Genomic DNA, 105985 nt, shown 5'->3' with positions numbered 1-105985 from the left:
TGTTTTATTTTAATGTGTTTCCTAAAAGCAACAGGTTATGGGATTTTTTTTCCTTATCTATTCTGCTTTTTCATTTTATTGAGCTGTTTAATCTATTTACATTCAAAGTTTAGGAGAGTTAGATTTATATTTTTCTTCTATTTGTGTCATGTCATTTATTTTCACATTTGGATATTCCCTTCCCCCTTTGTAAATACAATATTATCTTTTGAATTAGTTTAGTGTGTGTTAGGGTGCCCCTACTCTGACTGCTGTTTTTTTTTTCCCTAGAGCTATCCCTCCTACCCCCAAACCCATTTGCTATCCCTTTTCTTGGTTTTAGAGTTTTTACTTATTAGTTCTTTTTCCTGCTTTTATCTGGTTATTTAATTTTTCTTCCCTTTCTTACTCAGTTAAGTAATCAAATAATTTCCCCCTTCACTTTCTTTTTTTACATGCCCTCATCTCTTCTTCATTTATCTTCCCTATTTTAGACTTTATTCTACTCATGGGCCTAATGTCTTTTTTCATTACATTACTCTTGGAATTATAACTTTGAGGTTCCTTTCTGGAAATGTTATTACTTTGTAGATCTTGCCCCCTTACTTCTATTCTGCTATGCTTCACTTTTTTTTGGAGGGGATGGGGGCAGGTTGGCAGTTAGGGTTAATTGACTTGCCCAGGGTCACACAACTAGAAAGTTATAAGTTTCAGAGGTTGTATTTGAACTTGGGTCCTCAATAGCTCGGTATTGTCTCAAATCATATATATGAGGGTGGGTGGGCAGAACGGGACAGAACTCTAATTCCATCAAAGAGTTCTGCTCCATTTGAGATCTCTTGATGATTTATAATAAACTTTTACTTCTAATTTTACTTTTAATTTAGTAAATTCTTTTACTTCACCCCCACCTTGTCTCATCAAAAGCCTGCACATCCCCAACATTGCCATTTTGGCACCAATGCCTATAGACGTAAAGTCAAAATGGAAAAAATGAACCCAAAATAACTCTGCATCTTAGGATTCCGAGTGATAATTTTCTTAATAAGATAAGACATGCCTTCATAAATTGTGACTTTAATTAAAAAAAACCCCTCATGGTCTAGCAACTGGGTTATTATACAGTTACAGAGATTATTCTTATCAACTTCTCTAGTTTTAATGTCCCTTCAAATTCTACAATTTTGACAAAAGTAAAAAAGGACTAGAGAATCATTTTTGCAGCACCAACCCGGTCATTAAAAAGCTACAAATGCTTCTTCACTAGTTGAATGGCTAGACCTAAAGTGGACATTAGTGGTTTAATGTCCATATGGAGTGGAGTACCTCAGAAATTTGTACTTGGCTTGAACTATTGAACTTTTTTTTTAAAAAGCAGGCTTGAATTATAAGTATTAAGTGGTATTTGTATCAAATTCACAAGACACAAATGTAGGACAGTGCTCATCTTTGAATGACTGTCAGGATCCAAAAAAAAAATTAGACTAGAAACTTGGGCCAACTTAATACCAGTTAACCTAATATAAAACAACAGTTTAACATGAGTTTAAAAAACTAATGTGATTTCAGGCTTCAGGTAGAGATGCAGTTTCCAAAACAAAAGAATACTTCAATTGTATTCTATCCTATTCAAACTATATAGACTGACACTGCCCTTTTCTTGATTATTCTGACCCCTCCTTTGTTGGAACATTATCTGGGTCCTTCTTCCTAATCACTGGTGCTCTCAACTACTGACTGACTGTGTCATGGGTTCTTTTTTTCTCTCCTCCACCTTCTTTCTTGGTGATTTGTACAAGTTCAGTTAGTTTTCTCAGATATGACCTTACTGAGCAACTTTTTTTTTTCTTCTTTATTTTCTTGATTTCTCTAAATATCTAAGAAAAGCATGACTTATGGAATTGAAATTGCCCAGGACATTTAATATAAAAACAGATGCTTTGGAAGCCACATTCAGGGGACAATTAAAAGGCTCCTTATGCTTTCTAGAGATGAGGGCAGTTACTTGGAGAGCAAACAAAGAATGGTCAGTTTAGATGGGAGGAGTTAAGATTTCCAACCTCACTAAGAGTTAACAGTTTGCTTAGGAGTTTTAAGAGCAGACATTTAATTTTCACTGTTAAGAGTATGGGGGAATTGATCCATACAGGGATAATCCTTCTCTGGACTTCTAATCCTATTTTCACGTGTGTATGTTGTATCCTCTTACAGTATATAAAATCTTTAAGAGCTCAAACTACTTTGCCTGGAACACTGTAGGCACTTAATAAATGCTTGCTGTACCAACTTTAATATGGTGGATATATATATATAGTTCTCGTTTTATGTAAATTCACATTACACAAAATCTGACTCTCCAGGGAGGGAGCAGCAGGACCCCATGCCAACCCTAATTAGGGATTCAGCACATGACATATAGTGGTAGCATTGGCAGGAATATTAGCACAGCTCTGCACCAGGACCCTCTGTGCTCCAGGCACTAAAGCTACTCTGGCTGTAGGGACCAGGCCCTGTGGACCCCACAAGGTAGGAGGAGGTCTGCTAAAGAGTCCCATTCATGTTAAGTGAGACCTGGCTGTACTGCCTTTCTCTCAACTGTTCTGATGATGTAATATGATTTAAAATTATAATGAAATTATGACTTAAAAAGCATATTAAAGTTTTTGCATCAATTTGTTTTAAAGGACAACAGAAAAAAAAAATTTAACCAATGCGGGAAATTAGATCTTGTCTAAGGAATATGGTTCAGATAACAAGAACATAAAGTACCTTAACTGAAATCTTGAAAGATATTAGACTGTGTTCTGCCCATAGCCATATGCAGATCTTCTCTAAGTCTCCTTCCATATCCAGAAACTCATATGATACCAAACATAGTTTAGCTATACGAAAATTCCATGTAAATGCTATTGAATATAGAACATTGCATAAGTCTATATGAAAAATACTATTTTGCTTTCTGAAATAATTCCCAACCAATGTTTAATAATATAGACAAAATAATGGCTTCAAATTCCTCCATGGCCTACCCCTCAAAAAAAAAAAAAAGAAAAAAAAAATCTGTTTTTTATTACAAATAATTCTGAATGAAAAAAAAAATACATCTGAAACAAAACTCTTTTAAGAGACTGACAGGATGAACAGAATAATTAAATGACATCAAGTTTGACTTTGATGTTCATAGCTGCCAATTCAGCTACAAAATAGCGGAAAACATAAGGAACAGAAACTGTATCAATGGTGTCACTACGGTTACACACAGTGCAGTTGTATTTCCTGTTGCGCATGGCTGACCAGGAAGGTGGCGGCTTCTCTAAAAGAGGTGAAAGCAAGCTACCACACTTCACACACACGTGAGCGACAGAGCGGTCAGAGCAGTTGAAGAGGCGGTCATGAAGCAGAAAGGAGGTGCCGTGTGCCAAAAGGGCATCTCGCTCCATTTCTCCAAAACGGATTCCACCCTGGACGTTCCTGCCCCCAATGGGCTGGTTGGTGACTTTATCTCGGGCTCCGGTTGTCCTCACCTGAAACTTGTCTGAGACCATATGACGTAAGCGCTGATAGTAGACCACCCCTATGAAAATATCTGCTTCTAATTCTACCCCACTGATGCCACTGTACAATCTCTCTGTGCCATAGAAGTTGTAACCGGCAGCCTTCAACATCTCACCAAAGTACTCTAGGGCAGAATTCTCCTCTGAAAAAGTGAAGGGCGTAGCATCATGGCAGAGGCCATGCAGAGCAGCAGATTTCCCTGCCATGCTCTCAATCAACATGCCGATGGTCATTCGAGATGGAAAACCATGAGGATTGAACAGAATGTCAGGCATCATACCGCTTTCAGTAAAAGGCATATCCTCTGCAGGCCACAGTCTACTCAAAATGCCCTTCTGTCCATGGCGACTAGCAAATTTGTCACCAATAGTTGGGTTCCGTGGGATTCTCATTGTGATGCAGATGCTTTTGAATTTTCCATTCCCAGAGTCATTACTACATACTTTAATGTTATCCACAATGCAGTTTTCCTTATTTCTAAAAAAAAAAAAAAAAGTTTATATTTTTTTATTAGCTTTTCAATGGTCTTAGTTTCTTCAAAATAATGTATTTAGGGTAGATATTTCCTCCACAAAACATTAGATCAGAAATTTTCTCTCTCTTTGTCTGTTGATATGTATTCCAAGTAGCCCACGGAAATATATATATATATATATATACATATATATATATATACATATATATATATATATATATATGTATATATATATATATAATGTACACACACACACACATATACACATATATTGTAAAATGTGTGTGTGTGAGATTTGAAAACTTCCAATAAAAATTTTAAAAAGCCTCAGTGAAATGCCAAAATGGACCCAAGAGAAAACCCTTCTGAATATTATTTTGCTTATAATTGAAAATGAATTGGGGTTTTCAAATTAAGTTGTTTGAAAAACTATGCTCTATTTTCTGAATTTATTACACAATGCAATTAAACTTAAAATTTAAAAACCACATTGCACTAAATTCAGATCAAGAAAACAAAACTTTAAGTTTATTTTACATTTTCCAAGCTTACATTTAGAAAAGTTACTAAAATGGGCTGTTTGTCAATGAGTCAATAAACATGTTAAGTACCTACTCTATGGCCTCCCCCATTTTCACCAATTTTAGCTTTTATTGCTTCCAATTTAGCTCTGCAAAGAGTTCTAAAGAGAATCAATACAAAAAAGCCTAAAAGTAATCTTTACTTAAAGTAACAAGTTTGTTACTTACAATTAAGACACTAAGTGCTGGACCTTAATGTTTTCCTTTCCCTGGGAAAGAATCTGGCTAATAAAGTCAGCACTGATAAGCTGACCACATCTCAAACTAATCAACATAGGTTCATAACAGCAATAAACCTAACAATCACTTTTATTATAAGCTTTTGGTGAAAGAGGAGAAAACATTTCTCAGGAAACTCTGTAAAATGAATTTTTAAAAAAGAAGGTTCCAAACTTACTTATAGTATGTCACAAAGCTTTCCCCTGTGTTGATATTTAGGTAACTGTAAAAAGGGTCCCCATATTTCAGAAGAGATCCAATATATGGCAAACCATCATCATCTAATTTCTGTAGAGTTCGCTGATCACCAGGTTTGACTCCAAACACCAGACTATCATCTCCTTGTTTGATTTTTTCAGAAAGATCTATGAGCTCTGTCTTGTAGACACTTCCATGAGCAAAGCCTCTTTCCCAAGAAACTTTATTCAAAATCTAAGAAAACAAAAACAAAAACAAAAAAAATCATTAAGCTGAAACCTGCTTAGAACACTAAGCAGGATTTTTAAAGGTAATTCTATTTTTTCATTAAGATTAAACATTCCCCCTTGAGGCAATTGGGATTAAGTGATTTGCCCAGGGTCACATTATTAGGAAGTGTTAAGTGTCTGAGGTCAAATTTGAACTCAAGTCCTCCTGACTTCAAGGCTGGTACTCTACCCACTGTGTCACCTAGCTACCCTATCATTATCATTTTCAATGTGAATTTGACTTTCCAAACTGTAGAAACCTGCTTACTAGATGAATTCTGGGCAGCCACAAATCACAAAGAAGCAATAATTTCACTGAAATGCAAAAATACATGCAAACACTTTTTTTCCCTATCATAGCCCATTCTAATTCTACATCCAATTCTTTCATATCATACTGTGGAACCTTATTTGTGGCATGTTTTCCCAGCTTAAGGATTTAAGAGTAATGGGCCTGATGATGGACTGCATTTTTATTATTTAAGTACCAGCCCAGATGAATTTGGAGAGGTTTAGGTTGGTTGGAGGAGGATGAATTTTTTGGCTGTGATAATCCTTAGATTATATTAAAAGTTGTGGATAGCTATACTATATACTGAAAGAAAAAGTGCTCGCATTGACAAAATCCCAGATCCTTGAAGTACATCTGCTCTCCTTTCACTTCTTACCAAGATAGTGAAGAGGAGTTCACTCAATTAAAATAATCAAATCATATATTAAACAAATATAGCAGAAAGATATGAAGTCTTGAAATTATTAAGAAATAAACAAAGTATTTTAGAGTATATATCTATCTATGGTTTGTGTTCAAGGCACTGTGCTTGGAGAGGCTTTGAAGAAGCCTGTTCATGTAGATGATACCATGACACACTATATTAAAGATTCTTACTTGGAAAACACAAACTGAAAAGTGTCCTAAACCAAAGAAAAGAACGAGAAAGCCCCTGATTTTGCTTTCTTGTAGAGGTAGAAGTCTATGAATACATAGAGCTACATATCATGTCATACTTTTCCAATATGTTTGTTTTACCAATTGCTGGAGTTTTTTTCCTTCTATTTAAAAAATATATATATTTTTCCAAAGGCAAGGGGTGGGGATGGGGGAAATACATTAGGAAATGGAATATAAAAACAAAATTACCAAGAAAAATTAGTTTTTGAAAAAAAAAAAAAAAAAAAAAGAGCCCTACATACCATAGCATCTTCCATATCATATCCTGTGTATGAAATGACAGCAACAATAGCATTTGTCCCAATGGGATAGTTATCCATGGCATAGTAATCATACATATATGGTCTGACTAATGGGCTTTGTGGAGTCTGAAGACGATACAGTTTATTATCTGATCGGTGTTGGTAGGTAAGAAGGGGAAATCCCATAGTTTGTTTACCTAAAGAAAAAAAACACCTGTATTGTGAATTCTCAAAATATTTTTAAAGGTTTATTATTTCACTACTCAATGCATTTTTTTCCCCATACAATGGAAAAATACCATGTGCAAAAGTCAATGATAAGCAATAAAAAACGATGAGAAAGATAAAAAAAATTAATAAGAGATTCAAACTGATAATCTGTCTAACTCTAGAATATAGGACTGAGGTGTGCTTATTCAAGGGTCTTATGTTATTGAATTTTTATATAACTATCTATAAATATGTCCAGGTTAGAAACAGCCGGTTAAAACACTATATTGCTTCTCATTGCTGAGAACATTCTCCAAAAAAATTGCCAATTATTTAATATCAGTCTGGGAGATTTCAAAGAGTTCTTAGAGGCACCTCAAGAGCTAGAGTCGTTTTACTAATAACAAGTGGCAGAAGACAGCTTTTATAATTTTGCTGATACCAAATAAAGGGATTTAAAATCAGTGTGATCAAACAATTTAAATTCTGTTTCCAAATTTTTAAAAGATGAATATTTCTAATTGGAACAAGATGAAATTAATGAGTTTAACTTCAAAAGTACAAAAAGAGGAAGAATATTACAATTATAATTTTAAAATAAGCAACTACATACTTTTTCAAAAAAAATTTCTCTATGTAGTTTTCAAATGAAATACATATTTGATACAATAATTTACTTTTAATATTGTGCTTTTCTCAGCAGAAAGATTTATTTTATGTTGTAAAGAGCTATGTGAAAATGTTCACTAATACGCTGACAGTCTTTTTTGTCATACACTAAATTCCCTGAGCCTTTTATGACAAGTCTTAAAGCCAGTTCTAGACAGTTTCTATATTCCCACTAGGCTTATCTCCTGACTACATTATTTACAAAACTGAGTTACTCTATCTCAACAAGGCTAGTTAGAGAAGCAGCCACAAAGGTCCTACTACTGATTGGCATAGAAGTTTTAACCTGATGTTTCCAACCTGGTCACCCCTTATTAAGGAAGGAATCTGGAGGGTCCCCACTCACAGGAGTTCACCATATTGCCATCAACTACAAATTTGTGGAAATGTACACCTGGTTTTATACTATGGTTTAAAGGACTCACATTTCTCATGAACAACTTATTTCCATTTTAAAAAATATGTAATATATAATTATCCTAGTTAACAAGATAGTTACCCATTTGACACTGATACATGTTTCGAGGACTCTGATTATGATCAGAAAAAGGAATGAAATTGGCTACCACACTCAGCATGCTATGAGGAAAGAGCTCCTGGTGTGTGGTTACTCCAGAAACAATCTCATTCTCAAAGATAGCAATATTCATAAAGATCTGAAACAAAAAAGAAAGAACAAAATATACATTTTAAGGAAATAAATGGCAGTCAATAGTAGGTGTTATAATATTTTAAAACAGAGGAGAAAATTTTAGCTAATTTAATTGAAATCACATGAAAATGTGTATTTTATAGACTATAGGAAATTAAGTTAAGCTTAATAGTACTCCTTGTCTCCTGTGAAAATCTAAAGAAATACCTAGTAATTTACAAAGTTAGTTTAAAAAAAATTAATACAATGAGCTCTTTACTTAAATAATGATATGTAAAAGGTTAAGCAACAATCTGCAACTTTCTAAATTACAAGATTCAAATTGAATGACTTTTTATCATATATTTTTGACAGATTGAATAAAGGGACAATTAAAAGGATGCATGAGCCCACACAAACCATAATCTCTTATACAGGTACAAAGAATGGATATCCCCCTACCTGTTCCAGAGTTCCAATCAGTTCTTCTTTACCTAATTCCAAATTCTGCACAGGTCGTATCATTCTACAAGGAGTTGTGAAAAGAAATAGTCCAGGATACAAACTTGGCTTTCCAGTCATTGGGATGAGAACTATTTCCATCCAAGGAGGGATTTGTTTTTTCCCCAATACCTATTTCCAAAAGAAACAGAATCAGAAAATGTTTTCTTCCTCTTTAATTTCATGAATGAAGGTTCTATATTTTATCAAAAAGAAAACTACCATGCAGCTGATGGCAAGTGTCAAATCATCCCTGACAAACTGCACTTGGATAAAGGAAAAAAAACCAGAAGATCAGAATGGATGGAACTTAAGTTCTTGTACCATTCCTCCTTATCCAATTCTTCCCATGATAAGAGATGTTGGGCAGTGAGGCAAACTAGTGAAGAGGCTAAGCCACTAACCACCTCTCTCTGTTCTCTACAGAATTCTATGCCTAAAAATTCAGTCTTTTATACAAAAACCAATTAATGAGTAACTACTTCTAAAATGCATAGTTAAGCATATGTGATGACTTACAGCTCACAGGGAAACTTTATAGAAAGCTAAAAATATTTTCTCTAGTCTTAAGCTACATGTATAGCATGTAAAGAATATAAAATTTTAGGGGTTGCTCCTATGTTAATGAATTCTCTAAACAGAGAACTTTTTAATCAAGGGGATAACGTTCTGAGAATTAAATGACAGAGTAATATAACAATATGAAGACATTCCCCAAATATCTATTTCATTTTTCTTTTCAAATTCCTGAGGACAATGAGCATTACTTGTTTATGACCTAATAGCTATGTATATGACCAAAGAACTGGCCTTCACTCAATTTTTAGATCGCAAATATAGTCATTAATATTTATTTTGTTAAGCTTTGTAGCCAGATTTTAAGTTTGCCAATCAATCCTTCAGATTAAAGATCTAAGAGAACAGCATACACGTTGATCAGACATTATTCCTGAATTCAAACCAATTAAACTACTGTGGTAGTTAGTCCATTACTTATCTGAAAATATTTTTTACCCTAGTATCAGATGAACTCTTTCTATTTACTGGCCATTCCTATACCATCTCAAATTTCTTTAGATTGTTTTGTGGTCCACTTTCTCAGAACAAATAAAAAAAAAAATTAGTAAAGAAAAGCTCAAAATAAAATTAAAAAAAAAAAAAAAGAAAAGAAAAATTCACTATTATATCACCTTAAAATTCCGGAGAGAATCTGCAATGGCAGGAGCAAGATCTTTTTCTACCCAGCCAACCATGACACCATTCAACATAACAGGATAGCATTCACTATAGGGTTGACTTGGACTCCCATCAATTGGGGTAACCCCTGGGGAAAGAGGAAAATAATATGGTATAGCTAATTGTACCAAAACACTTTCTAGTCATTGAAACTAGCTGCACATGGATTTCTAACAGTCTCTTCCATTATTTTTAGCCTAATTTGAAGCTATAAACTTTCTTATTAAGTGTTTCTTTACTAAGAGTACTACTATTTTGCAGATGGCAAACAGTCACAAAATTGAATACTTAGCTTTTTATTCATTTTTTCCTTTTTGAAAATAGGCCTCAGAAGTTAAATACAATTAAAAAAATAAAGCTCAATGGATATAACAAAGCAGAATGATTATATATGCATACTATCATTACACAGAATGTTTCAATAAAATAATCAATATGATAAAATAGAAAAAAGGATCAGAATCACGTTGCTCAGTGGATAGCTTAAAGAATCTCTATGACCTAATTTAGCTTTTGCTTGAAGGACCAATGAGAGTAAACCACCTAGCTTCTAACAAGGCAGCCTTGTTCACTCTCTTAGGGTCTCTGAATGGTTAACTGTTGCTGCTCACTGTTCAGGGACATATTTATTTTCTTCAACTCTTGGACTTACTCCTGGATTCCTGACATTGCTTAAGGTCTCTTTTCTCTTTGGAAATGAAGTATCACTAAGTAAACATTATAGATGACGTTTTGAAATATTAGGAGATATATGCAGTCTAGATTGAATGGACTCTGGACTCCACTCTGAGATCACAGAACTAGATGGATTTGGGACAGAAGAGAAATCAAACTGCTTTTAAGTAAGAAGGAATATAAGTGACAAGTCCAACAGGAATAGAAGACCACAGCATGAAAGACAAAGAGTAGACTATAGTGAAAGAGGAAAGATGCATGAATGTCAGGGAATCCCATGGGCAGAGGAGTTTTAGTGAAATTCCATGTAGAAAAAGAGCTAAGTCTGGAAAAGATCCTGTGATAGAATCTCCTTAGTCCATGCCATTAAAAACTTCATAAGTCAATATTAAATAGGTACCCCCTAGATATAGAAAGCATGTTTTTCAGGCATTAAGGATAGGTGCTTCTAATGAAATGTTCAATTTCAAAAGGAGGCTTTGAATATGTGTTACTTTTAAGTTTAGCAGAATTTTGTTTAAAAAAAAAAAAAAAAGGAGAGGGCTACCTCTAACAATGCTAATTCCTGCTTTCCTTTTTAATTTTCAGTGTTTTCAACAGTTTATGCTGCAAATGAATTCCTCCAGGGAAACTATATCTTTGCTGATTTCTCAAAAGCTCCACAATTGTCTACCATAATTGCTAGAGGAAGAAAACTTTCACTTAATTGCAAGAAACATACCTAAGGAACAAAGCAAAGGTGGGATAGAAGATATATAGGTAGTCTGTGTTACTATCTCACAGATAGCAGTCATGTGGTTCATCAGGCCACAGGGTTCCCCATCTGGTGTGTGTACAGGACAAAGGAAACCCCAGGATTCTGGAAGGAGCTTGCGTACTGTGGTTGTTCTCATTTTGGCAAAGGCAGCACCTCGGTGTACACAGCGAAAATGGGAAAGGTAGCGTATGAAATTCAGTTTGTCAGCCACTACACAGAGACCAGAATCTTGCAGCATGCCAAGACCTGAACAAAGTAAAAATCAAAGTTGTTTAAAAGCTCTAAATTAACATAATAAAACAAAATCTACAGTCACTAAGATTAAATAAGTTTATACATGTTATACTACTCCTAACATATTTTTGCCAATCATTTCAACCTCAAATTTTTAACTACTGTTTCTATCAACTAGCCAAGCTTTGAAGGAATCTCATTCTACTCAAGGATTTTTAAAATTTTTTTGGTGTAATCTCTTCTCATCTCCCACCCCAGCAGGGAAGCCTGGGGATCCTAGAATAAACATTTTAATAATGACCCAGAATACTATTTTTAAATGTGTAAAAATAAAATGCAAAGGATGAAAAGAAGCTAATTATATTGAAATATATTTATCAAAACATCAAAGAACAAAATGCACTGGACCTCAAATTAAAAAATGCTTGCTCTAGATAAACAATTTTCTGACTTACTAAGACCTCTGGTAGAAGTGCTGATATAATGAACAAAAGAAAAGAACAATTAAGATTCTTGAATATCAGAAAATTATATAATTCGTCCCTAAATAAGGAAGAATTCACTACAGCTATCCTTTGGATTTTCACATTTCCACTTGTTATGCCATAAGAAATGACAAATATAAAGAAAACATCAAAAAGAGAAGCCTTCTGAAGTGATGTGAAGTGGAGGATGTAGATGTAGAGGAAAAAAGTAGAATCAGAATAGTATATATATCAAATAAAAAACAAATAAGAAAAAAGACTTTAGAAAGAGTTGCAGAAGCAAACAGGAGCTTTAAAAATCTATCTTGTTAAAGTTGATAAGCACTTAAAACTAAAATGAATGGAACTCAGTTTCATGTATAGTTAGTTTTTATTTTCACTCAGCTACTTCAATATTATTAACCATCTATAATAAAAGTCTAGGATAGTATTTTGACAATTTAGGGGGAAAAAACATAGTAATTTCACCTGATTTTGAACGTAGGTTGCCAGTAGCAAGAAGATACTCAAATGGTCTTGTAAGGTCTAATCCCATACTAAATACTTTCATAAGATTTTCAGTATTAATAGAAACATTGGCCTTTTGAGCTCTCTTATCTAAAGCTATTTTAACAGATGCCAACCAAACTTCCATCTTTTCCTGAAAAGAAACAAACAAAAAAAGGACAGTGGAGCAATTATTTTTTAACATTCATAAGTGCTTTGTAATGATAAAGTGACTTACCCAGATCTCTGAGAAAATGAGTGGTAAATCTTAGGACTAGAACCTAGGTCTCCTAGTTCCCAGATCAGTGATCTTCATTGAATAATGCATGAGGAACCATATAAAAACCCTTTCAAATGCCACCTCCTCCATAAAGCCTTCCCTGATCATTTACCAGGAATAATCTTCTTCCCTAGGCTACACTGAGCAATTTGTTCAGTAACTTTCTAATGCATTTAACACACAGTATTACTTGTGACAATACCTAACTCCTATAAATAAAATGTCAGTTTCCTTCAATTTTTTAAAAATTAATTTTATAATTATAATTTTTTTTGACAATACATATGCATGGGTAATGTTTTTACAACATTGTCCCTTGTACTCACTTCTATTCCAAATTTTCCCCTCCTTCCCTCTACCCCTCCCCTAGATGACAGGCAATCCCATACATGTTAAATGTGTTATAGTATATGCTAGATACAATATATGTGTGCAAAACTGAATTTCTTGTTGCACAGTAAGAATTGGATTCACAAGGTAAAAGTAACCTGGGAAGAAAAACAATAGTGCAAACAGTTTACACTCAATCCCCAGTGTTCTTTTTCTGGGTGTAGCTGATTCTGTCTATCATTGATCAACTGGAACTGAATTAGATCTTCTCTATACAACATAGTGTTTTGTACATAATCAATGCTTAGTAAATGTCTGAATAAATTAGTATTTTTGTTGTTTTCAAATATAGTAATATATAGATTAGTAGGTCTTAAAGTGAAGAAAAATATAATCAGTCCTAGATTATTCACATTAATGGAGGCAGGGAAAAGGTGAGAGAAGAATTATGTAGACAAAAAATGTACACTTAAATATGATAAGATGATAAAACTTTGACTCTTGAGAGACTAGACCTCTCAGCTTTCAGACCTGTTTCAACTCTGGAGGAATTTAAACACATACTAAATGATAATCAAAGAAAACAGCCAAGAAAAGCAGATGATTACTCTCAAGAACTTAGAAGGCTGTGAGTGGTCTAGAAAGAATCAGCCCTTTAATATGAGATCACTACAACTCAATTTAGTGGGTGGGACAATAGGAAAAAGACCATATATCACAAAAGCCCAACTGACAAGGTAGAGTCCTAGGATTACAGAATGAGGTGTTCTTTCTTCTCATGAAAGTCAACCCCTCCTGATTTAATTTCCTCCCATTTGATGCCAGATTTGATGATCTATTCTTAATTCTTCTTTTCTTCCCATCTGCATTTTATATTATTGACCATCTCCTCAAGTTTTTAAAAAGACACTTTCTTGATTAATTTCTTTTGAGTCTCTTCTGCATCCTCCTTGTCCTACCCTTTATATAGATGTATCCTAAGTATCTCCTGGGGCCTCTTCTCCTGTTGCTTTCCCATGGTAATATCATTAATTCTTAGGGTGTCATATGTGCAAAAATGTTTGTGGCAGCCCTTTTTGTAGTGGCAAAAACTGGAAATTGAATAGATGCTCATCAATTGGAGAATGGCTGAACAAATTGTGGTACATAAATGTTATGGAATATTATTGTTCTGTAAAAAATGACCAGCAGGATAATTTCAGAAAGGCCTACAGAGACTTACATGAACTGATGCTGAGTGAAATGAACAGAACCAGGAGATCATCATATTCTTCAACAACAATACTATATGATGGTCAATTCTGATGGATGTGGCCATCTTCAACAATGAGATGAACCAAATCAGTTCCAAGTGTTCAGTAATGAAGAGAACCACCTACACCCAGCAAAAGAACTATGGGAAATGAGTGTGGACCACAACATAGCGTTTCCACTCCTTCTGTTTATTGTCCGCTTGCATTTTTGTTTTCCTTCTCAGGTTAGTTTTACCTATTTTTAAATCCGATTTTTCTTATGCAGCAAGATAACTGTATAAATATGTATACATATATTGCATTTAAAATATACTTTAACATATTTAAAGTATACCTGCCATCTAGGGGAGGGGGTGGGGGAAAGAAGGGGATAAGTTGGAACAGAAGGTTTTTTATGGGTCAATGCTGAAAAATTACCCATGCATATGTCTTGCAAATTAATCTTAATTAACTGATATATCCAGCCCCAATTACTCCCCTGAAGTCCAGTGTTAGATCACCAATTGCTTATTGAATACCTCCATCTGGATATATGATTGACACCTTAAACTTTCATCTTTTCCCTCAACTTCTTACTTTTCCCCTAATTTTCCTATTTATGTCATCCTTCCAGTAATCTAGGTTTGCAATTTCAAAGTCATTGCTGATTCTTCTCTCCCTCACATTGCAGATTCAAATAAGTTGCCAAATGTTGTCAAATGTATCTAACGTCTCTCACATATATTCTTTTCTCTCCAATTAGACTAGAACTATGCTACTACAAGCTCTCTTATTTAGCTCAGATTATTTTGTAGCCTTCTACTTGATTTCTCAGTCTTGAGTTTCCCCCTTCTTAAATCCATCTTTCACCATCACTAAACTGACATTCTTAAACATGGGTATGATCATGTCACTATCCTGGTCAAGAAACTCTAGTGGCTCCCTTTTAATCCTAGGATGAAATACAACTCCTCTGCTTTTAAAATTCTTTGCCTATTTTTCAAGGCTTATTGCTAATTTTTCTCCTTCAAATACTCTACAAGCTAGTTGAATTGGACTACTGAGTTGTTCAGTACATATGACATGTTATCTTTCTTTTTTCTTTTCCTTTTTTTGCAAGGCAATTGAGGTTAAGTGACTCATCTAGGGTAACCCAGCTAATAAGTGTTAAGTGTCTTAGGCCACATTTGAACTCAGGTCCTCCTGACTCCAGGGCTGGCGCTCTATCCACTGTGCTATTTATTCTCTACATGTTCTCTTGCTTCTGCATAGTTTGTATCCCACTGAAAAGTCATTTCTGCTATTGTATCAACTTTATAGGAGATTTTGGTTATTTTGCATGATAAATTATGTCCATCTTTTTGGGCTTAGATTGTCATTTGTTACAAGTTAAACATTAAGGAAAACTTAGAAAAAATTGTAGGCTGTATATTTTGCATTTGGAATATAAGAGATGAGTGCTCAAAGTGTAGAAAAATATCAATTTACCTTTAAAAACATAAGAATGAGTCGCCCTGGTGTGAGAACTTCCTGATTCATTAAACTATCAGGATTCTCTTCCATACATTCTTCTTTGGCAAAAGTAAACAGCTTTCGAGTCATAAGACAAAGTACATAAAACTTTTCTTCATTGGATTTCAGATGGATACACACACACTGACTGTTAAATAAAAAGAAAAAATTCAAAAGAATTCAACCATTGATTAATAGTTCTTATTAATTAAACCCTAATTAATTAAACTCATAAGCATTTACTAAAATTATATCAACATATAAATATTAATCCATCAATCCATACTGAAAGCAAAGTAGCCTCAAGAGCAAAATGGAAAATTGTCATTCTCCAATACTAGCTTTTTTCCTCCAACTTGATAATTAAGGTGAAGGCCAATGAAAAAGAAAAAGCTATCACTATTCTAAGCATCTACTTCTATTTATAGATTCTGTAGACCAGAAGGGTTGGACCAGAACAGTTGCTGATTCATATTCTAACCCAGTTTCAAATAAACATAAATACACACATACACACACACACACACACACACACACACACACACACACACACGCAAGTGCGCACATATGCACAAAAATGCATGCACAAGTGTATAGAGTTCAAAACCTATAAGGTCTCTGGTACAGGCAACTCCTAGTGAGAAAACACCTCTCTACCAATGGAGGTCAGCATAGAATTGCTCGGGGCTCTGAAAAGTGCAATGAGCAGTCCAGGGTAACATAACCAGTAGGTATCAGAAGGAAGATCCAAATCCAGAATTTCCTGCCATTGAGGTTGGGGGGCTAATTACTATACAACCAATTGTGTTTCAAATGCATAATCATAATTCCTACCTTGAACCCCAAACTTAAAACAAAGTAAAAATATTTTGCAAGAAAATACATACTTTAACAGAAATTCTGCAGCTTGTTCATTTGAGTACCAATCAGGAAGGGTAAGCTTTACTCTGAAACGTTCTCCCAGATAGTTAAGGACTTGCTTTTGTGTGAGACAACCCTCTTCCATTACAATTCTTAGCATCTGAGAAACACAGTTCCTAAAAAATGAGTTCTCTTCTCTTCCTTTGATCAGTTCTTGAAAAATCTGATAATCAGAAAAACCAACTAATGCCTAGAACAACAATAAAAAAATATCATTAGTGAATTATTTAATCCAATCTCTAATTCACTTTGCAGAATCTGAATGAAGCTTTGGAATCTTAAGATGAATCTCATGAGAAAAACACTCATACCTTGAGTACAAATCCCAGAGGAAGAAAAAATAATTCTTTATGATAAATAAAATTCACCATCACAGAGCCATTTTCCAGGTAGTGAAGGTTCATATTAATAGCCGTGTGTTCATCCCTAACACAGTGCATTGAAATTCCTGTCAAAATAAACATTACCAAGTCAGAAATTTGGTGCCCCCAGTAACTATGCTTGATTATAACTCAAAAGAGGTAAATCTCTACTCAGAGGGATAAGCAGTTTAAGCTCAAGTAACTGACTTCATAAAGGTAACAATCAATTTGATTGATGATACAGTCCTCACTTTATGTAAATTCACATTTCACAAGTTCAACTTTACCCAAAGAATTCTAAAAGAAACTTGCATTCTTCAAAACCACTTATGTTAAAAACTGCATAGTACTATGCTCTCTCTCTGTTCCTGTTCCCGCACTCCTGCTTCCCTGCCTCTTCCCACTCTCCACCCCCCAAACTAAATAAACTAAAATCAAAGCTTTTAAAAAACTCTCTAAGTGAAAGAAGAATGAAGGCAGAGATCTGCCAATGCCCCTTCTTTACACTCTTATTGGGAACTTGGCTTGAGAGTGTTAAGAGACCTTTGTCTCAATTCACCCACTTACCCAAGTGTCTGTCTTCCACCATGATATCCTAGTGTTGCCTATACTCTACTTTCTGTGTCCATTTCTGGCTCCCAAGTGTAAGCCCCCTGCACGACTGGTCCTGGTCCCCATGTGTGCCTGCTTCTGCTCTCACATCTTTATCCTCAGCTCCATGTCCTTAAACCATGTACTGGTCCCATGGTACCCTTCCTCCTCGCTTTCCCCTCAAATTAATATCACATAAAAATCACTTTACATATAGGTCTGAGGAATGGCCAACTCATATGAAACAAGAATAGTTTACATGTGCTTATGTAGGGTTAGTATATACTTATGAGGAATATGACAATTAAAAAAAAAAAAAGTAGCCAAAATAGCTTCTTCTTCAAAATTTAGTTGAAATACACCAGCAAAGAAATATAGAACACAGAAAATAAAAGAATCATAGAGCTGGAAAAAACCTTGGAGATCATTTGCCAAAGCCCCACAGTTTACTGTATGGCAACTTGGGTTCTCTCCTTAGAGATGATAGTGAAAAGTTATTATGATACAGTTTAAATGAGCACTGGCTGAAGACTCTGAAGACCTGGAGTCAAATTCTCTCTCTGATGTTTACTACATATGGCATCTTGGACAAGTCTCAAACTTCCAACCTTTAGTTTCCTTCCATGTAAAATGAAGGGTTTGGCAAGATGATGTCTGATATTTTCTAGCTCTAACTAGCTCTATGACCCAGTGATTCCATGAGCCATACCAAAGAATTTTTATTTTAGAAGAGAGAACCACATTTAAGACAAAGTGATTATGTTCTTTTATACAAAGAGTTGACTTTGTATTTTAATACACACAACCAAGAGAACACAAATGAATTCTATTCCAGTAAGGGAGGCTGAAAATAGAACATAATTCATTTTACAGTAAACCAATATGGCATAAAATTCACAATAAAAAACAAATTAGAGAATTAATATACTTTCTATGAGGAGTTTTACAGATGAAATGACTACATCAGATACTAAGCAGTGTGGCACAGTAAAAGGACCTCTGGGCTAAAGAGAGAAAAGACTAACCTCATACAACATCAGCCCCTAGTGGGATAAGAGTTGAGCTAATCTCAAAGTCTCTTTTCCATCTGCCTGTCTCTCTCTCCCCATAAGTATGTATATATAAGTATGTATGTATGTATATATAGATATACACACACACAGAGCTCTCTCTCTATATGTAAATATATAAGTTCCTATAAATTTACAACTACAACCAGAGGAAATTTTGGGAAGCCAGAAAATTCTTTCTGAGCCAAAATCAAAAAACTAGTATTATACAACAATGCACTGTGATGTCTCTGTTTATGAAGTATTCAAGCAAAGGCTTTTTGACCTTTTAAGGATAACATATTATAAACAGGACTGGGTTAAAAGTTGGAATCAATGAATGTAAGGGCCCTTTAAATGGGCGGACACAGTGCATCGGGATTGAGGCCCAGAAGTAATTTCTGTGGATATTAGGACTGCCCTTGGGCGGGATCCTGGCCATATTGAGATAGTTTTGTAATGGGTGACTCTCTCGCTGATTGGCTGTGTGTGTGACCTCACAGGCCCTATATAAGCCCACTGCAGGCAGCAACCGCCCTCTTTGACCTCCTGCTGTTCACCCTGGCTCCTAGCCTGGGTGGCCAAGCCAAGATGGGTAGCCGAAAGAGGTAAGGATTTTGGTAGTGAACACATGGGTCTTCTGACCAGGTGTTCACCAGGGAACCAACAAGTCAGGGCATCAGTTAGGGCATTATGTGAGTAGGTATAATAAAGGCTTTTAAGATTACATGTGGTTGTTCTTGAGTGCGCTACCGGTTATTAAGCTATAGATTCAAGAGATTGTGGCCAGAGACCTTAGAAGGCCTCAGAGGAGGCGAGCCGGGTAGAGCTCACACTGCAAAGGACAGTGGTCAAAGGTACTCTGGTGGGTCTAGGACAGACTAGTAATTGTAACTGCCAGGAGAGCACGTTACAAATGGCGCCCCACGTGGGGCGCCAAATGCTGGAACTCTATCTTTCCAGAAATCAGCAAGAGTCAGGATCACTAAACGTCTTTATTCTAGATCTTTACCGTCGCCTCCAACGCCAGGTCACGAGTGCAAGTGAGCGTGAGTTCCACCACCCAAGTTTCTCCTGCTCCTCCCACACACGTCACTACATTTTAAACATTTTTGATTTTACATCTTCAAAGTATTTTGATTTTACATTTTAAAGTTATTTTGGTTTTATATTTTTAATCTATTTTGGTTTTACATTTTTAAATTCTTTGCATTTTACCTTAGCAATGCACTTCAGGCATACACAGAAAGTGCAGCTAAGTGACAGACTGACTTTTGTCTGACTTGTTAATCTTTTTGACAACAATTTTGTTTCCACTGTGATGTGGAAAGGCCTGGATGGCATTTGGAAAGGCCCAAGTTGGGCCCCGGGGACATTCCTTCCTAGGTGCAGATCCAGCAGCAGAGTTCATCCCCACCAGAGACATTTGTAACCTGGGGATCCAAGAGAAGGACCAGACAACAGCCCAGAGGGACCAGCCAGATGTCAGCAGCCCTTCAGACGCTGATGGCAGCAATGTCCCTCCTGACCATGACACCAGAGACAGCAGACACAGTTCCAGTGTTGCAGCTGAAATGGACTGTTTTGGGTGATACGCAATATAAAGACTGTAAATGGACAATGGGCCTGCTTGCTTCTCCCGTGGCCACTTGCCATATGGTGGCCTGGGAAGAGGCTTTGCCCTATGCTTTCTATTGAAGGACTATGCTTTTAAATTAGTGGGTGAAAAACCAACACACCCACCTGCCATTGTTATTGAGACAATGTTACTGGACATGACTTTGCTTATGTGCACCTGTGAATCTAGAATTGTTCTAGAATTGTGAAAAGTGCAATAGAGAATTGTGATAAGCTAGAATTGTTCTAGAATTGTGAAAAGTGCAATAGAGAATTGTGATAAACTAGAATTGTTCTAGGATTGTGAAAAGTGCAATAGAGAATTGTGATAAGCTAGAATTGTTCTAGAATTGTGAAAAGTGCAATTGAGAATTTTGATAAACTAGAATTGTTCTAGGATTGTGACAAGTGCAATTGAGAATTGTGATAAGCTAGAATTGTTCTAGAATTGTGAAAAGTGCAATTGAGAACTGTGATAAGCTAGAATTGTTCTAGAATTGTGAAAAGTGCAATTGAGAATTGTGATAAGCTAGAATTGTTCTAGGAGTGTGAAAAGTGCAACAGAAAATTGTAAGAAACTAGAATTGGTCTAGAACTGTGATAAATGTAACTAGAATTGTGACAACCTACCTCACTGATATTTGTTAACTAGAACTGTGATGTTTTACCTTGTTGACTTCCCACCTCAGTGTTGACATCCTACCTCATTGGCATCCAACCTCTTTGGCTTATTATCTCGAGTATGACTTTGATGAATGGGTTGAACACTTGGGCCACTGTTGAGCCTGGTTCTCATTGTCATACTTCTGTTTACTGATCTGCTGCTTTGTACCTCCTTGGGCATAACACTGTCATCTCATGGATCAAGTGAACTATAGCTGGTGCTAAAAGTTTAGCTTGATGAGATGTGCGGTTCCCGCAAAACAAGAGAAAGGGAATTGTAAGGGCCCTTTAAATGGGCGGACACAGTGCATCGGGATTGAGGCCCAGAAGTAATTTCTGTGGATATTAGGACTGCCCTTGGGCGGGATCCTGGCCATATTGAGATAGTTTTGTAATGGGTGACTCTCTCGCTGATTGGCTGTGTGTGTGACCTCACAGGCCCTATATAAGCCCACTGCAGGCAGCAACCGCCCTCTTTGACCTCCTGCTGTTCACCCTGGCTCCTAGCCTGGGTGGCCAAGCCAAGATGGGTAGCCGAAAGAGGTAAGGATTTTGGTAGTGAACACATGGGTCTTCTGACCAGGTGTTCACCAGGGAACCAACAAGTCAGGGCATCAGTTAGGGCATTATGTGAGTAGGTATAATAAAGGCTTTTAAGATTACATGTGGTTGTTCTTGAGTGCGCTACCGGTTATTAAGCTATAGATTCAAGAGATTGTGGCCAGAGACCTTAGAAGGCCTCAGAGGAGGCGAGCCGGGTAGAGCTCACACTGCAAAGGACAGTGGTCAAAGGTACTCTGGTGGGTCTAGGACAGACTAGTAATTGTAACTGCCAGGAGAGCACGTTACAAATGAATACCAAGGTCCCGTCCAATTTTTAACAATGAAATACTTATTAAAATGGAGTCACACAAAAGAAAAAACAAACAACAATTTAAATAAACCCTCTATTTAATTTAATCACATTAACATTTAACTTAAATTTATCTTGTTCTAAGCTAACATTCCAGTATTCATTGTTATAATTCACTACTCACCATAATGAGTATAACCAGGGCCTCTGGTTTTCCATTTTGGTCTTATCATTGCAATTGGAAAATTTCTCCGAGGCATAATTAGCATCCTGATAATTTTTTCAATACCATTTATTATAAAATAGCCTCCCATCTCCTGTCAAAGAAATTAGAAGAACAATATGATGATGTTATTATACATTCATATCTATATACAAATGCATATATATAAAATCAAATATGCTCCAAATCACTAGTAAGAGAAATATACATTAAAACAACTCTGAGGTGAAAACAGAAGGGTAACTGAAAAGACAGGCCCACTAGTGCATAGTTGATGGAGCTGTAAAACAACACAACCATTTTGGAAAACATTCAGAATTATGCAAATAAAGTGACCCTTTAATCCGGATTCTATTACTCGGCTTGTACCTGAGGGAAGTCACTGATAATAAAGTCCTCAAATATAACAAAAATATAGATAGCAGTATTTTTGTGATATTAAAGAATCAGAAACTAAAGAGATGATCATCAACTAAGGAATGGCTAATCAAATTTTGGTACATGAATGTAATAGCATTTGTTATGAAAATGATGAATATGCTGAATAGAGTGTGGAAAGATCTACATGGACTGATGCAGAGTAAACAGAACCAAGAAAATGTATACAGTGACTAGGACTATGTAATAGTCAGGAAGAAGGCAACATAAATATTTACATCAAAAGTGAATGTGACAAAAATCATAAAGAAGTATGATTTGAAATTAAGACAACTCTGAGATATCACTACACACCTGTCAGATTGGCTAGAATGACAGGGAAAGATAATGCGCAATATTGGAGGGGATGTGGGAAAACAGGGACACTGATAAATTGTTGGTGGAATTGTGAATACATCCAGCCATTCTGGAGAGCAATTTGGGACTACACTCAAAAAGTTATCAGACTGTGCATACCCTTTGATCCAGCAGTGTTACTACTGACTGGGCTTATATCCCAAAGAGATTTTAAAGAAGGGAAAGAGACCTGTATGTGCAAGAATGTGGCAGCCCTCTTTGTGGTGGCCAGAAACTGGAAACTACTTGGATGCCCATCAATTGGATATTGGCTGAATCAACTGTCGTATATGAATAGTATGGAATATTATTGTTCTGTAAGAAATGATCAATAGGATGATTTCAGAAAGGCCTGGAGAGACTTACATGAACTGATGCTGAATGAAATGAGCAGGACCAGGAGATCATTATATACTTCAACAACAATACTATATGAGGATCAGTTGTGATGGATGTGGCCCTTTTCAACAATGAGATGAACCAAATCAGTTCCAATAGAGCAGTAATGAATTGAACCAGCTACACGCAGCAAAAGAACTCTGGGAGATGACTATGAACCACTACATAGCATTCCTGATCCCTCCATTTTTGATTTCCTTTACAGACTAATTGTACACTATTTCAAAGTCTGATTCTCTTTGTACAGCAAAATAACTGTTTGGACATATATACATATATTGTATTTAATTTATACTTTAACATATTTAACATGTATTGATCAACCTGCCATCTGGCGGAGGGGAAAAATTGGAACAAAAGGTTTGGCAATTGTTAATGCTGTAAAATTAACCATGCATATATCTGGTAAATAAAAAGCTATAATAAAAAAAGAAAGAAGAAGAAGAAGAAAGAAGAAAGAAGAAAGAAGAAAGAAGAAGAAGAAAGAAGAAGAAGAAGAAGAAGAAGAAGAAGAAGAAGAAGAAGAAGAAGAAGAAGAAGAAGAAGAAGAAGAAGAAGAAGAAGAAGAAGAAGAAGAAGAAGAAGTATGACTTGAAAAAAGAAATGTAAGAGGATATTCTCAACTCACTTCTTTACAAGGGTGGCAAGGTCCACAAAATTTGTACACATTTTCTGACTTTTTTTGATGTACTGATCAGTTATGCTGATTTTTCTCCCCTCTTCTTTTGTCTTTAAAACATTCTGTTATATGGTATGGCTCTTTGAGAGGGAAGGGATATTGGGAGAAACTATGATAATATGAAAAAGATAATAACAGCACCAAAAACTTACTTTTAAAAGACAAGAGTAACAAATTAGAAGGAAAATTGGATGAAAACAAACTTTTAAACAAGATTTTGAATGGATTAAATATTTCTCTATTAAATCCCACTTATTGATTTCATTTTACCTCTGCTTCTTCATGGTGCTCAATGAGAGCTTTTGGAGGAAGATTATGTAAGTTGCACAGCTTAGACTTCACCATAATAGGAATATAGCCAAGTGATTGTTTAATAATTCCCTTTGGGATCCCATTCACAGACCAGCTGATATCAGCCTAATGGAAAGAAAAAAAAAATCATTAAAAATCATTTTTTAAAAAACGGTGTCTAGATAATTGAAATTACAAAAGCAACCAAAAATTAATTTTAAACAGTTAGCACATAACATCTAATGGTAGAAGTAGGGAAGTAATTCTAATTTCTAGATGATAGTTCTTTAGATTTAAACTCCTAAATAATGTTAATTAACCTAATTAAGTGCAAACTTTATTAGATACACTAGATTTAATCACTCATTCAACCGCTGTTGATTTAATCACTGTTATTTACTTACTGTCAGCTTTCCCCGATATGTACTTCTCCGACCACGACATTCTGCTGGGTAGACTTTCAACTCTTTGCAGATGCTCCCTTTAGGGACCACGGGAGGACTAACAACAGCATCCACAATAGCAAAAGTGATCCGTTCATCTTTGAAAGCAAATTCCAAGGGTGGAATGGCCTGAAACACAATATTCTTTTCTTTATTTTCCATTTTCTGAGACCTTTCACTCAAAGGACTTTCTAATTACATCTGTCCTAAGCTGATAAATTCCTATTGATTTTTATAAAGTACTTAATATAATAAATTAGATTTAATATAATAAAGAACTTCATAATTATTAAAAAGATTCAAAGAAAAATGAGGCACTACAGGTGGTGTGACCCCTCAATAGGAATATAATAGATGTAAAACCTCATTTGCATGCCTGACCCCTTAGAAATAAAAGTGGTAACAGAGGATATCTCCATATGTAAAAAGGAGAATGAAGCCAGAATTCCCTCTTAAGTGACTTCATGGGACAGTATAACAGAAAATCTTCCCTGATATCTTAACTCCCTCAGGTCTACTCTTTCATATATTAAAACATTTGTATTTTCATCCAGCTTCTCTCTTTTTTCTTCTTTCAAAGGAAGAACTGAAGTCACCCTTCTTCAGAAAGGACCCATTCACTTGCATACTTGATCAAATTCTCTACCAAGCCTTTGAAGATCTTGAATTTACTCTTCTTTTAGCTCCTTGCTTTGCCTAAAAGATGCATTCTCTTGATCCTACTAACTCTATATTAAACTCTTATTTACTGTCCCATATTCAATGCTAAATTTTTTGGAAGGATGTTACTTCCATGTACTATTATTCACACATTTTTCAAACTCCAGCAATGTGGCTTCTGCTCAATCCCTCCACCAGAACTTCTCTGAGATCACTGCTTTGTCTAGTACTGTGTGGGGTAAAATGGACCTAGTATAGGAGACTTGAGATCAGATTCTGTTTCTGATGCTTCACAGCTATGAGACCTATCACTCAGTTGCTCTGGGCTTAAGTTTAAGAAATAAGCATAAATCAGAATGATTAAACCTCTGAAATACCTACTTTACCATTTCACCTTGTACATCAAATGAGAAGCTGGGATATGATATACTTTGAAAAACTTAAATATCAGTTTCTATTATGTATTTTTGTGCAATACCTTTACTAGATTGTAAAGGTTTTGGGGGCAGGACTATGTCTTCTTAAGCTTTGTATATTTTTTAGAATCCAGCTTCTTCAATTATGGGTCATGACATACTAACAGGTCTCTTAATTGAATGTGAGAGTTGCAAAATTATAATTTATTATCAATAAGTGTTTGATTTGTACACTTATTTTATAGTTATATATTTAGGTCATGCAAAAATTTTTCTGGCAAAAAGAGGTCCATGGTGGAAAAAATTTAAGAAGCCTTGCTCAAAAATATAGCAAGATGAATCAAACAAACATTTACTAAGTGCTGATACAAAGCCGAAAATCAAAATAATTCCAGTACCAAGGAATTTATATTCTCTTGGATTGAAAGAGGAAAACAAGACACATAATAAATACTGCTAAATGAATGGTTGGGGAGGGACTGATCTCAAGAGGCAACTATTTTCTTGCTCAAAATGTCCCTTAATGTACTGTCAAAGGTCACAAGGATGACTGTAAACAAACATTTCAGTGGCTCCCTATAATCTCTATGCCAGTGGTCCTCACACTTTTTAAATAGGGGCCAGTTTACAGTCCCTCAGACTGTTGGAGGGCCGGATTATAGTAAAAACAAAAGCTCACACTGTCTCCACCCCCTCAGCCCATTAGCCAAAACCCGGCGGGCCACATGAACGTCCTCAGCGGCTGCATCTGACCCACGGGCGGTAGTTGGAGAATCCCTGCCTATGCTAAAGCAAGTCTAAGTATATATTCGGAATCTACTTATGAACCTATGCTAAGTTTTGCAGATATAAAGAAAGGCAAAAATGTTATCCCAGAACACATACTTTAATGGGGGAAAGACAATGTAGAAACACTAAACAGTGCTGGACAAAGCTAAAAAGACAAGAGGCATACAATTATGTTAAAACAAAATATAGGATCAACAGGGGAATCGTCTGGGAGGGAAAGCACTAAAATTAAGGAGGACTGGAAAAGGCTTCTCCCAGAAGGTGAACTTTAGCTTAGAGCTGCAGGAGGTAGAGATGAAGGAGAAGGAATATGCAACCTGACATACTGGGGTCGGGGCACAGCCAGTGCAAACGCTGCAGGAGGGAGAGGCAGTTTCTAGGGTGAAGAACAGCAATTAAGAGTACAAAGCGAAAATGGAAAGTTAAAGTACAAACGCTTAAGCCTGACACTTCGCGTCCTAGCGATTTGGCTCCCAGATCCCTTTACAGCAGTGCCTCACAGTTTCCACCTTTCCTTTCAGCCAACGTGCACAACAAACTGTTGGATGGCAGGAGGGGATATCCTTCCCAATCCCGCAGCGGCTGAGCTCCTTCAGTGCTGTCACATGTCCCTTCCTCTAGGATCCGCTCCAGAGCCTCTGCCCCGCCCCCAGGGCCAGAACCAGCCGCGCGGAACCGAGCGGGGCAAACGCGAGCCGGGGGGGAGGGGGGGACTGGCGGCCAGAGCACAGACCAGAGAGTGATAAACAGGAGGGGGCAGGAATAGAGCAGGGGTCAGCGGAGAGGAGGGCTCCGCAAGAAAAGGGGAAGGGGAAGCATGACCTTGGGGAAGTTGGAGGGGGGGCGAGTCGCGTCGGGAGACGAGGGAGATCCGGGCGCGAGACCAGGAAAGCAGAAATGACAGGACGAGAGCCCCAGGTTAAGGGCGGTTCGCCCGCTCACCTGCACCGCGTGGCTGAGACCCTCTCGCATAGCATAGTTGAAGGACTCGATGTGCGCTCGCGTGAGCTCCTGCAATGCCGGCAGCTGCTGTTCTTTGGGTACTCTGTAACTCGGCTCGGTCAAATGTTTCAGGCTGGGCCCGCTGGGTAGGTTCCGCCACTTACAACCGGGATCCATGCCGGTACCAGCGTGGAGAAACCAGCCACAGCTGCTCGAGATCCCATAAGACAGTTCGTCGTGAATCCCGGTCTCCTCCTCTCCTATGGCATCCTGGGAAATGTAGTCCTAATAGGAGGAAGCGAAGCGTCACAACTGCTCTCAGAAAAAAAAAAAAAAAAAAAAAAAAAAAGCACAAAACCCAAAACCCAGTAAACTACAAGTCCGAAGAGCCCACGTGGGTAGTACTTTGTTTTGTGTTTTTTCTGTCTGTCTGTCTATGAGTGTGTCTCTGTGTGTGTTTTGTCAATTCTGAAGGCGGGTTATGCAGTTGTCAAACACGGGGCACTCCGGTGCCTACAAAATTCCCAAGATCAGTCCGAACCTCACAGAAATGTCATTGGGAAATATTTAACAAAATAAGTAGTTCATGTACCAAAAAAAGTAAAACTGTGGTTTTCCAAATCAATATCCAGCCCTCAGGGTCCTAAGGGAGGGAACCGTAGCCACCCCTTATTCATGTGAATGTGACTATACAATCACCTCACGGTTGGGGATGGCCCCAGTGTCGAGACCCCGCCCCCAGCGTCGAGACCCAGTCCTCAGTGTGGAAACCCAGCCCTCAGTGTCGCGACAGTTCCCACGTTCACTCAAGCTTTGCCTGGAGTGAGACTAGAAATCTCGTCCAGGCGGCTTCGAATTCTCCACAATGTCTCAAGGGAGCTTTGTGCCAGGAGGAAAGAATGCACATCTAGGTTTTTCGGGGACGGTGGTCGATGATAGTATCCCCTTAAAATATCCTTTGGGAACTCTTTCAAGTTGTAGTATAGGAGTCAATATGATTTATGTCTTGTGGGTTTTTGCAAGAGGATTGGCATATAGATCAAATGATAAGTTTTAGTTTTTAGCGACAATTCTCTCTAGCTTTTGAAGTTAATTTCTAACATAAATGTATTACTGGTTGCTAATTGATACAATCAGATGCAGAAGAAAGTTTGTGGTCACACATAGAAAGAACTGAGTGAGGCAGCATGAAGTTCATTGTCCTCTATGTGGAGGGAAGACTTAACCTTTGAAGGTGAAGACAAAATCAAGTTTCTTCAACCTTTCTTTCTCTCTAACTTTAGACACAAATGCTTCAACGGTTGTTTTACCAAGGCATTAAGCTGATTTTGGGATTGGACTCATCATGAGTGGCTGCCATTTTTTGAAGTCAAATTCAACCTGGTCACTTTGTCTCTGATTCTCTCATACCCACTATCTGTGTGACCCTGGGGATAGCCATTAAGCTATACATGTCCAATGACTTATCTAGTTAATCTTATACTAGTTGCTGAAAGTTTCTGTTGCTGGGAAAATATCTATGTACTCTCTCCTCTCACAAGTTTCAATATTTAATATTACTATCCAATTCACAATTTAGACTCACATTTTGTTTAATGCATATGGCCCATGTATTGAAATATTTTGATGGAAAAATGATTTCACATCTAGTACTGGGGAAGGTTTTCAAAGTGACAACTCATTTAGTTACAGGGGCAATATAACATGCTAGCTATTGTGTTTGGAAGCATTACTAAATTGTTGCTTATTGTGGCTAAGTTTCTTAGCAACGTCAGGGAAGCTGGAGGAGATTCAGAGCCAGGATTCAGGAAGAAGAGGATTTGAGATTCTACCTTTGCTCTGGCTGGAGGCTCCAGAAGCCTCCCAAGAAACCTGCTCACAGAGAAAAGGTTTACAGAAAAGAAACCTCCTCCCAGAGAAGGATTATAATTGAGAGACAACAGGACATTACACTGCCCTAAAACTATTTTACTTTCAGAATTTTTTGTTTGGTAATTGTTTCCCCCCTCCCCCAGAATTTTTTATTTGAACTTTTTAGATACAAAATTGTAACACTAAACTTAAATTGTCCTCTTTACTACTTGTCCTCTAGATGCTCTTCATCTTATCATTGTCCTTCCAAAACTCTGATATCTGGGAGTGAATGAAATATTCCCAATGTCTTTTGTCTAGGGAAGAGAAGAGCAGGAATATCAGCCACCTCTTTATTCCTAGAAATTATACATCTTAATGCAACTCAAGACTTCATTAGCTTCGTTAGTTTTCAAACTCTTCCTAATGTGTGGCAGCTAGACCTGAAAACAGATAGATGCTCTGACTAGGACAGAATAACAGTGTTGTCCTAGTCCTACACCTTCTTAATTCTAGAAACCTCTCAGACAATGAAGGCATTAATTTTCTTATTTTTATTGTATCATATACTGTTCACTCATATTGAGAGATTATAGTCCATTAAAATCCCCAAATCTTGAGATGATCTGCTATTCACTGTGACGCAAATGAACTTGTTAACACCCAAATTAAATCATGTAACTAAGAGCAGAAAATATCAAATATCAGTGCATTTCTCCTTTCCCCCATTATTAACTTGTATCTTCAATCTCCCTATCTTTTGTTTCCTTTTTTGTTGCCTTGGTCTCCTCCATTCTTTAAAAAAACCCTGAAAATCAACCCTCATCAGGTCTCACAATCCCTTTTCTCATCTTTTCTTGTTTTTAGTTAAATTTCTCAAAAAGCAATCTATAATCAGAACTGCTGGATTTCCTCTTATTTTTTCTAAATCATGTTTCATGACCTAAGTGAAACTGAACTATTCAGTTACCAATGACCTTTTAATGACCAAATCTTTTTTTTTTTTTTAGTTGTTATTCATCTATTTCAGACCAAAGATAGACCCAGATAACTACTTAAAAGCTAAGATTGCACACATATATAACTGATATCAAACCCCTTACCATTTTAGGGAAGTGAGGATAGAAAGGAAGGGAGGTAGAAAACCTAAGATTCAGAATCTTAAAAAATGAATGCTAAAATTCCTCTTTATAAAAGTCAATGCATAGGAAATGAATTTTATGGAAACCGTGTCTAATTAGTGGAAGTCTGGATGACATATTTGCTTTTCTTAGGGTGAAAAGATATACAAGTTTACTGGTAGCTTATCTTCTGGGGAGATTTCCAGAGAGAATCCCTAAGATGTTCCAGAGGACAGTGATTATCCTCTCTGGGCTTTGGAAAAGGGAAATACCCCAAGTCTGCATCTGATAGGTAAACTTCCCATCCAGCAGAGTATTGGAGTTGGAGTCAGAAAGAGTTGAGTTCCAATCTTGCCTCAGAGACTCAACTGTGCAGTCTTGGGCAAAAACACCCAACTTCCCTGTATCTCTATCTCCTCACCCATAAAATGAGAAGATTTGACTTGATAATCTCGAAAGATTAATAATCAACTCTAAACACTTTTTCTCAATCCTCCTTCTCTTTAACCTTTTGGTAGCAGATTATGGGCCAGAGATAGTAAAGTTACAACGCAATTAAAATGTGATCAGAAAATGTTTACCAAAATTGATACAATACAACATAATGTTAATTTGTGGTTTTCTAAGTCAATATGAAACTCATAAGGATAAGTTTCTATTTGTTTGATGCCACTGTAGCAAGTCACCCTGTCTTCTTAGATACTGTTTTCCCTTTTAGTCTTCTTTGGGTGGGGCTGTAACTTTTTCTTTTGTCTTTGTATATCTAATACTTAGCATTATGCCTGACACAAAATAGCATTTGATAAGTTTTTTTTTTTTTGATTGACTGCTGGTTCCTCAATGCTGGAGTCTTTATTCCTTAAAGTTGGAATATAAGATCTAAAAATAGCCACTGTGTGTGCTTGGACAAGTCACTTAACTCTGGAAAATTTTCTTCATCTGCAAATAAAAGGAGATTAATCTCTAAGGATCTCTTCTATCTCCAAATCTATGATCTAACAGTCTCCTGCTGTACTAAACTCTCTTCTCTTTAAATGTACATATGTAGATAAGAAAGCTATTCTCAATTTATCAATTTAAATTATTTCCAATTCCAATGTTTAAAAATGATCAATGCATCAAATTAAACCTCAGATCTAGAAGGAGACATATATATTAGATGTGATCTATGAGAGATTTAGTTTTGCATGACTAATTTTTTTTCAAAGGAAATTATTTTGTTTTCAATTTCCCCCCTCCAATAGGGTGAGCTGTGAGAAAGAGAAAATAACCAGTTAAAATTCACTTTGATCACTATTTGCAATCATTCTCTTCTAATTATTCTTTGTCTAGCTGTGATACAAAGAAATCAGAATCTTTATTATTTTAAATCTAGTAGTGTTGGAGTCTCTCCATCACAGTGACTGAGTATTTTCCTGATTAACATTTGGAATAGTCAATGAAAAAAATCTTTTACCACTCCATTGCTAGTAATTGGCAAAGTTAGCCACTATACTCAAGTGCTACCATATGTTATAAATGTGAACATAATTCTTTATTACTAGGAAATAGTAATTATCAATACAATATTATTGAGGGGACAGACATACTGGAAAAGAGGAAATTATAATCATGAAAGAACTATTCAAAGTTAATATCATCTTTGAGTTATATATGCTACAACTAAAATTTGAAAATATCAAATTTGCATCTTTATTCTCATTATCATGACTAAAAATCATTTTGCCTTAAAGCCATTAATTGCCATGAGTAAATGAAAATAATTTTAATTTCCACAAATGTATGGATTTTTCAGCAGAAATCTAAGCTCAAACATTTTCCCATGCTGAGTCTGGTATTTAGGGCATAGGGCCACAGTTAAAACAAATAACTATCCTTTATAATAAAGGCTTAAATTAGTTCTAGAAAACAGAATTGTCCCCTTGTTCCTCTCTGTTGTTAATATATTTATCTGCCTTCTTTAGGAGTAATCGAAGGTAATGACCTAATTCACAAGTAGAGAGATTGATGAAAGCAATATCACCTAGACAAGCATACTGGAGCCCAAGTCTCAACCCCCACTTCAGTACTTTTCCCACTACATTATGCAGTCTCCTACATTTATAGCCGAGTTGTTTAGAACAAATTTTTACCAAGATAGGTAGCTGTGTCTTTGTACCTCAATTAAGCTCTGGTATACTTGTATTATCTGAGATATAGCTATCTTTTATAAACTTAAAATCACCTATTGAATAATATACGATTTAACAAAACTAAAACATAGAACCCAATTCATTTTTAAAATATTCATACTTTTTAATCAAAATCTTTTGGAATCATCTAAGATACATGAATATTCTCAGTTCATCTGCATTTTGAGTAAGGTCTGCATGTCTTAACAGGGCTAAACAATTCTTAGGGGTCTGTTAAGCCTGGGGGTCCTGGCGTGCTTCTGGTGGGGGAGGAGTATCTGCCCTCTACTTACCCTCCTCTCTGGGGTCTTCGGGGTACCACCGGCTTCTGCATCAGAAGAATCACACTGAGTCGAACTGCCAAGGAGTTAAGCGGTGCTTTTATTCAGGAATCGATTACATGGCGTAGAAAAGATGTTTCCCCTTTTTCCTCCTTTAATCAGGCAGTATACTAACTTATATACTCTTTTAACAATGGAGAACTCCAATCAAAAGTTAAGTACAGAGTTTTTCCTTTTTTGGCTGTATATATATTTTAAAGGTTATGTGTCTTAATATAGGAAGTGTATGCATGTCACATGCCTGTTCCAATGGCCTCATACTCTCCTAACTCAGCAGTAAATGTAGGTCCAAGTTGATCTGTACTCCAACAATTCCCCCTTTTTGTTTAAACACGGAAAAATGGTCAAGTATTGCTAAGGAATTTTCAAGCCATTGAGTGCTGGCTTAGGTCGTAGAGTCAACCCTAGTATCCAAGGTGCACCTGCCATGCCAGGTCCCGCCATTGGTAGGGTTACTTCCAGCGTTGCCCGTCATGGCACTGCAATGGTCTTACAGACATGGCTTAGCATATTCTTTTGTACCAAGGCACGTGAAAATCCTCATCCGTGAAACAAAGAGGTTCTAATGAGTTTGGAGTATTAGATAAGGCAAAAAGATTATCCACTGAGTCAGAGGGATGAAGCCTTTGGTAGAGGACTTGGACATTCTTCTGTACCACCGAGTCAACTTGACTCTTTATAAAGTCAGTCAATTTCCTGAACAGCCAAGGGCCGAATGATATAAGGAGAAGAAAACCTATTAAAGGACCTAATATGGTGGGGAGCAACGTGGTCAACCAGGGGGAAGTGGAAAACCACTTCGTGTACCAAGATTCTTGTTGTTCTCTCTCCCTTTTTCTCTTTTCTAAATTATCTTTGACCTTCTGGATACTATTTTCTACAAGCCCAAGTTTGTTTACAAAGAAACAGCATTCTTCCTTTAGTGCTGCACAAAGTCCACCCTGCTGTAAAAATAGCAAGTCTAGACCTCTTCTGTTCTGTAAAACTACTTCAGCTAATGATGCTACAGAATCTTTTAGGTTTTCAAGGCCAGTTTGAAGTTCCATGAGGTCCTTATCTATGATAGCACTCAATTGGGCATATTGGTGGTTAGTTGTTATTAATGAGGAAATACCCGTCCCTGCTCCTGTCATGCCGAGCCCAATGGCTACGGCCAGAGTGATAGCAGTTATGGGTTCCCTTCGAGCTCGGGAGTGAGAAAGAGTATAATCTGTGGGTGGAAGAATCTCATCAGATTGATGTATAGTAAGTCGGGGGAGGAGGGATATGGATACACAAAAGTCTCGGGATTTCAAAAACGACGAAGTAAATATGAAAGTAGTTAAACCAGAAGAGCAAGCTAAATAAGAGTCATTAGGGGCAGCGACATACATATAAGAGGAATTAATCAACAAGGTTTGATTGCACACTGATCCTAGAGGAGGGGGAAGGCGCATAGAAGGTCCTATAATGCAAGTCCCAGTCCCTATAATATTACTAATAGTTAGGCCTTTCTGGTCTGAATGATTCCATCGCAATATTTTGGTATCGTTTGTGAAAATGGGTTCAATAAAGTGTGCCAAACCTTCATAAAACGGAGGTGTAGCTGAGTAGCAAATCCAACATTCTCCTGTCTCAGTATAGTTATTTCTATATAGTGCCTGCGCAGAGGCGTTAATTATGTTTAAGAGCAATGTGGCAGAGGGAGGGGGTCCTACAGGCAGTGTTGGTTGGAACAAAGTGGTGATATGGGATACAGCAATAATGGAAGGGTTTAGGGTAGGGTAAGGTGGGGCGGCGCGTTCTTGGTCCGGCATGGGTCGAGGTTTGAGTCCTGGATGAAGTTCTGGATTAGGACCCATAGCTATAGGGAGCAGCGACACAGGAGAGGTCTTTAGAAGTTTGATGGTGAACAACAGTCCATTGTCATGTCGTTCTTTATATAGTCTTATCCCCCAGGATGCGCCCCTCTGCCAAGAGTTGTATTTCTTTCCAGATTCTGTGAATGTGATTTTTAGGGGGTGGCACCATCCTGTGCACTCAGGTAGGTATGTCCAACCTTTATTCCCAGGGGAAGGATGTGTATAATTGGCAGTGACCTGAATAAAGTCCCAAGAAGAAGAAGGGTTCCAATAGGTATCACCGGTGGTCTCACAGCCCCAGCTTCGGCAATAATAATCAGTTGTTCCTCCGCATTTGGTGTTTAAAGAAGGGCTTCTGTGGTAGCCGGGGCAAATATAAAAGGGGATCGTTTTTTTGCATGCTTCTTCTACTTTCAGCTCCACACCCTCCCCAGGGGTCTAATCCTCTCTTATTTGGCCATGTATTTGAATCTGCTAATAGTTCCTCTCTCGTGGGCGCCTTTTGCTGATTGTGATAACCTTCTAAGTCCCATGACCCCAACGCTAATTTGCATAGATCTGGATATAAGGTAGGCCAGGGAGTTGTGACACCTAATTGGGACTGACTCCAGATAGTATCCCCCCACGTGTTTGTCACTATCCAAGTGTAGTTGTAAAGTTGATACAGCTCTCCCTTATGGGTTGAGGTTAGGGAGATTAGGGGCAGCAAAATGATAAGTATAACAGGTATTTTCCACATCATTCTCACGTGTATGAAACACGCAATTACTAGTAACAATATTGTTCAAATAGGGCAGGGAACTGGCAGTTTGCGTTGACAGCACAGGATACTAATGATGATTGCAGAAGCTATTAAGGAGATGATAATTCCAAGAAGCACAGGATCCATTTATCTGCAAAGAGAACACATACGTATTTTCTCAGGGTGATTCCCTGGGTAAGTTATTATATTTTTGTTCATTTGGGGTGTTAATGTCTAATTCTCGTACTTTATGAAGAGGGAGCCATATTTTTTCTTTCGTAACATTATCATCAGGATAGATTGACAAATATCCCTGTTTTCTGTCAACTACTGTAACAGGCCCTTTCCATTCTCCTAGTTCATTTTTCCACAAGATTTTTGTACCTGGTAAGCAGGTTTTTGGTGGTTGTAATTGATCTGGCATAGTCTGGGGTAGTTCAATACATACCTTTTTACTTGTCTCAAAGTATCTTTGTGCTGCTGATGTCCTGTCTTGACGAATTTGTAAAAAGTTCATCGTAAAAATCACCTGAGCAAGTTCTCTCTTATTGATTGTTCTATGAATAACTCCCCCTTTTTGTTTAAAAAATGTTTCTTTCAGTGTTCTATTGGCTCTTTCTACTATGGCTTGTCCCGTGGGGTTATATGGAATACCCGTGATGTGTTGAATGGAGAATTCTTTACAAAACTGTGAAAAGGCTTTGGAAGTATAGGCTGGACCATTGTCGGTTTTAACGGCCAGTGGGACCCCTAAGAGAGACATTTGTTCATACATATGAGTGATAACTGCAGTGGCAGACTCCTTGGGTTGTATGGATGCGTACACCATGCCTGAAAATGTATCTACAGACACGTGAATGATCTTTACTCCTATATGGGTTACATCCATTTGCCATAGTTCATTGGGGTATTGACCTCTAGGATTATAACTGGGATCAGTGGGTCGAGGTCTAAAGGGCGCACAAGAGGCACATGATTTAACTATAGATCTAGCTAAAGATTTTGGAACATTATAGAGATGTGTAAGGGAGCGGGCGGAAAGATGATATTTTTCATGAGCTTCCACTGCGGGGTGCTGTTCTAATGTAACTATGTTAAGAAGCTGATCAGCTATAGCGTTGCCTTGATATATTGGTCCAGATGTAGACAAATGTGAGCGAACGTGTAGAAGGTATATAGGGTGTACTCTAGTTCGAAGTATCTGTTGTAAATTGGTAAGGAGGGAATATATTGGAGAGTCAGAAGGGATAAAAGACTCAGGAATGCGGGGTACTAGCAGATAGCAATAGTGACTGTCCGTTATCAGATTAATAGGAGTATGAGGAAATTTTTGTAATGCTGTGACTATTGCATATAGTTCATTTTTCTGGGTAGATGTATATGGGGTATGTAGTACCCATTTTTCTCTTGTAGAGGCATTGTATATAGCTGCTTTATGATTTTTAGTAGCATCCGTGAATATATTTGGCCCTTCTACGGGAGTGGATGAAATTATTTTTGTGGGGATAGTTAGAGTAATCTCTGTAAAAGCTCTTAAGAGAGGTGGCGTGGCTACTGGCTGAGAAGTTATAGGGATAGAAGTAAGTACCATTGCCCATTCTATACTGTTTTGTGCCAGGGTATGGAGAGTTTGTGGGGAAATAGTTATGGAGAGGATAAAGGATTTCCCAAACACCGCTTCACAGTGTTCTTTAGCTGCTAGAAGAAAATCGGCAAGCTGTTGTAGCTTATTGACTGTTTTTTGGGAAATTTTCCGAGAATAAATCCATTCAAGGATTCCTTGTGACTGATAAAGACATCCCCAGTAAGGGGCATTAGTATCTTCCTGGAGAATCTTAAATTGTATGGGCTTCTCTGGGTCTATGTATACTAAACTGTCTATGGCGAGGTGTTGTAGATGCTCAATAGTCTTTAAAGCTTCTGGTGTCCATCTCCTAGGAGAGGTAAGAGAGGAATCTCCTCGAAGGATATCATATAGGGGTTGCATCTGTCTGGGTGATATGGGAAGGGATGGTCTTAACCACTGTAAAGCTCCTACCAATTTTTGAAAATCATTAAGTGTTTTGTATTTATCTGTATCAATGGTAGGAATAGTTCGCATTACTTTTGAAGCGTGGAGGCTGTGTCCTAGATATTTAAAGGGATGTGTGAGTTGTATTTTGTCAGGAGCAACTAGAAGGCCATACCTCTGCAGTTCATAGGTGATTTGATTCAATATAATTTTAAGTTCCTTTTCACAGGGATGGGCTATTAGGATGTCATCCATATAATGGATGATCATGGCCTGTGAAGCCTGCTTTCTGACGGGTAGAATTATTTGGGCCACATAATATTGACAGAGGGTTGGACTATTTGCCATTCCTTGCGGAAGGACTTTGAATTGGTATCTTTCATATGGACTTTGATAATTCGTGGAAGGTATTGAAAATGCAAATTTTTCTTTATCAGAGGGATGCAGAGGGATGCTATAAAAGCAATCTTTAATATCTATCACCACTATATGCCATGATCGTGGGATTGCTGTAGGTGAAGGTAATCCAGGTTGGAGAGCCCCCATAGGCATCATGGCAGCATTGATAGCTCTAAGATCTATTAACATTCTCCATTTTCCTGTCTTTTTTGGTATTACAAAGACTGGAGAATTATATGGGCTAAAGGATGGCTCTATTTTTTGTTCATCAAGTAACTGTTTAACAATTTCCTTTAAAGCTTTGAGTTTTACTTCATTCAAGGGCCATTGATCGATCCATATTGGTTGTGAGTGGAGCCATGTTATTTGTTGTATTCGAGACTGATCAATGGCCCCTAGTAGTTTACCTGTAGTTCATCTGGAGTGGCTAAGGATAATTGAAGTTGGGTTAGCAGATCTCTTCCCCATAACGCATATGATAGTCCTGTTATGCACAGGGGACTAAATAAGCCAGCTTGGTCTCCTAATTCCCACTTCAGAGGTTTATTTGATCGATGGGTGGTTTGCTTTCCCCCCACTCCCACTACTGTTAGAGTGTGGGGCAGTTTCCCCCAGTCTGGGGACCACTGAGCTTGATCAATTACTGAGCAATCTGCTCCTGTATCTATCAGTCCTGTAACTTCCTTTCCATCTACTCTTAATTTGAGAATGGGTCTGCCGGGTGTTATTTTTTGCACCCAATTGATTTGTGGTTCAACTACCACTTTACCTGACCCACAGCCTTGAAGGTTATGTAACTTGATGGCTTTTCCAATTTCATCATCTTTGGTAATAGTGATGGGGTAATGGTGAGGGTTAGTAATGGTGAGGGCTGCTCCCTCCTTTTCTGTAATCACCTGGGTATGGGTGATAAAGGGTGTAAAATGACTGGGTCCTGTAATAAGTACAGGCGTCTGGGGTAGCGTGGTGGGTACTGAAATTGATTCCCAGGGAGCCAAATAAAATGAGTTTACAGAAGAGGCTGGATAAAGTTTTACTGATTGGGGTGTGCCGCGGGGTTGTTCCGGAAGGGTGCTGCGGCCCCCCCCTTCCGGCTCCCATTTCCCGCCTTACGACAGTATTTGGCAATATGTCCTCTTTTTCCACAAGTAAAACATATGGGCGTGTTTTTCTGGGGAAGGAATCTACATTGGTTTTTAAAATGGCCCGATTTACCGCAGTTGTAACATTTTGGTTTTTGACCATTCGCCCCACCTAGGTGTAATCTTTGGAGCGCTGCTATAATGTTCTCATTTCCTTGATGGCAAGCAGCAATGAGCTCTTTGTTGCCATGTGTAATGGCAGCCGCAAGGGGGAGCTCAGAGTCAGGGGGAAGATCCATAAGTTTGTCTACGATTTCTTCCAGAGTTGCTTCAGGAGGGAGGGAGCTGATCGCTGTTTGTGCTCTAGGGCGTAACCCCTCTCTTATAAGTTGTTTTGTAACAGCCTCGTTTCCTGGTGTATTCCCCATAGTTCGTTGTATTGTTTGTTTTACTTGGTCTATGAATTGAAGGGGAGTTTGTCCTGCTTTCTGTTTTAATCCCGATATCTTATTACTCCCTAGACCCTGTGCTCCTATCTTAGCCCATGCTTCCAGGTGCGCCTCCCTGACAGTTCTCAAAACTAAAGGATCGAAACGAGACTGTACCCCCGTTTCTTCATAAGGGCCGGTACCACATATCATGTGTACAGAGTCTTCTATGGGAACATAATTTCTCTCTGTGGCAATACGCCGTGCTTCTCTCCTTACTTGGGCCTTAAAGGCTAGGTGTTCAGCAGGGGACAGGCAAGAGGAGGAGACATCATCAAAATCATTAGGAATCCATAGAGACATGGTGGTAAGGTTATCTAATAGGCGACGTACATAGGGGGAAGAAGGTCCATATTTTTGAATGGATTCTTTTAGTTCTCTTAACAATTTATAGGGTACAGGTACGTAGCCAGCATTACCCGTTACGGGGTCAGTGAGGACAGGATAAATAGCTCCTTCTCCCCATAATTCTTCTACAATTTCCCCTTCATTAGCCGCTTGTCTCAGACTACGCGCTACGAGTCCTTCCGGTCCCTTTCTACCCGGATCCCGGAGTGTTCTCCCAAATGATATATCTCGGCCTCCTTCTTCGTACTGAGGGGGAGCCTGGGGCGATAAGGGTCCTTGTATAGGGAAGGTTAAAGCAGATGAATCTCTTTGTTCTATTTTCACTGCTGCGCTAGGGTTTAGTTTCGCTTTTGAGCGAGAGCGCTGAATGGGAGGACGATCCTCCTCTTCACTTGATGATAAATCTTTATGAGAGGTTTCTATATTTCTAAGATCTTTCCAGGGGTACAGGGTCTTAGGCTTTTTTCTATCTTTCTCTTCCCCTATTTTAATTCTCTCTTCATCGGACTCAGATGCGGCTAGCGAAGAGCCCACTTGCGTCATCTCGTCCCTAGGCATGAATATTGGTTTGGGATTCAAGGCTGCATCAATAATTTTAAAGATCGAAAAATCCTCGGGTTGGAGTACCCCAGGATGGGTATGGTCATAGGCAGCCATTTGTTGTCCAACAATATGCCATTTTTCTGCTTTCACCCCCGAGTGCTGTATCCAGGGGCAAACGTCCCAGATTTTTCCTATAAACTCCCTGCATGTTTTTATGGGGATTTTACATTCCTTTTGAGCGCATAGTTTATATAAGCGCTTACTAAGCACCGCCGCCCTCTCCTCTGGCAACAGAAGCGGGATACTTCCTCCGCTTCCCATCCTTTCTTTTATTTTCCCTCCCTATTCTCAATAGGGGCAACTCAGCGAAGGCAGAGCCCGCTCTGCCGAGGCAGCCTCTCTACTCCCCTAAAAGCTCCCGGGCTTATTTACGTCCGGTCCCTGGTTCCGGGTTAAATTACCCCGGTCCCTGTTCGGGCGCCAGTTGTTAAGCCTGGGGGTCCTGGCGTGCTTCTGGTGGGGGAGGAGTATCTGCCCTCTACTTACCCTCCTCTCTGGGGTCTTCGGGGTACCACCGGCTTCTGCATCAGAAGAATCACACTGAGTCGAACTGCCAAGGAGTTAAGCGGTGCTTTTATTCAGGAATCGATTACATGGCGTAGAAAAGATGTTTCCCCTTTTTCCTCCTTTAATCAGGCAGTATACTAACTTATATACTCTTTTAACAATGGAGAACTCCAATCAAAAGTTAAGTACAGAGTTTTTCCTTTTTTGGCTGTATATATATTTTAAAGGTTATGTGTCTTAATATAGGAAGTGTATGCATGTCACATGCCTGTTCCAATGGCCTCATACTCTCCTAACTCAGCAGTAAATGTAGGTCCAAGTTGATCTGTACTCCAACAGGGGTCCTGGAGGCTTGTGTTCAAAGGAGTTTTTCAAATCATCAATAACAGAATTTTGATAGCATTTTCAAAAATATGCAATGATCACCCACGATTCCAGAGGACCAGGGATGTGTTGGAGCCATCTCTAAGAGGCTTGAAAAGGCCTCTGTTAAATTTTCAACTTTTCTATCTAAGAAATCAAAAATCCTACAAATCAGGGCTTGAGTTATTGTTGTGTAGATTGTTTAGACTTAAGTGTTAAAGATGCAGGTTAAACTAAAACTGTGTTTGCATATTTTTTTAAAAATTGGAAAGCCCGGTTGTTAAACATTTATCAGCACATCCCTGTATTGTTTTATAATTATTGCTTGAAGCTTAGGAAGAGTAAAGTAGAAAGCTCAGGAAATATAAATCATAACCTGACTGGAGGCTAATTAATCAGAATAATAGTGGGTGTGGTAGTAGTAGTAATAACTGGCTTTTATATAGGTTTAAGATTTGCAAAGTAATTTATATTCTTTAAGTTTCACAATATTTTGGCAGAAGATCAATAATGACTCATGTTATCTACCACCTGAAGATGGAAGCAATGGATCCAGGGTACCGAATGAGATATAATTTTTGGATGTGAACTGTGAGAAAATTATTTTTGCCTAAGATATTTTAAAGAAGTAATCTATTCTGTTTTGGGCTTTCCCCTTCAATGGAGTAAGATGTGGGGGAGAAAAATAATTTGTTAATTAAAAAAAAAAAAAAAACAAAATTTAGAGAAATATATCAGTAATTCTTCTGGTTACCCCTCTTGTTATGCTATACAAGACAGGTTTCACCACTACCACCACTTCAAAGAAATAAGAGTTAAAAGTGAAGAACCAGTTTAAGATTTTACATGGATATCTTAGAGGTTGGCCATATTCCCTTCTCCCCCCAAATACCTGTTACCTCAGGTTCAAACATTTAATCAAACAGCTGCTTTATAGCCTCTGAGATATACTTTTATTAGTTCTGATTTTGTTTCTTCTCCGAATACAAGTACTTCATTGTCTTTAAAACCAGTGGGTTTCTGAATCCCAAATCCCCGTGAGAATTGACCCAATCAAGCCATATTCCAAGCAATTCAGTAAACATGCCATTGCTGAATGTTGGACATTGCCTTCTATCAAATATCTCTTGTTCCTTTTGAATGTAACATTTCCTTGTCATGTATTCAAATTCTGCTACTTTAAAAAAAAAAAAAACAAAAAACCTTCATTGTAGAGTTTGTTTTATTGTGCCAAGAATGAAAGAGAGATACAGCGTGCCTCAGACCTAACACTGCACAATGGCTATGGAAAAAAATTTTCAATGTTACTGTAAGAGGAGGATCATTTTCTTATCAGACCATTTGCAGAAAACTGACTGTCATTTCCTAAATGCCATCAAAAAAAGTCTGTTAGTCTTTATCCTTATCTGACATTCTAAATGCATGAATGATGACACATTAAAGACAAATATGATTTCAAAACTTCCAACCTGCTACTCATTTGGTCTCCTGATGTGTCCTCCAAAGAGAGGAAACAAAAAAAAAAGGGACAGAGTCAGCTCTATAAATCCAAAAATACATCTAACTTAAATAGGGAAAAAATGGGGTGAGGCGGAGAGACTGGCAGGGGAAAATCCTTTATGTGCCATGTGGACTTTCGAAAAAAAACCTTCCCTACTATTTTTTTCTAAAGGAGATTGCTCTAGTTGGAAGAATTTCTAACAACCACCAGCGGTTCCCACAGTGCTTTGCAGCACAAGCAGATAGCTAGGATTGACTGAACTATGCATAGAGCCCAAGAAGGAAGAGATAATTGAAAGGCCATAGATTGGGAAGCTACGAACCTGGAAATTCAGGGACATGTGGGAAGAGTAGGAGCAAACTCATTGGGAAGAAGGATGTCTACTTTTCAAAGTGCAGAAAACAGAAAGGGGAGGTTTTTTTTTTTTTTTTTTTTTTTCTTGGTATTTCAAAAGAAAATCATTCAATTGGGATCTTGTCAATGTACTTCATTAATTCAGTTAAAAATAAAGATCTTAAGTGGTTTAATAAAACAAATCAGATTTTAACACATTCAACCTGGTTTTAAAAATGCTCATTACTGGCATTGGTCAGGTGGGGAAGAGGGAGAAGGGTAGATAATTTAGGGAAAAAAATTAACAATAAGAGTTAAAATAATTTTACTTAAACCCATAGGTCAGACTGAAATGATCTCAACACATTTTTTATCTCCCCATGATGGAAATTCTAATAGACAACCGATCCCAATCTTATTAGGAAATCTCTTCAACCCTAGCTTAGAGCCTCTTTCTAAGCTCAGGGCTATTGGTGTTTGCTCCTTTTCAGGTTTTCAACAGGTGCCAGAAGAATAGGTCACAAGGAAGGGGGATAAAGGAGGTATAGGAGAGTCAGTAACCAAAAAGTAATGCTCTGAAGAGTTCCTAGTTCCCAGAGCAAGAGAGATTTTCTTAAGGGAAAAGAGTAAAAGAGTTACCTACTGGGAACTGAGCTAAGGCACTAAGACTGCAGCAGGTGGAAAGAACTGACACATTAACAAAAGGACCAAGCTTCACTGGGTCCCTGAGGAAGAGAGATGCTGTTCACAAAGTTGCCTTATTAGAAAAAATAAGATTTTTTAAAAAAAGGATGAGAACATAAAATTATTGAATCCTCATTTTTTAAAGTAATATTTTGCTGTTCTCCCAGAGAGATTTGCTTCAGTTTTCAAAAGTTGTATGACTTGTGTTTAGAGCAGTCTGGTGAAACATTCTGAGCAACTCTGGCTCATTCTGAATTCTCTTTGAAAGTGTTTGTTTTTATTTTCTTCTTCCTTTGCAGATAAAAAAAAATCCACTTCTCTCCCATTTTTGGCATGATTTCAAACAATCCAATAATCTCTGTACCCCCCAATTACCCTCCCTCTTGCCCCCCAAAAGCCCAATGTGCGGCAGTTCTGATATGTGTTGCTTTAATCATCTCTTCATCATAGCTTGATAAATGTAGCCTGTTGGTTCTGCTTTTGCATTGTGTCAGCGAGAGGAAAGACACTGGATATGGCTATATCCACTATACCTTGGCAAAGCTCTGCATAAAGTTTCCTAAAATGAAAAACAAGAGGTAGAGGTAGAGAAAGACAGACAGATAGAAAGAGGAATAATCATTAAATGTGTTCACAAGAAAACCAAATATAACATCCTTTTTCTTATCATTGTCCCTAATCTGCCTACCAAAAATTACTTCTTATCCCAGCTTTGGCAAAAGCAGAGAAGTAATGATGCATGTGAATTAGGGCATGGGTAAATTGGCATCCTTCAAATATATTCTGTTTTGATTTTGGGTATCAGCTTCTAGTGCAAACTCAATCATCTTCATAAAGTACTTGGGAGACTGACCTTTACTCTGATCTATTAAGTGAAAGAAAATTTGGTACCCTAAGTGCAAGATTCTAATTCACCACTTCCCAATATGATCAGGGGATCTCAGTTTTTGAAAAGAAACTGTATAATAAGAGATGAATTAATATCATTACTCTGTCTTCTCTTCAGTAAAGAACCTGTTCAGGAATAATAGATTAAGAAAACATGGTAGAGAGTAATAGGCAAGAAGCCAAACTTTTAAGAATCAGGGAACTAGAGCTGGGACTGGAGAGTTTGTCACATACTTTATTTCCCCTATGCTCATGGCCACATTAATCATTAGTGCATTACTTTTAACATATTTAATGTTTTAAATTTTTTTAGGGGGGAAATAGATCTGTGATTTGAACATTATAGGAAACTACTTAGTGAAGAAATTTCCTCTATCAGTGTGGATCAGTGTTCTGAAACATAATAACCTAGTTGTCTAGGAAACCAAGAGGTCAAGTAATTTGTTGAATGTTGTATGACCTGTATGCATGAGAAGCAGGTCTAGAATTCAGGGAAGGCAAGTCAGAACATGAGTGTGAATCTATCAACAGGCGATTTAAAGGGGACAAATCAAGAGACTTAGAATTGGGTTCAAAAAATCAATTTCACAAATATAAGGATGAGATATGGTTAGATGGAGGTGAAATAGATCTATGAGATCTATAGTGCATTGTTCATGTGAATTGAGGGCGATAAAGCAACCAAAAACTGAATAATTGGAGATTGCATTGAGAGGCATGGTATTCAGGAAGAGATGATGGTCTTCTACTCCTCTGTCTTGGTCAAACCATATCTGGATCATTGTATTCAGTTTGAGAATCACATTTTAGGAAGACCATACATAATATAGATAAAGTCCGGAAAAAGGAAACCTAGGCTATTAAAAGATTTCAGATTCATGTTAAACTGAAGAAACTGGACAGTCTGGTGAAAAGAAGACAGTGTTAAGGTATTTAAAGGACAGGATTAGTTAATAGGATTAGATTGTCTAATCTAGAGGCAAACTTGGGTTTGATGTAAGGAAAAATTTACCAATAATTAGAACTAATCAAAATCAGAATGTACTGCTCTGGGATGTTAGGATAGTGCCCCAGTGAGATTCCTCCTCATCGAAATTCCCCAGTTAAAAGCTGAATAACTCCCATATATTGGGGATGAAGCAGAAGGAATTTAGGTTTGGGTTGAACTATAGAGGCTCTGAGGGCCTCTTCTAACTTTGTAAGACTGTGATTTAGTTATAAAGTCCTTAAGGTAAAGTGACTTTTTCAAGTTATCCTAACAAACGAGGGTCTGACCTATTAGATTTATGGATAGGAGAAGAATTTGTGAATAAACATGAGATAGAGAGCATTGTGAGATATAAAATAGATAATTCTGATTACTTTAAATAAAAAGTTTTTGTGCAAATAAAATCAATATAGCCAAGATTAGAAAGAAAGCAGAAAATTGAGGGGAAATTTATAGGCAGTTTCTCAGATAAAGGCCTTGTATCTCAAATATATAGCAAAGTTTATCCCATTTGTAAAAATATGAATAATTCTCTAAATGTTAAATATTCCAAAGATATGAATAGGAAGCTTTTGGAAAAAGAAATCAAAGCTATATATAACTCTAAATCATTACTGATTAAAGAAATTCAAATAACTTTGATATGCCATCTCATACCTTTTAAATTGGTGAAAATGATATAAGGGGAAAATGATAAATGTTGGAGGGAATATGGAAAAAATGGACATTAATGGCACTGTTGGTGTAAACTGATCCAATTAAGTCTGTTTCTCAAGTTGGTCAGAGAAAAAGGAAAATAATGTATCTGTTTTAAACATTTCCTTATAGAAGCTCCCTTTGTGGTGGCAAAGAACTGGAAAATGAGATCTATCTATTAATTGGGGAATGCCTGTATAAGTTGTAGTATATGACTTTGATTAAATATTCCTATGCTTTGAGAAATGATAGGTTGATTTTAGAAAAACAGATAAAAGACTTGTATGAAATAATGAAGTGTGAAATAAGCAGAATTAAGAGAATGTTGTAATAGCAGTTTGAAGAGTAATTGTGAATTACTAAATTCTGAGTGATATGAATATTCTGATCAAATACAAAGGAACTATGAAGAAAGATTTTATCTACCTCCAGAAGAAAAAACTGATGTATGGAAATATGTATTATATAGTTTCACTTATACACATGCATACATACAAACACACACACATACAGGCATAAACCATACATGAATACAGTCACACACGTACATGTACACATATATAAACATACACACGTGTGTGTGTGTGTGTGTTTGTCTTTCTATCTCTGCCAAATGTTGGCCTTAGATAATTTGGGGTTGGGAGGGAAGGAGATACCTTGGAACTCAAAATGTAACAACAAAACAAAACAAATGAGGAGCAGAGTTCTGGCTCTTCATAAAATTGTTTACCCACTACTGTCCTTTTAAAGCACAGTATTACCTTATAACCTTCAGATTACTTCTTAAAGTTGGGAAAGAACCCTCCTTTTGATCTGTCTGACATTACCATTCTCTTGTTCAAAAGCCATTAGTGGTTTTCCATTGCTTACTTTGGCATTGAAGACCTTTCTACATCTTCTAATTCTAGTTTTAATTTCTACTATTCCCGTACAATATCATACAGCAAAATAAGTGTGCTTAAAGTTCTGAGAACAGGCCCAATTCATTTTCAATTCTATACATTTGGTCATGTTATGCTCTTCTCCTAGAGTTCCCTCTGTGATTCTCTTCACTTTTCTGAAACAGAACTTATGTTTCTAACTCCAGGTCCAGAGGTATCACTTCTTCCTCTGAATCCTATGGTATTTACTATTTGTACCAATTAGTGATGATGTTCATCCCATTATTGCCAATCAACTGAATGAGGGGGAAAATCATATGATAAGAAACTATCCTAAAGAATGTAAAATGTAGTATCTGGGGTTGGCTTACTGGGCACATGCGGGAGCCCCATTGACTTCAATGAGCCAGACCTTCAGCTCCTCATCCACCATGAAATCGAAGCCGAAGAGCTGGAAACTCTGGTAGTGAAGGTGTTTAGTGCTGATTGCAGGCTCTATACACATAAGGCAGCTTCTATAAAATTGAAAAAGAAAAGAATTTAATAAGGAAGGAAACAAGCATTTATGTACTTTACAAATATTCAATCTTTACAATACTCTTGGGAGGGAGGTACTATTATTAGCCCCATTTTATAGTTAAGGAAATTAAGGGTGATCATGGTAAAATGACTTTCTCAGGGCCACACAATTAATAAGTGTTTAAGGTCACATTTGATTTCATATCTTCCTGAGTTCAGTTCTTCATCTATTACCATCAAGCTGCTTTTTGGAAAGCTTAAAATTTCTGTTGTTTTGCTGTTTACATATTTCAGTTGTCTTTGACTTGCTGTGACCGCATTTGGGGTTTTCTTGGCAAAAGATATTGGAGTGGTTTGCCATTCCTTTCTCTGGCTCATTTTATAGATGGAAACTCAGGCAAACAGGGTTAAATGACTAGACCAGAGTCACACAGCTAGTAAGTTCAGAAGCCAGATTTCAGCTTAAGAGGAGGAGTCTTCTTGACTCCAAGCCTGGCTCTCTATTCACTGTATCATCTAATAACTGTCTCATTAAAATTTGGTAGGTAGACATATATTATTTGAGGAAGATTTTACATTAAGAGCTCTAGTTTAACAAGAATAGAAATTATCATTAGACGTATTCTATATATTTAGTAATAATTTATATAATGCTTCAAGATTTGCCAGTGCTTCAGCTGACTGTACCCTTACAACCATGCTGTGAGGTAGGTACTATAAGTATCATCATCACCCTCTTTTGCCATTAAGTGACTTGAATACAGGCTTATGGGCAAGAACTAGAGGCCAGATCAAACTAAAATTTTCCTGACTCCAAGTCCAATACTCTGTCCACTATGCCACCCTTCATCTATTAAGCAATAACTTTTTTTTTCAAAATCCTGAAATTACTAATGTATTCAGCCACAATATATTTCTTTGTCAGTTATTACAAAATAAACAAAATGCCAACTTAAGTGGAACTTGGAAGAATAAAATTCTTTCAAATGCCTATAGCTGTATATTACTTTATCTAGGAGATCATTTCTGTATATTTTCAGCATGAAAAAAGGGAATTTGAACAAAATTCTTTCTGTAAAGCAAAACAAAAACACTGCTTTTTCCTAGAGAAGAAATGACATGAAAAAGGAGACTTTTCTTTTTCTCTTCTCTTTCTTCTTTTTTTTTCTCCTTCCTTTTTTCTTCCTCTTTCTCTCTTTTAAATCTGAAATTGTGATTTCATTAGTTTAGAAAATTCCTGATGAGGAAAATCCATTAGCATAGCTGTATAACAGCTGTTTAATTTATGATCCTAAGTTATAATTTAATTATGATTATATTTGAAGTGCCTGAAACAATGACAAAAATATGAGACTTCAACCTAGGTCTTATTTAGTCTGAGGCCAGCTCTTTCCACTTTGCCATGTTGCTTCCAAATTGAATCATGATGATTCAGAGCTTAAGGCTCTAGAGGTCATCAAATTCCAAACACTCTCATTTTTCAAAATCAAGAAGGAGAGATGATTTTACTAAAGAGAGTGATTTACTAAAGGTTAAACTGGTAGGAGAGTAGCAGAGCCTGGATTTAAACTCAGATCCTCTAATGCCAAAGCCAGCTCTCCTACTACTATTTATCATTTTGTGTGTGTGTGTGTGTGTGTTAGAGAGAGAGAGAGAGAGAGAGAGAGAGAGAGAGAGAGAGAGAGAGAGAGAGAGAGAGAGAGAGAGAGAGAGAGAGAAAGCAACTGCCCAGGGTCACATAGCTAGTGTTTGAGTCTACATTTGAGTTCAGATCTTCCTAACATCAGGGTCAATGCTTTATCCATTGCACTACCTAGCAGAGCTTAAATCATGCTTCTTGACAAAGGGACATGTTTCTGTTTAATCTACATTGGCTTACTTGCTAAAGAAAGGGGAAAGGTATGGAAAGAGGGAGAAAAATTTGGAACTCAAATATTTTTCAAGGGTGAATGTTGAAACCATTTTTGTATATAGTTTGAAAAATAAAAAGCTATTATTATTTTTTAAAAGACACATGCTTCAAATTTCCCGAGAGTCAGGAATTATAGTGCTATGCCAATATGGATCAAAGAATGTAATTTAAAAAAAAAATCTAAGTGTTATTACTTAATCTCAATTGGAAAGTTGAATGAGTAGACTATACATTGGCATGTAATGTAAATTGAAAATGAAAAAAAGAATAATACAGACAGAATCAACATTTCAAACTGAATGATCAAAAAAACTTATTGGTAACTTAAAACATTCATTTCTATGACTATGATTTTGTAGATTACAACTAATTCCTCCTATTAGCCCTCTGCCAAAAAAAAAAAATTTCAAATTTCTGATGACAAAATAAAAGGAAATTTTAAAAGTCAACAAATGAGCTTTTAAGTATTAGTTCTTCTAAATTAGATACCAGCAATCGGAGAAACACTTCTTTAATTTTTTTTCCTAAAGTCTGAACTCACTAGCATTATGATTTGTCTTCTTAACACTTAACCATTTGCTAAGTCTTGTCAGTTCTACTATCATAATACTTTGCCTATCAGTCCCCTTCTCTCCATGTACATACATGACCACCACCCTAATTCAGCCTGTCCTCATTTTTTATCGGTACTGCTATAAAAGAGCCCTCAATGATCCCTGCTTCTTTTCTCTCCAACCCATCCTCCACATAACTTCCAAAAGATTATTCCTAAATTATAGGTCTGCCAAAAAAAACCAAGCAACAAACTACAGTGGCTTCCAATTTTTGATTGTAAAGTATTAAACCTGTCAGCCTGGCATCAAAAGCTTCAATCTGGCTTCAATACACATTTCTAAATTGTATATTATTCTTTGTTATATACCCTGTAGTTCAGCTAAACTGTACCACTAACTGTTCCGAGAATTCAACATTCCATGCCTAACTTTCTGCCTGGAATTATCTGCTTCATTTCTACTTTCTTATTTAGTTCCCTTCAAAGGTCAGCTTATGTGGCACTACATACATGAAGTCTTTCTTAATCCCTTTCTTAATCTTGCTTCCTCATCCAATTTGCTTTTTTAAAATTTAAATTATCAAACTTTTAAAAAATCTTTTCCAAACTACTTTTAAAAAAATTCATGTTATTTTTTCAAATATCAAACATTTGTTTTTTCTTCCTTTGACTTTGCTCTTTCCATTGGGAAGAAAATGCAGAACCTCTATACGACACAGACATATCTGTCTATATGGAACCCTCAGTGAAATGTAAGTTCCCTGAGGGAAGAGACCATTTCATTTTTATTTTTATATCTTCAGTGTATTGTTTAGGATTGTGATAATGAACACATCTTATGTTGTTTGGGATTATGATAGTAACATTTTCATAATTTAGATCATATAAATAGAAAGCTTATCAGATTTGAAGATGACACAATGTCAGTACCTAACACAAAGAGTAAAGTCAGAAACCAAAAAGATCTCAACAGACTAAACACTGGATCAAATCAAAAAAGATTCCAATTTAATGGAAATAAATGAAAAAGTTTATCTTTTATTTCTCCTTCTCCGACTCCCTAACTTCTTTCAAGGCTTTGCTTAGGAGTGACTTCCTAGAGGAAGCCTTTCCTGATACACCCAGTTACTAGTGCTTCCTACTCAAATTGCCTTTGATTTACTTATCTGTATACATGCTCCCTTCATCCCTCCTGCTTACATCCGTCCTTCATATAAATTCATTAAAGGTAAGAACTATTTTGGTTTTATCTCCCAAACCTAGTATAGCTCTCAGCACATATTCAAATGCATCTCTGAGCTCATCCATTCATGAATTCCTACTAATGAATGACACAGAGAGCAACCTCTCCAGCTCTGTGTGAATTTTGTCCATGTCCTTCCACACATGCTAGAGGCCTATCTTCACATACCTAGAAGATATGCTTTTGTATTAAAATATGCAGTTCTTCAGAGTTCCTTTCTGTTTATATGTTGCTGCCTGTAAATATTCACTACAAATTTTTCTCCAATGCCCTCTATGTGGTAATCAGTTTTAATTCTTTAGAAACATCTGTATTCCATGTCTGGGTGCCACATAGCAATGTAGTAGAATGTTGGAATTAAAAATATGGGCATTTGCTTACCTGAGAAGCTGGGGGTAAAGAAGCTTTGCCATTTCCCAAAGGCAAACCAGCCTGCCCTCCCCAAGGCAAACCAGTTCTTGTCTTCCTGTTCAACTCTGGACCCAATTCCTTGACCATCTGTATTGCCTGTCCCAAACATATATTCAACAAATATTTAGTAAGCATTTAATATATAATGGACAAGGAAAAGATAGTAAGTGCTTAATAAATGTTTGTTGAATTTAATCAAATAAAGGAAAGCTGACTTTAGCAGCTTACTCTAAACATCCCTGGCTCTTTTATGTTTGTAAGAAGTAGGTGGAGGAGGATGGGCAACCTTCTCTAATTTGATATCACATTTTAAAGACTTGGTACCATTTATAAATTTGCTTGCACCTTTCTTGTGTCTTTACTATGTAATGTGTGTTATTACCCATTATCTGTGTTATCTGTAAGCTCTTTAAAGGCAAGAACTGCATTTTGTCTTGATATATTTTTCCTAGGGTATAAGCACCATGTTCTTTCTGCATATACTAGCTACGAATTGATGTGATTATGCTGCTACTTAAGAACTATTTCAAAGAACCCAAAATGTCAAAATTTATTTCTAGGAATATAAATTCTTCAGTTGTTGGAGAAGGAGGATTGACAATTCATTTTAGATCTTTTGCAAAGCCTCTGGGTAGAAGACTTCTTATTGATTGCAATGCCATATACTTCTATAAAGAACCTGCCAGATTACATCAAGATAGCAGAGTTACCGGGGCAATTTGTTCATAAGCAAGGAACAACAGGTGAGGAGGGAAGTTAACATGTTGTATCTAGAAAAGATCCAGTGATCCAGAACAATAATTTACATGAACAAAATTAAGCAGGATTTTAATTTTTGCCTAGGATCTTTAAATGTCAGCATCTCATTTCATGGTGTTGAATCAAATGGTCAGTAGTGTTTTCATACACAGAGAATTAAAAACAAATTCAATTAAGAAAAACATATGTATCAAGTAATGGGTATTCATAGTTTCATTTCTATTAAAATATACATTTTAAATGTTTTCCATCTGAAGAAGAAGGATTCTAATATCGGCTACCAATTGAAAATGAATAATTAATAAATGAATAATGTCTTGTTAAAACCTCCTATAGCCAAAATATATTAGCTTATCCTCTTCTCCAATTCACATAGTTGATAAGCTGCTCTGAAGCTTCATTAAAAGTTATGTCAACATAAACTCAAATGACACCCCCAACCTATATTCAGAACCTTTGTAAACCAAGAGATGGCCAGAGCCTGTAAACCAAGCTGTATCTAGTACATTGCTAGAGAGAGATGGGTTCACACACTGAATGACAATCATGACCTAAAAACAAACAAACAAACAAACAAAAAAAACTTAATAGGCCAAACATTTGGGGGATCAGTTAGTAGGATGAAATTTGGTAGGGATTTAAGTAAAGGCCTATACTTGGGTTCAAAGAATCAACTTTACAAATAGGAGATGGAGAGACATAGAGTGCTTTGTCTGAAAAAAGATCCGGAAACTTTAATGGACAGAAAGATCAACAAGAGTCAATGCTATGTTAGGATGGCTACAAAACCTAATATGATCTTCAGCAGGAAGAAAGGTAGAGTGTCTGGAAATAAGGAAGTGATGATCCTGTTGTACTTCTGACATTGTCAGACTCTCCCTTAGCTTAAATAATTACCCCTAGTTTATTTTCTCTGGTGCTTATGGCCAGTTGGTTTTTTTTTTAAAAAAAGAAAGCCCTTCTCTTCAACAATGAGATGAACCAAATCAGTTCCATTTGTTCAACAATGAAGAGAACCAGCTACACCCAGTGAAAGAACTCTGGGAAATGAATATGAACCACAACATAGCATTTCCACTCCCTCTGTTTTTGTCCACCTGCATTTTTTATTTCTTTCTCAGGTTATTTTTACCTTATGTTTAAGTCCGATTTTTCTTGTGCAGTAAAATAACTGTATGGATATGTATACATATAGTGTATTTAACATATACTTTAACATATTTAACATGTATGGGTCTGCCTACCATTTAGGGGAGGAGGTGGGGGGAAGGAAGGGAAAAAGTTGAAAAAGAGGGTTCTGCAAGGGTCAATGCTGAAAAATTATCCATGCATATATTTTATAAATAAAAAGCTATATATAAAAGCCTTTTTTCTTTTAGAAAGGAAGCACAATATAAGAAAAAATTGGGATCAGTCAAGATGGCTTGGGTTCAAATCCTGTCCTAGCCAGTTTTCAGCTATACCTCCATGGACAAATTCTTAATGCTTCTTTAGGCCTATTTACCTACTCAAGCTAGGAAGCATTATACAATGGAAATGCTGAGCTTGGTGGCAAGACTTAGGTCTGAATTCCAGCTCTATAAGCAACAGTGTCATCTTAGAGAAATCACTTGCTCTGAGCCTTAGTTTCCTCATTTGTAAGATGACGGGTTGGGATGGATGACTTCTAAGGTCTTTTGCAAACTGTACAATCCATGATATCATTATTAATATTACTTTGCATCATGATCCAATTTGACTTTTTTGCTTATAATGGTACATTATGAATTTAAATTCATTTGATAGTTTATATTGTTCATATGATTTCCGTAAGAGTTAATTCTTCAGGCATGAAACACAATTCATCACAGTCTCATAATAAGTTTTAAGAGTCAGCATAACTACTTCTGGGGGTCAGAAGTTATGTTAAGGACAGATGAAATAAATAATAACAGTAAGAAGGTCACCACACTATTCAAGCCTGTGCCCAGTGACACCACTGTAATTTATTTGTAATGTTGGTCAAGAAAACTTATTTGGAAACCCTTTCCTTAAATGAGAATGAAAAGATATTCTGCTAATCTAAACTGATCCAGTAAATTTCACAAAATAGTTCATCCTCTAGCTAGCATAAACTAACATATTCTGTTTGGCCCCAAAATGCAAAACTAGGAGCCACATGGGGAAGTTGTAAAGAGGAAAATTTAGGTTTGAGGATAAGGAAAAAGTTTCTAGCAATTAGGGCTATCCCAAATGGCTGCTTCAGAAAATAGTGGTTTCCCCCTCACTGAAGGTATTCAAGCAAAAGTGGAGGTAAGAATTGAATTAAGTGGTCTTTGAAGTCCTTTTCAACTTTGAAATTCTATGAAAATCTGAATTTTCTTAAATGCAAAGAAAATCTTAAAACACTGCATTATATTTGACTGGCTAACTGACTGAAAGTTAAGGAATTCTGGTAGCAGAAGAACTCAGATGAAGTATATATCACCTTACAGAGAAGTTTGGATTTCATGTTCTAGCCAATAAATGATAATTTTAGTCAATGCACAAAGCCTAGCTTTAGATTTAACATGAAGCCTAATGAGGGTCATCCTCTTTCATCTAAAAATAGGTGATGCTCTAGAGAAATGGTTTTGAAGTCCAGGAACCAGACATAGGGAAGGGGAATGAAGCTTGGTCTGAGCACCTCCACAAAATGGAGATTCTTAGATGAATGCATTAGAGAGAAAAACAGGAGATTGGAAAAGACTATAATGGCTAGTCCTTTAGCCTGTATCTTCCTCACTTTCCAAATAAACCAGATGAAATTAAAAATTTGAAAAAAAATTTATCTCCAAAGAACTTGGCACAAAACTCTATTTTTACTGAATCTAACTGGATAGGCAATAAAATGTATGTACGACACAAAGATAACAATATGTCTGATCATTTATGTTCAGAATGAAGCTCAGTAAAGACATCAAACAAATTTGCAATTCTAAATGGCACAGGGAAATAGGCTAACTTGGCTTTTCCTGAGTATGGGAAATATTTTGGCTTAAAGACAATCTTTTCAATTCTAAGAACTATCATCCAACATGGTTGAACACAACTATTTCAGATATGTGTATTTTAAAAAATGAGACTAGGTATAACTTTGACCTTTTTAAGGTTTTGTGAGCTATGAGGGAAAGAAAGGCCTATTGAGGGCCTCAAAATATCTGGGGAAACAAAAATTTTAAAGTGCTTTTAACAAATTCATTAAACTAATATAGCCACTTTTTCTATTTAGAATAGAAAATGTAAAAAGCTCCAAATACTTTGCAATTTTCCATATAAGTGCAATTCCTTAAAAAGTGAATTTCTTGGTATTACTCAAAACTGAGGTGAGAAAAGGTCACACAATAACCTAGATGGCCTTTCTACCATAGGTGAATTTTAGATAAAATCAAATTTCAATCTTACCAAGTCACTGGAAAATGAAATTCACTTTTTATTCAGAGTTGAATAATAGAACAAAAATGGACTAATCTTAGACTACTGAATATATTGTATTGATGGTCCTGTTCTAAAATAACTGCCATATTTAAACAGAGAGTACGTAAAAGCTTTAGTACTTAGTTAAGAACTAGAAACAAAGAAAAGCAAAAAATATTGACTCTTCCCTTCAGGAGCTACAGAAGCAAGAAAAGGTTATTAGAATTTGATCATTAAGAGATCACTGGTAATTTTGGAGAGGGTCAAAGCCAGATTAAGGAAAGTTTTGAAAGGAGTAAGAGGAAAAATTGATATACCCAATAGAGAATGCTTGAATTAAATGAGAAAAGGAAGGAGATATTGACAATAAGTATCAAGGATGATCAAGTGAGGTTTCTTTTGAAATATATAAAGAATTCTTCTCTATAAGTTTGACTTCTTGAGAATGGAAAATCTATAATTTAATTTTTCCCTTAGAATTTTTGAATTTCTGACAGAAGAGGAGAGACTGGAATTTTAAATTCTTATTTAAAGAAATAACAAAGTATTTCTCATTTTAAGGCATAAAGTGATAATTTTTTGCTCATTAGAAGAAATGGGGGTGGGGGAGACATTTATGCTATATCCATTCACCCAACATGTTATATTCTTTAATACGTCTGTTTTCTTACATTCTGACATTCAATGGGATATCCTCTAATTCTGGGAGAGAAGAAATATAAAAGCCCCAATATGTATGTTAACAGCTTGAAAGACAAAGCTTGATTTGGGGGTGTTTTATTTCTATCAAGTCAACCACCTTATTATTTACTATTGACAAATGAATCCTCTCTAAGTTAGTTATCCAGCTTTGGATTAAACGTCTTCAGTGACAGGATTCTCAATGTCTCACCCAAGTTCATTCTACTTTCCAATATTAGCAAACCTATGGGGAACCTTTAAGGGACCTGAAGTCTGTTCCCCTATAATTTCTATCCATTAGTCCTGTTTCTCCCCAATGGAGCCAGAGAGGATAAATAGCATTCCTTTCCCAAATGACAATCTTCAAATATCTAAATGTGCCCATTACATCCTTCACTTCATTAGTGAGTCTTCCAGGTTTTCTCCTCTAGGGTTAACATTACATCCTGTCCTTAGGTATCCTACACATGTCATAGTTTTGAGTTCCTTTATACTGGCTGATTTCCAGACACATCACTCTAATTTGACAATGTCCCTCTTAAAACATAGTAGTCAGAATTGAACACAATACATTCAATGTGTTTAGACCAATACGAAGGTTTTGACCAGTATAGTAGTTTTTACCTAGAAAATACTTTATATAGTCAGCTAGATGGCACAGTGGATAGTGCACCTTTTCCTAGACTTAGGAAAACTCATCTTCCTGAGTTTAAATCTTGGTTCAGACACATATTGCCTATATGACCCTGGGCAAGCCACTTAACACTATTTGCCTCAGTTTCCTCATCTGTAAAATGAGCTGGAAAAAGTAAAGGCAAACCACTCAATAAAAGCCCAAATAGGATCACAAAATGTTGAACATGACAGATGACTAAATGGCAATATGAAATATTCATTAAATTGAAAGGACTGTTACTTCCCTTGTTCTGGATATTACACTTGTTTAAATGAAGCCCAAGATCACATTAGCTTTGTGTTAAGTCCACTAAACTGAGAATTTTTATTTCTTTCTCTTGATTCCTGTATTCAAAGGATTTCAGACTAGGAAGAAGGATCTACAGAGAAAAAAGGAAGTTGGGAAGCATAACCTCAGCTGATGTGGTGGGGATGTAAGATTTGTTTTTCTTTCTATAGGAAAGAACTTTTTCTTAACTATATGGAGACAGTGTTTCTAAATTCAAGAGGTTTGATACAGTTAGAAATCTTGTTCTACTATGGCCATGTTTTCAATTTTACCATCAGTATTAATGTTTTATTTCCTATAAATTCAATTCATTTTCAGTCCTTATTTTGCTGGTCTGTGCTAATATGAGTCATGAGCAAAATGCTGTTATTCTCAAAATGGCAAATGTGATTAAAAACTACATTAAATAGTAAACACTGAAAAAGTTGAATAGCAGACATATTAATTCAATTTTTTTGGAGCTATGAATTTATCTGAATATTCTGAAAGACAATTTGAAAATTATAAAACAAAAGTCATCAAACATCATATCATTTGACTCATAAATCCTTTACATGCTGGGCATATATCCCCACGGAGGCCAAGGAAAAAAAAAGAAAAGATCCACATATACCAAAATATTAATAGCTATACTTTTGAAGGTAGAAAAAAACTGGATATTAAATGGAGAATGGCTGGACAAATTGTGACAGATGAATACTATTAGACTGTAGAAAATGACAAATGTGATAAATTTGGAGGAACATATGAGAATACTTGCATGAATTAATACTGAGCAAAATAAGCAGAAGCAGAATAATGTAGATAGTGAATAGGATAATAATAAAATGAAGTTAGCACTGGGTCCCAGAGAATAGATAATAAAACATACATCACTACTTTCAGGAGAGAGGTAGAGATTATTAGTACAGAATGGGGTATATTCTATCAGGTTGTTTTTCTTTTTTATAAGAGGGTTCAATTGGGAAGGACTATGTATTGTGAAATAGCTATGGCAGGATGCCAAAAGACATCAATAAAACTTTTAAAAACACAGAAAATTTGAAACTCAAAATAAAAAAATGTTAAAAATCATTTTTACGCACAATTGGAAAAAATAAAATACTACTAAAAATAAAAATACATATAGAAAAATTGCCAAAAATTTAATTCTGGAGCTATAGGTTTAAAATTGCACTAAGACTTTTGGGACATCCTATATATTGATCATACAGGATGATTCTCATTTCTCTCAACTGCTTGTACTTTACTAGAAATATTTCATGCTCACAGTAACTACAGGACCATAAGTGAAGAACTCTAGGGGAGTTTTATGAATTCAGTAAACCGATTTTTTCATAGTCAACTAACCTGTAAGGGAGGAGAATCAAATCAATGGCAGACCCTGTCAAAAACAGAATCCATAACAAATCCAGGCATTAAATTAATTTCTTTTTTGTAATTAGTCCTAAATATAAAATAATCAATTGGTTAAAACCTCAGACAGTGGATTAGGAGGAATATCTTCCATTAAGCCCACTTTGTTGTGAATGATAAGAAACGTAAATGGACATAAGACAATAATTTGATCCAGGAATAAGGCAAAACTACAACGGAGTAGTGAGCAACTGATACACATAGGATTTCTATTGTTCTCACATCCTGCCACCACTTGGAAAGGTACTTTTTTTCTCCCTTTCCTTTGTCATCAAGTAGTACTGAGTGAAATCTCTCTTACAAAGTAACTTAAATTTGAGTCACCTCCTCCAAAGCATCTTTTTCTTACTTCTCTTAAGTAAAACATATCTCTCAGCAAGACATACATTCCTTCAGGATAAAGACAAGTAGGAAATCCCTTTGCCCAACTAGTGACCAGTAAAAATGGAATGAGCATCAATGGCTTGTACTTCCATTTGTTTGCTTGCTACCTGGAGACACAAAAGATGCTAACATAGAGAGAATGTGGTAAATACACATACACACACACACATACACACAACAAAAGGATGCTTATTTGACTAGATGATAGATACCATAAACTAGTATTAAAAGAGGGCCATCTCCACTTTTCCTGATCTATATCTGGCCACTAGAACCCAGATGACTCCAGAGGAGAAATTGAAGCTGGTGATTTTGCACAGCCCTCTCTCACTCAAATCCAATTGCATGTCATGATATCACCTTCCAGATGAATGAAGAACAAACAACAACAATGACTGACTAGGGATCAGGAGAACTAAATTCTAGTGCTAACTGTACCATTAGTCTGGTGGAAGTCATTTAGCCTTTTTGTGGATGTTTTCACATCAATAAAATAATGAAACCACTGTCTGTCCTTATTATTAGCTCATATGTTTAGAAGAATCAAATAAGTCTATACATGAAAAAGCATATTTTAAACAAGTTTAAGGGGATGCTATTTCCTTTTCACAATATTTATTCATCCATCATTCCAAGATAAATACATCATGGCTCTTAGTTCACAATCATCTTTCCTAAAACACAACATAAAAAAAAAAAAGGCCAAGACCATTTCATGGGCTCTCCCTTAAAAGGAGTGCTGCATTTAGGGTCAACAGAAACTTGGATTAAAATCCCAGGTTTATTATACAAGCTGAGATGGACAGCTCTGATAACCTCTCAAGCCATTGATACCTATAGTACCCACCTCATAGAACTATTAAGAGGATTAAATGAAATAATGTAGGTCAGAAGTGTCAAATGTGTGGCCTGCAGGACACATAAAGCCCCACGACATTGAGAATCTAGCTTGAGCCAAATTAAAATGTAATTGGGGAATATAAAATTAAATCAAAACAAAATAAAATATTGATAATGTAATACAAGGCTTTCTATATCAATATGTATCCCATAGATATCCATATTTATGGTTAATGACTCCCATTTAGATTTGAATTTGACACCACTGAGAGTATAGTTGAAACTTTATGCAAAATTCAATTTTCCATATACATCTATCAGTTATTATTATTGAAACCATAACAATTGCCCTCTCAGTTTGATCCATGAAGCAGCCTCCATTCTTTGGGAATGGTAAGTAACAGGTACTCCTTTCCATGTAAGGGAACAAAACCAAACCTCCCCTTGAAATTGTTAGAGATAACAAAAAGGTACAAACAAATTACCTTATTATTTGTTTGATTTGTAATAAGATACTATTTTCCAGTGTAATGTTCAAAGCACTTGTTAGATACTGATTGAATTCCTCAAAGAACATTTCATTCCCTTCTTCATATTTCCCATAGTTTTTTGAATACTCCTTTTGAATGCAGTGATTGGTCAAATGGCAAGTTTTGTCTTGGAAATTGGTGATATTGTATGGTTCTGAAGAGGTCCGGAGCACGCCCTCTCTATAGAGGTAGATATTATATTGATGATCCACTAGGACCCAGCTCCTGCCAAAAAAAGAGAACAGTTACTTTTCTATCCAAGCACCTAGTATCATAAGACCATGTCCAGGTGATTATTTTCACAATTTGCTATAAAGTTTAGAAGGATTTAAACTCAAAAAAATTAAATAAATTCTTACAAAATATTTGTGTTGGCAACTTTAAGAATTTAACTATAATGAACAAATGGGTAACACATTTAGAATACCTTATAGAAAACCATTCTGGAGGTGGTTTAACCTGGTGATGAGATTCAAGAAAAGAAAGAATAAAGCTAAAAGCTAAACCCAGGGGTGGGAAAAATGAGCAGCTACCTAGGTAACATCTTTTTTACTCATGATTTTTATACATTTGTATATTCTAATCCCAGAAAATATCCTTCTCCTTGTCATGTAGCTATTTGTGATGAGTTATACTACATGTTACAGTGAATCTTATAGCCAACAATGGAAAAGGGCACACAATTTTTGAACCTTTCCTGGGGCAAAGAAGCCCCATATTCTAGCTGCATTGGAAGTTACTAAAGAGATGATATGATCATCTAAGGAGAAAAATTTTTCTATTAGGATGATAATGCATTCTAAATAGTCTAAATAACCAAATAGTTAAATTTGGCTCTTTATCTTATGACGGCGACTCTCTCAGTATAATTTTTTATTAATCCAAAGTGAAGTATACTGTACAGGGACGTAAAACATAAAACAGTAGGCTTTCAAGAAATTCCCAGTAAAGTGATTTGTTACACCCAGATAAGAAAGCACTTTGGATTTCTTCTTTAAGCAAAACAGTAAATAATTACTAACTCAAGACAGTAGCAGTTCAACTTAGCCATTAAATAAATTTTGTGCTCCATAATCAACAAGACTTGTATAATTGAAATCCTGGTCGGTGAGTAATAATCTGTTTAGAGCACACATCCTCCAGAGAAAGACTGAAATACCTGCTGTGAGCTAGTATTAAAGATATCCCAGAATATACACTGTTGTGTGATGTTGTCCTTGAATGACTTTATGGCTGCTTTGGTCAGAAAAGAACATCACACCCTCCTCTTCTCTCAGTCCTTTTGCCTGGCTACCTTAAAGCTAGGATAAATGAGGTTCTAGTCAATAAACCAAATTCTAAAAATAATTTCACCCCCATGAAATTCATAAAGAGTTAGAGGGAAATAAGACACTGTTGTTATTTGTGGTAGGGAATAGCCTCTTTCCACATTTATTTATTTTGTATAAATCTTGCTACTATCTCAACTTCTTTTCAAAATTACAAGAAAATAAATCCCCTAATTTTAGTAGACAAGATCCTCAATAATAAAACAAAGAATTCTGATTCTTTTGGAAAAACTAAAACTTTTTTTAAGATAGAATTTTGTTTGTGTGCTATGGGAAATTATTGTTGAGAAAACTTCCACTGAAGGATATTAGGAACTTCTCTGTCCCTTTTATATAATCTTAGAGAGCTGCTTAAATCTTTTCAAGAATTGTTTTTTGCCTCTCTTCAAATCCTTAGCACTTGGCAAAGTGCCTGGCACACACTATTGTTGGTTCAGTCATTTTTTTAGTCATGTCTGATTCTTTGTGACCTCATTTCATGTTTTTTTTTTTTTTTTTTTTGCTTTTTTGTCAAAGATACTAGAATGGTTTGACATTTCTTTCTTTAGCTCACTTTATGGATGAGTAAACTGAGGCAAATAGGGGACTTGTCCAGGGTCACATAGCTAGTAATTGTGTGAGATTGAATTTGAACTCATGGAAATGTATCTTATTGATTTCCAATATAAGTGCCCTATTCTCTGTGCCACCATCCTGCCCCTAAGACAGATTAAGTACCTCATAAATGCTTATAGGTTGACTGACTATGATCATTCAGTCAGTATATGTCAGAGGTAGAACTTGAACATAGGCCTCCTTTACCAGCATTCTATCCACTACATTATGCAACATTTCCTTATATGCATATAATCTAGTTCTTTGAATTGTAATGTGAAAGGATTCAACAAACATGTCTTGGAGCATCCTTATCATTTTCATAATTTTTTTTCTTAAGTATGAAAATAACCCCAGAAGCATCATTTAAAATATTACCTAATATCAAATTTGCGATGACCTGGCTCTAAAAGCATAGGCTTTTCAAGGTATTTCTGAATCACATGCACTTGTCCTTGGTTATCTATAAAATCCAGCAGTTCTGTAGCCTCTGAAGAAATAAGAATGCCTTCACCTAACAGGGGAAAAGAAAGCAAGTCATTTCAGTTCATAGAATGGATGGAGAAACCCACACAAAACCAAAATGGGACTTAATGCCTTCTGAGAACACCAAACCAATACCCTACATATGATTTTCTTCCTCTTTCCATTTGAGAGACTCTGACCATGAACAGATTTGTTAGAGCCTTAAAAGATCATTAAAGTTCTGTTGTCCAGTAAATGCTCTCCTCAGCATAAATCTAATATGGAGTTCTTTCTTTTGGAGATGAGAGTTCACTACTGTTTCAGCATGAATAAGTTATTAAATCAATACCTTGCATTAAGGAAAACAGCAGATTAAAACTATAACGGTATGTTTACTTTGAAATTTATATTTTTAACTTTATATAAAAATCTAGTTTAAAAATGTTTTTTTCAGATGAAATTTCAATAATTAACAGAGGACAATAAGATGGCTGCCATCCTATAAATTCCTTAATTCTAAGTATCTACTGAGGTCCTATTCTCCTATAGATATTAACTAACATCTCCAGGAAGATAGAAAAATTGCACAAATATATGCACCTCTTGCTCTCATATCTCGAATGAATTCAGTCTCAGAGCAAGTTGTTTCACTTCTTTGAAGAAAGGGGTTTATAAACCTTAAAGCACTAGTTAAAAATGTTATCATTTTATATATCTTCAAAATTTAGTGCTTTCCTTTTTCTTTACAAAGACAGATTATTAGAGTATTTTCATGCTCTTCAACTAAATGGCACAGTGGATAGAATGCCAGGCCTAGAGTTAGACCTGAGTTCGAATCCATCCTGTGTGACTCCAGGAAGTCATTTAATCTCTATTTGCCTCAGTTATTAAAGTGCTATGTACATGTTAGATATTATCATCATCATCATCATCATTATTATTAGCCATAAAGATTATTTTTTTTAGTTCACAAATGTACAATGGTTTTATTTAGAAGAGCACAAAATTTCCTCAATTCTCTCATCTGGTTTTGGATTCTTTATCTTATTAGTAATATTTTACATTTATTCAGTGCTTTAAATAATTCACATTCTCATCACCTCTCTTAAGAATCCAATGAAGTAACAAGATAAAAGAATGAGTTTCATTTATACATGAAGAAACTGGGTAACTTGGATGAAATCATATGAGGTATGCCTATCAGGTTTATAAATGACACAAACCTGGGATAGTATAATGGTGGATACCAAAGTCAGTAATGAAAGAGATCTATAAAGGCTGAAGTCATAGGTTGAATCTAGTAAAACTCCATTTAGTCTCATCTTTTCAAGGCTTCTCTATGAGATAATGGGATTTAAGCCTCGGTCTCCTGATTTTAAATTCAGGGCTTTTCCCACTATGTGAATACTGGCTCATAGAATTTTAGAATGTAACATCTTGAAGGAACCTGAGAGATCACTTCATCCAAGTCCCTCATTTGGGAGTTGATAAAATAGATATAAAACCCCCAGACTCAAACCTTTTCCCCCATTATATGAATCAGTTCAATTCAAAATCATTTGGGGTTTTTTATGGACAATAAATTCAATTTGAATCAACAATATGACATAGCAGCTATAAAACCTAATGTGATTTAGGCCGAATCAAGAAGCGTATAGTGTTCAGAATGAGAATTGTGCCTGTTCTACTATACTTAGCTCTGATCAAAGCCATCTGGAATGATGTGATCAGTGTTCAATTTGGGAAACATTCTAAAGATCCCAGCAGCTCCAGGGCAGTTAGGATAAGGGAGGGAGAGGGAGACTAGAGGAGGATAAGCTGAAGGAACTGGAGATGTTTTACCTGCAGAAAAAAAAATACAGAGTGGACAGAAGAACAAGCTTCATGTATCTGAAGGATTTTTAATGTGGAATAGAGAATTGGGTTTATTATATTTGGATCTGAAGCAGTAATGGAGCCATATAATCTTACTGAGTTTCAAATTTCTTCATCTGTAAAATGAAGTAGGAAGGCCCAAGGTTAAGTGTAAGCCTGATATAAAGTGAAACTTTTTTTTTCTAAAACAATTTAGAGTGATCCATGATTGGAATGTATTGCCTCAGGAGGGAGAGAGGGTCAGGTACAGTTGAAACTAAATGCCTCCAGAGGTCCCTTATAATCTTTTTTGCTAATTTGATATACTGCTAATTAGATTTGTCCAAAAACAGAATAGGGCCCTTTAGAAGGTAGTGAGTTCCTCTTAACCAAAGGTTTTCAGGTAAATACTAGATGACAACTTTTAGAGAATGTCATAGAGAAGACTACTGTTCAGGCATGAGTTTGACAACATAACCTGAGATCCCTTCCAAATCTCAGATTCTATAATTTGGTGACTTTCCCGGGGTTATATGTCAATGGGACTAATTGGAGGAAGTATTTCTCAGTACTGTCACATGATCCCTGTTTTCAGAACTGGGACTTTGAGAGGTCATTTGTTTTTTGGAAGAATGGACTTTGAACTTGGAGATGCAGAGAGTGACATGATCTGTGGGAGGCAGCCAGCATTAATGATCATTGATCAAGGATGGTTACATCCTGTTAGTCTATCCAATGAGAAGGCTCGAGTCTTTTGCTTTTAAACCCTAGACAAGGTTAGGTTCCAGGAGGGCAGAGTTGGGATGGCTCCTGGGTGTGTGTCTGGGCCTCTCCCTGCAGGGATTGAATAAATGCTTTCTTTTTGTACCTGATGATGTCTCTGATTAATTAATTGGATTGGGAAAGGCGTCTTGCATCCCACCCATCTCACACAGATGGTAGAGTGGAAAGTGCACTGGATTTGGAGGTCAATGGTCACACAGAAAATAAATTACAGAGCTAAGATTCAAAACTGGGTGTTCTGAATCCCAACCCTGAATCATAGAAATATTAGGGCTCAAAGAAAGTTTCACCGGATTGATTTCTGTCACCTCATTTAACAGATGAGGAAACTTAGACCTCTAGTTTGGCCATATGGACAATCTAGAGGGATATAGACTAGAGGAAAGTACAGTTAGCTGGGTTCAGAATTGGTTGGCTGATAGCTAGTGAAATGTCATAGGGTTTTGTCATTGATAGAATGTTGTATCTTGATTAGGAAGCAGATAGCCTAACTTTTAAATTTTCAAATAATGTGAAATGGGGAAATTTAGCCAGCTAATATCCTAGATGACAGAATTAGGATCCAAAGTCATCTTGACTCCAGAATATAAGGTGCTATTTAGGAATGAGGAAAATAAAGGGGGAAAAGTTAGTAATCACGGTGCAGAGGCCTTATCAATCACTATGGGAGGCATAATTTAGGTAGGGACTACCTTGGATGATCTCTGAAGTCCCTTTGAAATAAGCAGTGCCACAAAATAACCTACCACAAATCATATAATTTGTCAGTGTTGGAGCCAGATCTAAAAGAACCTAAGTTTTCTAATTTTTAGGATCATACATTCACATGCTACATGATGGACACATGGCTGAGATTAGACACATAAAACCTTTTTTCAGAATAAGTTCATGGATCACTTTTCCCACAGTCCTTAAACTATGCTGATATTAATAAGTTCAAGCTTAAGAAGTAGTTTCTTTAAAACCCACAAATATTTATTTAATGTCTCCTTTTTTGTTATTTAAGTGGAAGAAATAAAAATTACAGATAGGAACTGTGCTGATTCCAAATAGCTCAAAAGGTAGATTATGTTCAGTTTCTCTCCTTTAAACATTACTGGTGTAGCAGGGCCTTGGGGATTTGGCAGATATATAATATAGGGATGCTTATAAATAGCTACTTTTTTGTACCAGTTTCCAAAGAAAAGTTGGAATTGTTAAGATTGCCATAATGTTCAGCGTGACATCATTTATTTGCAGACACTGGACTCAGCAATTCCACTTTGATCTCATGGACAGAAAACTTTTTTGCTATCAGAAATGATGTAAGTTCTACTACTGGTTCATTCAAAACTCTCATTATTTCATAATAGGTCTTGGAGACAGATGGAATCAGGCTAAGATGATCCAGTGCATCATATTTTTAGAAAAGCAAAAAGCTATCATTGAAACAACGAAGTATCACCTTCAGACTCATCAAAATCATTATCACCAGTGGTAAAACAGAGGAGGAAAAACATTCTTTTGAGTATAACCATGGCCATGGGACTAACCTTTGGCACCTGCGGAGGATTTGGCTATCCATACATTGCCCTCCCCACCCTCTTTTCTCCTGTTATAGGAAGCAAGGAAGACTTCCCTTTCATCTGTCCTTGAATTGTTTATCAAATGGCGAATTCCATTCTGCGAGGGTGATGCTGGGGCCACAGGAGTCTTGAGATTAGTCGGATAAATCACATAGGATTCCGGGAACCATGTGCACGATTCTGTCAATTCAGGACTTGTCTTGATTAACCTAATGGATAACAACAGATGGATCAATTGCCTTTTTTTTTTTTTTTTTTTTTTTTTTTTTTTTTTTTAATTCCAAGGAATATTTTCTGGGAGATGAGTGGGAGGTAGGAGAAAGTTCCAGAAAGTGTAATCTAATATTCTGATCACTCTTTAATAAAGCCAGATGACAGGAAGTCACAAGAGGAATGGAGTAGCCAAAGATTGGACTCTTTTCTGGACTAGCTCTTGTCCTTGGGCCTTTACATGAGGGAAATATGATATACCTGGAGGCCTGAGTCCATTTGCCAAATGGAATGTTAAAAGCATGCTCCAGCCCATTCTGGCATGGCACTTGGTCCAAAATAACTTTATACAAAGAACTAGAAATATGTCCTACTATCTTCAATGTACAACTTTTCAAGTCAATATTTTTTTAAGGGGGGATAATTTATGGGGGAGGGGAGAAGCAGCAGCAGTAGTGGTAGAAGAGACTGAATTATTCATTTTTCAATTTTCCTATTCTCTCTGTTAGTGTAGAGCTATTCTCAGTTTCTAAAGAAAAAGAAAACATCTCTAATTGGAGAAAGGACCCCAGTCATTATGGTAAAAAACTTGGTTACTGCAACAGCCTTCTAATTAGCCTCCTTGTTTCAAGCCTTTACACTCTTTAATATATCCTCCACATAGCTGCTAAAATATATTCTTAAAGTATAGGTTTGATTGTGTCACTCCCAGCTGCTAAAATCATATTCTTAAAGCATAGGTCTGATTGTGCCACTCCCTTTAAAGAAAAAAAGCTCTAGTGCTTTCCTATTGCCTTTGAGACAAAATGAAAACTTCTCTATTTGGTTTTTAATGTCCATCATTATCTGGTTCCAATACCTCTCCAAGCTGATGACACATTGCTTCCCTTCACACACTTCCTACATTCAATTCAAATTGGACTCACAAACAGAAACACCATCAATCACTTCACCATCCTTGATCAACATATCCCCCCCCTTTGTCTGCAAGGTTTACCTTTTCTTCTTAGTGTTCCTTAGCTTCCCTCAAACTCAGCACAAGCAACCACCTTTGAGGCTTTTTCTCATTCCCTTGGCTGTACATGTCTCCCCCACCCTTCCAAATAATCTATACTTATTTTTTATATTTTCCCATTTACTTATGAATGTAGATAAAAACAACTAATTAGAACAATGGTTAGAGTGTTAAACTTGGAGTTGAACTTGGAGTTCAAATTCTGGCTCAGATATGAGCTGGGTGACCTTGGGAGCTGTTAAGTGTTCCATTTTGGAGTGTTGTTATGAGGATTAAATGTTGAAAGATGTAAAGCATGCTGTAAATCTTTTTTTTTTTTTTTTTTTTTGAGGCTGGAGTTAAGTGACTTGCCCAGGATCCCACAGCTACGAAGTATTAAGTGTCTGACACCAGATTTGAACTCGGGTCCTCCTGAATTCAAGGCTGGTGCTCTATCCACTGCGCCACCTAGCTGCCCCATGCTGTAAATCTTAAAGTACTATATAAATTTATTTTATTATTCAGTCATATCAGGTTCTTCATGACCCCATTTTGGGGTTTTCTTGGCAAAGATACTGGACTGCTTTATCATTTCCTTCCAAATAAGGAAACTGAGGCAAGCAATGTTAAGTGACTTGCCAAGGGTCACACAGCAAGTTAGTGTCTGAAGCCAGATTTGAACTCATGAAGATGAGTCTTCCTGACTCCAAGTTCAGTGCTCTATCCATCATATCATCTAGCTGCCATTTTCATCAATGGATCATAAACTCCACATAAGCAGAAATTACTTCATTTTTTTGTCTTTGTATCCCTAGCATCATGGACACTACCTGGAACATTGTGGATGATGAAGAATTGCTTGTTGGTTGATTCATGATGTATTCTGACATCAAATCAACAAATATTTATTGGCTCCTTACTATATTTGATTTACTGAGCCAGGTTAGTATAAATGAAGGAGCTCAGTAACACTGCAAAGCAGATTGAAGACTCAGAGCTAATCTTCTTAGAGATCAAAGGAAAAAACACTGTATACCTATTAATTCTCAGTCACATGTAAATTCCATGCTACAATCCATTCTTCTTAGCCTCACACTGGGGAGAGGGGTAAAGGAACCAGACTTTTTTTTTTTTTTTAAATAGTTAGAGGAGGACAGGGGGCAGTTGTTGATCAGAGGACACCTGAGCAATTGACATAACTTCAGACAGCTGATGAAATTACAGAATATAAGAGGCAGTTAACACTGATCTCAAATTATTAAATGAAGGCTAAAGGGCTTGCACATGCTGCCCCTTTAGAAGGTGGGAAGAATGGTTTCAGTCAAGCTTGGTGGAATTTGAGGGAAGCCAAACCACTGGCTGGGTGAGACCTCAGCTACCCCTCAGGTGGCTCTTCAGAAAATCAGACAATTCTCAAGAAAGAGAAGAGAGGCAGAAGACAGTTCTGAAGACTATGAGCATTGGCAGTCAATAAGAGAGCCAGTTATGGAGGAAGAACCCAGCTTCACAGAGGGAATTTCTTTGCCTCTTGGCAGAGAAAAGGGATTTCTCAACTCATACCCTACATCCCTCCCACCCTACTCCCATCCATTGGCCACGGCATCTACTAGAGGGAGGGAAAATTTTGTAGCTAATTTTCTTGAGATATCATCTCAGGAAATACTTTTACTTTGAGCTAATTGTGTTCTCTAGGTGATTGTTTAATTTTTTTAAGTCTTGTCTAACTCTTTGTGATCCCATTTGGGGTTTTCTTTGCAAAGATACTGGAATGATTTGTCATTTCGTTTTCTAGATCATTTTACAAAAAAGGATACTGAGGCAAACAGAGTTAAGTTATTTGCCCAGGGTTACACAGCTAGTAGATATCTGAGGCCAGATTTGTATTCAGGTCATCTTATGATCCAGTGCTTTTTCCATTGTGCCACCTGGCTGCCTTGTAAATTCACTAATATTTATTCATAATGGAATTCTAAAGTGATATGATCTTTTTGCTGAGCAATCTGATAGTATACCATAGAAGTTACAAAGACAATTTATACCATACCCCCAGCTGTCATAAGAGTTCTAATATGTTACCAAATAAGCATAAAGCAAACTTTCTTCTATTTCTTTTTTTTAAAAGACTTTTCAAAATGGAAAAATGCAGTTAAAAAAATAAACAAAAGTTTAATTACACTTACTTAACTAAAGAAGCTTTTCGACAAAGTTTATCAGCTCCTCTGTAATAATTCACCAACTGTGTAAGACCAGGTTCATGACCTATAAAGGAAAACAGGCAGTTAAGGCATTATTTTAATGTTTGAGTAAGATGCGAGGGAAAAAGGTTGGGCAACAGAACACCAAGAGAAACAACTGTACCATCGTTATTCAATAATATTACACAGAAAAGGATATCTATGATATACTCTAACTAATTTATGCTTTCCTTATTTGAGAACTAACAGTTAATATTTATTAAGCATGTACTATGTGGTAGGTACTGATGGGGCTTCAAAGAATACAAAAACAGTCCTTTTCCTCAGCTTATATTCTAATAGGGGGACAACATGTAAATAACTAGGAATCTGTAAAAGATATGCAGTGTAGACAGAAGTATCTAAAAGGGGAAAGGTATTAGCAGCTGGGCAGGGAGGATGTGTGATTGGGAAAGAATTCCTAGAACAGGTAGGATTTGAATTTAATCTTAAAGAAAGACAGGGAAATGAAAGAGTGGAGCATTCCAGGCAAGGAGGAGAAGAGAGGGGGAGGGAGAAGGAAAGGAAGAGGGAGAAAAGGGAGACAAATGGAAGGAGAGAACAGAGAGAAAAACATATATATACATGGCGGGAGAGACAAGGCAATGGTACAGAGATGGTTAAACTTACTATTTAGAAAAATCACCCTGATGGCTGAGTGATGGTAAACTGGAGCAGAAACCAGTAAAAAAGGCAATTGTTCAGATAAGAGGTAATATAGGCCTGAGCTATATTGTGGCTATATGAGTATGAAGAAGGGGATATAAATAAGAGTTATAAAAGTAGAAAAAGATTGGACAATGGATTAGAAAGATGTGGAGAGTGAGGTGAGGAGCTCAGCTTCTTAAACTGTGGTTTGTGACTCTATATGGGGTCTCAAAGCTAAATGTGGAGGTTGTGAAATTATGATTTATCAGTAAATGTTTCATATGTATACCTACTTTGTGTACCTATATACCTGAGGTCATGTAAAAATTTCTCAGGTAAAAAGGGCTTATAAGTGGAAAAAATTTAAAAAGCACTAGTATAGAGGCTGACACCTCTGGGTGATGGCAGGGGGATGAAAATACTAGAGATGTTCAAAAATGGTGGTGGGAGAAGTTCTGAGAAAGAGAGTGAGTTCAGTTTTGGATATGCTAAGAATGATATACTTATGAGATATCCAGTTTGAGATGCCCAACAGGCAGGTGGAGATATGTAAATATAGCTCAGCAGAGCCATCTAATTCTGGGAATTATTTTCGTCAAGATGAGAACTTAATGGGAGCTGATGAGACTATGAAAGTAAAACACTCTAGAGAAAAGGTTTTTAATCTAAGTTCCAGGAACTTAATTTTAATGTAATTAGTTCCTTTTGTAATCTATTTTTTAAAATTTTATGCACTTAAGAAGGGGTCATAAACTTCTCCAGACCACCAAAGTGGTCCTTGACATAAATACAAGTTAAAGGTTTTTGATATAGAGAGAAAAGAGAAGAGGTTCAGGATATATAATATTGAGGAATGCTCATGGTTAATAGCCATAACATGTACTAAGAATTAACAGAGGAGACTGAAGAGTGCTAAGTCAGGAAAGAGGAGAAATAGTAACAAGCAGAGTCTCAAAAACCTGCAGAGGACAGAATATCTAGATGTGATCAACAAATGAAATGCCTCGGAGACCTCAGGATCAGGATTGAGAAAAGGCCATTAGATTTTTCAGTTAAGAGCATCCTGTTAACTTTGGAAAGTGAAGTTTCTACTGAATGATTAGGCTGGAAGCCAGAGTGCCATTAGAAGTGAATGAGAAGAAAGTGGAGACACCTCAAAGAGCTTAGTTATTAAGAGAGGAGAAACTTAGGAAAAGTGAAATCAAACATTTTTGGTTTGCTTTTAAAGAATAGGGAGATAAAAATTTGTTTTTAGGCAGCAAGAAATAACTTATTTTATAGATTGAAGACAGGAGAGATAGATGATAGCTAGAGCAGTTTAAAAGAGTAGCATACACAACCAAGTGTTAAAATTCACTATCTTATCCCAGTAGGGGCTTACTTGCTCTCAGGATTTTCCATTAAATAGAAATTGCCCGGAAGGCATTTAAATCAACTAGCTAATTTTTGTTTGTTTTCTCCAATCATGTATTTCACTATAAGCAAAAGGGCAGGTTGCAAAAGGGAGGCTGTGGCTTAGTGGAAAGCACCATACAGGAGTTCAGAGAGGCATAAATTTCCCAAACGGGGCCATGAGTTGAACCTGACTCCAGCTTCAGCCCTCTTTTCCCAGGATACATTTATATTTTACAATATAATGTATTGTGTATGTTGAAAAATTCATACAAATCATAATCAGGCTTCAGCTCCCAGTTGTTAAACTGAACGACATAAGGAGGGGAATTGGAAGATATTATTTAAGTCCTAATGAAAACATGTTATTAAATTCAGCTAGAGGGTAAAGAGTCATCAGTATTTGCCGTGACTATTTTCCTGCCTAAAAACCCCTTATCTATAGATTTGAGATTTTACTGGGCTGAGCCCCTAAATTTCATCAACAAATTCTCTTCCTTTTATGTTTCATTTAAAACCAAGGGAAGGAGATTATCAGAGAAGGGAAGAAAAAGGGAAAGAATTATATGGTAGATAGAAATAAGAAGATTCACAGAAAAGGAGAATTTCAGAATTTGAAAGGACATCAGTCTCTCTCATGATCTGTGACAAAGAATCCCAGCGACAAAATCTCATAAGTGGTCATAGATTCAAGGTCCTATGCTATTTGAATGGCCTTCGATTTGACTATCCATCCAGTTTATCAATGTCCTTCTTAAAATGTGCTGCTCATTATTCAGCTAGATACTTTAGATGTGACCTGACTGAGGCAAAGGACAACAGTTATAGTACCTCTTTATTCTCAGGCAATTTTTCTTTTCTTAATACAGCCTAAGATTGCATTAGCCTTGTTGGCTATTCTACCAGGCCTTTTAAAAAGTTTTTATCTAAACATTTAAATTGATTTCCTTAATCCCTTCCCCTCTAAGAAGGTAATTACTTTGTACATGTTTTTCAAAAAGACTATTTCCTATTAAGATGTCTTCTGTTTTTTTCAAACTTCTGAAAGCGGAAGTATTCATTTCTGTGACATCATTTTAGGTTATTAAATTCCTATTCCCTTCCCAGTACCCAAATATCCAAATTTCCTCCTTTACTACACAATTAAAAAAAAAAAACCAAAACCAAAAACCAGTTTAGTTTCAATTTGCTCTGATCCACAGTGTTTTGTCTCAATTGGAAATTTTTCTCCAAGTGGTAGAACTATACACTTGAGAAATATTAAGACAGGAAAGTAAGCTGTAGGTGGTCTTCTCCCAACAGGAAAAAAGGTGTTTCAGTACTTTAGGGCAAAGCCTTTTAAACTGTGGCTTGTGACCTCATATGGTTATATCACTGAATGTTGGGCTTGTGAAATTATGGCTTCTCAGTAAGTGTTTGATTAATATACCTGTTTTACATACCTATATACCTGGTGTCGCATAAAAATTCTCAGGTGAAAAGGGGTTCAGAGTGGAAAAAGTTTAAGAAATCTTGCTTTAAGGCTTAAAGAAGGCATAGTGCTTACTACAGAGTAATCTATCCAGCAGTTATTTACTATGTATAAGGAGTATGACTAGGTAAGATAATGTCTTTGAAAGCATTTGGAAATTGTAAAAGGCTAGGCAGTATTAGAAAAAACTACATCTTCAGGGGCTATAACTCAACAGCAACATCTTTAGCTGTGACATATCATAGACATGTGGATATATGGTCCACATCTATACAAAATGAGAGGTAGTCTGATATGGTAGAAAGGAAGCTGGACTCTGGGATCAGAGGACTTAGGGTTGAATCATGGCTCTGATGGATACTAAATGTGTCCTTGCTAAGTTACTTACATTTCTCTAGAGCTCAGTTCCCTTCTCTGTAAAATGAGGGATGACAGGAATTCTTAATCCTTTTGGTGTCATAGAGCCTTTTGGTATCCTGGTGAAGCCCATGGCTCCCATTATCAGAAAGATGTTTTTTTAAAGATACATAATATAGAAGCAGCTAGATGGCACAGTGGACAGAGTGCTGGCTCTGAAATCAGGAGGACCTGAGTTCAAATCCAACCTCAGCCACTTAATATTTCCTACCTGTGTGATCCTGGACAAGTCACTTAACCCCAGTTGCCTCCACAAAAATAAAAAATATGTAATATAAAAATATAAGATTATAAAACTAATTCTATTGAAATAGTTTTCAAAATATTAAAATAAACAAGTTCATGGCCTCCTTCCCAATCTATAAGACTTTAAGATAAAAATATATATTGTCCTATAAAAGAAAAAAAATCAAACTCTAGGAACATCATCCACACCAAGCTCTATATTTTATAGAGAAGGAAATTGAGTTCCCTCTCTCCCTCCCTCCTTCCTTCCCCCTCCCTCAGGTGAAAAGACTTGCCTAAACCACACAGGTAGTAATGGAACCAGGATTCAATCCAAGATCTTAGATTCTAAATCCAGGGCTTTTTCTACCTCTATGTTGTGTTTGTTTTTCTTTTATTCTTGAAGAAGATCATAACATCAGGGAGGTGATACAATGACATGAAAGTGAACTGGATTGGGATTGAAGTGAAGAGCAAAGTCACCAGCTTTCTGTTCTCCTCCAGTCATTTAGTTCCAGTATCTAGATGTAGATCAGTATAACTGGAGATGGCCCCGGATGCAGTGGGTGCTAAAAGTTCTACGTACATAGCAGATATGCTACTATGCTGACAAGGATTCTTAACCTATTGGTGAATCAGCATTGTGTAGCCTTGGATTTAGATGCAGATTGAATTGAATCCCAGATCCAAGCCACAAGATCTCTGGGACCTTGGAGGAACTACTCTGTCTCTCCTGTATTTAGCATCCTTGGATCTCTGCCAAATGTAGAGTTCAGAGCAAACAATCTTGTAATCTTCTTTGCAGTTCTAGCTCTCTTAGGCTGCAAAGCCCTTAACCAAAATGTCATTCAACACCTTGAACTAGAAATGCCAGGTTTACAGCACATTATCATCTTCTAGTACATGCAAGAGAAGATTGCTGGCATGCATGATACTTGAAGCTAGGAAGATAAAGGGGACATTAAGATGAAGAACAGAACCTAGAAATAGCTATATGAATGTAACTTCTCCCAGTTCAACACAACAGCAAAACTGAGTATAAACAATCAAGCATTTATTAAGCACCTAGTAGGTGTTGGTAGGATATGATAGATGTGCTGGGTATACAAAAACAAAAGTCAAGCACTCCATGATTTCAATGAGTTTATAATCTAGTGTAGGGACACATGTATATGCACACATACGCATATATGTATGTAGGAATCTATAAAAGGTACAATTATTTTTTGGGGGAAGGAATTAATAGCTAGGTTCAAGAATCAAGAAAAGCTTCATATAGGAGATGTTCTTGAGCTGAGCTGTGAAAGAAGTTAGAAATTCGAATAGGTAGAAACAGAGAATGAAATCTAGGCATGTAGCAGACATGGAAATGGAAGATAGCATGTTGTGGGAGGAACAACAAGGCAGCCAGTTTGGATGAAATATAGAATGTTTTAAAAGAAGTGACATACAATATACTGGAGAGGCAGTGTTGGGGCAGCTCCGGATGGACTAAGAGTGTCAAACTAGAAGAGTCTGCATTTGATTCCAGAAGCATGAGGGAACCACAGCAGTTTTATTGAGTAGAAGAATGACACAGTAGGACCCACTTTTAGGAAAATCATTCAGGCAAGTTAGCTGAGGATAAATTGAAATGTGGAGACAATTGAAGCAGGGAGATCAGAATGGTTATAATAGTAATGTTCTAGATAAGAGAAAATGAAAGCTGGAACTAGAATGCTGGCTGAGTGAATGGAGATAAGTTAACATATACAACAGTTGTCGTCAACATTAAAAAAACCAAAAACAAAATGTGGCAAAAGACTGGATGTGTGGAATAAGAGTGAGGCATCAAAGGTGATACCTTTATTACAGCAAAGAAAAAAAAATATTACATAGCATGCTAAATATTTATACTCCTGGATTTTAACTCTTAAAGTTAGACCAAGAACGAGGTGGCCATTATATTTGTGAAAAAGAACAGGGAAGGGTTGGTGGAAGGAGAAGTGAAGAGAAGGTCCTCGAGATGAAACATTACTTTATTAAAGGATTTTGAAGCGCAATAGTGACACTATCTCTTGGGGATTATACTGAGAATCAAAGTACATGCCCCACATACAAAGTGATATATAGTAATCTTTTTCTTGCTGTATAACAGAAAGGATTTTATATTTGTATTCTCAGATCCTAGGACAATCTCTGGCTTAAAGTAAGTAGTCAATAAATGTCTGCTGATTGACTGAACACATGAGTATCATGTAGATATTTGCATGAAATGTAAGGATTGCCAAGTTCTAGTTCATTCAAGTTTTAGGGCTAGATGAGAGTTTAGGGGGTCATCTATTCTAATCTTCTCATTTTACAAATGAGGAAACAGGTATAGACAGGAAGTGACTAGTGAGTCACAAAGTGATTTAATAAAGCCAAGACTAGCACACCCAAGATCACACTCCTAGGTCAGGCTCTTTTCCACTACGTTGACAATTAGACAAAAACAAAAACTGGCTTTTAGAACATTGAGTTAATTATGACACTGATGAATTAGTTTGTTATCAAGCTGTCATACATTCATGCATTTGCTGCTGGAAAACACCAGCCTGCAGGCCAAATTTACATTACAGAACTGTTTTCTTCACACCTCTTTAAGTTTCACCTCCAAAATCCCTAACTGTTATTGGAATGCCAAGCCAACTGGGAGGTAGAAAATTAATGGGATCTTTTAAGCCTGAATCACTTCCAGACTCCCAACTGGCTATGGTCTGCTTTAAGTCTAGGAATTCTGCAGTTGGTCCTCTAGCTGGCCACAGGGATCTGGTACATTGGACACCTGTCAGATGAACAGTCGGGTCATTTCCCATGAGCCAAGGGAGCAGTGTGATTTGCAAGATAGAGCACATGGCAAAGCACCACAAGGCTATTAACTGCTAAACTACACACGTTTTATGTTAAGCAACAGGAGTTATTAACCAATATGTTCTATCGTTAACAGGCTTCTTTCTTGTCCTCAGGCCAGGACAGGACTGCAGGAATGATTATTTTGTTCAGGTCACTGGAATGATTACTTTGTTCAGGTCACTGTAGTATAGATCATGCTTAAACCTTTGGGGCACAAAGCTTTTCAAAAAGTGACTATTTCTTCATCCTCCTCCTCTCTGTAAATTCCCATTTGCTGCAGTGCTGGGGAAGACTCCAAATCTAAGCTCTATTTATTGGACCTTGGACAAATCACCTCAAAAGGCCAGGAAAGGGTTGGATTAGATGCCTTCTGCAGTCTACTCTGGTACTAAACATAGTCCTATGAATGAAGCAATTAGAATAATTCTATCCCCAAGCAGAATTACCTTCAAAGTCAGAGGGATTGGACAGTTCCTATGATGATATCTTAAATTATCCTTTGATTTTGATAAGAAATAGTAAGGAGATTGTCTAATGATTGCAACCTTTCTTTCACTGGCCTGTGAGGCAATTGGTAGGTCAGTAGATAAGAGTTCTGGGTCTGGAGTCAGGAAAACCTAAGTTCAAATCCAGCCTCATACTTACTATATGACTTTGGGTAAATCATTTAACTTCTGTTTGCCTCAGTTTTCTCAACTGTAAAATGAGAATAATAATAATAGCATCTACCTTAGAAGGTTGTTGTAAAGATCAAATGAGATAATATTTGTAAAAAACACTTAGTACATGGTAGGTACTCTAGAGATATGTATTCCCTTCCTCCCTTACTTGCCCAAGGTCACACAGGTAGGAAGTGTTAAATGTCTGAGAACACATTTGAACTCAGGTCCTCCTGACTTCAGGGTTGGTGCTCTATCTTGAAAAGTCACTTAGACTTAGCTTCCACATTGCTAAAAAGAGGAGAATAGGAGCATCTGCTTTAGATTGCTATTGTGAGGATCAAATGAAGATGTCTATAAAGTACTTTGGAAACCTAAAAGCACAATATAAATGTGAAATATTCTAATTTAAGATAATATCTTTTAAAAGTCATCTCAAAAAAGAAAAAAAAAACACCACCTGTTAATAGTATTGTTGGATCAAAGTTTTTTTTAAAATGGAAGGAACAAGAGAATTCAATTAACCCCTTCAGTTTATAGATGAGAAAATGGGGCTTTAGATATATTACTAGTAAGATCTTTGCTTGTTGAATTTCTAACATCTATGAGTTATTCTTTCCCCATTAACCACAATCTTTTCCTAGTTCTCTCTGATTTCTCTACAAGTTTACCTTTTATACAAAGTCTTTCTTGATCCTTTTCTCCACCTGTCTTGGGTGAGCTTCAGAAATTAGATTCATAGTATTGCTGATGTTCAGATTTCAGTTCTTTCTGTTGTTTATGTTCTTATACTTTCCTTATATTGCTCCATATCATGCTGTCCTTGGTCCCTCAATTTCAGTGGTAACCTAAAGTGCTAGCTAATTCTTTTACCTTCATTGCTATCAGCTTAGTGTGTGCTCCAAAAAGTTTAACTGGCATTGTAAAGTATAAGTCCAATTTGCTTATCAGAGAATTAGCAACTGTTATTTGTTTAATAAATATGTTATATTTCTGAGCCACTTGCACAAGGGGTAAATGCATATTAGTTCAATTTCTTAAGAAGGGACTAACAGGCACTTTTAGAGAAAAGATGTCTGGCGAAGGGGGTCATAATATATGTTTTCAAGTATCTGAAAGACTCATGTGAAAGAGGCAGTTAGGTGGTACACTGTATACAATGCCAGGCCAGGAGTCAAGAACACTCATCTTTATTAGTTCAAATCTGAATTCAGACACATTAGCTGGGAAAATCACTCAATCTTGCTTGCCTCAGTTTCCTCATCTATAAAATAGGTTGGAGAAATAAATGGCAAATCATTCCAGTATTTGCCAAGAAAACACTAGCAGGATCACAAAGGGAGTTAGATATAATTGAGATGACTCAATAACATGTAAAAGAGGAATCAGAACCAAGAGTAATAGATGGAATTTGAAAAGAGGAAAACTTAGGCTTGATATGCAGGAAAATATCTTAATCAGAATTATCCCAAAGTAGAATGGACTGTCTTAGAAAATAGATTCCCCTTCACTGAAAATCTTCAAGCTATGGGTTGAGCTAGATAGCTGTTGAAACCCATTCTAACTCAGAAATTCTCAAATTCTGTGAAATAAATTCTTGAATTCAGTTACAATAATTGAAGTGTCAATTATTGTTTCAAAATAAAATGAATTTGAGTTATATATCTTACTGGACCAACAGTCATATCATCTTGTTGGACTCAATGTATACACATTTTAATTTTGTCTCTAAGCGTGATAAAGCCTTTGAGAAAATATCTTTTTTTTCCCTCCAAATTCAGTCATGCTTTTTCTCCTGTAACAGTAGCAATTGTGTATATGTGTACAATGTGCTCATGATTTACAAAGTGTTTTGCAATTTATTTCACTCAGCAATTAACACCTTCTAAGGAGTTGGGGCAACAGTGATGATACCCATAAGAATCAGAAGTCTTGTCCTCAAGGTCACACAGCTAGACTCTAACCTCCCTGAGGACAGGATCTATTTTCCATCTGTCTTTGTATTCTTAGGACCCAGTAAGGACCTTGTGTACACTACATGCTTAATAAATGTTTGTTGAAGTGAAATAAAGAGCACTTCCAGGGTCCTAATCTGGGTCCCCAGGTTCTAACTTGGTTGTTGTCCACAAATCTCTGCTGCTTCTATCCAGTGCTATGAACCCAATGGAGATTTAATAATGACTGGAAAGTGAAGCCAGACCTAAATCCAGTTACTTCTCTAATTTGATATAAAATTTTTTCTTGTTTCCCACCAACAACTTATCTAATTACATCCTGTTTATCTTTAGCAGACATGAGGTCATCCAAGCCCCAGTGGGGATACTGAAAGAGCTAATAAGAAGCTCTAACTTAGAAGAGTTACTTTTCATTTCAGTTTCTTCTAAGAGGAGCTTTATGTGGGTTTAAAGGACCTGAATTAAAAACATTAACTTCCCAACTTCAGAACCACTTCCTCTGGGTCATGCAAAACTATCCTGAGAGCCTCTCAGTTTCTATAAAGAAAAATAACCTTCTTTATGGCTATATCAGTGTTAACTATGTAGATACCTAAATAGCCCCTCAAAGATTCTCATAGTTGTAGGCAAATTTAGAATTACCTGTGACCTTAGAAGTTATCTTGTCTAACACCTTCATTTTACAGATGAACTGATGCATAGAAATATTAAATGACTCCCCCAAAGTCATGCAAATAATGGCAGGCATGGATTCAAAACAAGATGTTCTGACTCAAACCCAATGTTCTATCTACTATAGCATGCTGCCATAGCCTTCTCTCTACTCCTACTGTTACCATCCTAAGATAGGCCTTCATTTCTACCCACATGAACTACTTCAGTAGCCTCCTAACAGATCTTCCTGCCTCCACTCTACTCTCCTCCTCCAGTCCATCTGTAATATTACTTCTGCTGGACTTATATTCCTTAAGAAGACAGGAAGTATTAGCATCACTAGAATTGAATACTAGGAGAATAAATAAAGATTCTATGATTTCATCAGCAGAAGGAATTACCATATAATCTACGACTTAATGAGCTGCCTTGGATACATAGAGGTTAAGTGATTTGTCCAGAATTACATAGCTAGTAATTTTCAGAGGCAGGATTTGAACTTGGTTTTTATTGATTCTAAATCTGGTACGGTCATGCTGTCTCTTCAGCATTAAAGTAAGCAAAATAAGATGCAAAAATCTGGGAGCCTCCAAGTATCAATAAGTATATTTTAAGTTGAAAATTTTTTGAGAAGGTGGAAAAATCTAAGTTATCATATACAAATGAACTTTCTGTTTCTTTATGCCATACATCTGGATAGGCATACTGAAAAATGTTTTGGCTTAAATTAATAAAAAATTTCCTGTGTAATCACTTAATGTTTGTATCAGTGGAAATGACATTAATTGCTACATTTGCTGTTGCACCCTAAGGACCAGGGGTCATTTCCATCTACTTACAGCTGAAACCTTCCATATGTTTTGTTCTCCCAACTGGAATGTGAGCTCCTTGAGATCAGAGATCATCTTACTTCTTTATTTGTATCCCTGCACTTAGCACAATATTTTGCACATAATAAATGTCTAATAAATGCTTCATTCATTCACTTAAAGTTGTTCTGGGTAAATTTTTGATGTGAGCTTCTAAGACAGTGGAAGATGAATCAAATGTCTTGTTCCATCTTTTCCATCCCTGCCAATGTTTTCTGAGGCTTCCATCTTTTCCATCCCTGCCAATGTTTTCTGAGGCTGAGGGATTTGATAAAAGGATTTTGCTTTTGCTTTAGGCATGGTAATTGCTATTACTTAAGTCGGCTAGGTTTCTAAACTGAAAATACATCTATGCAACTCCATACCTTTTTATCCAGTGTGCAAGAGAAAACACAAAACAGACTAGAGCATATCTAAGCAAAGAAAGTGGATATGGTTCTACAAGACAAAATGAAATTACTTGCTTCCTACCTCATCTCACAGAAATACTGATAATATAGAAAAGACATAAGCTAAGTAAAGAAGTACAACATCCTTCCTACTCAGTGTAGACCCCTTTAAATGACATCTGGCTTAGATTTGTCACTCCCATCAAATATTAAATACATGGTCATTCTACTTCTCAAAATTCTGTTAGTACTTGTTTTATCTTTCATTCTTGAAGATGACCATGACATCAGGGAGGTGATGCAAGTGAATTGGAGTTCAGTAAGGGAGAGTTGTGCAGGGTCACCTGCCTCACTTTCCCCATCAGAGCTATCTGGGTTCAGTGGCAAGATATAGATTAGGATAACAGGCGATGGCCTGGGACCTTGGCCCTTTTAAGCTAAGGTTTTCAAGTGATCTCAGTTTGACTGAGGCCATACCCATTTAGTGATTAAGGACAGGTAGTAATTGAAACAAAGAATCTCCTCATTTACTAGTCCTCTCCTTAAAAAAAAATCTAAATAAAACTGTGTTAATAACCATCTATGACAACATACATTCTCTTCAAAAGCAAAATGTTGGTAATCAGGCTAACAAAGTCATCTTGTAGCATTTAAAAACAAACTCACTTTCATTTGTCTCTTAGAAGTTGAGCCAAATTGGAAGAAGTTTTGCAGTAAGAGTGTTATCTGAATTCTTGGGAACTTGGCCTGAAAGTCTACTTGTAAGAGCTTTTTCACTTAGATCTCTAAATTCTAAAGGTTCTAAGGTTCCCTTTGAATTAATTTTCAAAAAAAAAAAACTTGTAATTTGAAGACTCCATTTTTTTCTTTCAAAGAAAAATGATTCTTTATAGAGAACCTGTAACATACTTAAGATACATGCAAGTAACACATTGAAACTATTTATTACATGGGCCATTTTCATCCTTGAAATTATTTTTTTCCTTATATGGCAGTACCTTACTTTATGATAGTACAAAAACTATGAACATCAAAAGAATAGGATGAAACTATAGTCACATTAAATATATGGAATGCCAAAATTATAAACAGGCATGCTGATAATGCATTTTTTAAAAATTATATTGATTGAATATGGTCCATGCCTATGGCTTCAGAAAAGATAAATGAAAGGATGAAACTGACAATGGTTGAGCACTTAAAAGGAAGAATGAATACATGTTATACAAGTTCTATGACTACTTTGTTCAAAGTATTCAAAGGTAAGCCTTCAGGAATCATTTTGGGTCTTTTTTGCACTTGGAGTCCAGACTTATCCTAGATCTTAACTTCAGTAAGATCTTCTTTCACTGAATAATTTGGTAAATAAGTTTGAAAGAAGAAAAAATTTAAACCTTATACCCTCCCAAGGAGTACACTCCTTTTACTAGATTGGTTTCATTAGTCTTATTTTTTGAGTCCAGCTGTTACTTTAGTATCCCATTACATTTAGCTAAATCTTCCATTGCTGGATTTTTCTTTAGAAGCAATCCTAAATAAAGCACTTTCCTAGGGATTTAAGAAAAGGCAACCAGTCAGCAGAATATTTCAAAGAACTGAAGGGTGAATGAAATACCAGGTCCAAGTTAAAAGGTGGTTTGTCAGTGCTGCAGAATGACTCCCCAATTTTGTTGCCAACCATGAATGACTATTAGAATAGATTCTTTTTCTTTTAAACCCAAGAAAAACTTTATCTTTTTGAGAAAAAAAATCATAGACACATAATTTATTACGTTGGTATTGGGTAAAGCCTCTGCTCAGGGTTTCTAACTGGCAAATACCATGTCTGAGTCCCTCCCTTGTTGCAGCAGGCAACACCCAACACGCAAAGCTGCTGCTGTTCGGGACCCTACGCGGTGCCAACACTTCCCCTTCTCCTAGGGCCTCTTCCACCCACTCTGCAGGGGCTCCCAATTTCTGAGTCAGCCCATTGTTCAGGATGGGCTGGAAGAGAGGAATGGGGAGAGAACCATCAGCACAAACCCACCCTGAGTCTGGTTTCCGCAAAGGGGTGAGGGATAAAACCTCATGTTCTCTCAGACCTTGGGATCGGTTCACCTTCCTGCAATTGTGGGAAAAGATATATTGTCTTTATCTCCTCAGGATGAGGGGAGAGCATGCATTGGAGGGCGGTGGGTAGGGAAGGAGAGGGGGGTCTCTTACCCAGTCTCCCAAAGGGCAGCCTGTTCCTCTCTCCTAACATCAGGTTAAACCTGGGATTGTCTTTCTTCAGCCGCTTCCATTGTCCGGTGGAAAGGAGCAGCTTGGAGACTTCGGCGTAGACGCTGCTGTTCTCGTCGCGCACCACGAAGGTGTACATGATGTCACGGGAGGGCTGCCCCGGCCCCGGTCTCCGCGGCGGCGGCAGCTGCAAGAAGAAGTCTGGCCCGGGCTGGCGACGGCGAAGGATGCGACTCGCAAGCTAATGAAGGGGCCGCCTGGCCGGCTCCGCATCGGACACCTCCCCGGCAGCCGGGCGCCCGGAGTCCGACTCCGGCGACCGTGGGACTGGGCGCGCTCTCCCTAGGACAGCCCCCGCCCCCCGCCTCGGGGCTCCCACCAGAGGCCGCCGGCCTCCTCTTTCTCTGGGCAAAGCGGGGATTCTCCCGGGCAGCAGCGGAGTGCATAGAGCCCAACCTCTCCGGCACTCCCTCCCCACCCTTCAGAGGCGGCCCCGCCTACCTGGTGGGGACCCCAGCGCCCGCAGCCCACCGAGCCCCGAGCTCTGCTCAGCAGCCTTGCCTTCCATGGGCTCTCGGGGCGTCAGCAGCCCCCGGCCAGGCTTCCGCTCACCAGGAGCCGGCTCCTGGGCGTCGGAGGAGGCGGCTGCCTCTGGGGCTCGTTCTCGGTCCAGCCCCAGCCCGGCTATTGCCACTGCCTTTGCAGGGGCTCCTCCTCTTTCATGCTGGCCCCTCCTCCTTCCCCTGTGATTCCGCGCTGAGCTCACGGGTCAAGGAGGAGGAGCCACCCGGACGTCGTCTGGCTTCCTCCACTCCCCACTCCCCCTAATTCTTCTCTCCTTCGCCAGCCCTCCGCTGACTCCCTGACGGTGAGCCTCTCGGGGCCGGGATGGAGATTCCCAGGGAGACTTGCGTGGCTCTGAGTGTTTTGGACTTTAGTGGCAGCTGGAAAATGCAGGAAGAAACATTCGGAAGATGGGCACAGACAGCGTCCGTCTCCGAGATGGAGAGGGAAATTGGGGGCAGATTGTCGAGAAAGGCGGGAGGGAAAGCATCGTCTGCGCCGGTCTCTGTTTTAGTTCTTTTGTCAATCACGTTCTTTTGTTTAAAATGTTCCCCTTACACCCTCAAGACCTCTCTTCTGAGATATATTACTAACCATACTTCTTCCCACAGTCATAGAATAAACAAACAAACAAAAAATCCAGCACCGTTGGATTCATGGAAAGAAAACTTCTGGTACTTCATTACAACTTTTAAAATACTCTGCCCTCCTCCCCCCCAAACTGTAACATTTACAGTAGTTGCCTCAATGAGGACTTTGCATAGAGACTAAGCCTTTATTAGCCAGAGTATCCTATTCTCTGGTTATATATTCAATTTTTTTTATTTAAAGCTTTTTATTTTCCAAACATGCATACATGGTTTTCAACATTCACCCTAGCAGAAATTTGAACGCAAAAATAAATAAATAAACAAACAAACAAATAAATGAATGAATTGATAAATAAATAGATTATCTTCATTTAAAAAAAAAAAAAAACATTCACCCTTGCAAAATCTTGTGTTCCAATTTTTTTCTTCCTTCCCTTTCCCCACCCCCTCCAATAGACAGCAAGTTATGTTAATATATGTTAAACTTGTGCAATTCTTCTCAATGAGGGCTTTAAAGGAAATCTATTTACACTGAATGTAGTGGTAGTGGTTAGAAGGGAAGGGTCTGAGGAGAGAGGGGGGATACAGGTAGAAAAAGACCACAGGGGTGAGTAGTAGGTACACACTGGAATATTAATGATGACTATATATTAGTCATGTGTTGGCTTAGTGCTGGACGTTCCAGAATTTGCACTTCATGCTTCATGTTTATAGAGTATTTTAAGATTTTCAAAGAACTTTGCTTAGAACATCCCTGTGAAGGAAGCAGTGCTAGCAATATTATTCCCATTTTACAGATGAGGAATTGAAGCTTTGAAAGGCTGTGACATGCCTCTAGTTAGTATCTGAAATGGGAAGTGAACTTGATGGGGGTTGAAAGATTCCTTTCTAATTGCCCAACCCATGGCTGACCTTGATTCACAAATCCTGGTCAAAGGCATCCTTTTGAATATCCGGGCCCAGCCTCACTATCAGCTCAGCTTCCCCCCAGCCCTCACCTGATCTGAGCTAACTGAAAAGCCCACCGAGAATTTAGGGGTACCGCCCATCATCTTTTGGGTATAAAAGAGGTGAGCCGGAGCGCCCTCTTGGCAGGAGCCCTCCCAGCCAACACACGGTATCTTTCCAGTCTTGTAAGGGTTCCTGCCCGCGCAGCGGCCACCTCTGGCTCTGGCGTCTTTTTAATTTAACTTTACTTCCAAATTCCTATAATAAACCTTTTATTTATCAATCTAGGTTTTCGGGCCTGTAAATTCATTTTACAGGGGACACTGCGCCTCATGGGATTATCTATGCGCCAAGAAATGGGGTTCCCCCTTTCCTTTCCTTAATTAAACTTACATGTCCAAATGCCAACTATGCTTTTTTTTTCTTGATGATATCCTTAAAAAACAAAAACATTCTTGCTTTTTATTCGCTTACTTCTTTCTTATTCTTAATTCTTATTATTACTATTTTACCTCTTTCCTCTTCCTTTCTGCCTTTGTTCAGCAGGAATAATAATATGCTTTACTAAATCCCTTACATTCTTATATTTCCAGCTCCCTTATCACCTTCCTATTGCTAACCTCCTTTTCTAGGCCAAACTTTCCAGCTCTAGTACCCCTAAATTTCCTGTCGCCTTCAATTTTAAGCATACTGCTCCCCCCCTTTTTTTTTTTTTTTTTTTGCTATATCAGAATCAGAATCTTTTACTTTATTTACAGAACTGTAGTCACCTCCAAACTCACTATCTAAAACTGGCTTCATACCCTTTCCATCATCCCATAGGATTTTTCCTCCAAACTTTTCTTTCTCAAATTCTTACTTCTTTCATTCTAGTTCAATCCCTTATTGATTCTTGCCTAGAGCATTGAAAGTGCCTCTTTTTAAAAGTCTACCAACTTTCCTCTCACCCCTAGAATATTCCCATACACAGAGCAGAATAGAAAAATGAAGGTTCCCGTTTGAAACTACAAATTTCCATTTCATAATGGTTTGGGATTTTAAAAAAGTAGATTCTATACTTTTAAAACTGTCTCCTACTTTTCTTTGCCTCCTTCTGAACTTTCTTATGTTCTTCTCTGGACATTATAATGCCCTCTGCTCATTTTTATTGGTATTGTTAACTCCACTTCCTCTTTATCCAGCTTATAAATCAAGAGATAAAGAAAGGGGGAAAAAAACCAAAACTCTTTATAATGAATAAACAAAGACAAGCAAAACCAATACACAAAGTGGCCAAGTCTAAAACTACACATTTTGGAACATTGTGTTCATTCATCACTTCTATGTCAAATGGTGGTAAATGCTTTATCTTAGGTCATCTGTAGATCTAGTTGGTCAATGCTTTGAATGGAGTTCTTAAGTCTTTCAAAGTTGTTTTTCTTCATATCATTGCTATACTTATATAAATTGTTGTCCTGGTTCTGGTCACTTTTCTCTGTGTCATTTCATATTATCCAGGATTTTCTAAAATCAATCTTTTTCATCATTTCTTACAGCACAATAATACTCTATTTTTACATTCATATATCATAATTTGTTCTGTTATTTCCCAGTTGTCTGAGGCACATCTTTATATTGAATTTCTTTTAGTCCTCTCCTTTCAGAATCAAGATTTGTTTTGTTAGTGATTTTTTTTCCCTGAGGCAATTAAGTAACTTGCTCAGGATCACACAGCTAGTAAGTGTTAAGTATCTGAGATCAAATTTGAAGTCAGGTCTTCCTGACTTCAGGGCTGATACTTCGCCACCTGGCTGCTTCTACTGGTGATTCTTTTAGCCCCTAAATTACCCTTCCTTTAACGCCTTTCTATCCCCATGTTTCAATCCTCTTTGGTCCATTTCAGATAAGAGTGAGATTCATTCTCTCTACCTCTTCCTTTATGTTTGCATATTCTTCTCATATAACCCAATTATGCTTAAATATCAAGTTCTCTTTTATACAAGAGTATTCTTTTTATTTTCCCTTCTCTTTTTTCAAACCTTTATAATAAGAGCAGTTTTGCTTCACTCACCACCTCTGCTTTTTCTTCTTTAACTCCTTCAATACTATTTAAAGATATTGAGATTCTGAAGGGACACTTGTTTCTTTTTCCTTTACTAAAATCCTTCCATTTACTCAAATAAATGTCTCTTTCTTGATTTCTGTTGACTCTCAATGTTTGTATTTCAAAGTTCCTATGCAGCTGTAGTTTTTTCACTAGAAATGCTTGAAAGTGCTCCAGTCCATTAAAGATCCAATTATTGTCCCTGAAGGATGATTTTCAGCTTTGCAGGATAAGTTACTCTGGTTAGGGAATTAATGAAAAAAAAATCAAATGAAGGTGGCCTACCTGTACCTGATCTAAAATTATATTATAAAGCAGCGGTTACCAAAACCATTTGGTATTGACTAAGAAATAGATTAATTGATCAGTGGAATAGATTAGATTCACAGCACAAAATAGTCAATAACTATAGCAATCTAGTGTTTGACAAACCCAAAGATTCCAACTTTTGGGATAAGAATTCATTATTTGACAAAAATTTCTGGTAAAACTGGAAATTAATATGGCAGAAATTGGACACGGACCCACACTTAACACCATACACCAAGATAACATCAAAATGGGTCCATGATTTAAGCATAAAGAACGAGATAATAAATAAATTAGAGGAACATAGGATAGTTTACCTCTCAGACTTGTGGAGGAGGAAGGAATTCATGACCAAAGAAGAACTAGAGATCATTACTGATCACAAAATAGAAGATTTTGACATGTCAAATTAAAAAGCCTTTGTACAAACAAAACTAAAGCAAACAAGATTAGAAGGGAAGCAATAAACTGGGAAAACATTTTTACAGTTAAAGATTCTGATAAAGACCTCATTTCCAAAATATATAGAGAATTGATTCTAATTTATAAGAAATCAAGCCATTCTCCAACTGATAAATGGTCAAAGGATATGAACAGACAATTCTCAGATGAAGAAATTCAAACTATTTCTACTCATATGAAAAGATATTCCAAATCACTGTTGGTCAGAGAAATGCAAATTAAGACAACTCTGAGATACCACTAAACACCTGTCAGATTGGCTAGAATGATAGGGAAAGATAATGTGCAATTTTGGAGGGGATGTGGGAAAACAGGGACACTGATACATTGTTGGTGGAATTGTGAACACATCCAGCCATTCTGGAGAGCAATTTGGAACTATGTTAAAACAAACAAACAAACAAACAAAAACCTGTACATACTCTTTGACCCAGCAGTGCTACTACTGGGCTTATATCCCAAAGAGATACTAATGAAGGGAAAGGGACCTGTATGTGCCAAAATGTTTGTAGCAGTCCTCTTTGTAGTGGCCAGAAACTGGAAGATGAATGGATGTCCATCAATTGGAGAATGGTTGGGTAAATTGCTGTATATGAATGATATGGAATATTATTGTTCTATAAGAAATGATCAGAAGGATGATTTCAGAAAGGCCTGGAGAAACTTACATGAACTGATGCTGAGTGAAATGAGCAGAACCAGGAGATCATTATACACAGCAATAATGATACTGTATGAGGATGTATTCTGATGAAAGTGGATATCTTCAACAAAGAGAAGATCTAATTCAGTTCCAGTTGATCAATGATGGACAGAATCATCTACACCCAGAGAAGGAACACTGGGAAATGATGTGGACTACTTGCATTTTTGTTTTTCTTCCCAGGTTATTTTTACCTTCTGAATCCAATTCTCCCTATGCAACAAGAGAACTATGTGGTTCTGTACACATATATTGTATCTAGAATATATTATAACATATTTAACATGTATAAGACTGCTTGCTTTCTAGGGGAAGAGTGGAGGAAGAGAAGGCAAAAGTCGGAACAGAAGTGAGTACAAGGGATAATGCTTAAAAATGGCCCATATGTACTGTCAATAAAAAGTTATAATAAAAAAAAAAAGAAAAGAAAAAAAGTACTCCTGGTTGAAAGCCTATATAATTTTCCTTTTGGAATATTATATTCCAGAATCTCTTTTTACTTATAGTAGAAGCTACCATGTCTTCTGTGTTACTGATTTCTTGGTACTTGAACTCCTTTCTGTCTGAGTGGGAGTTGAGATAAGAATACTTAAGAGTCTATAGATGTGTTGCATTTATATATAATTTGTATTTATCTCCACATATATTCTATCTCTTCTATCATCAGTAGAATATAAAGTTCCTGAGGGCAGCAATTATTTCATTTTTGTTTTTGGAATTCCAACATCTAATACAATGTTTTGCATATAATAGTCATTTAAAAAATGAAAGTAGAATTAAATGGTATTAAGTTTCTTTTTTTTTTTTTTTATGACTGGTGAACACTCTGACCTATCCTGTCTTCAGACTCTTAGATTTGTTTCTTCATTATTCTTAATCCATTACCATCACTTTATAAACATTCCAGACATATACTTCTAGTTTTTATGTCCTTTTAAGCCTTTTCCCCTTTCAATCCATTCTGGATATACAGACATATTAATCTTCCTAAAACATGAATTTTATTATATCAAAATTTCCCTTCTCCTTTACTCCATTTAAAAACATTACAGTTATCCCTTCTCAATCATGTTCAAATACTTTACTCTGGCTTTCAAGGTCTTCTAGCAACTGCTTCCTACTTATTTTCCACATCTACTCATCCAGAGTTCCTAAATCAAACATTCTCTTCTCTTCCTCATCCTCTTGCTTTCTTTTCTTTTGATTTATTGATTTCTTTTCTTTGATTCTGCAGTTACCTCATAGGCAACAATAGTAAAGTAAAAAGAGCAGTGGGGATCTAAAATCAGAAAGTGTGATCTTGCTATATTACTTGGTATTAATGTGACCTTGAGCACTGGCTCAGGAATCAGAAGATATGGAATCATATCCCACCTTTGAAATTTACTACCTATGTGATGTTAGGGAAGTTAACCTTCCTTAACTTTCCTGTGCTTCAGTTTTTTCACTTGAGAAATGAGAAAATATGGATTAGATGTTCTCTGAAGTCCTTTCCGGCTCTCAATCTACAATACTATGGAATAAAAAATGTGGATTTTTACTTCCTAATCTGTCTAATGAGAGGATTGGACTCTAAGGTCACTTTCAGATATTCTTTGATTATAGAATCATGCGTTTGAAGGTCTTAGAGATTACAGAGTTCAACCTCCACAATTTACAAGTGAGGAAATTGAGATTCATAGAAGTTAAGCACCTTTCCCAGAGTCAGACAACTAAGTATCTTAATGAGGATTTGAACTCAGTTTCCTAACTCCAAGTCCAATATTTTATTCACTGCTTAGGCACTCTCTCTTTTAAGATATTTGGGATCAGAAGAAACCTTAGAGGATCATTTACTCCAATTGTTTCATTTTACAGATAAGGAAATTGAAGCCTTGGCCTAGATTGCACAGATAGTGGTAACCTAGGTCCTCTTTTTTAAAATCCATTGCCTCCTCCAAACTGCTCTCCCTTCTATTAGTTCCCATTCCCTTTGTTTTATCCCCTTCTTTTTCTACTTTCTTCAAGGGTAAAGTAGATTTCTATACCCAACTGAATGTGTATATTATTCCCTCTTTGAGCCAATTCTGATGAAAGGTTCATATTCTCTCCTCCCCACTTTCCTCAATTCCCCCTCTAATGTAAATTTTCTTTCAGACCTCTTGTATCTTGGATAATTTATCCTATCTCATCATCCTTTTCCTCTTCTCCTAATGCATTCTTCTTTCTCATCCATTAATTTTATTTTTTTAGATTATTATACCACCACATTCAACTCATACCTCTGTCATTTGCCTAAATATGTTCCATCTAACTGTGCTGATAATGAAAATGTTGCTTGGACTTATAAATATCATTTTACTATGTAGGAATATAAATAATTAACTACAAATATTTTATGATTTTTCTTTTCTATTTACCTTCTTTATGTTTCTTTTGTATATTCTATTTGAAAAACAAATTATCTATTTAGTTCTGGTCTTTTCATCAGGAATGCTTGAAAATCCTCTATTTTATTGAATATTTGTTTTTTCCCCTGAAGGATTATACTCAGTTTTGCTGAATAGGTTATTCTTGGTTGTGATCTTAGCTCTTTTGCCCTCTGGAATATCATATTCCATGTCATATTCTCCAATCCATTAATGTAGAAACTGCTACATCTTGTGTTATGCTGACTGACTGTAACTCTATGTTATTTGAATTATTTCTTTTTTGGCTGCTTGTAGTATTTATTCTTTGATTTGGAAGTTCTGGAATTTGGCTATAATATTCCTGGCAGCTTTCATTTTGGGGTCTCTTTCAGGAGATGATTGGTGGATTCTTTCAATTTCTATTTTACCCTTTGGTTCTAGATTATCAGATCAGTTTTTCTTGATAATTTTTTGAAAGATGATATCTAGGCTTTTTTTTTTTTTTGGTTCATGATTTTCAGGTAATCTAATAATTCTTAAATTATTTTTCCTGGATCTATTTTCGTTCAGTTATTTTTTTCAACGAGATATTCCACATTTTCTTCTGTTTTTTTTAATTCTTTTGATTTTGTTTGATTTCTTCTTAATGTCTTATAAAATCATTAGCTTCCATTTATCCAATTCAAACTTTTAAGGAATTATTTTCTTCAGTGAGCTTTTATACCTCGTTTTCCAATTGGCCAATTCTACTTTTTTTTTTTTTTTTTTAGATTTTTTTTATTTTTAAAAAATTTTTCTTCAGGAGGATCTTAAACATTTTATTCTGAGTTAAATTTTTTTTAAATTAAAGCTTTTTATTTTCAAAACATATGGATGGATAATTTTTCAACATTGACCCTTGGATAGCCTTGTGCTCCAAATTTTCTCTTTCTTTTCCCCACCCCCTCTCCTAGATGACAAACATTCCAATATATGATACATGTTAAATTCAGTATATGTAAACATTTTTTTTAACAATTATCTTGCTGCACAAGAAAAATCAGATCAAAAAGGAAAGAAAATGAGTAAGAAAACAAAATGTAAGCGAACAACAACAAAGTGAAAATGTTATGTTATGAACCACACTCAGTTCCCATAGTCCTCTCTCTGAATGTAGATGGCTCTCTTCATCATTGGAAGATCATTGAAACTGGCCTGAATCATTTCATTGTTGGAAAGTGTCATGTCCATAAGAATTGATCATTGTATAATCTTCTTGTTGCCATGTACAATGATCTCCTGGTTCTACTCATTTCACTTAGCATTAGTTCATGCAAATCTCTCTAATAAGCTTCTCTAAAATCATCCTGCAGATCATTTCTTATAGAACAATAATATTCCATAATATTCATATACCATAACTTATTCAGCCATTCTCCAATGGGCATCCACCTAGTTTCCAGTTTCTTGCCACTACGAAAAGGGCTGTCACAAACATTTTTGCATGGGTCCCCCTTTTTCTCCTTCAATTTTACTTTTTTATTAAGGAGTTCTCTTCAGTGAATTTTTTATACTGCTTTCCAATTGGCCTATTTTGCTTTTCAAGGCATTTTTCTCTTCATTGTTTTTTTGTGCCTCTTTTACCGTTTGACCTATTCTATTTTTTAAGGTATTTTTTCTTCAATATTTTTTTGGTCTCCTTTGCCAAGCTGCTGACAAATTTTTCATGATTTTTTTGCATCATTCTCATTTGTTTTCCCATTTTTTCTTCTACCTTGCTTACTCAATTTTAAAAATATTTTTTGAGCTCTTCCATGGCCTAAGACCAAATCATATTTTTCTTGGAGGCTTTGGATGCAGGAGTTTTGACTTCGTGTTTTGACTATGTTTTGATTTTTCTTTTCACTACAATAACTTTTTATGGTCAATTTCCCCTCTCTTATTTGCTCATTTTCCAGCCTATTTCTTGACTTTTAACTAACTCTATGTTAAAAAGGGGGTCTGCTTTTTAGGTGGAGAGAGCACTGTTCCAAGCTTTAGGGTTTTTGTTTTGTTTTTTGTGCAGCTGATTTCAGAAGTAACTCTGGAGACCTATAAGTTTTTGGCCCTTCCAAGGTACTATGAGCTAGGAAGAGATTACTACTCTCTTGTACTGTGCACTGTTTTGTGAGGGACCCCAAACACTTTTTGCAAGCCTAGAACTGGGACTAAGGTCTCTGCTCCCCTTCAGCCTCAATCTTTCCTGTGCTAGTGATCCTTCTTGCCCCAGGACTAAGATCTAGGACTGTGACCCAGATTTAAGTATAGGCAGTGCAACAGAGTCTTGCTCCTAGCACCAGCAAAGAGACCCCTGTAAATCTCCTTCTGACTCTGTCTTTTCCGTACTGCCTGTGGGCTGAGAAGTTTGGAAACTGCCACTGCTGCCATTGATTTACTCATGGCTTGTTCCTGAGTCGTTGGGCCTGATACACACTGACCTGGTCTGCACTGGCCTAGCCCATGCTGGATTTTGCTTCTCTCTTGCTCTGCTGCAACAGACCTCTTCTACCAATTTTTTAAGGTGTCTTGGGCAGGAAATCATTTTGTTCCATCTTTTTGTGGGCTCTGACATTCTAAAATTTAATTAGAGTTAAGATCTGAAAATATTTGGAGGGTTTTGGGTGAGAACTTAACTCAGTCATCTTGGGTTTATCTCCCAGTGGTGTACTTTCCATGAATCAAGTTCAGAATCTTTCAAGTGGGGGGGATAAATAGCATTTTGGGAGAAGATTAATTTAGTTTGTGATTATTTTGATGTTTTAATGCTGAATATGAGTAATGTCATTCAACTGGTTTTTTCCTCCTCACCATGCATGGGGATAAGCCTTGAACTCTGGTCCATTTGGACGGGTCCTTGATATAGGGCATGAACAAGAAAAAGCTTCATTAGCAAGAAGTCTCCCATTCTCTCATTAAAGGGGAGATACCATTTTTAACTCTCATTTTTTTCTTCTTTTTTTCTCACATGTATGATTTCCTGTGAGAGAGCACAAGAGTTCCCCTTTCCTCTCAAGCTATGATAGAAGCTTTCTTAAAGTAGCAAGAACAAATAATTATCTAGGTGAACCTATGCTTGAATCTTAAAGCTCTGCCTCCATTTTTTTTTTAGTTCATCCAAAGATAGATATTTAGTTTTTTCTTTTTTTTTTTTTTTAAATTATAGCTTTTTATTTACAAGATATATGCACGGGTAATTTTTCAGCATTGACAATTACAAAACCTTTTGTTCCAACTTTTCCCCTCTTTTCCCCCACCCCTTCCCTCTGATAGCAGGTTGACCAATACATGTTAAATATGTTAAAATATAAGTTAAATACAATATATGTATACTGGTCCATATAGTTATTTTTCTGCCTCCCTCTTTTGTCTGGGGAAGTCAAAACGATCCATTTCTGAGTTTTATTTTAAACATTTTCCCTGTGAGCTCTGGTAATGAGCCAGTGAGTATGAAAAAAGCCTTACTCTGTTTTATTTGAAAGTTAGACTTCTTCAGGACAGAATTCAATTCCACATTAATCCCAGAGATGGAGCCCCTCTGGGAAAAAGGCCACTTGCCACCATGAGCCCACGGGTATTTATATCTATACGGAGGAATATGTATTCTGGAAGCAACTACAAAGATGAGCTTTGATCACTTTTTTTCATACACAAAAAGGACATTTATTAGAATCATAATGATAAGAATGGAAAAGAAAATAGTTTGAATCTTTATTCATATCTTTATATGTCCTTAAATATAATATTTTTGCATTTAATGGACATTCTGTGAACTGCACTCACTCTGAACTGACCTGTCTGCATATTTACAATCATAACTAATGTTTATAGTCATGCCACAGGTACCCTACAAGATTCAGAAGCTCCTGATAACTTTGAAAACAGAATTAATTGTGTTCCATCTAGTTTTTGTGATTTCTAGTGACTAGTCTTTTTCTTTTCTTCTTTCTCCTCCTCCTCTTCCCTATGATCCTTATTCTCCTCCTCCTCCTTTTTGCATAAGTTCATATAAGTTTTTTCCAAGTTTTTCTGAAACCATTCTGCTCATCATTTCTTATAGCACAACAGTATACCCTAACAATCATTTACCACTATTGTCTAGCCATTCCCTATTTGATGGACATTCCCTCAGTTTCTAATTCTTTGCTACCACAAAAAGAGCTGCTATAGTCTTTTCCTTGGTGCTCTTAGGATTCATGCTGATTCATTCCAATTGAAATTGTATATGTCTACTCTTCCATGCTACTATTTGGTCAGCTTAGTTAAGGTTGATGGTTTTTAGCTGTGTCTGGCTGGTGAATGTTTTGATAACATTTGTGTATGTGTGTGTGTGTGTGTGTGTGTGTGTGTGTGTGTGTGTGTGTGTGTGTGTGTATTCCAGAGTTGAGGAAGCCTGGGATCTGGAGGCGACTGTATGATTAAAGGATACAGGCATGAAAGGAACTTTAGAGTTTATTAGGCTAATGTCTTTATGGATCATAAATCCCCACTATAATTTCTCCAACAAATGTTTTCACAGATTTTGCTTGAACCAGAACTTTTTTATTTTTCTGCAATGTCAAACAGCAGAACAAAGATTGATTGTATTCAGAATGTTAGGTAATAGTATTGTATAATTGTGTGTGTGTGTGTGTGTGTGTGTGTGTGTGTGTGTGTGTTTAAATCACTTTGGAAGCAGAAACAACATTTTCAAAAGTCTTAATTGAATTTTTTTGATATTAGTATTTTTCCGAGCATGAATAATTGATAGGAAATGGATTATTGATGTCTCCATTTGGAAAGATAACAAAATCTTACATCAGGAGAAAAAGTGTTTGGTTTAATATGCTGCTAATATTCTTTGCTCAATTTATAATTTTCAGTGAATTTCCTTTTTACATGATACTAGAAACATTTGTAAACAACATCCTTATTTTAGCTCTTGGAAAATTTGGACAGTAACATTTTCTATTCAGTTTTACCTTTTTCTAGCTCCCACTCAAGTGATTATGGATATAGAAGTAACCACTCAAAGTTATCTTTGAGGAACAGGAAGGAGGATATTTCTTGATAAGTGACAAGAGGGACATTCTCTTCATGTGTTTTTCATTCATAATCAGATGCCACCAATTTTTAGCATTTTCATTTAAATTTTTGAGTTCCAAATTCTATCCCTTCCTCCTTCTCCTCTCTTCCATGGTAAGCAATCAGATATAGGTTATACATGTGAAATTAAGTAAAATATTTCCATATTAGTGGAATTTTATACAAGAAAATGAATAAAAGAAAAGAAAAGAAAAGAAAGTGAAAGACAGCCTGTTTCTGTTTGTATTCAATCGATATCAGTTCTTTCTTTGAAGGTAGACAGTATGCTTCATCATTAATTCTTTAATACAGTCTTGGATCATTACATTACTGAGAATAGCTAAGTCCTTTATGACTCTTCATTGAACAATATTGCTATGTACGTTTTGCTGGTTCAATTCAGTTCATTTCATCAGTTCATGAGTATGTTCAGGTTTTTCTGAGATCATCCTGCTTGTCATCTCATATAGCACAATAATATTCCATTATAATCATATACAATCATATGGCTTGTTTAGCCATTCCCCAGTTATTGGGGAATCTTTTCTATTTTTAATTCTTGGCCATTTCAAAAGTGCTGCTATAAATATTTTTGTACAAATAGGTTCTTTTCCATTTTTTTTTTGGATGTCTTTGGGATATAGACTTAGAAATAGCATTGTTGAATCAAAGCCCTTTCGGCAAAGTTCTAAATAGCTCTCCAGAATAGTTGGGTCAGTTCACAATTCCACCAATAGTGTATTAGTGTCCTAGTTTTTTCATATGCCTTCAATGTCTAACATTTTCTTTCTTTGTCATATTAGTCATTCTGATAGGTGTGAGATGGTATCTCAATGTTGTTTTAATTTGTATTTTGCTGATCAATAATTTAGAACATTTTTATATGACTATGGATAGATAGCTTTGATATCTTTATCTGAAAACTGCCTGTTCATATTCTTTGGCCATTTATCAATTACGGGATGACTTGTATTTCGATAAGTTTGGCTCAATTATCTATATATTTGAGAAATGAGGCCTTTATCAGAAATACTTATTACAAAATTCCCCCCATTTTCTGCTTTCTTTATAGTTTTGTTTGTATTTGTTTTATTTGGACAAAATCTGTTTAGTTTTATAGAATCAAAATGGTTTATTTTACATTTTGTAATGTTCTTGATATCTAAATTCTTTTATTCATAAATCTTGGGAAAAACTATTTTATGCTCTCTTAATTTGCTATGGTATTACCTTTTATGTGTAAACCATGTACCCATTTTCACCTTATCTTGGTATTCAAAATGAGATGTTGTTCTATAACTGGTTTCTGCCATACTGTTTTCTAGTTTTCCTAGCAGTTTTTGTCAAGTGAGGTTTTGTTCTAAAAGATTGGGTCTTTGGGTTTATCATATATTAGATTACAATGGTCACTACAATGTAAAATGTATTTACTCTATTCTACTGATTCACCACTCTATTTCTTAGCCAGCACCAGATGGCTGATACCATTTGATAATTACCATTTTATAATAGACTTTGAGATCTGGTACATATCTTTTTTTAATATGAATTTTCCCCTAAGTATTGCTTTGGCTGCATCCCATAAATTTTGGTATGCTATCTCATTATTATCTTTTTCTTTAATGCAATTATTTATTTTCTTATGATTTATTCTTTGTCCCATTTGTTTTTTAGGATTAGATTATTTAATTTCAAATTAATTATTATTTTCTATTCTCATTGTCCATTATTGAATGTAATTTTTTATTGTAGTATGATCTTAAAAGTATGCATTTCAATTTTGCTACATTTGGTTGTAAGGTCTTTAATGTTTTAATATATGGCCAATTTTTATGTAGGTGCTATATATTGCTGAGAAAAAGGTCTATTCCTTTCTATTCCTATTCAATTTTCTCTAGAGATCTATCATATCTAACTTTTCCAGAATTTTATTCACCTCCTTAACTTCTTTCTTCATTTTTTGGTTAGATTAGTTTTAAGATAGGAAAATTGTGGTTTCCCCATTAGTACAGTTTTATTATCTATCTATTCCTGTAACTCATTCATAACTTCTTCAAAAATTTAGATGCTATACCATTTGGTGCATACATGTTTAGGTTTGATTTTATTTCATTGTTTATGGTATCTTTCAGTAAAATATAATTTTCATCTTTATCTCTTTTAATTAGATTTGTTTTTGCTTTTTGCTTTGTATGGGATCATGATTTCTATCCCCTGCTTTCTTTGCTTCAGTTGAAGTATAATAGATTCTGCTCCAGCTCTTTACTTTTACCCTGTATGTATCTCTGTGCTTCAAATGTAGTTTCTTGTAAACAACATATTGTAGGATTCTGCATTTTGTTTTGTTTTGTTTTGCTGAGGCAATTGGGGTTAAGTGACTTGCCCAGGGTCACACAGCTAGGAAGTGTTAAGAGGATTCTGATTTTTAATTCATTTTGTTACTGCTTCCCTTTTATGGGTGAGTTGATCATATTCACATTTACAGTTTTTTTTTGTATATATATATATATATGTGTGTATATATATATACAGTTATAATAATTATGTATTTCCCTCCATGTTATTTTTCACTTGTTTAATTCCCCCTATCCTTTCTCTATTCGCTTATGATCACTGCCTTCCCCAATATACCCTCTCTTTTATCAGTTTCTTCTTCCCTCTTCAATTATCCTTGTCCCTTTTTACTTCCTTATACAGTAAGGTAGATTTCTACATCCAACTGAGTGTGTATCATTCCCTTTTTGAGCCAATTTTAATGTGAGTATACTTTAAATTTTGTCCACTCACTCTCCCCCATCTTCTCCATTAGAATAACTCTTTCATATCTCTTTAATATGGGATAATTTATCCCCATTCAAACTTCCCCCTTCGTTTTCTTCCAGTGAAATTCTCTCTCACCCATCTATTTTGTTTTTAGGGTTATCATCCCATCAAAGTCACCTTATATCCACTCCTTCTGCCTACATATGTCTAATTGCTCTTATAGTAATACAGTTGTTAAGAGTTACAAATATTAGATATAGAAATATAAACATTTTAAATTTATTGAATTTATTGTTTTTCTTTCCTTATTGTTTTTTTTTTACCTTTTAAAGATTCCCTTGAGTCTTGTATGTGCAAATCAAATTTTTATTCAGCTCTGCTCTTTTAATTAGAAATGCTTGAAAGTCCTCTATTTTGTCAAGTGCTCATATCCCCCTGAAAGATTATTTTCAGTTTTGTTGTGTAGCTGATTCTTAGTTGTAATCCTAACTCCTTTGTGTTCCGGTACATATATTCCAAGCCCTCCTGTTCTTCAATGTGGAAACTTCCAAATCTTATATAGTTCTGATGGTAGCTCCATGAGTAATCAGAATTTAAACCACATAGTGGACAGTACACTATTTGTGAAGTGGGTTCAAATTTTATGTCTGAATATTCCTAGATGTGGAAAGTTTCTCTGAACCTCTATTTCCTTATCTGCTTAAAAAAGCAGGTGGGATATAGTAGAGAAACATGAAAACTCCTGTATTACCAAATTCACAGTGTTATTGCATTCAAAATGAGATGAATGTATGCTGCAATTTTAAAGCAACACATAAATGTCAGTTATTACCATAGGCTTAAAGTGAAGTGATATGAAATTCTACTTGTCAGTGGTAGGATTATCATTCCTTTCCTTTCTTGATGTCCAGAAAAGAGTGGCAGTAGACAGAATTCAAAATGGATAGAGGTTGACTTTAGTGTTTTTGAAAATTTGTTTTCTCAAAATCTAAGTGTCACAACACACTAGGTTAAGTTTTTCCTTTTCTGTGATTTCCAAGCCGCTTCCTGCCACTATCACTTACCTCGAGTACATGGTGCTTCATCTGGGTCTAGGATACAGTGCTCTATTCTGGCCTGCTTTGGAAGCCTAAAGGCTCTGGATTAGCCAAGGTGTAATGGAAAGCTCAATGAACCTAGAGTCAGGAGAGCAAGGTTCTAGTTCTAATTTTTTCATTATTGAACTTGCATTTTCAGAAAATATTTTAGCCATTAATAGCCTTAGTTTCCTTACCTATAAAATAGGGAGTTAAGCTAGAAAATTCATTTTACTTCTAACATCTACCACCTTCATACAAATAAAAAATGTATTTGTTGCTTGGAAAGCAGTCTTAAATAATTTACAAGACTATAAGCCCCTGATGGGCAGGAATCTATCTTAACACATTCCTTATAGGTAATAGAGACTCAATAACTTTAAATTTATTTTTAAATATTTAAATATTCATTCTGTTCTATTACCAGCTTAACATGCAACCATATTTGTAAATATTAGCTATTTCTCCTTGTATTTTATTTTTAATATAGTTTTATTGATGCCTTGTTTTATATCATTTCTGAATATTGTACCCATAGCCTCTTACTTCTTTACCCAGAAAATGAAAGTATATATTAATATTTATTCTCTAGGACCAAGATTGAGCATTGTAATTACTGAGAGTTTGCTTTCTCTTGGTGATTTTTTTTTTCATTTACATTATGTATCTTTTCATTATATTATGTAGTTATTTTGTATATTGTTCTGGTATATATCTAGTTCTGTTTACTGTACTGTTTCTGGGTATTAGCATTTTACAGGGAATTCTAGAATAACAATAATTTAATCCAAAAGAATGAATCTCTAGCGTTATAATTTCAGACAAAAAGGGGTGGTATTTAGGGCAGGCAAACTTTCTCGTGGGCCCTCAAATTACACTGTGTAGGCAGCCATCTACTCTAATTACTTATTAGTATGGCCTCATCTCCCACCTTTAATCGTTTTCTCCTCCCCTCTCCTGCCACTTCTGGGGTTACAGATGAACCTCCTATAAAGAGAAAAGGGAGAAGGAGGGAAAGCACCAGACAGTCCCCTTTATGTCCCAAATAGCACAGCAGGGTGTATCAATAGTATCTTTTCCAAACCCTCAACTAAGAAAGGCTGCTGGTGTCAGGCACTACCCTACTATTAGCAGAGCCATTTTGGCATATCCCACTCCTTTTTGTCATGGTATGCTGCCACCAATATGATTCATGCTCTGGCTACCCACCCACCTTTGTATGCAGTGTAACAGTCATGTGAATAAACCAAGTTAATTATGAGGTTGTAGCATCTTTTCGAGTATGGAAACCCACTCAGAATGTCAGCCACTAGAGCAGGGCATTCTCTTCATTATAGATAACAACATCATTTTTCAGACCTGGGATAAAAATTCATAGAATTTATAGAAAGTCAGAACTGGAGGAGATTTCATAGATCATCTAGGCCAGGGGTTCTTAACTCTTTAGTGTGTCATTGACCCTTTTGGCAATCTACAGCCCAGTAATACTGCCTCCTCTATGCTCCATCAACAAGACACTCCATTTCTCAGCTCCAGGCATTTTCCTTGGTTATCCCCAATGCTTGGAAAACTCCTTTCTACACTGACTATTGACCTCCCTGGCTTCTTTTAAGTCCTTCTACAGAACTCTTCCCTCAACTATCTTAATTTCAGTGCTTTCTCCCTTTCAATTATTTATTTTTTTATCCTGCATATAACTTGCTTTGTTTGTGTTGTCTTGAGGACAGGGACTGTCTTTTGCCTCTTTTTTTTTTTTTTGTTTGTTTGTTTTAATCCCCAGTCCTTAGCACCGTATCTGAAACACAGTAAGCAACATTTATTGAATTGAATTGAAATTGAATTTGTAAAGCCTATGGACCCTTTTTTGGAACAAGGACTTTAAATGCATGAAATTAAAGCATAGGATTACAAAGAAAACTGATTATATTGAATATGGTTATCAAAATATAAAATAAATAAGTTTATGAACTCCAGGTCAAAACTCCTGATCCAATGCATCCCTTTATTTTATAGGTGAGAAGGTAGGCTTACCCAAGGTCATATAGCTAGTTGCAGCAAACACAGGTCCAAACAGAATATATAACACAATCCTTAAGATTCATGAGAAGCTTAAATCTATTTCTTTCAGCTAACTCTTACTTCTTCTGAGAAGAAGTTGGGCACACAGCCAGAGAGCAAGAGAGAGGCATAAAGGGAGAAACAAATTTAGGATAGTAGACTCACCAGCCACCACAAACAGTACATTTTCATGGGGCTATTTTCAGTGCTAGTGATTACTTTGGGTTGCTAAAGCAGAGATCACAGCAGACAGGAGAGATGACCTCCCACCTTCTGGCCCAGGTTTTGGTTCCATGGATTAGTTCAGACCTCCCTAGGGACATCCTCTGAAAAATCCTTCTAGAACAGATTCAGCAACAAAGATGAAGAAGTCACTTCTGAATTTCTACCCACATTCCCTGTGTCATTCCTTAGCTCCTACCACCCACCAGTAAGAATGAACAGAAGGCCCTACCTGTCAAACTCTGAGGATGAAATAACATACTTTATAGAGCTATGGGGAGGTGAGAAAGCCCTCCCTCTTGTCTTTTAGACTTTTAGCTTATACCAAACATGCCAAGGAAAAATCATCTAGCTCATTCTTCTCTGTCTTCCTCTCTGTACTCACAACCATGTTCAAGCTTTTATCACTCCCCCCATTCCCTGAACTATTGAAAATTCCTCCTGATTGGTTTCTCCAACTCTCTCCTCTATAATCATCCTGCACAAAGCTGACAATATGATATTTCCAAAATCCCTGTCAGACCAAGTCAGTGCACTGCCCAAGACTCCAATATCTCTTCATTGTCCCAAATACAAACACAAATCCCTCTGGCATTAAAACCCTTCATGACCTGCTTTTCCAGGCTTATTACATATTACCATCTTTTAAATGATCCAAATGAGCCTTCTTCTTATCCTTCACATATGACATTTAATCTTCCATTTCCATTCATTTGCATACATTGCTTTCTGTGCCTAGAATACTTTATTTCCTCTTTTCCACCTCTTTGGATGCCTCATTTCTTTCAAAAATTACCTCAAGCACTAACTCCTGCATGATATTTTTCTTACTCCCTCACTTCTTTAGTCTCTTCCCAATCAAAATTACCTTGTATACACTTATGTGCATAAATGCTATTTTCTCTGCTAGAATATAATGTTTTATATTCTATTGTCAATTAATGGTTGCTCATTATTTTTAATGATGTTGATCATTATTATTTTATATTCACTTGTTTTATGTTTATTATACATTATTATATATTAATTCACATTGATTAATTGATAAGTTATTGACTTCAGTTTGGGGCCATTCAATCAGTGAATATTTTAAAGTACTTATGTTCAAGAAATGGCTAGCTTTAGAGATGCAGATAATTATGAAGTCAAGGATCTCACATTTTAATGGGGGAGATCACATATGTATAATTTGGTTACATGCAAATTAGATACAGAGGAGATGAAAGGTGCAGAAGGGAAAGCATCAGCATTTGAAGTGAGAAGTGGTCAAGATAGGGAAAGAAAGGCCTTTGGGATTGAGCTGAGTGTTGAAGGTAGTCAGAAAAATTGGGATGCAAAGGAGGAGGGAGAAGATTCCATGAATGGAAATGGAATGTCCTGGGCAAGGAATAGCAAGAAGACCATTGTGGCTTTATGGCAAAATATATAAAGAGGAATAAAGTGTGAGGAGGCTGGAAAGGTAGGAAGGAACCAAGATATGAAGAATTTTATCTTCATTAACTGTCTGTTGTTTTGGAACAACATTCATGACAAACTTTTCAGATATCACCCAATGCATCAGCATCATTCTTCCAGTTCATAAGATCAGAAGTTGACAATTAGAAGGAATCTTAGTAATCACCTTTTCTAACCCTTAATTTTTATAAATAAAGAAAATGAGACTATATAGGAGAAGTTACTTTCCCATAATTACCCAAGCTGTAAATATTTGAATTGGGATTCAGACCCATAGTTTGCAGATCCCAGCTTCTCTGCTCTTTACTCTTGAACCACACTGCCTCTCTACTTGTACCAGAATCTGACTTCTTTGAATATCTTTTGTCTTTTTATCTTTATCTGATTTTTTCTTTGATCCGTGCCCATAATAGCAGTGCTTAATATCAAAACTGTGACATACTTCTAGCCCAGTCTCTTACAAATCTAAATGTTGTAGCAGATAAATCTGTTCTAGTTGAAAAAAAAAGTACCTCTCATTTTTATGTTTTACTAATGAAAGAAAAAAAGTGTTGCTCCTATTTTGCTAATTGGTTTATTAACCAATTTTCATTTATTTACTGACATCTTTATATATT

At 36.5% G+C, this 105985-nt stretch overlaps 2 protein-coding genes across 3 annotated transcripts; both read right to left on the bottom strand.

Moving 5' to 3' along the window:
* Positions 1 to 3028: 3028 nt before the first annotated feature.
* POLR1B (RNA polymerase I subunit B) lies at positions 3029 to 27725 on the bottom strand. Its single transcript, XM_074287697.1, has 15 exons — positions 27381 to 27725; positions 24535 to 24702; positions 24110 to 24256; positions 21949 to 22081; positions 16941 to 17077; positions 16596 to 16819; positions 15685 to 15856; positions 12337 to 12508; positions 11114 to 11395; positions 9672 to 9805; positions 8443 to 8613; positions 7849 to 8005; positions 6471 to 6667; positions 4988 to 5241; positions 3029 to 4011 (listed from the first exon to the last, which is right to left on the bottom strand). The coding sequence occupies exons 1-15, from the start codon at positions 27555 to 27557 to the stop codon at positions 3129 to 3131; spliced, it is 3408 nt and encodes a 1135-aa protein (XP_074143798.1). The 5' UTR covers positions 27558 to 27725; the 3' UTR covers positions 3029 to 3128.
* A 16296-nt stretch (positions 27726 to 44021) lies between these two features.
* On the bottom strand, positions 44022 to 85419 carry TTL (tubulin tyrosine ligase). Of its 2 annotated transcripts, XM_074287695.1 has the most exons (7): positions 84649 to 85419; positions 70840 to 70918; positions 67423 to 67664; positions 63167 to 63302; positions 60822 to 61091; positions 47591 to 47734; positions 44022 to 44325 (listed from the first exon to the last, which is right to left on the bottom strand). In XM_074287695.1, the coding sequence occupies exons 1-7, from the start codon at positions 84803 to 84805 to the stop codon at positions 44211 to 44213; spliced, it is 1143 nt and encodes a 380-aa protein (XP_074143796.1). In that variant the 5' UTR covers positions 84806 to 85419; the 3' UTR covers positions 44022 to 44210. The 2 variants fall into 2 exon arrangements, with proteins under 2 accessions (XP_074143796.1, XP_074143797.1); XM_074287696.1 differs by lacking the exons at positions 44022 to 44325; positions 47591 to 47734 and adding an exon at positions 51836 to 51953.
* Positions 85420 to 105985: the final 20566 nt, after the last annotated feature.

This window comes from Sminthopsis crassicaudata, chromosome 2 (genome assembly GCF_048593235.1).
Source record: "Sminthopsis crassicaudata isolate SCR6 chromosome 2, ASM4859323v1, whole genome shotgun sequence".
Taxonomy (NCBI): Eukaryota; Metazoa; Chordata; class Mammalia; order Dasyuromorphia; family Dasyuridae; genus Sminthopsis; species Sminthopsis crassicaudata.
This window is presented reverse-complemented; position numbering and strand designations above follow the sequence as displayed.

Excerpts from the sequence above, each read along its gene's own strand:
- POLR1B (XM_074287697.1), bottom strand. The coding sequence starts at position 27,557 with ATGGATCCCGGTTGTAAGTGGCGGAACCTACCCAGCGGGCCCAGCCTG. Across the intron at positions 16,820-16,940 it reads CTCTGGGATTTGTACTCAAG|GCATTAGTTGGTTTTTCTGA; the intron begins GTATGAGTGTTT and ends TTGTTGTTCTAG. Across the intron at positions 8,614-9,671 it reads ATTCTCTCCGGAATTTTAAG|GTATTGGGGAAAAAACAAAT; the intron begins GTGATATAATAG and ends TTTTGGAAATAG.
- TTL (XM_074287695.1), bottom strand. The coding sequence starts at position 84,805 with ATGTACACCTTCGTGGTGCGCGACGAGAACAGCAGCGTCTACGCCGAA. Across the intron at positions 67,665-70,839 it reads CGAAAAGCTTCTTTAGTTAA|GTTAATCAAGACAAGTCCTG; the intron begins GTAAGTGTAATT and ends GTTATCCATTAG. Across the intron at positions 61,092-63,166 it reads CATCGCAAATTTGATATTAG|GAGCTGGGTCCTAGTGGATC; the intron begins GTAATATTTTAA and ends TTTTTTTGGCAG.